Raw genomic sequence first — 144,179 nt, forward strand, 5'->3', positions numbered from 1 at the left:
AGGAGATGATGTTTCAGTGCTTTTAGCCAAGTGTTTTTTTAACACAACATCACACAATGATGCACAACATCATTTCACTACACCTAAATCTAACCTTAAAGGAGAACTCTGGTGTAAAATGTATTTTGTTGTGGAAAAACATGATAAAAAGTTCTTATCTTTGATGAAAAGCACACCTCCGCTCTCCCACAGCGTTCAGAGATCCAGAAATTTTAACAGTTTATACAACAAACACCCTTCAGACTGGGAGATACGGGGCATAATTTACCCTGATAAATCACTTTTTACACCATTATCCAGCTCAAAGTAGCTCCACACCCCTTGAGGCATTAATAACTTAAAAAGTGCACAAGAAGCTTTTTAAAAAACACTGTTTACTGTTTTCCTATAACGCTGGCTTCAGCTCTGAGCGCCACCATCACTTTACTGATAATCACATAGACATATATATATATATATATACATAGAGTCTGCATAGCATAGCAGCCGGTGGCAGGAGGCAGGCTTTATGGAGTCTATGTATATATATGTCATTATCAGTACAGTGATGGCGGCGCTCGGAGCTGAAGTTAGTAGTGTTATAGGATGTAAACAGTGTTTTTTAATAATCTTCTTCTGCTTTTTTTAAGTTATTAATGCCTTGTTTTAAATGTCAGGACTCTCTGGATTCTAGTAGGGAGGTGTGGAGCTACTTTGAGCTGGATAACGGTGTAAAAAGTGATTTATCAGGGTAAATTATGCCCCGTATCTCCCAGTCTGAAGGGTGTTTGTTGGATAAACTGTTAAAAATTTCTGGATCTCTGAACGCTGTGGGAGAACGGAGGTGTGCTATTCATCAAAGATAAGAACTTTTTTTTCATGTTTTACTACAAACAAAAGTACATTTTACACCAGAGTTCTCCTTTAACCTACACCTAAATCTACCTGTTTCATGGTTCTTGGTAATATTCAGTTTGTTTGTTGTATTAATGTTTTAAAATATGCTTCACATTCTCGTCTGGTTCTGACCTCTATATCTGTGTAGACAGTGATTCTCAAATTGCTCCATATAAAAACACTCTGCTTTCCACTGAAGCTCTATGTAAACAAATATTTGTCAAATATAACAGCGTGCCAGAAAAGCACTGCCAAACATAAGTGAGCCTAAAAAACAAAAACAACATAAAAAGAACATCCAGAACAGCAAGTTCTGATGAACAGATGTTATACGCTGACATTTAGCAGCTGTTTTAATGTCATTTTACCGTTTTATACTGCCTGTTTAGCTGAATACCTTCTGCTAAGCAGTACACAATATATATTGTGAATATATATATATATATATATATATATATATATATAGAGAGAGAGAGAGAGAGAGAGAAAGAATCAAAATCCAAAAATCAGTATCTCAAAAAATTTAAATATTATATAACTAAGACCAATTGGAACTTTGGGCAGTGTGCCAAGTCCTGCTGGAAAATGAAATCCACATCTCCATAAAAGTAGTTTTCAGCAGAGGGAAGAATGAAGTGCTGTAAGATTTTTTGGGAAAACAGGAAAACACTGCACTGACTTTAGACTTGTTATAACATAGTGACACTAAAACCTTACAATTTTATGGCTTCCTCACGCTCACACATCTCTAAAAATACTAAATTTAATTAATAAAAAAGCCTTTGCAGCATCTTTACTTTTAAGCATGTATACCTAAACACCATAAGCCAACTTATTACCAATGAAAGTCTATAAAATTCTCAGCGAATAAAAAGAGCTAAAATTAAAGCATTATGTGGTTTAAAGCGTTATAATGGCAGCATTTACGCTTCGTCTTGTTTCATATTGTTCCAGATTTCATATCCTCCACACAGTCTTCTGTTCTGCTGACTGCAGACCTAAAAACACCTTTCTAGGTTCCTCCTCAGGAAGTCTTATACATTTTTAATACCTCGATTTCCTTCATCTCAACACATTCTGTAGTTCAGGCCAAGAGCACGGCTCTCCGGCAGAGTCAGAGAGGGTGTTACCCACTCCAACACACAGGAAACAGAATCGTCACTTTAGCAGGAAGAAAACACAGATAAGGGTTTTTCTTCTGATCTTTAGACGTGTTAATGATTATGATAATCAGGCCTTCTGAGAACAATGTGAAAAAACACTCTATGTGGGTTAATTTGTCCTTAACCCAAAAGAGCCCAGATTATTTCTGAATATTGATGCCAAATTCAAAACAGAATCAGATAAATTTAGTGAGCAGATAATTTATTATGTTTTTTTATTATGGGAACATGACTGTTAATATTTTAAGGTTAAAATCGTGATGTAACCTAAGTGACACAATAAAAATAACTTCCTTATTTAATAAAAGCAAATAATACACAAATAATTCACATAATACATTTTTATGCTTGTTTCAGAACTGGACAAAAGTCCTAAAACATGCCAGATGAAGTCCTGGTTTGAGGTTTTTATCAATAAACTAAAAATAGTTTTATTTTAGGTGCTGCTACCGCAGAAAAAGGGTTTGAGCCTCGCAGCACTTTTTTACTGGAGCAAACTAAAAACAGTCTGCGTCAGAAACCACAAAAAGTAAATTCTTAAAATGTACATACCAATAAACAAAGTTGAAAAAACTGATAAAAAATACTTAACTGAAAAAATGCAAAAAGACAGGAATCTTAGTCAAAAAGAGAAGCTAAAATTATGTATGAAACACTAAACAAAATCAAGAAATTAGTTTAGTAATGCTAGCAAAAAATGGCAATGAACTGAACAGGAAGGAGATGGAGATGATACATATATAGACAGGTAAACAGGTGAAAACAATCAGTAATCAGGAGACTGAGAGTGCAATGGGATCATTATCAGGAGTCTGCTGGTTTTCAGCAGCTTTTTTTGGAGTCCAGATCAGCCTAGAGTACAGAGGGAAATAGGAGACTTTGCATTTTTATCTTTCAAATGTTCTTATTCACTATTATTACCAACCCCTTACTAAAAGCACTAAGACAAGCAGATACACAAATGTGCTTTAATTTCTGTAAATGCAAACAATAATTGACTGAATTGTAGTGGATTGTAGATTGATTGATTTAAAACTGGCAGAATTGAAAATGCATCTGTGGAAGAAAGCTGATAAAGAATGCTGATATAAACCAAAAAATCTTCTATAACATTAAGATTCAGTCTGAACGCACTCTCTGAAAGGCTGGGAAAGCAATTGTGTTCTGCAATTTACTCCAGAAAAATAAAGCATAATAGAATGTAACCCGCGTCCTGAGCAGGCAGGCGTTTTACAGACGTGCTCCCCTCCGGGTTTCTAACTTGGTGGGTGACAATAATCTATTTCCTGGCAGTTGTAGGCAATGCTGAACATTTGAAGGACTTTTGCGCTGATAAAATGTAATGAGAAATGGAAAAGCGATGGAGGGACTCGGCACAGCGTCTGTGTGTGAGAGAGCCGGCCTTATACACTGCCTTCATTTAAAACCTCTCAATGCATTCCAATGAGCTGTATATGATGGACACTTTGACATAATGGTGTTGTTAAATCCTAACTGGATGTGATTTTATTTTATTATTTTAACGGAAACACATAATGATCACATGTTATGTGAGAAAGTTGAAAAAAAGACATTCAGATGAATAGAATAATGGGTTATTTTACTGTAAATCCAGTAAGGGATCCAGCATTTTTGCACTCTATCCAAAAAACAAAATCACCAATGATAAAACCAGAAAACAGACACTGAAATAAATTAATAGTGTTTCTCCAGCCTACAAACAACCACCCCATTTTTGGTCATCATCATCATCATCATCATCATCATCACTACCACTCATTTTGTTCAAATAATTGAGATCTAATTTAATCCCATTTTTTCCTGATAAAGAGAACTAGATGAAAAGATACTCAAGAACTAAATATCATGCCAAAATCCAAAGAAATTAAGGAACAAATGAGAAAGAAAGTAACTGAGATCTAAGTAATTTCCAGTCTGAAAAGGTTACAGTGAGAGCTATTATTTTCTAATGGTGAAAACATGGGAGTGGAACAGTGGTGAACCCTCCCAGGAGTGACCAGCCAAACAAAATTACCATAATCCAAGAGCACAGCATCGACTCATCCAAGAGGTCACAAAGATCCCAAAACAACATCATTCAAAGAACTGCAGATTCCACTTGCCTCAGTTAAGGTCAGTGTTCATTTTGAGTATTTTAAGTAAATCAATGTGTTACCTAATACTTTTCAGCAGTAAAACCTACTTTAGGAAAGCTAATAAATATTAAAAGTCATTACTTTAGAACACATTGTGAATGTCCTACAGTCCTGTTTACAGATAACTGACTTAATGTACTAAAAATGTTAAGTAAACCCTCTAAAGTGTCTCTAAAGTGTCTCTAAATTACATCTACCCAAATAAAGTGACTGCACTATACTTATTTATTTTTAGAACTCAAGGTGAACAATGATTAGCAATATTTAAATATTTTAATAAAGAAAGTTAGAAAGAAAATTAGGCCAATAGATTTTACTCAAAATTTTCCTTTGAGTTGTCAGTGGAAGGGAAACTGATTCTGACTGAAATCTGTTTCCTCAGCCTTCCTCTCAATATCAGTGTATCTCTCGAGTGAAGGCTGATGCAGGTTTTATGCTTTATGCCGGTTCAATGTGTGCCAGCTGGGACAAACCGGGGCTGCACATCATGGTGTGGGGGCAGACCCGCGGTTGGTTAGGTGCGTAAACAGGAATGGAAAGTTTATTGTCTTTAAAAGGGTTTAATTCCTTTGTTACGATATTATGTTAGCATTTTATTAGTACCAAATTAGTGGTCTAAAAATGCCAACAATATCGTTTATCGCAATAATTTCTGAGACAAAATATTGTTTGCAACCACAGAAGTTTCACAGGTCCCATCCCGATGTCTCTGGCTGAGAAATGAGACCCGTGTCTCTGCTTCAGCTGACTGGGCTGCTTCTCCATCACGTCCCTGATGTCCATAAACAGTGCAATGATCAATACAGTGATGTAGCGCTGGAGCACCAGCCTCTCCCATACTTCACTATTAATGCACTGTCAATCCATCGCACGCCTCAGTTATATAAGGTGCCCACTGGAAGCTTCATTCCCAGGAAGCAGAGCACCTTCAGCTCTCTGATTGAGGACCACCTGCCTGCTGTAGCTCTACTTTACTGTTATAGAGAATATAGTAGCGGCTTCAGTGTATCACACACACACACACACTCTCTCTTTCAGACCACACACACTCTTCTGCGGATGCTTTCAACACCGGACCATAAGAGGCTCTTGGTTGCCAAGCAGAGGCATTACTGGAACAGTTATTTAATCCTGTTATGAGAGAAGCTATTCATGGCTCTTTTAAAACCATGGCCGTCTTCCCGTGCTGTTTCTACACTCACTCGGCTCTTAGTCTTCAGTTATTACTAGTTAATAAGTGAGTTACTTCTATATTGATATGGAAATAACCATAACTATTGTGATTTTACATATTTAAAACAGTCATAGAACAAAATAAAACCTTTATGATGTTCAGACGACCATGATCTCCATGATGACTGGAGATTGTCTAGAGTATTTTCTCATATTTTCGATATATATCCCTTATTAGAAACAAAGAATTAGAAATTAAATATATCATGTAACTGAGATCCTTCCTGAGATTTAGGCTAATCTCTTTTCATCTATGGCCTCGTCTAAGGCCTCAAAGGTTTATTAAAGAACACTATTGAGCAAACAGCATCATGAAGACCAAATAACTCACCAGACAGTTCAGGGCACTGCTCAGGGAAGCAGCCGAGAGACCCATGGTCACTCTGGAGGAGGTGCAGAGATCCACAGCTCAGGTGGATCAGGAGAATCTGTCCACAAGACAACTATAAGTCCTGCTCTCCACAAAGCTAGCCTTTATGGAAGAGTAGAAGAAGAAAAGCATTGTTAAAATAACGACATAAGAAGTGATGTTTGCAGTTTGAAGCTACAAGTCATGAAGGAACACAACAAAATCCCCACTGTGAAACATGGTGGAGGCAGCATCATGCTGTGGGGATGAGCTTTTCTTTCTTCAGCAGAGACAGAGTTTGGGAAGTTGCTCAGAGTTGATGGATGTAATAATAAATACAGGATAATCCTGGAAGAAGAAAAGCTGTTGGAGGCTGTAAAGGACTTGAGGTCTTCCGGCAAGACGATGACCCTAAACATACAGCACGACAGAGCTACAGTGGAGCTATAATGATTTAGATCAGAGAATATTCATGTGTTAGAATGATCCAGTTAAAGTCCTAAAGACCTAAATCTCATTGATCTTCTGTGGAGAGACATGAAAACTGCTGTTCACAGACCAACGCTCTCCATCCAACCTGACTGATCTTCAGCTGTTTTATAAAGAAGAATGGAGGAAAAATCTCTTTAGAGTCTCTAGATGATCAAAGCTGGTAGAGACAAACCCTCTGTTTGGTCTGAAGGGCCATGTAGCCGCCAACATTTTCTATAACCTACTCCTCCAGCCTAACAACTTAACTAAAAACTTAAAAAGTTAAATTCATTCACTCAGCTACAGTATATGTTTCATAATATAATATTTTAACATGGATTTACCACATAAAAACAATCTCCCTTATTAGTTAAACTAGAAGCCTAATATGGAACCAATGATGTGCATGTAAACATACTTCTTCTTTCTCTGAATTCCTAGAAGTAATGTAGAGGTTTCATAATTACTGTTCTCTCTATTTATAAGCAACGCAGGATTAATACACTAATACGCATCCACGAATACGCTTTAGACCAATAACCTTTAGGAATCTACTGCTAATTAACCACTTTCTGCATATACTGTATCTCATTAGTTGTTGAAACAGCATAAAAACTTCATCAACATTACAGAAGGTCTGTTCGCAGCTGGGCGGTGTCTCACTCCAGCAGTTCTTAATTTGATCCTTTATGCACTTTATCTCACGCTTCTGTAGCAGAACTATTCCTGCTGATTGATGATGCAGCTTCTGCCTAATCAGAGCCCTCATTAGAAGATGCCACTTATTATTCAGCCTCCACTCCTACACAGCCCTGAACACAAACCCGGGCTTCACTCCTGCTTTTAATGCTGGAGTTTCCTCTGAAGAGCCACCGGCACTTTTCAGTGGATTTTAAGAATTTCCAAGAGAGATAGAGGTGAGATTTACCTTCTAACCTGTCAAATAAAGACAGTTTCTTGACTTTTCATGGTTTTAATAGATGCTACCTTGCTGAAAATCACATTATTGAAACATTATTTGCTGGATTTGCTGTGATCCAGCACTGGAATATCACTAGGGTTTGGCGAAATATCGAGATTTTAAGAAAATTTAACTTTTCACTCCTATTACTGGCACTCATTCCTGTTATTAGCACTCACTCCTGTTACTTTTATGTTTTGAGTAACAGGAATTAAAGTAACAAGACTGAGTTTTTAGCATAGAATTACAAAACCTGTAAAAATGAAATACATTGTATTTAGAGACAAATAAAATAAAGAAATAAGATGTATGAATTAATTTAGGTAACAGGACTGAGTGTTGAGTGTTGAGATTGCGCTCCTCAGTCATAGTTATAATAAGATCAAATATACAGAAAAAAAAACTAATGAGGGAACTTCATTTTGGTCTTCCCATGATCTTCAGAAGAACCAGAACCTGCTGATGATGTCACTTCCTGTTGTAGATGTCACATCTCCTGTTGTAGAATGTTCCAGATGTTTCAGATGATCAGGGTAATGTGTTACAGTAACAGGACTGAGTGAAACCACGACACAGGGACACAACTAAAATATAGAATATGTTGACTTTATGGTGGAGTACATTTTGACACATCTTCAACAGTGTTTATGTGTTAAATTTCCTATATTAAATATGATCCCTTTATATTTAGTTTTTCATTCTCATTTGAGAAAGCCAACATTTACTCTAGTTATTGCTTAATTAAGTATATAATGCTTAAAAGTCACTTAATTAGCAGATTTTATCCTGTTAAGGCTTAATAATAATAATAATAATAGGGCTTGCAGTGTCCTCTGTAATGAAGAATTACTACCGAATTTCATCTAAAAGCAATGTAATTATAAAAAATAATATCTTTAATTTTAAACATCCGTAAAAAGGAAATACACCAGCAGCATTTTGTTGAGAATATCATAGGCATATTTCTGCTAAACAAAAATTGGTTTGTTGTTTTTAATAGCTAATGTTCATTTCTACGCCATTAAGCTCCAGCTTCTGTAATGTTTTTTTTTTTTTTAATATAGCCTCTGGTTATGTCACCTGGAAATAAACATTCTCTTAGCCCTCCCTCCCTCCTGTCTCCCTCCCTCCTGTCTCACTCCCTCCCTCCCGTCTTACTCTGCTTCACATCACTGAACAGCATCACTGAACAGCTCCTCCAGGACAGATTTGGAACTTGTCATTTTTAGTGAAGGTCATTTATACTACAGAGTAGCAGCATTTAATGTTTGGTCTAAAATATACGTATTTATTAATCAAACAGTGCAATAAAAAAAGTGTTCCAGTAGAATAAAACACTGCCACTATGATCAGGAGATCACTGGTTCGAATCCCAGTCATGCAGCTCGCCATCAGCTGCCAGAACCCTGAGAGAGCACAGTTGGTCTTGCTTTCTCTGGGTGGGTACAGTAGATGGCGCTCTTTTGCTCTTCCCCTCATCACTCTAAAAGGGTGATGTGGATCAGCACAAGGCTGCATCTGTGAGCTGATGTATCAGAACCTCATACAGAGTTTGTCAGTACATTTACTGACAATTTAGTTAACTATAAACCATTTGATCTAACTTATGACTAAAACTAAACTTGGATTCTTCACTAAACTCCTATATTGAGGTAAAAACATGGTTAAAAATGGCATGCACATTCACGTAGCTAGCTAAGAGGGAGGCTGAATAATTTTGCACATTGCATGACATTCAGAAAAACATGTATTATTTTTTTTTATTTCACTTTCCAATTATGAGCTACTTTGTGTTTGTCTATTACTTAAATTGTCACTGTATATAGCATGACCCAAGAAGAGGATGTTTTTTAGTGCTATTTCAAGGGGAAGGGGATGTGCGGTTAAAGCTGTGTGCATGTGTGTGTGTGTATGTGTGTGTTTGTGTGTATTTATGTGTGTGTGTGTGTGTGTGTGCAGAATAGTGAGGGCTCTAAATCAAGTAGCTGGACTAGTCTCTTCTGTGAAGAGGGAAATGAAGAGTATTGATCCGGGAGATGCTTCCTACTCTGACAGGCAGCTACACACACACCACACACACACACACACTCACACACACACACGTCTGCATACACAGAGCAGTAGCAGAAACTGCTGATGGAAATCGTGGTGCACCAGCCATAAATGTTTTATTTTATTTTAGGGTAAATATATCTACAAGAAATCTACAACCCAGAGACAGAGCTAACCCTGCTGATGGAAAGGGTACTCATCAGTGTTTTAGAAATCTAAACATGCAGAGAAATAGAGTTTCATTTGCCATTTTGTTTTACCCGAAAGCAAAAATCCATTTTTGCTTTTAGTATTTTTTTCACAGTTCCGCTTTCCGTTTGAGAATTTTCTCACATTTAGTTTTGACCCTGTTTTTACAGGTGTGTGGGGACTAGCCGTTGTCATTGGCTGCTGAAAACAATCCCCGCCCATTATGGTCATTCCATTCGCTCACGTCTAAAAGAAAGCAAAAGCAAAAACAGGGTTTTTTTCAAGGTAAAAAACTAAAAACTAAACTCTATTTAATCTATTTAATATTGAATACTATCCACTTGGTTATGGATTATACTTTTTGACCCTATTTTGATGCCATACCTGTGCTCTCTAGGAACGTGCCGGAGGTCCTGCAGTGTGAATGAGCCGGTAATCAGGCTGAGAGGGGCAACAGGGGGTGCTGATACCGGGGCTGATGGGGCTGATGGGGCTCTGGGGGCAGTTAAACACCACTCGAGCCGAGCGGCGGTGGGCCGAGGGGGGGGGTCTCCACTCTGCATGCTCATTAGTGGTGGATTATGGGTAGGGTTGATTTCATAATTAGAGCTAACCTCGTTCTCCTTTGCTTCCTTCTGAAATGCACAATCGCGCACAATTACTGATATAAGTGCTTCCTCTATTAGAGGGACAGACTTATTCTGATGAATGTTTGCAGATGTTTCACAAAGATATATCTTCATTTTCGTGTCATTAAAGTCATTATTATAACTTACTTAGCCTTCCTTCGACAGTGGGTGAAGCTGTTCTATAGCACGTAGCTTATTCTTTGCATTATAAAGCACTCTATCAATGAACGTATATTTTCTGGTCTATTTTTTTATACATAAGGCGCACCAGATTATAGGACTCATTAGGCAACACTAGTAAGGAACAGGGGTGTCGCCATGTTTTCCTTCTAATATTAATTCTAATACTTATAATACTCACTTTAAAACAGCAAAAGAGCAAGTGTTTAGCATAGTTAGCAGCCAATGCTAATGCTGCTCCAGCAGTGCTAGCTGGGGTTAGCGGCAGACTACAGGTCGATAATACTCTCACTTCTGAACAGCTTAAGAGCTAGCGTTTAGTGCTGTGGTTAGCAGCTAATGCTAATACTGCTCTAGCCTTGGTGCTGGAGAACTAAACTGAATCTCCTGTATAACTATGTACTTCAGTGGAGTGGCTTTACTGCTCCTTAACATCTGATTGGTAAAATTCATACATAAGGAGTTCCATATTTTAAGGAGCTCTGGCGATTTTTGGGGAAAATTAAAGGATTTTACGTGCATTTTACACTGTGAAACATACTGTAAAATTACTTTTTTCCACTGTATTAGTACTCTTGTTTTACTGTAAAATTCATAGTAGTTTGACATAATGCAAACAAATTGCACCCACTTTGCCACTGTAGCTCTGGCTGTATGTTTAGGGTCATCGTCTTGCCAGAAGGCCTCAAGTCTTTTATAGCCTCCAACAGCTTTTCTTTTTTAGAGGATTGTCCTGTATTTATTTATTTCCATCCATCTTGCATCCATAAATTCTAATCAACTTCTAAACTCTGTCTCTGCTGAAGAAAGAATAGATTATCCCCACAGCATGATGCTGCCACCACCATGTTTCAAAGTGTGGATCGAGATGCTGTGTTTAGGGTGATAAGCAGTGTTAATTTTCCACCACACATAGAGCTTTTTCCATAAAGGCCAGATTTGTGGAGTGCAGGACTTAGAAAAGTTGTGGATCTCTGCAGCTCCTCCAGAGTGATCATGGGTCTCGGCTACTTTTCTGATCAGTGCTCTCCTTGCTGGATCTGTCAGTTTGGGTGGACCATGGCCATTTCTTGGTAGGTTTGCTAATTTTACAGTGTAGCAGTGTTAAATCCCGTCCATCCCCAAGTCATATCTGAGAAGTTAAACTCCTCCCAGGAAAACCAAGACGTTTCTAAAAAAAATAGCTGCCATGGACCAAGCTAATTTCCATTCATCTACTAATTAATTACATGAAATGAGCAGGTGTAACAGAAGTTTATGTACATTTCTACATTATTATTACTAGCACTCTTTCAGCATTTAGAGCTACAGTATATCTGAACAGCTCTAAAGTGCAGAATCTCTGCCCACAGATGATTAAGTTGTACTCTGAGAGTTTAGAGCTTCTGGCCGTGGTTGTGTTCTGCTGCTCTGCTGTATTTAGTCGGGTCAGCTCTCCCCCTCAGGTGGCGGATGAGTAGAAGTCTATAAAGTAAAGGTCTGGCTGGAGATACGTCCTGGAGGATGTTCTGTAGGAGTTAAAGTCAATGAAGAGTTGGCTTTACTCTGCTGGTCTGTTAGTGTGGGCAGTGTGTGCACTTCCTCTCAGTGAAAAGCAACGGCTGGATATATTTATCCAAAATATAGCTCCAAAAAATGTTCAAAAAAGAGTTTTTATTACTTTGAGAAATAAGATTTTTTTTTATTGTAAGACAAGAGCTCAAGTTGGCTTTTCAAATGCTTGTTATTCTCTATATTACATCACTAATCCTAATGATCTTAAAGATCATTAGAGCACAGTTGTCCTTGCTCTCTCTCTGATTGGGTACAGTACAGTAGATGGTGCTTTCTCTTTCCCCTATTCATCACTCCTTAGGGTGATGTGGATCAGCACAAGGCCGCGTCTGTGAGCTGATGTATCAGAACCACCAGAGTCGCTGTGGTCTCGCTTTTCTCCGAGCGTTAGCGCTGTGATGCTACGGTTCAGTCCTAATAAGTGGGTTGGGTAGAAATTGGGATAAAATTTTGAAATAAAATGATTAAAAAAGTAAGATATTGGCATGTTTGGCGCGTTTTTCTAAGACAAGGTTAAACAGTAAAACTTGTAGCGTGTGATGCATCCTCAGCACGTGAACCTTAAGGGATGGGAAGGCAGTTGAATTTCATTCCTATTTGCAGTCTGACTCTGCTTTTACCTTTTCTTTTTCTCACTTGAGATTTTCTCCATTGCGACCAATCACCACCATAACCCATATCTCCATATTTTCTCTCGGAGAGACAGAAACAGCATTGCTCTGACCTTGGTTGAGCGCTCAACTGCCTATAATATAAATCACCCTTATCTCCATGCCAATGAACCACCTCCACATGAGTAATGGCCACCACCGCTGAGGTCAACTCCATTCATAACCACACATTGCTCAATCGCTTCCTAATACGCCGAGTGTGTGATCATTTCTGCAAAGAGCGCTCCTCAAATATTTATATATATATATATATATATATATATATATATATATATGGGTCCTGCTGAAGTTCTACAACATTTGATGCTGCTGAGAAGTTCCCACGCGACCGAGCACATCGTCAGCATGATGGATGAAGCTCCTGATGTCCAAAACTGCAGCTCTAACGCTAAAAGACCAGCCTACTGCTGAGATTATGATCAGACTGAAGCAGATTGAACCGTGGAGCCCTTTAGCGTACCTCGTTTTTATTAGGATTAAAACAAAAAGGTCATTGAGATTTGTTTAGAAATTCTCGCCCAGAACTCAGAGATGCTATTTGTATTCACTCTGAATATCCTTAATCAAGTCTGTGTTAATTCAGGCTGCTTCATATTAATATGGGCAGAAGCTGAAAAAAGATGAATCTGATTTAAAAAGATGGTTTCAAATTGTAATTTTCCAGCCGAGTTAATATATGCATGATATTAATAATAAGACAGAATGCATACTAGCAAAAACCAAATCATTAGAGCTGTTTAAACTGAGCATAGTTATTATATATCATAGAATATTGTCTAAAAAATATAGAGTCACAGCTGTAAATGTATATATGCATGTGAGCCCACAGAGCCGTTTTAGGGCATGCAAAAAAAAAGCGCCACCCATTCCAATTTGGATATACAGTTCTGTAAAAAAAAATAATAATAAGAGAGCACTTAAAAATGAGTTTCTTTGATTTAACCAAATTGAAAACCTTTGGAATATAACCAACTGAACTGAACTGCTGCTTGATTTTTTGCACCAGGAATAAAGTTATCCAAAAGCAGTGTGTAAGACTGGTGGAGGAGAACATGACAACATCATGTATATCTTAAAAAACAACTTAAAAGATACAACAGATCTGATTCTGCAGTGTTTGTTCAAGATACAGACTAAACAAATTCTCTATTAAACTCAGAGAAATAAACATTCAGAGCAGTTAAATAAGCTTGCAATAAAAAATCCATTTATCCGCACTCTTTGATGACTGATGATAAAATTTTATTGCAACAAAGCAGCTTTATTATGATGGGATGATTATAATAACTCTATATTTTTAGGAGTTGTCATTGTGATATCTCCACAGCGGCAATGAAACTGGAAAAGTGGCTTTAAAAAAACAGTGCAATCAATGTGACCGATACAGTATGTATGTAAAAATATAAATAGAAAAATGATTTATGGCTTAAAAAAACTAAAAAAAATAGTAAACTGCAGATCTCAAAATTAATTTAATTTAAGTAACTAAAGTAAACATTTTAAGTTTTGTTTAACACATAATAAAAGTTTAATAAGCACAGTTTAATTAGTAAAAGCAATATTATTAATAATATTTTACTGTCAAATTTGACTGAAGTACAGTTTTATTGCAAAAGTATAGGATACTAGGACACATTTACTAAAAGAAGAGTTTATTTTAATAAAAAAGCATATTTAATTTTATTTTTTATTAAGTACATCACCAGTACACAAATAGCACAGCCACTTGAAATATAATTTTTAAAGTATATTTAAATACTGCTTTATTGGGTAAAAATGTAAACATAAAGAGAAAAAGTATACTTTAACTATTCCGCATATAGTTCAGGTACACTGTTATTATATTTAAATACATCTTGTTTGGCTCAGATGGTGTCAGTGTCCTAATGAGGAGTACCACAAAAACTTTCCCTTGTCTGCAGTCAAGCATGGTGGTGGTAGCATCATGGTCTGGGGCTAGATGATTGCTGCCAGCACTGGGAGAGTTTAATTCCAACGTAATTCCAATATAGTGAATTATTTACTCAGTTTTCCAACATAATAATGACCCCAAACACACCTCCAAGGTGAAAACTGCTCTGCTGAGGAAGCTGAAGGAGATAAAGATGATTATATATTTATTCTGCCGACCATTTTAAATACTCACACCTTAAATACACCTAATCCTTTTCCATTTCTGTATTTTAATGTTTCTCTATCTGCTGCCTCTTTTTCCAAAAACTTACAGTTTGTTCAAAAAGCCAGTACTTTTGGGATTGTGGGATGGAAATGTTCATGTTTTTTTTTTGCTAACCCCTGAATATAACTGGCTGGGGGGGGGGTCTGTATGCAGTGAAATGCAGCCGGCTCATGAAAGGGGTCGAGCCCTGCTGAAACGGATTGCATTTCCTGCGAGACGAGGAGCAGCTTTCCCACAGTTCAGAGCGCAGCGTACAGAAGGCCGAGTGAAAGGACTGAGAGTGCAGGGTTTTCCTGGCAGCTTCACTGTCGGTGATCACCGGGGACGCTTTTATTATGCCACAATGCACCTCAAAAAAACAGATATCAGCCTTCACATCCACAGTGACATCTCCCTCAAACCCATCTACCTCCCTCCCCCCTCCCTGCCTCCCAGCCACTCCCCTCCGGCCATCTCTCCATTCAGTTCCACATGTTATAGTGACGCTAAAACTCAGGTACACGACCAAAGAACCATTCTAACTAGATTACAGTTCCTGCAGAAACTGCAAATGTGTGATTGCCGTGCTGGCTTGTATCTCTGGTGGTTGCTATGGTGTTGCTAAGTGGGTGGTTGCTAAGGTTTTGCTATGGTATCTGTGGGGGTTGCTATGGTGTTGCTAGGTGGTTGCTAAGCAGTTGCTAGGTGGTTGCTATGATGTTGCTATGGTATCCGGGGTGGTTGATATGGCATTGCTATGGTATCTGTGGTGGTTGCTATGGTGTTGCTAAGTGGGTGGTTGTTAGGTGGTTGCTCAGCTGTTGCTAGGTGGTTGCTAAGGTGTTGCTATTTTATCTGTGGGGGTTGCTATTGTGTTGCTTAGTGGTTGCTAGGTAGTTCCTAAGCAGTTGCTGGGTGGTTGCTAAGGTGTTGCTATGGTATACGGGGTGGTTGCTATGGCGTTGCTAAGCGGGTGGTTGCTAGGGGGTTGCCCAGGTGTTGCTAGGTGTTTGCTAAGGTGTTGCTATGGTATCTGGGGTGGTTGCTAAGTGGTTGCTAGGTGGTTGCTAAGCAGTTGCTAGGTGTTTGCTAAGGTGTTGCTATGGTATCTGGGGTGGTTGCTATGGTGTCGCTAAGTGGTTGCTAAGCAGTTGCTAGGTGGTTGCTAAGGTGTTGCTATGGTGCTGCTAAGTGGTTGCTAGGTGGTTGCTAAGCAGTTGCTAGGTGGTTGCTAGGGGGTTGCTAAGGTGTTGCTATGGTATCTGTGGTGGTTGCTATAGTGTTGCTAAGTGGTTGCTAGGTGGTTGCTAAGGTGCTGCTACGATATCCGGGGTGGTTGCTATGGTGTTGCTAAGTGAAAACGACTGTATTCATTTCCTGTGACAAGCAAACAGCAGGCCAACATATGGTGAATATGCTTTTCATATATTTTATTAGTGATCTTGTTTATTTAGCCCATTTGAAATACATTATTTTCTTTACGTATTCATGTATATTTATCTGTGTATTGTTTCTTCTACATGAGTTTCAGTAATACTCTATAATCACAACTGTGAGATATTTATGCTGGTAGTTAATATTCAGACAGCAAACATGCAGCACAATGTACGTCTCTCTGATACACACACACACACACACACACACACACAAACACACACTCACACACACACACAGCAATACCCTCCTCCTCTAAGGATTCATTGTCCTTGTGAATCACAATGAATACATGCATAATAAATCAATAGCGTGATGTAAAACTTTGAATCAGACTCTTCTGGATGCTGTTTGATGAAGTTCAGACATTAAAGTAAAACCACACTGAATCATCAACTCAGTAATTCTGCATGCTCTCATCCAAAAAAAAATTATAAAAAAGCAAAATCATTAAATAAATAGTGTTTCAGACAGAATGGGATGTAAACTTGCATCTGCACAGATAGGAAGACGCCCCTGGCGAAGAGAAATGGTTATAAAGAGTCGTAGAGCAGCACTGCATTCTCTATTAATCTACAGAACCGGACTGATACCGGTTATCAAATACCGGTTTCCTGATTCTGAGTTAAAGAAACTGAATGTACTAACAGACTAAATAAAAGTGAGCATATCAATTAACTAGCAACTGCAGTCCAATTCTAAAATGCTGAAATGAAAGCCTGAGACAGTACACAGCAGGATTAGCCAGCAGACTTCGTCCGAAGGAGGGATCTGTACCTACTCTTCAAGTGGGAAGTCAGCAAAAGAAGTTGAATGAAAGTTTTGTGCTTCTATTGCAGTTAAGCTTGAACTATTTATAGGTTTATGTTTGAGTAAAATGAACATTGTTGTTTTATTCTATAAACTACAGACAACATTTCTCCCAAATTACAAATAAAAATATTAACGGGTCACACACCTTTCAAAAAGTTGCACTTTTGTCCCCGTTAGCCAATAGAATATTTTCCCAAAGTCCTGGAGATCATCAAGATGTTTGTTGGCAAAGGCTGTAAAAATGTAAGCAGCAGTGTTGGTTTTTGTCTTGGTCTTTTAGGGTCTATTGCGACCTCCTGGATGAGCTGTCCATGCCCTTTTGGAGTAACTTTGGTAGAAGCATCACTAGTGATAGGGGGAGTCCTGATGTGTGGCCTTGTAAACTGGGGAAAATTGTGATAAAATTATTTCTATTTGTGCTAAATGGGTGCTAAACACAATTTTTTTTGCTATTTTGATGACTTAAAACATACTTAAAATCTATCTATTGTGAAACACTTACATGACCTTTCCGAAGTGTAAAGAACCTAATTTCTGGAATATAAAGAAAGGAGCAGTTCCTTTTTACGTTATGCTCTCATAGCCCTTCCTAATTTATCTGCCCAAAAGCCAATTTTTCACAGTTTTCATTAATTAATGTTCTGAGCTCCACGATGCACACAGTGTACATGATGAAGAACATCTTTATATCAGGAGCTAATGTTCTGTTATCTTTCATTAGAACCTGACAAGAGATCAAGGTCAGCCAGAGTCTCAGGTTCCTAAATTCACTTTTTCACTCATTAATGACTTTAATGACATTTTTGAGAGGTGATTTAATTTCAGGAAGCCTTTAAAAGGGTTCAGGTTTCAATAAAAACAAGGGAAGAAGCAGAGCAATATTTTAATCTGCCTTTTCTCCAGGTTTAGCTTTTTATATCTACTGTATGAGATTATTGAGAGCAGCGTGACACAGTACAGAACACACTGTACAATATTTACTTCCCAAAATATTTATATCTAACAAAGAACTCTAAGCCAGAGAGACAGTGGTGAGGAAGAGTGTTCCCTGGTTCGAATCCCAGTGATGCAGCTTGCCATCAGCTGCTGGAGCCCTGAGAGAGCACAGTTGTCCTTGCTCTCTCTGGGTGGGTACAGTACAGTAGATGGCACTCTTCTTTCCCCTCATCACTCCTAGGGTGATGTGGATCAGCACAAGGCTGCGTCTGTGAGCTGATGTATCAGAACCGAGTCACTGCGCTTTCCTCCGAGCGTTAGCGCTGTGATGCTATTTAGCAACTCAGTTCAAAAAGAGGCAGAGTCTGACTTCACATGTGTTGGAGGAGGCGTGTGCTGGTCTTCTTCACCCTCCTGGTGTTGGGGGGCATCACTAGTGATAGGGGGAGGAGTCATAATGAATAGGTTGGGTAATTGGTCATGTAAATTGGGAAAAAAATAAATATATATATATATATATATATATATATATATATATATATATATATATATATATATATATATATGTACACATAGGATCTCCGGTGGATTTTGCGCTTTACAGATACTCTAAAGGGTGAACTAACACTAGGCAATCCATGCTCGATATGCTAAACTGTGCACAATTTTTTAAGATGGTCCAACAATTCTCTTTTTTTAGTGTAGGTTGTCAAATGTGCCAGAATAACTAATGTTTTGTGGACCAGAATCTTCATCCGAGTAATTTATACACTTCTATATGAAGCCCTGCTCACAATACACAAGTGTATTCTGTATTTCCACAGATCTTCTGTTGTCTTCATCTATTTGATGGAGCTACAAACACGTGTAAATAAAACACTGGGTTACAGGCTGTACTGAGAACAGTCTCTCCGTGGCCTCCACTGTATAAATCTTATTACACAGGCCTCCTACAAGCTATCATCCATAGCACAATCCCCTGAATTGGACCCCCACATGCTGCGGTGTACAATCAGCCAGGAGAAATATAAAAAACTATCTTCAAGGTTGCTGGAAAGTCACTACAAGTATCTTCTGAATCTTCTGCGGACAGAAAGTGAGGAATGGTAGAAAGAGAGAGAGGACATATACAGATAAGATGCATATGATTTAAGTTTTTCTCTTTTTGGAGGACGTGCTAGCGCTGGCTAATGCTGGCTAGCGGGTCCAGAGGGCGGCTAAAAAAGCCCCATAACTGATTTCACTACCCTACCGCTATTTATAGTCTATATATACCATAAAATAAAAAATAAATCTGCTGCAAAAATGAATTTCAAAGCATTAAAATGGACACAGATGTCACCCCACATCTGCTGAGCTGAAGTTTACTGCATTTCACGTATATTTCACGTAGGCATCCTACTACATCTGTTGCAGAGTACTGTGATTTTCACATTTATAAGGTTAAGTAATTTTGTCAAAATTCATCAGTGCGCTTTAAAATACTGTGAATAAATTCTTATGTGTGAATTCTATCAGTCAGGTATTAAGGAGCAGTAAAGCCACTTCACTGAAGTACAGAGTTATACAGGAGATTCAGTTTAGTTCTCCAGCACTGAGACTGGAGCAGCATTAGCATTAGCTGCTAACCACAACCTCATTGTTGTGATTCACTGCTCTAATCACTGACCTCGCAGACTCCCTGACGCCCAATGAGGCGAAAGCTCGGGTCAGTGAAGCTCCTGACTGAAGCATCACTAGTGATGGGGGAGTTCTAATGAATAGGTTGGGTAATTGGTTGTGTAAAATTGGGGAGAAAAGAAAAGAAGGAAAGAAATTGAAATAAAATGAAAAGAAAAAAATATATATATTTACATAGGATCTCCGGGGAATTTTGCGTTTAAGAGAGACGCTAAGGGAATACTCACACTAGTAAATCCGTGCTCGACATGCTGAACCGTGTACAATTTTTTAAGATGCTCCAGCAATTCTCTTTTTTTCAGTGTAAGTTATATAATATAATAATAAGAAATATAATTGGGCCTCCGTTTACTAAACCACTAAAAGGAGAGCTTTCCTGTAGGTTCATTTTGTTCAGGAGTCAGAAAGCAGCAGAGCATAAAACTCTTAGCAGAAGATCCCAGGTTGAGGTTGAGAAACTGTAGAAAACTGGTAAGCTGGCTTTACGATACTAACCAAATGATTCTATAAGGCGAGGATAATGTTGAATATAAATTTAATCCAGCATAGCCTTAAACTCTCTGCCAACTTTCATACTATTTCCACTAAAACTGTCAGAACAGGAGATTCTCTGCACAGATGGGTGAATAAAAGAAGTGGAATATGTCAGAACGCAGATGTGTGTTTAAGTGAATGTGAGTGTAGCTCAGTCTGAACAGGATTTAAAGGTTTTCGTCGGGAGTTTTTGAGGGTCTCTGATTTGATAACTCCGGGGGAGGGGATGATTTACCTAATGGAGACAGAGCTCCCTGTAAGCCGCTAAAGTGGGTTGTAATGCACCTTGGTGAGTGTGGTGCTGTTCCTAATGAGATTACTCTACAGGCTTAGAGAGATAGAACCGAGAGGAACACCAGCATGATTTACATGCCTTACAGGATCAATTAGAGGCACGGCTTTAGCAGCTAATTACTCAACAGAGACATAAACTCTGCTGCTGAAATTCATTTTGAAGCATCGAAAATCAACAGGGAGCTAAATGTCAGAGAGCGAGACGGGCCTGAGACAGAGACAGAGACAGAGACAGGGGGTGGAACAGATACGAGAGGAACTGCGCTGACCTCTCCAAGTGATTAAAAAGGTACGTCTGGATGTGAAACTGAATAAATGGCAGGAACTGAACCTACACGGCTAATTACTGTCGAATGTTAGCCAGTGCCTCTTCTCTGCTCCACCACAGACCTGAAAAATAACTGTAGTTCATCATAGATACATACAGCCTCATCCTCTGTGTCCTCTGCTGTACAGGGGTTGGACAATGAAACGAGACTTGAGATGAAATGAGACGTATAGATTATAGAGATTATATCTGTCCAGTATCATTTATTTGACTTCAGTCCTGAATATACTATGGAAGCCCATTCTGGCCACCAAAAAAAATTAAAAAATCCAGCACATTTTTTTAATTGTTATTAAGTAAACTGCTATCTCATTATTTTGAGAAAGTAAGTCATTACTTTGAGATCCTATCTCAATATTGTGAGATAGTAAGTCATTATTTTGAGATACTAATTCATTATTTTGAGATTGAAAAACATTTTTTTTTCCCAAAAGCAAACACACTCGCTATCTCAAAATAATGACTTAATATCTCAAAATAATGAGATAGTGTCTCAAAATAATGACTTACTATCTCAGAATATTAAGATAGTATCTCAAAATATTGACGTAGTATCTTACAATAATGTCTTGCTATCTTAAAATAATGACTTAGTATCTCAAAATCATGACTTACCATCTCAAAATAATGACTCAAAAAAATGCGCGGCAGTGGACCAATAGCTATTTTATTATTTTATTAAAGGCGAGGAGACGAAACTCAGAGATGTGCGTCCGGACGGGACTAAAATTACTGGAGGAGCACGGAGTTCAGAGAAAAACATGATCGTTCTGGACGGTGAAGAGTAACTGTTTATTACACTTTAGGTGTATTGACAAATATCTTTCAGTTATGATTACTTATCTTAGTATCTATAACTACATAATCATTGTGTGAAACCTTGTATTTTATATGCATTAACCAATACTCACCTTACATTTGATCATTTTTACTCACAGTGTATTTTACACGCATTTATATAGAAGATTAACTAATAATCACAATATATCCTTTACATATATAGTAAAACATTGTTTGATCAGGCATGTGACTAACACAGACTTTATTATGACAAATTAACCCACACGATACATAAGGCGTTTACTAACACATAGGGTCTATTGTATGGCGGTCTAACCACGCGCCACTAACACATTAACATATAACATATGAGATCTATTGTGAGACTCGTGTAGCTCATGCTTGAAGCATTTCGTTTTATCTGCATGTCTCTGACTAACGGCCATCAATCATCAGCTAGTGCACTCTGGATGAACTAAGTTGATACAAAGGAGGCTTCGGGATGAACAGTGCGGCCTTTCTCTCTGTGCGTGCAAAGTCCTTCACCTACCAAAGCGGGAGGAGGACGCGCGCACATAGGGAGGGTGGCACTGTCTAATTACTGGAACAATATCACACTGTCCGGCTGGACACAATCAAGGCCAAACACTAGTGGTCCGGTCAGACACGTGAAACTTGAGCACTAACACGTGAGAATATGCCTACTAACATGAGATGATTTTAGCAACGCCTCATCAGCAGGCTTCACGTCATTTGGGGTATAAACATGGAGTCAGATCAGAGGGGGGTCAGAACTTCTACTGGGACGGCTGTTAACTGTCTTGTATGTATTGGTTCTCCTGAATTCAGTAATAAATGCTTGGTTTGCTTTCAACTTCACTCCACCTGTCTACGACTCTCTATCAAACGAACACGTAGGGGAGTTGTACCCCGGACGAGAGGTGGGGGTTAACCCACCTTTCATTTTTTTCTACAACAACGGGAATAAAATCACAGAGCTTAAGTTTACTATACAGCTACAAGGTACAGTATCAGTAGATAGTGCACCTGATAACCTGATAACCTGGCAGCTGTGGAATCATTCTAAATAAATGGGAACAGGAGCTGCTGGAACAGGAAAGAGTTAAGAGAAAATCAAATCCAGGCCTTTTTACTGCGTCTTTGTTTTTCATTTCATTTTCCTGCTGGCAGGGGACAGTGTAATAACCTGAGAGATGTGGAGGAATTTCTTGCGCTTTAAGTTGGCGCCGCGTTTTGTGGCCCAAAGCCAGTCTTTTATTGCTCTTTCGCTGGTCGTTCCCCTCAGTGCTCAGTCACCGGCTTATCAGGTGCTGCTGTCAGACGGCTTTTTAAAAATGACCCAGAGAAAGAGAGAAATGAGAGGAGTTAGAGGAGGAGAGAGCGAAGGGAAAAGAAAGAGAGAGAGAGAGAGAGAGGGTGATGCTGGTCCTCCTCCATGCCGGTTGTCAGCGGTGTGAAACAGTATTAAGGGAAGGATATTAATTCTCTTCAACCCATTTCCTTTTGATACGTTTCTGCATGGTGCGAACATGAAAAAGGCTTGAATAAATCATTGTCCTTGAGCGGCGTGGATGTAATGTGCACCGCCTACATGCATGATGTAACAGCGGTCAATATACTCTTCTTCTCGCTTACTCTCTTATTCATATTGTCTGTTTGATAAGGACGAGAGACGAATAAGAGAAGACACCGTGCATCATTATTAGATTTATCAGATTATTAGATAGATTAGACCGTATTAGGCGCACCGGATTATAAACCGCATTTTAAGAGACGATATAAGGAGCTTCATATAATTAAGCAGGTCTCACTCATCGGTGCTGGTTTGGGATAGCTAAACTAGTCAAGTAAAGTTAAGGAAAGCTAAGCAAAAGCTAAGTAAACAAAACTGTAATTCTTAAAAAAAAAAAAAAACATTCTCTTTTAAAGTCAAACTAGTGCTGGATGTTAATCTACACAGATTTATCTTCTAAAAAAATCTGTTAATTTTGTTGAGTAAAGCACTTCTGTTTATTTAGAGTGAGCTCAGATTTTCAATTTTCTCCAGCACTAAGGCCGGAGCATTAGCATTAGCATTAGTGCAACACACTACCAGGAACCCTGAGGGAAGAATTTAAGGATTTTAAGTGCATCTTATAGTGCAAAAAATATGGTATTAGATTGTGTTTACTGTGTTGATAAGGTCTGGTAGTGAAATGTTCTCGGGACAGCAGGACTGAATCACATTTTACGATGTGAAACTCGTAATGAGCTCTGAGCTGGGATTTTACGGCACGTTTACACAGCGCTGAGTCGCCATCATTGCAGTGGGGCTTTGGGATGCAAACTCACCACAGGCTGATTTAAATGAGAACGCTTGGCAGTACACTGTGTACTGTGGAGAGATTCACAGTGGGGCTAAAGCACTGCCACTGTGATCAGGAGATCGCTGGTTTGAATCCTGGTCATGCAGCTTGCCATCAGCTGCCGGAGCCCTGAGAGAGCACAGTTGCTCTTGCTCTCTCTGGGTGGGTACAGTAAAGTAGACGGCGCTCTCTCTTTCCACTCATCACTCCCAGGGTGATGTGGATCAGCACAAGGCTGCGTCTGTGAGCTGATGTATCAGAACCGAGTTGCTGCGCTTTCCTCACAGGCATTTCTTTCGTAAAAAAGACGTAAAAAAAAGTTGGAATGAAGTACAGTATGAATTCTGTATGTACTGATGTACTTTTATTTTCCAGCAGGACTTGGCACACTGCCAAAAGTACTGATTGGTCTTATATAATATTCTAATTTTCTGAGACGCTGATTTTTGTTTTTTTTTAATTAGCTGTAAGCCGTAATCATCACCAATAAAAAAAAGAAATAAACGCTTATTAAAATAGATCACTCTGTGTGTTTAATACATCTATATAATATATGAGTTTCACATTTTGAACTGATTTACTGAATTAAAAGTAACTTTTCAATTATTTTAATGATATTAATTTTTTTCTGTGCATTGCAGACAGAAAAAAGCATTCTTACATTTTTGTTCCATTATGTATAATATATATATATTATGAAAATATGACGCCTATTTAATATTAATGACACTTGGACACGACATGGCCCAATCTACGGATCATTAAATTGATCAATACTGCCCTCGTGTGGTACTCTGCTCATGGAACCCAGCCAAAATCCACACTCATTCCGTCAGTTTCTGAGAATACTGTCATTTTAAGTCTTTCAAAAAATGACATTTTATTTGTTTTAAAAAATGCATCACATTTTCCATTTTGTTGTAGTTTCTTCTGTAATATATTAGTAGATACAGCTTTTACAGAGCCATTTCACTCTAAACCATATTTTTTTAATTAATAAAATATTAATAACAGTCCTGTTTAAAATTATTAAAATCTTTCCTAACCTTTAAAAATGCATTTATTGTTATTTCGGCCTCTGCAGCTCGTCTCAGGTTCCTCTGTGCTGTAGGCGAGGATGACGTTTCGATGTTTCTGTGTCCTTTGGTATGCAGATGCTCATAATATGCAAATCATTCAATCAATCAATGATAATGTAATAATACCACCCCCCTGCTGACGTCCAATCATCTGCATCTGCATCATCTGTGTGTCACCGCTATCAGAGGCACACTGCTTGTGCTCTTAGTGCCCAAAGCAGTCCTCCAGGTGGACAGTCATTTCTGGTTAAGAGTATGTTGTGTGTGATTGGCTGACGCTTCTTGCTGGTGTGTGTTGGGTGTAAATCAATGTGTAGAATCTGAATGTAATGCATGAATAGGTGTCTTAAAAGGTTCTTTATAAGTGTATCATCCCCATCATCATCATCATTATTATTATTATTATCATCATAATAATGGTCCAAACTCATGGTCTTTATCTACTAAATCACAGTTTAACACTGATAAATGAATGGTTCAGTTACATTTTCTCATATCCAACACTTGAATTATTATTTTTAAGACCATATAATTCATTTTTTTTCCAGTTATATCACTTCTTCTCTCATTATAATTAGTCTTTGTTTTGATGTCCAATGTCAGACACATTTCTGCAGCAAAATAAAGCAGATAATACACACGCATTTTATCAGCACAGCAGGAAAACAGCAGGGGTTTAAACACGGAGAGCATTGATTGGCTCTGACTGTGAGGAACTATAACTAAAAAACAAACAAACTGAAAATGGCATCCTGAATACGATTCCAAAACATTTAAAAATGCCTTTTTATTGTTATAATAATATACAAAAACAAAAGGTGACAGAATGAGAGAAACATTTACAAATGAATAACTTTTATATCCATATTCAGTCCGTCTGAGTTCGAGTTAAACACAGGTAAAGGTAAAGGTCAGCAGAGCTTTCTGAAGACCAGAGCTGTGACGCTATTACCAGTAACTCCACCAAACTGGAAACGGGGAGTGGGAAGCTCCTGCAGCAACTCCAAACCTGAAAGATAGATAATAGAATAAAATATACTAGTGCATCTAAATATATATATATATATATATATATATATATATCATTGAAAAGTTACTTTATTACAGTAATTCAGTTGAAAATGTGAAACTCATATATTATATAGATGTATTAAACACAGAGTGATCTATTTTAAGCGTTTATTTCTTTTACTGTTGAAGATTATGGTTTACAGCCAATTAAAACCCAAAAATCAGTGTCTCAAAAATTCGAATATTATAAAAGACCAATTGGTACTTTTGGCAGTATTGTGGGCAGTGTGCCAAGTCCTGCTTGAAAATGAAATGCACATCTCCATAAAAGTTGTCAGCAGATGACATGTCTCTCCAAACCATCACTGATTTTCTGAAACACTGATTTTATTATTTATTTATTTTATTGGCTGTAATGCATAATCATAATCATCAACAATAAATAAATAAACGCTTAAAATAGATCACTCTGTGTTTAATACATCTATATAATATATATGAGCTTCACATTTTGAACTGAATTACTGTAATAAAATAACTTTTCAATGCTATTCAAGATTTTTGTAAGTAATGAGAGATTCTGGACTTTTTCTAATCAGGGTATCTACAGGAATGAAGAAATTAAATTTAAGAGGTTTTTAAGACATTTGAATACCAAAAATGCCATTTTAAATACATTTTATACCCTAAATATGGTTTTGTCTTTTCTAAAAAAACACATACTTAATAATTACTAAAACTGTGTTACTGTACCCGGGCTAAAGATCTCCAGCAGCTGCTCTTTGGTCCAGTTACAGGAGGTAATGATAAAGTGACCCTGTGGTTTCAGGACGGTCGTTAGTGAGGAGACGTACTGAAGCTTTGCTGCATTTTGGCCATCAGGATTCAAGCTAATGGCGTCAAACGTGCCCTTATCTATACATACATCAAAATCTTTCAGCTCAGCGCTGGGGTTCAGAAAATCCTGCTCCTGTTAGAAAAAAAAGGGAAAAAATAGAATAATCAGACACTGAATACAAAAAAAAGTATCCCTGGCATTAAAGAAGAGCCGAAATTCACACCCAGACAGAAAAACAATCTCGATTTTACATTTTCTTTGAGATTTCTTCATATTGATTCTCCTAGGGAGATGTGGATCAGCACAAGGCTGCATCTGTGAGCTGATGTATCAGAACCAAGTCGCTGTAATGCTACTCTTACAAGCTATTCTCTTGTACAAATCCCTAAAAAAGCATTTTCTTCACCTTTTTTAAAAGAGTCAAAACAATTACGCATTAAACTTCAACCCTGTCTAGAAATTCTACGATATATAAATAAAAATTCTTACCTGAACTTTAATATTAACCAAGCCCTCTTCATCCAGAATATTTCTTGTGAGCTCTATCGATGCATTTGAATAGTCTATGCCCGTGAGATTATCAAAACCCTCTTTTGCCTAAAAGAAAATAAATAAATAAAAAAAATGATTATTATTATTATTATTATTATTATTATTCCATAAACATAAATACAAAATGATAAACACTTATACACACCAGTTCAACTAGGAATACTCCATTTCCTGTGCCAATGTCCAGAATAGCAGCATTTTTAGGTATGTTCTGTTTCACCATCCATTTAAGAACTCTGTGCATACTTCCCTGCCCAAACCTGAACGCAGAAAAAAGAGAAGCAACAGCTAAAAGAACTTTCCTACTAAAGATTATCCTTGAATTAAAGTAGCTTTGATGTAATATTCAGTTTCTTCATGAGCATTAATTTACAGAAAAGCAAGTAGGGCTGCAACTAATGATTATTTTGGCAGTCGACTAGGCTGACGATTATTATTTCGATTAGTTGATTAGTCAACGATTATTTCTGCCACCTCTAAAAATGATATAAACAACAGAACATGAGGTAATATTGCGGTACTGTTATAAATTAGCGATTAGTCGACAGTGATATTTGTAGTCGACAAATTTAAACAATCGACATTCTCGATTATATCAACTAATTATTGCAACCCTTTATTATTCTCTGACTACAACTTAATTATCTCATTCCCCACGCATTAGGATCTCATTCTCACGCCTTATTAAGTCGTGGCCACTCATTTTTTTTTTTTTTAACATGATGTCACTATAGGGGCTTCACCATATTTTTACGTTGAGATAAAAGAAGTAAAGTGATGGCCGAATGACGAAGCCTGATGAAAAACTGACCCTGGTTCTGAAGGACCCACATTTTTTATTTTACTTCTAACACAAAACCTTTAATAAGGAAATTAAAAAATTACTACACAGCTTGCACTCTTTTTAGGTTGTTTGTGAAGAATTTATGATTTTTTGCATAGAATGGGAGTGTTCACAATTAAATATAATATTGTTAATAATTGTGTGTTTTTGCTTGGGGCCCACAAATACCTTGAAACGGCGCTGTGTGTGTGAGGAAATATATATATATATATATATTTTTTTTTTTTTTACCATATTTCTCCAACATCTCCAATGTCTTTATAAGTCTGGAGCTCCCTCTTGTAGGCATCATCCCAACTAATAGCAAAACAGAATTATCAATCATGATTAGTTAAGACCTGTCTGTAACAGATAACAGTTTACCCTGTAATAGAAACCCTGTTAAATGAATAAATTTTAATAAAATATATTCTTTATTCTCTATAAAAGACATTTAAAGCGATTTAACCCTTTAAACGCAGAGAGTTACCCAGTCAAATAATAACACCGGGCTGAAAACAGTAGAGTTTAGGGTATGTTGATATGAAAATGAGCTTATTAATGATTTATTAAGAACAACATTAACCGGTAATGAGAGTCTGTGTGTGATAATAACTCACTATTCTTTAGTTCCGAGTTTAGAGGCAGTAAAATCACTCTCCTGCTCTGCACGCGGCTCCTGCGCAGCCATGGCAGCTGCTAAACATCAAACATGGCGCTCTACACCGATACCTTTCAAAATAAAAGCCACGACAAGCGCAGTAATAATAATAATAAGAAGAAGAAGTTGTGGCCACGACTTAATTATGTAATTCACATGCTTTAATTATCTCGTTCACACGCATTTAAATCTCATTCCTACAATTAATTATCTCATTCCCACACATTAGAACCATTTTAAGCAACAAAAAAAATTGTCATCAGTTTTTTAACTTTTTAATGAAATTTGATTATGTCTCAAGTTGGTCTTACATTTCACGTTCTACGTTCTGTGGTTCATAGCCTTAATTAGTCATGGCCACGCACTAGAATCCTGTTCGCATGCCTTAATAAGTCATGGCCACACATTAGGATCTCATTCCACTCCACAAGTTGTGGCCATGCCTTAATAAGTTGTGGCCATGCATTATGATTTCGCTCCCTTAATACCTTAATTGCCTCGTTCCCACACATTAAGTTCTCATTTCCAAGCCTTAATGACCACGATTTAGTTAATGTGTTCCCATGCCTTAATATGTCATGGCCACAACTTAATTATCAACTAATTAATTATATAAAAAAATAAGGATCTCATTCCCACGCTCTTAATAAGTCGTGGCCACACATTAGGATCTCGTTACCACACGTTAATAAGTTGTGGCCACTCCTTAGAATCTGGTTCCCACGCCTTAATAAGTTGTGGCCATGTCTCAAAAAACGTGCCTACTCATTATTTTTTTTCTTCGTACACAGTTCAGTTTTATGTTCTGTGTTTTAAGTTCACGTACAGTGTCCTGTTCTTATTATCAGCTAATAAATAGACCAGGAGCTTCTGAAGCTAAAAACAGCAATAATTATGAGTTGTTATTATTATTAATAGTAAAATACAGGGTTATTATTTTTTATTAATAAAATAATACAGAGATTTAATTAATGTTCAGTAATCAGTAGTGTGGGCTGAACTGATCTGAACTAACCAGGACAGGAGGAGGAGCGCAGTGCATTGTGGGAGCGGCGGGTATGTTTCCATCATGGCGGCCTCGATTTCGGGCTACACCTTCAGTTCTGTGTGTTATCACAGCGCCAACAGCAACTCCGACCACGTAAGTACACGGCGGGTCCGCCCGGGCTCTCGGGCGCGGGTTCGGGGGGTGAAGTGTCAGAGAGACGGGTCGGTTCGGGTCTCCGGGCGGGGTCTGTGCGCGGTGTCCTCCTGCTCCGGGCTAGCGGCGGGCTAACTCCAGCAGCACTCCGGAGAGAGGGCGATGACAGCGGGCTAACCGGCCGCTCGGCTAGCGCTGAGTCCGGCCCTGAGTCCGCCTGAGCGGCCGGTTACACCTCACCCCGCGGTCCCTCAGCGCGGAGCTTCATTTATACAGGAGCTGAGTGTTTGTTTAAACAGGTCTGAGTGTTGTCTTGTTCAGAAAACGCCCTAAATTAAAGAAACGCTAGCCTTTTTTAGTTAGTTAACGTTAGCTAGTTTTAGCTGGTGTTCTGTCCAATTGTGCTACCTTGCCAAATCGTGCTACCCTAGTGTAGCTATAAATATTTATATTTAACTCTATACATTTAAACAAAATATTTATAGTTTTTATTGTACGGTCATGAAAAATCTGGAAAAGTCATGGAATTAAAAAATAGAAATTTCCAGGCCTGGATAAATAAAAATTTGGAAAAATAAAAAAACACCTAGAAAGTTTTGAAAAAAAAGTCATGAAAATTAGGTCTACAGACCTTTTGTATTTTTGTTAATTCAGTAATTTATCCATACACAATGCAGCTCTCAGGACCTGATTGTGTGTGAACATTTTATCTGATTTATTTGAGACCTTCAATATTATATAAATTTTGATTATAATTTTAGTTGATTTTTGGTTTTATTATCCATGTCTGCCCTGATGTTTTATAAATCGTATGGTCATGAAAATTGAAAACCTTGGAAATTTACTGCTTAAAACGTGTATGGACCCTGAAAGAAAACAGAAAATAGTAGTATATGTTTCCAGTATATTTTGGTAGCATAAATCACTGTATCATGGTTGGTGAAGTTATGGCAGTGAGAGGTCATTTTTGTAAATAATAATTATTGTATTTATTAGTATTAGTGTTAATTTCCATTTACACTTTTGTGCGGTGACGCACGAAAGCACAAAAAAACAAGAAACATGTTTATTATATATAAAAACACGAAACACGAAAAATAATTAAAAAGTGTAGGTCAACGGCGCATGCGCACAGCCGCTAAGTAGCACGTATCGATGGGGTAGCACATCTCGACACAACACCGGCTAACTTGTTTGTGCACTAACTAGTTTCATAGCTGTTAGCTAGCGTTATAGAGTGTTATCATCTCATGGCTAAGACTCTGAAACGCCAAGAGTGCTTAAATTGCTTTTTAAAGGTAGAAAAAAGGATTTAAAACACTTAAATGAAGCTTTTTTTTAAGTGGCTTTTATATTTTAAGCCCTGTCATAGTCGACATATAGACAGACAGACAGATAGCACTGACTGATACAGACAGATACACAAGGAAGTAGATTAAACTCACTTTGACTCACTGGAGTCTAGATCAGGTTATGTTGTGAAATCTGGTCTAGCTAATTATATATACACCTCTGAAAAAAAAAATAAGAGACCAGTTTCTCTGATTTTGCAATTTATAGGTTTATGTTTGAGTAAAATGAACATTGTTGTTTTATTCTATAAACTACAGACAACATTTCTCCCAAATTCCAAATAAAAATATTCTCATTTAGAGCATTTATTTACAGAAAATGAGAAATGGCTGAAATAACAAAAAAAGATGCAGAGCTTTCAGACCTCAAATAATGCAAAGAAAACAAGTTCATATTCATAAAGTTTTAAGAGTTCAGAAATAATCAATATTTGGTGGAATAACCCTGGTTGGTTTTTAATCACAGTTTTTTTTATGCATCTTGGCAGCATGTTCTCCTCCACCAGTCTTACACACTGCTTTTGGATAACTTTATGCTGCTTTACTCCTGGTGTAAAAATTCAAGCAGTTCAGTTTGGTGGTTTGATGGTTTGTGATCATCCATCTTCCTCTTGATTATATTCCAGAGGTTTTTAATTTGGTAAAAAAAAAATTCCAGAGCTGTTGTAAAATTAAACATATGATACACTTGATTTATAGCCATAACAGATATTGTTGTTAAGATTTATTGGCTCTGTGTGATTTAAAGGTCCTGTATTTAGACTTATGCAGATGCTAATCTAAGAAGGACCCAGCCAGCTAAATAAAAGCTGTAAGGATCACCCAAGAAGAAGAAAGATCAATATTTAAGACAGAAGAATCTGCTGAATTGAGCTGGGCTTTGCCAGGTAGGCAAACAAGAGAGGCACACCTGTTAGGACAAAAATGCAGCTCTACCAGATCACCTGTGATGAAACTGGCCTTGTTTGAAACTTGCTCTATCATTAGTGTGACAGGTGCTGAGTAGCTCATTGATGTCACTCACTATAAATAATACTTAAACTCCCTGAATAGCACTTTTAAACACATTGACATTTGATATTTTGCTGTATTTTTAAAGAGGTACTTTTGCCATTTTCAGCCTTTATTTATTTGTTAAGATTTTAAGGATTCATTTATTGATGGAGCTTAAAGTGAATATTTTATTCCATTCTTTTGCAACTTCAATATTAGCACACCTGAAGAAATATGAGAATTTAAAGTAAACCTTAATGACATCTATTTGCAGAGCAAATTTACCTCTTTTACCTTTTGCACCTTCTAGAAAAAATTGTCAAAATGTGATCTGAACTAAGCACTCAATACCACTAAAAGCTAGCTTACCTACCTCTTAAAGGATGATGTTAAATGAAACAGTGATGCATGTTTTCTGGTGCAACAGATTTTTTTGTTTGTTTTTTCTTAAATTGTTTTATAGATTTTGCTTAAAATTGTCGATTAATCAGTTGTATTTATGCCATTTAAAAATCTTTTCCCCATTTGTATCGCAAATACAAATATTTTGAATATGTTGATTGATATTATACCCTGAAATATTGTGTCATATCACCAACCCTAATTATCACATTAGGGTACTACTTTTTTTATTTTTTATTTTTACTGATTTGATCAAAAGAAAAATTCACACTGTTCTCATTTCCCATTATATATCTACTAGAGACAGATTATATCTGTACAGTATAATTTATTTTACTTTAATCCTGGATATATGGAGATATTTTGAGGAGTGCATTATTATTATTAGTATCATGACATTCCGGGATCATTGACTTCTGTTACAAATCTGATAAAATTCTTGTATTTTTTAATATCTCAGTTAGTGGTGTGCCATATCATATATTATATGCAATAATACAATTTAATAATCATTTTTTGCAGTTGTGTATTCTTTAAATATTTTAGTAAATTCAGTGTTTTGTTATATAGTCAAGAATATCATTATCACAAAAATACCATGAAATGGTATATTTTTATTTTAGGGCCATATCGCCCACCCTTACCCATTTCCAGGCTGTTTATTTTTTATTATTTTATTAATAGTGATTATTCTGTGTTTTTATGTGTTTTTTCAGGAGGGATTCCTGTTGGGAGAAGTGAGACAAGAAGAAACATTAAGCATAAGTGATTCTCAGATTAGCAGTTCAGAGTTCCTCCACATCGTAGGTAAGTGTCTTGTTTTGCTGTTGATGAAAACATGGCGACACCTCTGTTCCTTACTAGTGTTGCATGGTGCTAGGTGGTTTTTCACGATTAATTTGGTTAATTTGAAAGTGTTTATCTGTTTTACCCTGGGTATTTTCTAAATATTGCACTCAGTCAGAGGAGTGAAGATCTCCAGTGATTATTTGTGGATAATAATAATAATAAAAATAATAAACAATAATAATTCCTCCTTCAAAGTTTCTTCTGTGACTTGTTTAGTGCGTTATTTCTTTTTAAGTTTTAGTTATAAACAACATATTGAATCATTGGTTCACTCAATGAGTTGACTCAACACAAAGCGCTTGAACATCAAATGCATATCTTTTTTTTTTTTTTATTATTTATTTATTTATTTATATATTTATTCTCAGTGGAAAAAATTTGAAGATACATTTTTGTAGGCCATAATCGCCCAGCACTAGTGTCGCATAATGAGCCCTATAATCCAGTGCGCCTTAAGTATGGAAATAGACCAGACAATAGATGTTTATTGATAGTGAGCCATATATATATATATATATGCAAAAAATATGGTAAGTAGATAAATCAGTTTTGGTTTTGTTTTATATAGAACAAAGTAGAATAGAATACAGCATCCATGTTTTCTACAAACAATGTTTTTACTGATAAGAAAGGTGCGATGCATCCAAAGCATACCTTTCTCAAATCCTCCAATTTTAAAAAATTCAGATACTTAAAAGCAAGAGGGTGACCAACCTAACACTGTTAAAAATAAAATAATAATAATAGTAATAATAATAATAATAATAATAATAATAATAATAATAATAATAATAAATAAATAGTAAAATCTAAAGGAGGGATGCCCTTATTTATCTTCTGAAGTGAATAGAATTAAAAATCCATGTCTATAAAATATAGATTAAAATCTAAATGGTTTTACATAGTTTCATCATAAAATGAAATGTCTTTTTGATCATTTTTATGTTCTGTTTGTTTTTCAGAGGTCCATAACCATGAGCCGTGTGCACAGCTGTTTAGGTAAGAGTGTTGGACACTACTGAAGTTAGGAAAGACGTTGCAGCGCATTTATTTTACATTGTTTAAGGAAGTGTAGAGTTTTTATTATATTATATATTATCTCTTAGATCAACTTTCCCTCCTCCTGAGTCCCCATGTTGTGACACAGTTGCATCATCCTTTACCTTTCTATTGTAATGATGTTAATTTCATCATAGTTTGACAGTTCTTTTATTGATTGCACTCGGTTGCTGTAATACTTTCCTTTCTTTAGACTAGAACTCTACTATGAATATTAAAATGGAGATTGAATATTCAACTTTGTAAAGGTTTAAGTTTTAAAGGCACAGCAGAAACACTGCATGTGATTTGTCTTAACTTGGATCCTGAAGGCCAGAGTGATTATAAAGTTCTTTGTTTTTGAGGTTTTTGGTGTAAACAGATATCCTTTTGTATGTTTCAGCTTTTATGACTACGCAGGTAAAGTCAATGAAGAAAATCTCAACAGAATCCTCAAAGACAGAAGAAAAGTAAGCTGTGCTGCTTCCAGTGTTCAGACTGTCAAACTGTCATATTGTTATGTGTGCCTTAAAAAAATATATATATGTTTTTGTAATCATGGAGCAGTGTTAAAAACATGCAAACTGAAGTGAGCAAGCCAGAGACAGGTAATTTGATCAGAGTTGGATTTCCCAAACTTATCTTTAGCATTAAATTCTTCTTAAATGGTTGAGATTTTGTATAGCACATTTATACCTCCTTTATGTAAGAAAATTACTACATCCTTTTAGAGTGATGTCACTGTGGCTGTCCATTAGGGGTGGGCGATATAATAATCGTAAAATAATATCACAATATTTCATGGTATTAAAGTAAAATAAATGATTCTAGACAGATATAATCTGTCTCTAGTAGATTTAAAGCTCTGGAAAAAATGAAGACTATAAACTACAGAAAACATTTCTCCCAAATTCCAAATAAAAATATTCTCATTTAGAGCATTTATTTACAGAAAATGAGAAATGACTGAAATAACAAAAAAGATGCAGAGCTTTCAGACCTCAAATAAGGCAAAGAAAACAAGTTCATATTCATAAAGTTTTAAGAGTTCAGAAATAATCAATATTTGGTGGAATAATAATCCTGGGTTTTAATCAATTATGCATCTTGGCATCATGTTCTCCTCCACCAGTCTTACACACTGCTTTTGGATAACTTTATGCTGCTTTACTCCTGGTGCAAAAATTAATTCAAGCAGTTCAGTTTGGTGGTTTGATGGTTTGTGATCATCCATCTTCCTCTTGATTATATTCCAGAGGTTTTCAATTTGGTAAAATCAAAGGAACAGCTGTATTATATATTTCAGGGTATAATATTCTTCACGATTTTCATAATTTTTGGCAATATTATTGCGTACGATACGTTATGACACGCCCCTTTTCTCCATCATCTGTCCTTTACATTGGCATGGATTTACAGCAGTACTGTACACCCACTAAAGGGCAGTTCAGAGTTATGAACTCTATGTAATTGGCTGTAATAAAGGCTGTAATAAAGGCTGTAATAAAGGCTGTAATAAATGTAATTTCCACTCCTGACTCGTCTGTAATCATTTCTCTGTATTTCTGTGTAGAATGTTATCGGCTGGTACCGGTTCCGCAGGAACACACAGCAGCAGATGTCGTTCAGGGAGCAGGTGATACACAAACAGCTCACCAACATATTAGGCATCCCAGATCTCGTCTTCCTCCTCTTCAGCTTCATCTCTACAGCCAATAGCTCAACACATGCACTGGAGTACGTCCTCTTCAGGCCCAACAGAAGGTGAGGCTATTTTCACCTCCTCATTATTTAATATTACATAAGATATTATAAAATACTAGGGCTGGATTCTAATGCTCACATCTGTATCTTTATTTTAACTTTAGTTTTTAACTTTAAACTACAGTATTAACTTAGTGTGATGCTAACATGCTCTGAGGCTGAAAACACAGTAGTTACATAATAATAGGAATCACACAAAACAGATATGATTGCACAAACCCAATGAAGAAATATGGTATTTTTCACACTATAAGGAGCATTTAAAATCCTTTAATTTTCCCAAAAATTGCATTAATTTTGAAGAGTTCTATTTAACCAATCAACCAATTTATTTTTGTTATCAGGAGTTTCAGTTTAGCTCTCCAACAGTATTATCAGCCTGTAGCCTGCTGCTAACCCCAGCTAGCACTGCTGGAGCAGCATTAGCATTACCCGCTAAACGTGCTAAAAGGATATCAGACTGTAGCCTGCACATTTACTGCTTGCTTATATCGCCCTGGCTTAACAGAACATTCAGGGTTTCTCGGTGTAGCGCTGTCGGGTGGCATTAGCTGCTAACTGTGGCTAGCGCTAGCGGTTAGCCGCTTATGCTTATGCTGCTGCACCCAGCCTTAGTGGAAATCTGGAAATCTAAGCTTACTGTAAATAAACAGAAGTGCTTTACTCACCCAAATAAACATATGTTTAATATATATATATATATATATATATATATATATATATATATATATATATATTTTTTTTTTTTTTTTTTTTTTTTTTTTTTTTTTTTTTTTTTTTTTTTTAGCAGGTATAACCAGAGGATATCTTTGAGCATCCCAAACCTGGGAAACACCAGTCAGCAGGAATATAAAGTCTCCTCTGTCCCCAATACCTCCAAGAACTATGCCAGTGTTATTAAAGAACATGGGTAAATATGTATTTTTATTTATTTTAAGATAAACAAACATTTATTATAAGATTCCCAGTATTATATATGTTTTTAAACTCAGTTTAGGCTCAGTTTCGAAAAGAAAGTCCCTGCATCTTAAAGAATTTTGAGTTTGTGGATTGTAGATATCTCAATACAGTATAGACTTTCAAAAACACATGAGAATGCTTCATTTAGTGTTGTGCAGTGTTGTACGCCCACTGTTTTAACTACATTAAGAGTAACCTTTTCTTTTATTTAAACACATTTAAATATATCGCTCTGCTTACAGTATAAAATATATTGTGATATATATTGAATCATAAACCCTGTATTGTTTTATAATCATTTTTTATTTTATTTTATATTCTTGCACACCAGCTAAAAGCTTGTGAAATATTATAAAGCTTTCCCTTGTATTAGTGCAGTTGTTGATGATTTTTTTAATCTGTTGTGTTTTGTTAATGTATAGGGCAGAGTTTTTTGATAAGGATGGAGTGATTAAAGATATTCGAGCCATTTTCCAGGTGTACAGCGCTCTTCAGGATAAGGTGCAGGTGAGTCACATGCACACATGCTGTCAGTCAGAGATTTGAAAAGCATGCACTGAATGCTGAAATACACCTATAAGATATTCTTGATAAGATAGATATCTAAGAAAATGCTGTACCTGACATGAAAGATGTTCACATTTGCATATAAAAGCCCCTTTTTTATTCCAGTGTTGATCCGTTTCTCACACTCGTCTAACAGTGATCCAGCGTCAGTGGTCTTTGATCGATGTCTCTTCAAATTTATCTCGGTGCTACATCTAGGCCTGTCATGATAAGATTTTTTGGTGGATATATTATCTCAGGAATTAAAGTCTGTTAAATGACATTGACATAATAATAACAGAATAGCATAAAAAAAGCAATTAAACACTTTTTTTAAAGACAATAAAATTCAATTTTAATTAATTTTTTATTATAATAAATTTGGGAAGTATATCATTATTTTTTCACCTACTTTAGTCCACACTGTGTGTATGGAGTCACAGTTATTGAAGCGTAACTGGCTAAAATATTGTTCATTGTTATATAAGTGCATTTTATTTATATATATATATATATATATATATATATGTGTGTGTGTGCATTTATTGTACGATAAATCGGTATCGCAATTATTGTGACAGGCCTAGCTACATTATAACATGTTGATCTGTTATGGATGGACGTGATTGGTTGTGAGAGATCTCTGAAACGCTGCTTCTGCTGTTTGTCTCCTGGGTCTGCAGGCGGTCTGCGCTGAGGTGGATCAAAGTGAGCGAGTTAAAGAGAAAATCCAGGAGGAAGTAAAAAAGCTGAAAGAGGAGATCAGTCTCAGGAAACGCATCACTGCTGCAGAGGAGAGGAGTACGTATTCATTTATTTTTTCTTTATCTTTCACTTCTTTTTATGGTTTATTTAGTTATTTTTTTATGGGTCTCATATAGAACTGCTACTAAATCAGCTAAAATATTTGATAGAAATTTGATAGATATTTATTTTTTTCATTTTGGACACTTAAATACAGTAATACAGTTAAAAACATGATTAAACTCAGATCTATCCATCCTGTCTTTTTGATTCATGATTTGATATACAGTGGTGTAAAAAAGTAATTGATCCCACACCCATATAGATTTCTTTAGTTTTTGCTTTTTTTAATAACTCGCATTTTGAATATGTGGTTATTTAAGGATATTTAATATAAAATGATAACCTTAGTGCTTATAAAAAGCTGTTTTTAAATTATAATTTCATTTATGAAGGCGAAAAAACTGGCCCTGTGTATTTGTAAGCGTATATATAGATGGAAATTTATCTTGAATTTTCGTATTGATTGATTCTACTGATTTAACTGATTTATTTTCCACCTTTTTACTTTATAATATATATATATATATAAATATATTGTTTGTTTTTCTAGGACACCAGGAGTCGCTGAACACAGAGAATCACTCTCTGCAGGACGACTCAGCTCTGTCGGATTCTTCTTCTCCCCCCTCTCTGACCCGCGTGCTTCTCCAGAGTCCTCCGCTGGAGGTCAGCCTGGACTGGCCCCCGAACTCAACAGCCCTGCCCCTTTACCCCGCGGCCCCGGCCCCGCCCCCGGCCCCGCCCAGCGCCATCCTGCTGCCCCGGCCGCAAGCAGTCGGGTCCCCCGGGCACCCCTCCCCCGGCCTGGGCCTGGGAAACGGGGACGGCTCCAGCTCGGATTCCCTCAACCGGCAGGCCATCGGGCAGGAGGACCAGCTGGAGGAGGAGGAGGAGGAGGAGGATGAAGACGAGGACAGTAGCGAATATGAGAACCTGGTTAGCGAGAGGCTTCAGTCCCCCTCGCTGACGGACACTGCTGTTTCTTTAGGACGTCCGGCCGCTCTCTGGCCCGACGGGGACACCCACAGCTCCGGCGGCTCGTCCTGATCCGACCCAACGCCCAAAAAATCGCTATCGGACAGAATTAGGCATTATTATTATTATTATTATTATTACTGTTCGCTGAGAACAGAGACGACGAGAGGAAGGAGACGACCAGGGACGCTCTGGAAAACATGCAGGAAGACGTAGTAAAAGAGGAAGAAGAAGAAGAAGAGGAAAAGTCTGCAGAGACTCACCTGGTCCTCCTCCCTCTTCGTTTCTCTCCTCTCTCACCTCCTTTTCTGTCCGAGAACAGAGGCTCCACCCCGCTTACTGATTATTATTATTATTATTATTGACATTGCTACGAATCTAGATCATCCAATTACTACACCATTTACCTCTTGCACTATTTCTGCCTTGTTTTGATCTGCATTCAAGTAGAAAAAGTAAAAAGCAAAGGGAACGATGTCTTCTGCGGCCTTCAAACTCTCATCTCTGTGAGCTTAATCCATGACTGTTCTTCTCCCTGTTTTACTTCACAAATCTTACAGACCAAAAACACACAAAAAAAGAGAGAGAGAGAGAGGAACTGTCTGATCTGAGGATAAAAGTGCTTTAACTGCACTCTCACACTCGCACTCTCCCGAGTCGTGAAAAATGAACAGTTTCTTTTTTTGTTTTGTTTTATTTGCTTTTCAGTATCAGTCGTTTTCTGTTCAGTCAAACAAATAGAGGGACTTTTATTATGAAAACCAAGAACATCAACATCATCATCATCAAAAAAAAAAAAACCAGTTATAGTTCTACATTGTTCTGGTCATTTCTATGTATGTGTTCATCTCCTTTGATTAGGATGCTTATATTATTTTTCCAATACAAATCAAATTAACGGTGTCACTCAGCTTGAATAAGAACATGAGGTTTACTCTTCAAACGTGCAGATTGAGATTGACATTGAGATGAGTAAATTACTGTCTTTAAAATCCCCTGATCTCAAGTTTCTGTTATAAATGTAGAGGAAAAACACCAAGGCTTTACAAATCTTTCAGTCTTAAAGGAGAACTCTGGTGTAAAATGTACTTTTATTGTAGTAAAACTTGATAAAAGTTCTTATCTTTAATGAATAACACACCTCCGTAGAGCTCTGACATTTAAAACGAGGCATTAATAACTTAAAAAGTGCAGAAGAAGATTATTAAACACTACTGTTTACATACCATAACGCTACTAGCTTCAGCTCCGAGTGCAGCCATTACTGTACTGATAATGACATAGACATATATATATATGCATAGACTCCACATAGTGTAGCAGCCTGAATAACGGTGTAAAAAGTGATTTATCAGGGTAAATTATGCCCTCTATCTCCCAGTCTGAAGGGTGTTTGTTGGACGAACTGTTGAAATTTCTGGATCTCTGAACGCTGTGGGAGAACGGAGGTGTGCTATTCATCAAATATAAGAACTTTTTATCATGTTTTACTACAACAAAAGTACATTTTACACCAGAGTTCTGCTTTAAGCCCTATCTGGATGGGATTAGTTACTTAGGGGGTTCTCTTTGGGGTATTTTTCAATTTTCTCTTTAATGGGGGTTTTTAATCCTCTGTGATTTTATTCCTGTCCAGAACGACCATGTACATTATGTATTTTTTTTCAGACGTCCTTTGAGGAAAGAAAATACAGGCTGAAGTCTCCTCGTCTGTAATAAAATAATAAAATAGCTATTTGTCCACTGCCATGCACCGTAATAACTGTACATTTTGGGCGCGCAGCGGTTTCCACGGAGATCCACGTTAAAAAACACAACAGCGAGTGGAAATGGAGGAGCTACTGAACCCCAAGATGTCACGTGACCGAGAAAGCCTAAACAAAACTCACTGGTCCTCCTGTTTTTACAGTTCAGATGCAGGAGTTTCATCACTAAAGAGTAGAAGAAGTGTGAAATATTGTTCTCAGAAACTAATCCCGTCCAGGTTTAGAGCTTGTTACCACTTTCCTGATTCCATCTCTACGTCCCTGCCCTCATTGCTTTCGCACAAATAGACACAAAAGCTCTTTTTTGTCAAAGCAATGCTGCGGTGGTGGATTTGTCCTGCTGGTCATTCAGTTACTAAGTGATTCTTTAAAAGTGGGATTGAAAGGTTGGTAATCTGCTGTCTGAACTTTAAAGTCCAACTTGACCCAGATTTACTTCTCTTACTTACAGAACATAAGGCTTTTTCTTTCATTTATTAAGGTGAAACTGGGGCAATTGCTTTTTTTATCATTAATCTTATTTCTCCAAAAGTTATACTTGAAGGTTTGTTTTGTTTTGCTCTACTTTTTGACTTGGGAATATATGTCTTAAAGGGAGACGCCACAACAAAAAGAAAAAAAAACCTACCATATTTTTCGCACTATAAGGCGCACCAGATTATAAGGCACATTATGTGACACTAGTAAGGAACAGGGGAGTCGCCATGTTTTCCTTCTAATTCAGCAGTAAAGATAAGCTAAGTTAACAAAACTGTAATTCTTAAAAAAAATTATTTTAAAGTCAAGTGAGAGCTAGATGTTAATCTACACAGATTTCTCTCCTGAGAACTGTTCATTTGGGTGAGTAAGGCTCTTCTGTTTATTTACAGTAAGCTTAGATTTCCAGATTTACACTAAGGCTGGGTGCAGCAGCATTAGCATTAGCATTAATGCCGCCCAACAGCGCTACACTGAGGAACCCGGAGTGTTCTGGTAAACCAGGGTGATATTAGTTAGCGGTTTGTCCCACATAGCTTGTTTTAACACAGTAAACACGCAGACTACGGCGATTAGCAGCTAATGCTAATACTGCTAAACTGAACTAAACTGAAACTCCTGTATATCTCTGTACTTCAGTGGAGTAGCTTTACTGCTCCTTAATACCAGACTGATAGAATTCATACCGCTAGCAGTTAGCCGCTAATGCTCCTGCCTTAGTGTAAATATGAAAAGCTAAGCTTACTGTAAATAAGTAACGTGGGCTGATCAAATAGAAGTTAAAATAGAACATTTCGTCCTAGGGGGAATAATTGTCACACAAAAAAACGTGTGCAGAGTATCATGAAAAGAGCACCATTCCATCTGTTAAGCATGGGGGTGGATGGATTCAAATATCAGCAAATTCACACTGGATGGTTTTTCAGTATATATACCATGCATATAGAATACACACAAGTGGAAATTAAATATGCGAATAGACCTTTTAAACAGCAAGTTCCATTTGCAAGAAAGAACGGCATCAATCTAAACAGCATCACTTATCAACCTTTACTTTAGGACCTTTTCTATATTTTATTGTATTAAATATTTGGTAATATTATTATTATCAGAGCAGTTGTGTTTTATAACTGGAAAATTTGGAAAAAAAAGGTATTTTTGCTTAAAATTATTGTCATTATTAACTATAAAACTATTACTTTGAAAGTCAGATGATCTTTTACCAGCTTGTTTTTCAGGAGCTGCAGTTAAAATTCTCTCCAGATGATGGCAGACTTTACTGAGTTTTCCACTTTCAGTTTTAGGATGAACTTTTAGTTTCAGGGTTAGTTTTATAGGTTTTTTAGACAACAAAGCATCCGTTGTTTAACATAAACTTGGTTTAGATCTCAGATCTAATTAGCAAGAAATATAAAATATACATGAACCACATTAAAGAGGGAATAAATAACTATTTATTTATTTTATTTTCAGTTACATTAACCCCCTGAGAAGAGTGAAAAATACAGGTCTGGAATTAGTGGAGGTTCAGTATGTTTGATAGGAGATTTCAGAGAGATTAGATGTGTATATTAACCCTTTCAGACCCTGCATCCATTACAATGGAGATCATGTATTTTCTTTATTTTTCACTGTACTGGAAAAACAGTAGTACTAGAGCGATTGAGGCAAAGTAACAGCTAATTTTTACTAAATTAATGTGATTTAGAACATTTTTAATCATGTTTTTTTATTGTTAAGAATGGTTTATGAAATAAAAAGGTAAAACAGCCTTTCAATGCAATGGAAATAAAAACTATTAGGTATTAAATATTTTAGTTAATTGGATTTATTGGCTTATAAAGATTTTTTAGTATAATTTGTCATTCTTAAATTTTCCTCATCACTGGAGATAATTCAGGTCTGAAAGAAGTCGATATGTGTTTAGAGTAAGTCAAAGGAAACTAAATAAATGCTAATGCTGCTGCACCCAGCCTTAGTGTAAATCTGGAAATCTAAGCTTACTATAAATAAACGGAAGCATCTTACTCACCCAAATAAACAGTTTTCAGGAGAGAAATCTGTGTAGATTAATATCCAGTGTTTATTAGTAAATTTTGTCATCTGCTGGTGTTGATCCACTGTGATTTATTATCAAGTCTAAAGTCAGTGCAGTTTTGTTTTCCTACAAAATCTTACAGCACTTCATATCTTACAGCTTCCCTCTGCTACTGACATGGTGCTGATATGCAGATGCAGATTTCATTTTCCAGCAGGACTTGGCACACTGCCCACACTGAGTACCAAAAGCACCAATTGGCTTTATATAATATTCTGCTGTTTTGGAGAAACAAAATGCATGTGGATAAAATCTTATCAGGATAAAAATGTGTAAAAAAAAAAAAAAAGAAATCTAAAAGGAAAAATGAGAAATCAACTAATACATATATTATAGTCAGTTTAGATATTTTACTTTAATGCTAATTAAATACAGCTATTAAAATCAGCTTTTATCATGCATATACAACAATAAAAAAAACAATAAAAACAATAAAAAAAAGAGACCAAATTCATTTGTCAAAATCATTTATTTACTATAATACATAGCAGATGATGTTAAATTTTTTTCAGTTTGTACATCAGTTTTTTTATGAGGCAGGTCTATGAACAAATGTTGCTCTTTCTAAAACTACACGAATGGGATCCTAGCAGCTGTGCGCTTCCCCCAAAACCTATTTTGAGCCCTTTCCTCTTGTTATAGTTGATCTGACTGAGATATAAATCTGGTTTTACAAAGGTTTTGAGAAGAAAACCCCTAACGTTTCTCTGACCATCCTTTTCACAAACACGCTTCCCCTTCTACACGTCCCTGTGTCGGGCTAAAGTTTCACACAAAGACTGTAAGCTTCCTAAAGCAGCATCTGTTACAGCGGAACGAAATTCAGTACCGTATACAAAAGAAAAAACAGATAAAACAAACAGAAAAAAACAACAGAAAAAAAAACGAAAAAAAAAAAAAACAGTAGGGAATTAAAAGTATAGTCAATTAATCTAACCCCGAATTTTAGTACAGCATACCACAAAGAATTCTGATTACAAGTTTTACAAGATTATACAGAGCTCCAGTACCCCTCGATTCATCAGCAACGTCTGCTGACTTTTATATAGTCTATTCATTTATATATATATTTATATCTATCTATATATTTATTTATATATTTGTCCTCTATTCAGGGAAGCGAAATTAAAAATACGATATTTTAAAAATTACGTATGGAGTGATAAAAAACAAAAAAAACAAATGAGCTAATACACAGTTTAACCCCAATTTAATGTTCCCTCAAGTTTTTTTTGTTTTTGTTAAAAATCTTGCATAAAAAAACACACTCAAGCTTGTACGTATTTAAACGTATTTTATGTATTTTTCTCTTTTTTAAACCTTTACTTAACCTTTCTACTTTCTGCTCAGTTATTACCAGTGGCAAAAGACATGCAAATTTAGTTTTTTAGAAAGAAAGAAATGGAGAATTTGTACTATTTTTGACGTCTGCTGTTGGTGTGCAAGTTAACGTATTTTTCGCAATATAAGGCGCACCAAAAATCCTATAGTTTTCCAAAAAATTCTATCAGTCAGGTATTAAGGAGCAGTAAAGACACTCCACTGTAGTACAGAGTTATACAGGAGTTTCAGTTTAGTTCTCCAGCACCCAGACTGGAGCAGCATTAGCATTAGCCGCTAACCACGCTAAGCGCTAGCTCTTTTGTTCAGAGGTGAGTATATCGAACTGTAGTCTGTGTTTATTGTGTTAAAACAAGCTACGTAGGACAAACCGATAGCTAATATCGTCCTGGTTTACTGTAACACTCAGGTTTCCTCAGTCGGGCGGCGCTAATGGTTAGCTGCTAATGCTAATGCTGTTGCACCGAGCCTTAGTGGAAATCTGGAAATCTAAGCTTACTGTAAATAAACAGAAGCACTTTACTCACCCAAATAAACAATTTTCAAGAGAGAAATCTTTCTAGATTAACATCGAGAACTTATTTAACTTTTAAAAATTACAGTTTTGTTTACTAAACTTAACTTAGCTTAGCTTTACATCGCATAAAATTCGCCTTATAATACAGTGCACTTTATAGTGCGAAAAATACAGTATTTTTCAAGAGGCAGAGCAGAAATAAAACATAAAAACATTAAAAAAAACAACATAACAAAGGGTGACTGAAACAGAGTTAAAGACTGCAGCCAGGCCACAGTCTAAAGCCTGGCTGTCTGAGATGTGCCAGAGAGAGTTCCAGTGGGTTGTTTCCCTTCTGTGGCTTTCTGAGTGCGAGAGAGAGAAAGAGAGAGAGAAAGAGAGAAAGAAAGAGGGCGTGGCTGTGGGCTTCAGTCCTGCTGCTGGTGTCCTGTCCCAGGATGTTTCTTATGTGCGCGAGAGTTTTTTAACCTGTGCCGTCGTCCCAAATAATCACATGACCTCGGGACACCACCGCTTTCGCGTTTCTGTTCTCTTTTAGAAATTACTTTTTTTTTTCTTAAAAAAATAACAATAAAACAAAGAAAAAAACAAACAGTCCATCGCAAAATAATTAAGAAGAGGGGAAAAAAGGTGGAGTTCAAAAAGAAATGGCACAAGATTAAGCCGTTAAAATAGTTAAAATAGTTAAAATCGATCGTGCATCGTGTAGCGTAGTGTGTTTGCGTCTCAGCGACTGATTGACAGTTCAATTCAATTCAATTGTCTTTACAAATGGAAAAGGAAAAAACGGCTGTATAAATATATCTTCCGCATATATTTGCAGTCAAATCTGCATCGCCATCCATCATGCTCACCATCCCGTTAACAAACGCAGAACTGAATTGTCGCTTCATCTTTTTTATTTTATTTTCTTCTTCTTTTACTTTTAGAATTATTTTTAGTTGCCGTTTTCAAAATCTGGATTTTTTTTAATAGATTTTTTAAAACAAGTCTCTAAAGAACTGCATATCTGCGCCGACAGTCGCATCAGTTCGACCGCCAGGTACAAAACGAGATTCGACCCCCCCCCCACCCCCCCCCCCCCCCCTCAACCCAAATTTTTGTTTTTAATTTTTTTATTATAATTTTTTGTATATATATTTTTTAAACAGTCTCCCACTCAAGTGCAAGTGCGGCAAGTGCGCGACGCCGCAGAGCTCAGTCAGCAGAGATGGAGATGGTGGTCACTGGTCGTGTGTATGTATATACAGTACAGGCCAAAAGTTTGGACACAGCTTCTCTTTTTCAGTGCGTTTTCTTTATTTTCATGACTGATATTTCCATTGTAGATTCTCACTGAAGCATCAAAACTATGAATGAACACATGTGGAGTTTTATGTACTTAATAAAAAATGAGCTGAACCTCCACAGTCACCGGACCTGAACCCAATCCAGATCCAGGTTTGGGGTGAGCTGGAGCACAGAGTGAAGAAGACAAAGGAGCAACAAGTGCTAATAAACACCTCTGGGAACTCCTTCCTTCCTTCAAGACTGTTGGAAAACTTTTTTTATTTCAGGTGGCCACCTCTTAAAGAATCAGAGCAAAGGGGGCTATTTTAAAGAAACAGAAGAATATAAAACATGTTTTTTTTTTGTAATTTCACCTTTTTTTGTTAAGTACATAAAACTCCACATGTGTTCATTCATAGTTTTGATGCTTCAGTGAGAATCTACAATGTAAATAATCATGAAAATAATAAAGAAAACGCATTGAAAATTTTAGGCCTGTACTGTACTGTACTGTTCGTGTGTGTGTGTGTGTGTGTGTGTTGTGTGTATGTGTGTGTGTGTTATATGAGGGGCTCAGAGGGCAGCGGGTGCTGGATCTGCTGCGGCTGCAGGGGGGGCGGGAGCTGCAGGGCCAGCAGGGACTCCACCATGCCGTGGCCGTGCGGGGGGGGCGTGCCCTCGGCGCTGGACGGCTCGGTGACGTCCCCCCCGTAGAAGAAGTACTGGCTCTGCTGGATGAAGCTCTCGATGACGGACTGGTTGAGTTTGGTGGTGGACAGCGTGTCCTTGTTCTCGAAGTCGGGCCGCATGAGCGTGGGCCAGAAGCAGATGGAGAGATTGTCGGCCGTCATCAGCGTGGTTTTGCTCTGTTTGCTCACCCTGAAAAAAGAGAGAGAGAGAGAACGGAGGGAGGAGAGGGAGGGGAGGTAAAGGAGGGGTAAAAGGGACACATTTAGACTTATGTAATCCAGTCAGTCAGAGCTCTGTGCTCTTTTTTATATAACAGAGTCACAATATTCTGCGAGTTCATGCAGAAGAATAAATAAATAAAAATGCTTATGGTGATGCCTGCAGAATATTATTATATTATATATATATATATATATATATATATATATATATATATATATATATATATTCAATTATTAAATGATGTAAGATATTATTCAATTAAATTCTCATTAACAAAATTTAACAATTAAAATGTACTTCATTTAACCATAAATAAATAAACAAACAATACCAATATGTATGTACAATAGCTGAACACTGAATGCACTTCTTCCACTTCCTATTTAAAAAAACTAACAAAAACAACAACCCCTTTATCTGTGATTGCTAGAAGATGGGCTGGGCATCATTTTAAAATTTTCAATACCGATACAAAACTTTGAATTCACCATCAATACCCTAAAAATACTTTTTTTTTTTTTTACATTTAATTCATACATAATTTTTTGTTATGTTATTAATTGTTTTTTACTTTTCTGTATATTTTGGTCAGTGCTTTTTTTGGTACCAAATTGGTTTTCGAATGTCCAACATTAACATATTTTAAGCTTTAAAAATTCATTTACCGTATTTATTGCACCATAAGTTGCACTTAAAATTCTTTAATTTTTCCCAAAAATAATCAGTGCACCTTATGTGTGAAAATACGGTAATTGTCTGAGCGCAATCTTACATTTTGCATTGAGTGTCTCACTACTGCGGCACCTGTATGTGGCAAATTAAGAAGCTTCTTCAAAGCTGTGTAGTCCAGAACTTGGTTTAAACCAGTACACCACAATCAAAAGCCTATTGCTCTCCAAATGTTAAGCATGGTGGAGGTAGCATCACACTCGAAGGCTGCACAAAGTGAACATACCCACTTTTTACACTTTTCTCTCATTGCATTAGAAAAAAGCAGGTTTGCACTACTTTATTGGACTTTTTTTAAAGCAACCTTGGTTAAAATAAATATTTTTACAGAAGCCAAGCTGAATTTGCAGTATGACATTTTTTTTTGTTTAGCCAACCTCATTTCATTTCTTTTTTAATTGCACTTGTTTAATACACAGTATATATTTAATGAAATTGTGTACTACTTATAAATTTATATAAATTACAGGCCTCAAGTTCATGCACAAGAGAACTACAATTGTTAAGATGTTTGAGAACTCGTGTTTAAGAACTCAAAAACCTAGAATACCAATGGAATAGGAGATTATAGCATGCATTATACAACTTCATAATTCCACATCTATCATTCTTCCTGCTACAAAACAATCACTTCTCAGGTAAAGGCTCCAAATTTAGACCAGGAATGCACTGATTTATAAACAACATACCAAAACAGAGATGCTATCTATCCTATCAGCCCTGTTTAAAGACAAACAGGTGTATCTGTTTAGATTTCCTCATATCTTTCCCCTTCACTTCATATCAGGAAACACAGACATCCTCACAAGACCTTATCAGCTGAACCGTGGAATTATACTGACTGCACTGCAGAAATATGAAAACATAAATTTCACATTCAGTGCATCATTCAGCAAACTGAGACTAAAGAAGAATAAAGGGAGATGATGAAATGATGGACTTTCATCCTATTGAACAAACAGCGATTTATCAAAGCTTCCAGCAGTTCTAGCATTAGAAAAAATAAAAAATAAATAAAACAGAAAAAGATGAAAGTCATTGCTCTGACAGAGAAACAAAACCTTGCCCCAAAGTACCTGCGAGTGATAAAAGGAAAGTGCAATGAAAAAAGGGCTGTTATTTAAGCTGACGTTCACTAGGCACATGTCTGTGATATTTCCACGCATCTCAAAACGTATTTAAAAGCCGCTAAGCAGCAGTGCAGCGTTGGTACACTTCAAACTTCTTTAAAAAGAGAGTCTACAGTGATTATGTCTTCATCCTCTTATCGTTATTCATCTCAACACACTCTCACCTAGCCAACACACTGCATTCTTCACTCTAAAAGCTGCAGTCGTGAGATAAAAGCACTAAAACCTTCCTGCTCAGAACATGTTAAACACTTCAGATGATTAGAGTTACATTTCTGAGTCAGGAAAACTATAAAGGAAGACTATAAAACTGGAGTCTGTGCAGTTAAACGGCTCGATCTGACAGATGCTGAAATTAAAAAAGGTGTTGCACAATGTTACCTTTACCTCGTTCTTACCTTTCGTGATAACAATACTCTTGGCGATATGACAATAAAAATATTTCAAGAATATACTACTGCCAAAAAATGAAAACGAAATTTCATTATTGCATATATGATACGATATGGAACACCCCTAACTGAGATATTTTAAAAATTGTCATAACATACATGACTGATAATGCAGTCTTAATAACACTTAATAACCTTAACCTTAATTATATCTATAGCACAGGATCTTGAGGTTTTTTTAATACCATTGTGAGCAAGAACCTCATATAATCTCAAGGAAGGAGGAGGAGGAAGAGGTGGTTACCTGTTGAGGTGAGTAATCACATATTTGAAAACTTCATAGTTGACGGGAGGAAATTTCCTCACAATTTCCTTTAGCACCTGCAGTCTTTCGATGTGGTCCACAATTTCTGCAAAAATAGAAGCAAAGTGCACAGAAAAATTAGCAGGATTTAAGATTAGCACACTGATACACCAGCTTGAGGTAGGTTAACTAAGTTAAGTAAAGTGTAAAGTTAACAAAACTGTAATTCTTTAAAAATCATTTTCTTTTAAAGTCAAACGAGCACAGATTCTCTCTCATGGCTGTTTATTTGTGTGAGTAAAGCGCTTCCATTTATTTACAGTAAGCTTATATTTCCAGATTTTCCCTAAGGCTGGGTGCAGCAGCATTAGCATTAGCATTAGCGGCAAACCGGTATTTAGCGCTAGTAAATGCCGGCCTTCGTGTTAACACTGTAAATGCGCAGGCTACAATCAGATATACTCACCTCTGAATGGCAAAAGAGCTAGCGATTAGCACAGTTAGCGGGCAATGCTAGTGCTGCTCAAGCCTTGATGCTTTACTGCTCCTTAATACCTGACTAGTAGAATTTATACACAAGGATTCATACACCGGATTATATGGCGCAGTGTCAATTTTTGGGAAAATAAAAGAATTAAATAATTTTAGGTGCACCTTAATGGCGGAAAAGTAAAGGTTTGATCTCTTAGGCATGCAGATAACATATTAATTTTAACTCACGGCTATAAACAGTCAATGTTTAAACGTTTATTAGCTGTGAATTAGCCTGACGCCCACAATGTCACGGCTGATCAACTGCATTTTTGCTGAACTGCTTTTTCACAGCATTCGTGAGGTGCACAGCAGACCGTGTCCAAAAATACACGCCTGGTGGAGCTGTGTTCTGCTGTTCACTAGTATTTCCAAGGACACGCGCTCGTGCAGGAGCGAGCCGGCCTGCCGCTAAATCCCCTGGCCTCCTGCAAATGGTGGCGACGGGGCTGGTGTGAAACTAGTCGCAACACATCCGCGAGGCTGCCGCTGACGTCAGCGGGTAAAAATGTTTGCTCAGAGCTCGTTGCACAACGGCAGCCTGAGCGAAGAGAAGAGAGGCCTGGAAATCTGGAAGCGGCTCAAACAATAATCTGTGAGTAGAAGGAAGTGGAGGCGGAGGAGAGGAAGAGAAAAAACACATGTGTGTGTGTATACACTGTGAACGACGTGGCTGAGAGCAATCGGAGCGGCGAGCCGGGAGGCAGAAAGACATCAGCCGACTGCTGAGCGGCTGAGGAGCGATCGGGAACGTATCACACCAGGATCCGGATTAGATTCAGCCCTCTCAGCTCCGGAACCTACAGATATATATTTAAATTACCATCTCCAGCCTCCTTGGGGCTGGGATTAGAGACCAAGTGGAGATGGGATTAATTTCCAGTTGTGAGAGTGAGAGACTGATGCTTTATAAATGTGTTATTTTTTTACAGGAATATGTAAAATGAAGAAGCTCTAGCTGCGAGGCACATTCGGGGCTGAGAACACAAGAACTAGAACTTGTTTTTACCAGTTATTTTATCATCTGCAAAGGAAACGCAACCTCAAACTAATTCAAAATATACTCTAATTTAAGCACTAGAGCACTGGAATACATAATAATGCTCCAATGTCTTTTGACGTAAATAAAATGCCTTTTTATTGCAGACACTGTAAACAAGAGGGAAGATTCAACAGACTGAACCGGAAGATTTAACATCACACGAACATTAACATTCCTTTAAAATTGTTCACAGAGGGTTAAAAGTACACAATTTAGTGTTTTTTTATTGAAGCCATTAGAGGCATTAATTCCCTTATTTCTCCAGTTAACACAAATTCATTCAGTTTAGTGTGCATTAAAAATTACCCTTTAAGCTCTAGTATTAATATACTTAAAAGGATAATTTTCTCCGAACTGTGGATCGACTGCATAGTTCCATTTGCTCTTTTTCTCTGAGTGAATAATTGCTGTTTGCTGTTGTTTTTCTATTTATTTTCTTATGATAAAAGCACTCAAACAGTGAGGAACAGCAGCAGGAGCTCCTCAGATAAAGATGCTGTTCTCATTTCTCTCTCTAAACGAGTGTTTGACTTCACAAAGATGAGTCTCCAGTGTGTTTGTTTGTTATGCTAACTGGCTAGGGTTATCTGCTTACTATTTTTAAAAATATATATACATAGAGAGAGAGATTAAATGTAAAAGAAACTATAGCTTGTAAATCACTTTAAAATTGTTTTTATGCAAGAACTACAAATTGTAATCGCTCTTATTTGAAGAAAATTGAGATTTTTTCTTTTTTTAAATATCGCCCAGCCCTATAATTAACAAAATAATTGATTTTCGGAGCTAAAAAGTGTCTAAACAAGACAAAAAGTACTTACTAGCTGCTTCCACGAGCTCTGGATGGAGATTGTAGGGGATGAGGGGGTCCGGGAGATCAGCGAAGAAAGCCTTTAGTGCTCCCGCCACAGCATTTACAGCAACATCCATCACTACGAAATCAACACTGTGGTCTAATTGGGGGAAAAAGGAAAAAAACAGGATTAAAGTTAAAGAAAGGTTAAAGAAAGATACACTGACAGACACCAAAACACCACCTTAATCTGTAGGGGATTTTTTGTGAGCTCAGTGTTGGGCCACTGTTATCAGTGCTGATAAAAACAGTGTTAATTGCTAAGAGTCACAGCAAAAGTAAAGAAAATTAAGAAAACAGACCAACATTTTTGAATATGGTGAACAATATTATATCCTGAAATATGGTGCCATATCACCCACCCCTAATTATCACGTCAGGGTTCTACTTTTTTACTGTTTTTATCAAAAGAAAAATTCACACTGTTCTCATTTCCCATTATATACCTACTAGATACAGATTATATCTGTCCAGTATCATTTATTTTACTTTAATCCTGGATATATGGAGATATTTGGATTATTATTATTGGATATATGGAGATTATTATTATTAGTATCATGACTTTATTATTCTGGATCACTGAATCTGATAAAAGTCTTGTTTAAACTTTTAATTTCTCATTTAGGGGTGTGCCATATATCATATGCAGTAATACAATTTAATTTTCATTTTTACTACAGGAAACTCTAAAACTCAGCTCACTGGTGTCACTTAGTCATTTTAAACTTTTAATATCTAACCACCTTTAGACAGCCTGCACCTCTTTTAGTTAATCTTATTTATTCCAAACGTTTATTTCTAATTTTGGTTCTTCTTTTAGTTCTTTATTTCCTTTTCATTTCTTTCTATTTTTAATTTTTAAATAGTTTTATACTACTGCTTCTTAACCTTATTTTGATTATTATTTTTATTGTACTATGTAAAAGTTAGTTTTAGCTTAATTTTAACAGTTTTTATTTCTTATCTTCTTTTTATCTTAATTTCCTATCAATTAAACCAAGTTTTATTATTTTATTATTTTTATTCTTTATTTTTAGTTTTATCTATTTTTATATTTCACTCACTGTTCTTTTAAAATGATTAAATGTAATTTTGTAGATAAATTTTCTTTGTCATGTCAATCCCTGTTTTTGTAAATGCTCAGCTACATTGTAAATGTGGGTTGACCTCAATGTACTTCTGAGTCAAAATAAAGATTGATTAATTGACTAACTGACTGAATGATTGATTGATTTAGTTGCAGAAGTGTATTCTTGAAATATGTTTTTCTTGAAATATGTTTTGTCATATCGCGAAGAGTATCGTTATCGCGAAAATACCTTGAAATATCGTGATATTGTTTTAGGGCCATATTGACCATTCCTAATACAGACAATGAAAAGGCAGAGAGAGAGGGGAGCACATTCTAAAAAAAAATAAACGTAAAACAGAAATAAAAGAGTGAAAAGAGTAAGGAGAAAAAAGAAGAGAAAGAAAAGAGAGAAAAGGAAAGAGATAGGGGGCTTAAGGTGAACTGACAGCTGTCAGTGTGGATCTCAGTAAGGGATGGACGCAGGATAAGAGGGGAAAAAATGCACTTAATTCACAAAACAGAGCAGAGAGAGAGAGGCAGGCTAATGGCTGCAGGCCAGCGGGCAGATTGATGCCCATAGTGGCTCTTTTGGGTAAACTCTGGCTCACTGAGTGAATAATCTGGTCACTCTGCTGAAGATTTTCAGAGTCGTGTGCACGGCTCACCGGTCCGCTGTGACTGGAATCGGATGTGAAAGATGGACGAAAACAAAGAGCAAAAGCTGCGCAATTCAGCTGCAGAAATAAGCAGAGAGTAAATCTAATCCTCTCCATGCAGATAATTAGAATAAAATCCAGTACTCTGTTACTCATCACTAGGGGTGGGATTTCTAGGAACCTTACGATTCGATTTAATTTTCCCAAAAATCGTTAGTGTGCTTAAATTTTAGCAGTCAGGTATTAAGAAGCAGTAAAGACACTCCACTGAAGTACAGAGTTATACAGGAGTTTCAGTTTAGTTCTCCAACAAAGAGACTGGAACAGTATTAGCATTAGCCGCTAACCACACTAAGCGCTAGCTCTTTCACCATTCAGAGTCATGTTAAAACAAGCTACATGAGACGAACCGCTAGGTAATATTGGCTAGGCTAATATCGGTTCCTCAGTGTAGTGCTGTCGGGTGGCATTTACTAGCACCAGTGGTTAGCCACCAATGCTAATGCTGCTGCACCCAGCCTTAGAGGAGATCTGGAAATCTAAGCTTACTGTAAATAAACGAAAGCGCTTAGCTTTACTAACCCAAATAAACACTTATCTGTGTAGATTAACATCCAGTGTTCGTTTTGACTTAGAATTTTTTAAAAGAAAAAAAAATATATATATATATTTTAATTACAGTTTTGTTTACTTAGCTTAGTTTTACTTAACTTACTTAAGTTATCCACCCCAACCCACCACCCAGCAACAAGACCTGCTAAATTAGATGGAAAACATGGCGACACCCCTTTTCCTTACTAGTGTTGCTTAATGCAAAAAAAAAAAAAAAAAAAACGATAATACAAAAATCAGGGATTAATGTTGTTAGAGTAATATACACATACGATGGCAGGTATGAATCAGTTTTTGCCATTTCTGAATGGATTCAGGATCACCTATGAGCAAATTGAATGCATCTAATTAGCGACCATTTGCTCCACCCCTATTTCCTGACATAACAACTGATATCTGGCGTAACTTAATGAAATAATAATGAATAATAAAACTGTTGTGTAAATTTTTAACATTCCCAGAATGCAGATCAGAGAGTTATTCTGTCCATTATTAATGCATTTTTATTCAGAGTACTTTCATCTCAAATAAAGTCTGTAATGCTGCTCTTTACCAGCCGACCATTACATAAGTACAAAGCTCTGCTTATCTCTGGTGAATACATTAGCCTGTAAAGCAAAGCGAGGGAGGAAATGGGAGGTCTTCTGCCCAGAAATTAATACAGGATGGAAAAGTATGAAATTTAAATGGCCAATTAAAGTGGGAACTGATTTAAAGTGGGAACTGAATTATTAAACAGTTTACTAACACAGTGTTTCTCAGGAAAAATGCACTCAATTTTGATTACCTTGGTCAAACTGTTTCTGAATGTTGTCTTGATCGGTCTTGTTCCCGCTCACACGGTACAGCCCCTCAGTGGTGAGACCTAGAAAACAAGAGCACCGAGCAATTAGGTAAATTCCTTAAAGACCAGATAAAAATAATAAAAATAGAACAATGCAGATAGAAGCTAAAGCACTTAAAGCACCAGAGGGAATAAAGATAATATACCAACATATATCACATACTTGATCAATCAACCTTTATTTTAACTTGGAAGTACATTGAGGGCAACCCTCATTTTCAACGCAGCTGAGCATAAACCAAATCAGATTTAATTCACGTAACCACGGCTCACACACTTGTGTATTCCCTGACTCATACACTACCTAGCGTTTCCTGTCCTCTTTATATCTAATCTATCCTCATGTTTACAGAGATAACCCTTAGACTTTGAAGACGAACTCGGTTTGACTCGACTCGAGACTCGAGGCTCTGTGGTGCTCTGGGGTTTTGCTTCAGACAGTTTCAGAGCTGCTTAGTCACTCGTCTCAGGCCAGCAGAAGCTGCTAAGCGCTTGAAGTCAAAACCACTGCGCATTCCTCAGATGTTCCCACATGTCAGAGCTGCTCCCGCCCGCTGTACCGACAGCAGTGGGAGTCCAGGGCGAGGCACAGTGCAGCGAACAGAAACACAGGCTTATTTACACAGAGGACAGGTGCAGCGAGGCAGAGGGAGTGCACACTACTTTTACTGTCGACGAGTCAAACGAGGTAATTCACCACCCGGCCGAGAGGAAACCCATCTGAAAGGAAGTGTTTGCTCACCATGAAGCCTATTGATTGATAGCAGCTCGCCGAGGAAAATCATTGCACAAGTTAAAGGCTTGAGAAACTGAGGATCACATCATTGCATCAATATTTGAAAAAAGTGGCCAGAGATACATGACCAAAATTACCACAAGTCAAATATGTCTCACTGCAGCCTCTAGAAAGGCAGGTTTGGACATCCAACTACTTTACATGTGCTTTCATTTATTCAAGACACTGTATTGCAATTAAATACACGTAAAATACAGAGAGGCCTGCATACACTACGCATAAGCCCTATCTGGACGGGATTAGTTTCTCAGGGGGTTCTGGGGAATTTTCTCTGTTATTTTATTCCTGTCCAGAACGATCATGTACGTGTTTTTATTTCTCAGACGTCCTCTGAGAAGAAAATTACAGGCTGAATTATCTACTGTTTTTCTCTGAACTTGAACTTCTCGTGCTCCGCCAGTAATTTTAGTCCTGTCCGGACGCACATCTCTGAGTTTCGTCTCCTCGCCTTTAATAAAATAGATATTTGTCCACTGCCGCGCACCGTAATTACTGTACACTTCGGGCAGGCTTAATTGTGATTAATCGACTAATCGAACAAATAATTAGCAGATTAATCGACTACTAAACTAGTCATTATTTGCAGCCCTACCAAACACCAGAATCATCTCAGCCAGTCCATCTCAGCGCCATAAGGAAGCCGCATTACTCTGAGCCAGTTTCACATATCAGAGTGAGAAACTCATTTTAAACACTTGTACCCACAATTCTGTTCTTTCGTTTATTACCCAGAGTTACTAAGCGAAGGTGAGGATGGATGAATACTGACTGGTTTTATCAAGAGCTTTACTTTCTGGCTCAGCTCTCTTCACCTCTTCATTACTCTGAGCCAGGTGCTGAACTCCCACGCTCCCTCAACCATCTGAGAACTTATGTACAGGGCTGTTCCTCTGTTACACTGCCTCAACAGAATCAGAGGTGATAATACTCTGCTCCAGTAGGAATTACACAGACTTATATCGGCTAGTTATGCCAGGTTTACACAACAAAATTTTAGCCCAGTTTATTGTTGATCGACGAAAAAGAAAAAACTTGTTGCAGACGCCAGGCAGATATCTGGCATGCTCAGTATCTGACTCAGTCATCGACTAGGAGTCAAGACTAGTAACTACCTACAGAGATAACACCGAAAGAACCACAGGTCCAACACGCATCTTCTGCATGACCAAAAGCTGTTTATAAAGAGTCTAAACACTTTCTATTTTCCTGTTATATCAGAAAATTACTCTAGAGGGAGCCCACAAGTGAGTCCTTTATGAATAGGGGAGGGAAATGGAGCTTGAAGCTAAAACTTTAAATAAATAAATAAAACTTCTTGTTTTGAGTATTTCTTTAGTTTTGCAAAGTAGAATCATGGATTTTACCAAAAAAGAAAAGAAAGCGTGCCTGTATGTTCACGTTTTTAGTCAGTAAAGACGCTAGCATTACTGCAACTGTAAGCTTACTGGTTTGTGAACTTTATAACTGGAGTTAAAGTCTGAGCACCTTTAACTGATTTATAAAAATTAATAAATAAAATTGTTATAGTATATATATAGTATAACTTAAACTTAACTGATTCAGACCAGAGAAAGAAACTACAGGTGTAAAATAGATTTTGATTCAGTATTAGACAACATTAATAATATAAAAAGAGCTAAAAATGCAATCTTCCACATTTTTTTGCAACCTAATTTTATGTTTGTTCCTTCTGAATTTTCCTTTTTTTACTATGTATGTAGTTGACTAGTAAAAAACATTATTTTTATTTTTACTCTTCAGTACTCCACCATAGACTGTTCCAGGTATACATGTGGAGAAGTGTAATTCCTCAATAGCTTGCCCACTCTTACTGGTCCACTTTCATAAAAATGGGGATAAACTACCCTGGTTTGGTGAATCAGAGACACTGTTTGAGTGAAAAAAGGAAATAAACCTTTTACTGATTAAGGGTGACTGTGAATGTGTTGCTGAATTAAGCGTTTAAGGTGAATGGAAATCTGAATAAGACAGTTTTTTGGTGTTTTTTGGTATTTTATTTAAAAACAAAAAATAAAAATATATATATATTTTTTTTCTGACTTTGATTCTCAATTGAATATCAAAAAAAAAGAATGATAAACTGATTCAGATGGTACTTACTGTAGCAGGATGTGAGCACTTAGAAATCACTACTAATTTTAGCAGTTCTGCACATTCACACGACTGTTAACAGCTGGCCAACCACTGACCTGCGCGTGACTCGTGTGGTTTGAGTGGTGGTTTGTGGTTTGGTTGCCACCCTGGTGAGGGTTTGGATCCATGCCCTGACTGCGATGTCATAGACTGGTCATGTTTATTTGTGTGTTTTAGCCTCAGTACAGTAGCGGCTGTGCTCGGCCTGTTACTGATGATACTGAAGTATCAGTATCAGCTTGTACTGCAGTTTTAGACTAGAGCTGCATGGTATTAAAAATACTCACATCTACTCAAACTGCAGTAGAACTTGAGGTTTTATGACAACTCAACTTTTTTCTTTTTCTAAATACATCAAACGAGTCATGAGCATGATGAGGTCAGAGTCCGACACTCCTACTCAGCATGGTCACCATGGTCGTAGATCTTTTTCTGGGCTGCATTTGTCCTTAAAACACCACCATCGGTCAGCAGCCACACTGAAACCCAAACGTACTTCAAGCACAGGAACCCTGGCTCAGCCTGCCGCACTTTTTATATCACAGAACGACGTGACTTTATTTAGTCAAATGCTGAGAGGAAGGTTGAGGTCAGGGATGCCATGAAAACAGAGCGGTCAGGAAACGCTGGTGAAGGAAGTGATCTTAATTTGGATGTGGCTCAGCAGGATGTTCTACTGTCCCCTCAGAGCTCTCGCCTCTATCGGCCTCATCTGCAGCTCCTCCTCATCAACAGATTACAATCAGACGCTCTGCCCCCGCGTACAATACAGCGCTGTCAGCGCGCAGGAAGCATCCGACATTACCCAAATCTATGCACAGGGACAGCGAGCCAGATCGCATCAAAGCCCCAACACACACACACACACAGTTTTAAATGGCCTCTCCACACCCCCTCCCTAGATACGGTTGCCAGCTTAAAACAGCATTTGCACTATTTCCCCCCGCTGTGATGATTTAACTTAAATCCTGTTTGGACTCGGTTCTGCTCAGGAGAGTAATGGATGCTTCTGTTCACTCAGTTTGCTGCATATTGTGGGTAGATTCAAAACATCAGAAAAAACAAAGCTTGTTTTGGTGTTAAAGCACACTTTTTCGGTCCATGGGAACTCGGGTGAAGCATATTTTTACCTGACTTTTTTAATCTTTAAAGGAGTAACCTGTTAAATGAATACTCTGAATGTCATCGACTGCAAATTGTGGGCTTAACGTACTTGTTAAAAGGGCTGCATGATATTGGAAAAAAAAGTTAGTGATATTTTGTTGTTTTGCGATATTTATACATTTCAATATTACAGAATTTTGGGCTCTAAAGCGCTGGCACTATGATCAGCAGATTGCTGGTTCCAATCCTGGTCATTTAGCTTGCCATCAGCTGCTGGAGCCCCGAGAGAGCACAATAGTCTCTCTCTGGGTGGGTAGATGAGTGAGTAGATGGCGCTCTTTTCTCTCACCTCTCTTAGGGTGATGTGGATCAGCACAAGTGTGCATCTGTGAGCTGATGTATCAGAACCAATATCAAGCAGCTCTTAAGGGTTGGTCATTTGGTCTGGAACTGCCTACCCAGAATGCAGAAATGAAGTGCAAGGAAGGTATATAATCAAAGTAGCCTGCTGCTAACCCTGGCTAGCACTGCTGGAGAAGTAGCATAGTAGTAGTAGCATTAGCCGCTAACTGTGCTAAGCGCTAGCTCTTTTGCAGTTCACAGGTGAGTATTATCGGACTGTAGTCTGCGTGTTTTTCGTGTTAAAACAAGCTACGTAGGAACAAACCTCTAGCTAATATCACCCTGGCTTACTGGAACACTCAGGGTTCCTCAGTGTAGCGCTGTCAGGTGGGATTTACTAGCGCTAACTGCAGTTAGCCACTTATGCTAGTGCTGCTGCACCCAGCCTTAGTGGAAATCTGGAAATCTAAGCCTACTTTAAATAAATTGAAGTAAACAGTTTTCAGCAGTGAGACCTGCTGAATTAGAAGAAATATATGGCAACACCCCTGTTCCTTAGTAGTGTCGCATAATGCGCCTTACAATCCGGTACACATATAGTGCGAAAATATTACTATATATATATATATATATATAGTAAAAGGAAAAAACTGAGGGAATACTGCAGATTCTTTGCCACCCTACTGCATTAATAACTACCATATGAGTTCCAACAGAAAAAAAACACACACAAAAAGAAACACAGCATGGGGTCCCCTAATGACTCACATTACAAAAGACAGAGCCATGACTAATCTTTCCTTCAGTATGTTATTACCTGATTCATAATATTAACTCATACCGCAGCTTCTATTTCCAATGTTACACTGACACCCGCTCTATAATTACCGTTGTGAGATTAGGGTTAAATCAGCTGAGGCTGAAGCTTAATCTAAAACTCCATTTACAGCACAAAACAGCGCACCACACCCTCGCTCTCGCTCTGCAGGCCTGCTCCATCATTATTGTACAGCAAATGAAAAGGTTGATATCAGGTTACTCCATGAACGTTAGCTTCCCGGAGGTGCGGGGGGCTGAACTACAGAGAAGTCTGGAAAAGGTCATCTGATTAAACACAGTAACGCTGCATGCAGACGCCTCTAATCTTACAGAGAGAAGCTGATGCATTTTATTATAAATGGTTATTTTACAGACAAATTCCAGATATTTTCATTACATAATTTTTTTGTTAATCTCAGCTGTGAACTGCATGCACCATGACAGCAACGGTTTGTAGTGCATAAACTGCACTATGACTACAGGCATGCACTAAATTATGCTTTAATTACAAACACAACTCAAGACTGAATTATTCTACTGCTTCTGCATTTATTTAAACATGTTTAGATGGGTGTGTGGCAAGGTCTTGCAGATTTTTCTGTCTCTGTCCAAAAACGTATACCCACTTCTGTTTACGTTGTGTGTTTTATATGTTTTAGAATGTCTGTAATGTTGCACTTACGGTAACTAAACCCCTTGATTTTGGCTGACTCAACTCAAATGTGAAAAATGCTAAAAAAAATGGGAAGATTTTTTGTTTAGGATTGGCATTGGGTGATGTATGGGTTTAGGGGCGAAGCAGAGGGTAAAGCTGAGCAGTGAGCAGTGTTTGGACATCACCAGGGGGGTATTACTGATTGACTGATTTGCATATCGTGAGGGTCCACATACCCAAGTACACAGAGTAAACATGTTCCTCGCCTATAGCACCGTTAAACCTGAGAGGGCGCTGCAGTGGTGGAAATTACCACAATAAAAGTGTTTTTTAAAGATTAGGAAATGTTTATACAAATTTTAAGCAGGACTGGTATGTTTCTATACTTTAAAAATATATATATATGGTTAAGGGTTCAGTGCCTCTTTAAGCTTCCAACTGATTTTACCCATTGAAGTCCTAGTTCAGGTTTTGTACAGCCCCAAAAGTGCTGGATAGCCAATTAGCATTTGTTTGACATACAGCTAGACCTGGGCAATATGGTAATATTATATCATGATATTTAAAGACATTTTTCACAATATATGCAACATTTATCTCAATGATTTGAGGCATCAGCTTTGGCAAATTCTTCTTCTTCGGATTATAGGGCGCACAGACGATTTTTGGGAAAACTATAGGATTTTAAGTGCGCATTATAGAGGTTACACTCAAAAACAAGGGTTAGGGACACAAAAGAGTAATAAATAATCAACAACTGTGCATCTCTAACAAAATGCAAGCTACAGAAAAAACAGAGCTATGCATGTTTACTGTGTATTGCTGCATTTCTGGTCTTAGTCCAGCTCAATGCCGGTACAAATGTCGCATCAAGAGTGTAACCTTTTAACTAAGCCTGCCTCCTGCTGCTGTTGCCAGGGGTCCTCAGAGCAGGGCGTGCCCGCATAAAATAAGAACAGTGGCCTGTATTAACCACTCCAGCATATGGTAGTATCAGGGCAGGGCTCGGGGCCAGAGCCTGTATGGCAGAGCTTCTATCTGACCTGCTCCAAAAACGCCACTTTCATCTGAAAAAAACGCTACTAAAGCTAATTATGTTTTATTGCTCACAAGAAAAGGAGGTTACAGGCACACCTTCACTCAATAACAGGCAGTGAATAAGATCTACAGATGAAACAGGGTAGTGTGTGTAAGTGTGTGTCAGTTTTCTAAATGGAACACAAAGCATACACAGAGAGAGAGAGAGAGATAAATCAGATGTAAATGAACACCGGCTCACTCATTAAAAGGCCTACTAGAGCTGATGTAGATCAAAAACGAGCTCATGGGTGAATAACAGCCTTTTACAACCAAGCAAACATAAGAAGGTGTTACTCGCTTCCTCCATATCAGCTGCTACTTATCCATCTTCAGCAGAAATCATTCATTATTCTGAATAGGGAATAAACTAAAGCATGTACACTAAAATACTAAAATAATAAGTTTTTGAAAGGCCACAAGAGTCAAATTGAAGGCTTTTTAAGACCTTAATATATATATATATATATATATATAGTTTAACCCGAGACCCAAAAATTATCTCTATTAACCTTAGTTCTCTACCCGGTAACTTTAGCTACCTCGCTGCTAAAAATAATATGTTAGGTTGCTCGCCACTTATGTTAGCTAGCTCTCTGTTAAACTTAGTTCTTTCCCCGGTAACATAACCTAGCTAACTCACCGCTAATGTTAGTATGTTAGCTAGCTCACCACTAACGTTAGCTAGCTCTAGCTTAATTCTCTCCACAGATTAAACACATCCTCTGAAAACGAAATAGAGCAAACTTACAGTAAATTTAAGATAATTTAAGACCTTAAATAACTGGATTTTTTCTTTTTTTTATTTTAAAACTTTTTAAGGACCCGCTGGAACCCTGGAAAAAGCTTATATGTTTGGCTTCAATAAAAAATGACTGACATATCCTCTGCCCTTTACTTACGCCCACTGGTTCTTCGGACCATACTAAAATACCAGACTGCAGCTGCACAGACAGTGCTAGATAAGTTAATTAAAGTCTGATTTACTAAATACTAAAAACTCTATGGATAAGTTTCATTAAAAAAAATACAATTACCCTCCTGAGGCACAAAAAACGCACAACACAATAAAAGTCCTACTTGATTCAGTCACTACTGTGGTGATCCACACAGCACTGCCTCCTCTGAAGTAGTTTTACACGTGTCCTCAATAAACACCCATTAAAGTCGACAGGTTAATGAGGTAATAAAGATTAATGACCAACATTTAGCTCTGCATGTGTGTGCGCCAAAATGGACATGCTGCATCAAAAAATAACATTAAAAGTTCCAGAATCAGGACTGAAAACTCAAACTTAAAAAGAGCAAGCAGAAGAAAAAATATACAAATATATACAGTACACAATATCAGTGTGGTTTCACATTTAACAATTACATTTAACTTTTACAGGTGCTCTGAAATGGAAATGTGCATTATTCTCACAGACTATTCACTTTAAACGTTATAAAAAGGTCTTTTCATTACAAAAAAAGGTCTTACTCATATCTGGGCTGCAACATTAGATAACTCCAAAACCCCAAGATTGTTAAATAATGCTATTGACACGTTATATTTACACTTTTAAAATGTTTTAATACCTTAAACACACTATCAAATCAGACTAGAAGCTCAGAACAGAAGAAGAAATTAAAGCACTGTTCCACACACTAAAGCCCAACCTGGGGAACCCTGCATGTGTTTATCAGTTGCCAGGCTAAGCCACCTAAGCCAAAATGAGATTATTTTACTGCCAAAAGTCAAGAATATTTTTTTTATATCCATGTAGAACTCTCATATTTAAATTTTTGACTTCTGTGGTGATGGACTGAACTTATTCTCATGTTTAACAGCAGCTCTGGTTAAGGTGGAGTCAGATTTCATTTTCCAGCAGGACTTGGCACACTGCAAACACTGCTGCAAAAAGTACCAATTGGTCTTATATAATATTCTAATTTTCTGAGACACTGACTTTTGGGTTTTTCATTTGATTGGCTGTAAGCCATAATCATCAACAATAAAAGAAATAAACACTTAATCACAGCAGTTAAATACAGCACTTTTATTATGAAGAAATAGATTTCATTTTCCAGCAGGACTAGGCACACTGCCCCCAGTGAAGTTTCAACGCAGAAGTATAGATTGGCCTCAACTATAGGTCGCTAAAATAGGTCCCTAAGAATTGACATATACTAAAACAAGCTGCTGAAAGTTAAAAAAATAAAAATGTGAAAGTAACAGAGCACTTGCATCTCACACAATGAACACCCACATGCATTATTTGGTGCAGTTCAGCCGTTGTAGTGTGAAACCAACCGAGCCAAATGAAAAAGATAAGCTGCTGTCAGACTTCAGCAAACCCAGCCTCAGAGAATGGGCTAAAGATTTACCTCAGTGCTCTAAAAACCCAGAACATTAAGAGCTTAGATCAACCACAGGCTGATAAAATGAAGGAAAACCATGAAGGTTTATCACGTTACTTGAAGGTAAAGCTAAATGTTGGGAGTCTGCACAGGAGAAAATCAGCAGGAGTGGACGAGAGCAGTTCACATGCACATTCCACAGGAAATTAAGTTTAAAATAAACTAAGTTGTATTACACATTCATCACAGGGTTTCAATATACTTAAACAGATTTGGTAGAATAAAGATGAATTGTCACTGGTTGGACGCGGCGCGAGAGGACAAGTTTCTCTTTACTTTCACGCCGAGTTTAAAGAGCTCACACAGGCTATTCTGAGAGCTTCAGGGGGACAAATGTAAGTGGAGTCATCATTTCCCACACTAACTGTGTGTTCACAATAGACTGTGAAGAGTCGCTCGTGTCGCCTGCGTTTGTCGCTTATGGGCGTGTCAATGTTTAACACAACGTGTGTATCATGTTCCAGCTTCCGACAAGAAAAAAAAAGTACATTAACCCTTTCAGACCTGGAGTATATTAAAAATGTTTTCTATCCATAATGCATACCGTATGTGTGTGTGTGTGTGTACATATGTATGTGTATATATTTATTTTGTTCAATGCATTGGCCAGCGTTCAGCTGTTTAACACGCATGTGTTAAATGCGAGAATACAACAAGAAAGAAGAAAACTTATTTTGTCCATTGCAACAGACGCAGGGTCTAAAAAGAGTTAAAATTCTATTGCTTCAACAGCTATTAAATATGTATTTGATAAACAAATTAGGATGGAAACTATTTTTAAAAAGGTAAAAATAAATAGATTTTAAAGAGACATGGCAAATGTTTTTTTTATATATATAACATTTACAATCCAGTCATTTTTAGTCTTTATAGTGGGTCTACAATGAATCTGACACACAATTAACAATAATAAAATGTGTGTAAGATTCTGAGAACTCCATTGTGTAGGGCTAAATTACTGAACTAACTCTGAGCTGACGTATTTCTAGTTCAAAATATATTTTCTTCAACAGTAAATGGAAAGACAAAGATTTGTAGACCAAATTTTCTAGACTTTTTCAAAACTTTCTGGGTATTTCTTATGTTTGCAAAACTTATCCAGGCCTGGAAATTGCTATTTTTAAATTCCTTTACTTCCATGACCGTATGAACCCTGTTAAAAATGCTTGGTTATTCTCTCAGATCATTCTAAGCTGGGGACATCCCAAATTTTTTGCACGGCAGAACTGCATTCTGGGGAAAAGATGCACGTCAAGACAAGACGAGACTTGCTAACAGCTAACGGATGTAACGTAATGTTCCCTGCAGTGGAGCAAGTTTTGTAACAGTGCTTTTATGTGCCTTGATAGTAGCGAGCAACTCCAGGAAACGTGTCTGACTGCGATTTAATACTCGGGACTCAACAACAGGTTTAGTTATGACGAGATGACAGTTGTAAGACTGGTCTGAGTGCCTTTAAATAAACACTCCATCCGAGCGAGAGGGAAGTGAGCGAGTTGGGATTTATTAAAAGGAGGATGTGTATGTGTGTGTGTTAGAAAGTGAGAGAGAGACAGATAGATAGACAGACAGACCGAGAGAGAAAGAGAAGACCATAAGAAATCTCAACTGAGCAACTCAAGAGGATTTAGCAGAAGTGAGGAGGAGCCTTATCTGCCGCCCGCAGCTAAACTGCGTTAGTGTGCACCATTCATTAACATAAAGACTATCTGCTCTACACATGCAAACACAGGCACGCCGTGCCGACACAGGTGAATTTTGATGCATTGAAAACTTCCGACGCTCTTCAAAAAGCTTAAATTGGAGCTAGTTGGTGTTAGGGCTGCAAATTACGACTATTTTAGTAGTCGACTAATCTGCCAATAATTTTTTGGATTAGTCACAATTATATATATTTATATTTTGCCATGTCCTCTATTTGCACTTTCTAGTGGTGAGGCTCCTCATTCAATGCATATTTTACTGCACATTCACTATTAAACATTTAGGGCCTAAGACCGTTTGTGCAGTACATTTTGGATAACTTTATGCTGCTTTACTCCTGGTGCAAAAATCAATTCAAGCAGTTCAGTTTGGTGGTTTGATGGTTTGTGATCATCCATCTTCCTTTTGATTATATTCCAGAGGTATTCAAAGAACAAATCAAATCAAACTCATCATTGTTTCTAATTGTTTTTTTTTCTGAGCTGTATACTATTATATAGTCGACTATATAGTCTACTAATTTTTACAGTTCTTGTTGGAGTTGGGAAACCTTCGAAAAAAAAGCCAGAAGTGCAACAGTTCAGTCTGCATTATCATCAGGAGCAGAGCGGATGCTCTTTTAGCAGCATGGCCCTGGGTTTGGGCTCGGGCTGGCGGAGCGTGGGTAACGCGCCGGCCCAGCTGGACCCCGCTGACCTGTGGTCAGCTCGTCCACGGGCTAAACAGTGGGCCCAGGACATCTGTCCTTCAGCAGACAGTGATGGCATCATTCGCTCCAGCTCATCTCTAATTCATATTGAGCAGATGGGTTATGGTTACAAAAATAAATAAAGAGATTTTACAGGGCATTTTTCTATAAACCGAAGCAGTAGCATAATTTGCATAAAGTTGGAACGTGCCGTTTGGGAATGGGAACAGAAGTTAACTGGCTAATAACTGGCTTCAATCCAAGAATTCAAGTCAATAGACTGGGATACTAATGTCACAATAAAACGTCAACTAAGCTCTATGTCCAGTGTGCACTAAGCAAGATTTATTATGTAAAGAGATAGAAAAAAAGGATTGAAAATAAAAAAAAAGGAACTGAGAGTGCTGAGAGTTTTTACTGCACTCTTCTTGGAATTAAGCACTTCATTGAGCAATTCCAGAACTTCAGAGATCAATCTGTATTGCTAAAATTAGGCCTTAAAAATACAGAAAATATGTGGAACTCTTGTACTGATCTGACGACAGACACATTGCTTACACTGGTAATTGAATATAGTGCCTGTAATTGTATATTTATTGTATATGCAGATATATGATATTCGCATTAAAAACAGGAAGGTTTCTGTTGTCAGGCAGATTGGTTTCACTTGTCACAACAATTACAGCAACTGTTAAGTGGAAATTCAAATTTGCTTCTGTTTATTCACAGTAAGCTTAGATTTCCAGATTTCCACTAAGGCTGGGTGCAGCAGCATTAGCATTAGCAGCTATCCGCTAGCACAAGCCATAGTTAATGCTAGTAAATGCTGTCCGACAGCGATACACTGAGGAATTCTGAGTGTTCTGGTAAGCAGAAGAGCTAGAGCTTAGTGTGGTTAGCAGCTAATGCTAACACTAGGGCTGCAACTAAAGATTATTTTGGTAATCGACTGTAATCTGATGATCATTTTTTCGATTAGTCGATTAGTCAACAATTATCTGTGCCATGTCCTCCATCTCTAAAAAAACAACAGAAAAATAGCTAAACACGAGATTTAAAAGGCATTTAAATGTCCACATGTTGTTTAAACATGAAGAGTACTGATATTTAGTGAATAAATATGTAATATACACTTTTTTTTTTTCGCCTTTTAGTGCGAAAAATGCAGTATTTAGCATTGGCTTGCACAAAAATGTTCCAATCGTGTCTGTGAGAGTAAAATCTCAGACTGCGACAGAAAAGAACAAATAAAAGACCCTCAGTTTTCTCATCTCCTGTCAGATTAGACCAACTCAGGCTATCAGAAACTGTCCACGCTCATGAGACGACATCAAGGACTCAGCAGAGGTTCTGGACTGAAGCAGCTCAGTGTCTCGGGACGATGCTGGTGATGCTGACTGATGCTGATTGGGACGTGTGAGGGTGAGACAGATGTGACGGGACAGGGAGCAGAGCGGGACCTTAATAACACCTGCAATACAGCGACAGGCTCCTCTAACACCAGAGACAGGTGTTAAAGGAGGACAGCTGGGATAAAACTGGAACTGGCTGATCCAAAAAACTAAAGAACAGCAGCTACTGCTACTGCAAAAGTTTCACTATTTAAAAAAGAACCCTTTATTTGGCTAATATGAGATTGGGCCATGGTTGGTGTGGCACAGTGGATAACACCACTACATGCTAGTGACTGAGGTTCAATTCCCATTCTGGCTGACTGTGCTGCGCTACACCAATAAGAGTCCTTGGGCAAGACTCCTAACGCTAACGTATTTTTCGCACTATAAGACGCACTTAAAATCCTTTATTTTTCCAAAAATCATCAGAGCTCCTTATAATCCGGTGCTCCTTATGTATGAATTCTATCAGTCAGGTATTAAGGAGCAGTAAAGACACTCCACTGAAGTACAGAGTTATACAGGAGTTTCAGTTTAGTTTTCCAGCTCCGAGACTGGAGCAGCATTAGCATTAGCTGCTAAACACAGCGCTAAGCATTTTGCCTTTTTGCCATTCAGAGGTGAGTATTATCGGCCTGTATCTGCTAGCAGTAAGTTGCTAATGCTAATGCTCCAGCCTTAGTGTAGGAGAAATTTGGGAATACAAGCTTACTTTTTTAATTTTTTAAGAACTACAGTTTCATTTGTTAAGCTTTATTTTACTTTACTTTACTACCCCCCTCCCCATGACATGACTCAGTGGTGAGATCTTCTGAATTAGAATGAAAACATGGCCACACCCCTGTTCCTTACTAGTGTTGCATAATGCGCCTTACAATTCAGTATGCCTTGTGTTTGAAAATAGGCCAAAAACAGACTTGGTAGTTTCATCAACAACTAACCAACCGACCAAGCACTAAATATAGGAGGATTCACCGTAACCTAACCCTACCTATAGTATATTTGTCCTCACTGTTTATAAGGTATGTAAGAAAATATTGATAAATCGACGTGTATGTGCATGCACCCATCAAGATCACGGTTTTGTTAGACAGAGTATCTCCATGTCTGTTTTCCTACAAGGAATGTTAGATTATTAACTAACACTACTTAATGGTTAGCACTATAATTCATCTTTAACAATATTTCACAAACAATTAGCATAGCATATGTTGCGCTGCCCTAGTTGGCTCATATGTGGCGTCTTAAGTTGTGAAGCTCGTGACGTAAAGTCCTCTCCTTCCATTTCGCTCAGATCTACAGCCAAGTGCACGGCCTGATGTGCGGCGACAGCCTGTCAAAGGCAATTTATTCCGACAACCCGTTCCCTTCAGCACAAAAGACAGCAGAATGCCAATGGGAATAACAGAACTTTGTGTTGTTGGACATTTAAGGCTAAGCATTCACCAGAGACCTTGGTGTGTCAAGGGAAAAATAAACCCAAAAAAATACTTGAAGTCATGGAACCTTTATTGCCTTCCAGCAAGGTGGCCGTCGTCTTAAGAGGGCAGAGCGAAGAGAGGTCAGGAGGGAAGGTCAGACTAAAACGTACAATACATAAGATAATAAGGACAAGAGCAACTTCGATATCTATCCTTTAAAAACGCTGATCAAACAATAAGAACACACAATACTGTTATTTAGCAGAAAACCGATATATGATTATATATATATATATATATATATATATATAAAATTAGAGAAAGCACTGTAAGGCTGTGTACTGGCAAATGATATACCGCATCACAATATAGCAGTATACTGAATATATATTTATATATATATGTGGGTATATATTTTTTATATAATCTGTTAATTTTACCAAAAATCATCAGTGCACCTTATAATACGGTGCTCTTTTTGTATGAATTTTACCAGTCAGGTATTAAGGAGCAGTAAAGCCACCCCACTGAAGTACAACAATATACAGGAGCACCTAGACTGGATCAGTATTAGCATTAGCTGCTAACTACGCTAAGTGCTAGCTCTTACGCCATTCAGAGGCATTTACGTCACATTATCGCTGCTAGCAATGAATGCAGCGAATGATGATGCTGCTGCACCCAGCCTTATTGGAAATCTGGAAATCTAAGCCTACTTTAAATTAACAAAATAATCAGAAGCGCTTTACTCACCCAAATAAACAGTTTTAAGGAGAGAAATCTGTGTAGTTTAACATCTAGAGAGTTTTGTTTACTTAAGCACTTCCCCCAGTGGAATTAGAAGGAAAACATGCCGACACCACAGTTTCCTACTAGTGCCGCATAATGCGCCTTACAATCCAGTGGGCCTTATTGTGCAAAAAAATGGACATGCTGTAACTTAACATCATTATTTACCAATAAACGATCCAGCATGTTATCCATTACCATCTAAATATAGCCCTAAACGCACCGCGTTCTGGAGATTAACCTTATTAGCACTTCCTTTAAGGAGTCACCTAATCCCTGCGGTTAAGCAGAATCCTGCACAGAACTTTCCATCCTGAAACCTTAGCGGTAAGAAGCTGTGAACACAGAATGCACTTTTCACAACAACAAAGCCCCACTGAAAAGCACATCGCTGGAACAAATGCCTCCAGAGCGCTCCCTGCACTGGCTTTTCACCTCCGCGACTCGCTGCTTTAGATGATCTGAACAACAAAAATATGCATTGTAAAAGACGCATAAGCTACAGTGCCCGAGGACAGCTCTGCTGAAAATAAGATTAACAACAGCTGGGAAAAAGCAGAGAGTGTAAATCTGTAAGAGCGTTTGCGTGCACTCATATAAGACGTCCAATTAAAGAAGCTCTCAGAACTCATTCATCCAGTCATGGATCTCATGGACTTGAAAAATAGAAAACAATAAAGCCAATTTAAACCTCAACAGAACTCAACAGTTCTCAATATTTACAGAGCATTTTGATTTCAATGTTAATAAAAATGAACTTTTCTATTTTAATAATGCAGAGATGGCCACTAAGTGAACATACTTTCCTATAAGAACATTGGTCTCAATTAACAGATCTAAGAGCACACGCAGAGAAGAAAAAAAAAAATCACATTAAATCCATTTTTACTGTTCACATTCATGTCAAATGTCCATGAACTGGATACACATCTGATCTAGGTTCACATATGAAAGTGACTTACATCTTCTAAAATCAGATCAGTGTCACATTAAATCAAAATAAAATCAGATTTAGAGACCATTAAGGATTATCGTATCATCAGACATTAAGGAAACATGCTAAATTTAAAGCGATATAAAGATGAGTTTTCAGTCAAGTTTCTCCAGCAGTAAGGCTGGAGCAGCATTAGCATTAGTTGCTAAATGCAGTGCTAGCTCTTTTGCCACTCAAAGGTGAGTATATTAGACTGTAGCCCGTGCGTTTACCATGTTAAAACAAGCTACATGGGAGAAACTCAGGGTTCCTCAGTGTAGCGCTATCAGGCAGCATTTAGTAGCTCTAAGTGCTGCTAACCACGGCTAGTGCTGCTGCTAATCACGCTGTTGAAAATATTGAATACTAATCATTTTACAGTGCACGTGCAACCTTTGTGAGCTTCTCGTCTGTTGTTCCTTTTAAAAATGTCTTTTTTTGTTATTATATACCTGATGAGGTCACAAAAAGTCAATATTTAAAAGAGCATATAAATGAAATGCTGGTTTCTACAACCCAACACAATCATTTGCTAAAAGGCCACTCTGCTTTTTTCTGAACGAACATGCTGATTAGAAAAGTTCTCATCAGATTATTCCTGCTTCAGAATGTCAACAGCGTAGACTAATCACTGAAACACTATCGCATACAAGAGCAAAGCTATTTTAAGTCGGACATCTTGCTGCTAGGGAACAACGCCAGCAATGCTATGTGTTAAGTGAGTCATGAAATTCGATACACAAACAACCATAAAATCATCGTTACAGTTCCTAAGCTCCCAATGTCTCAAGCTTTATATCAGTGGTGTTTATTTCCAGTCCTGCATGATTTCAGATATTCTCGGTCCTCAGTGCACCTGATAAATCTGATAATAAGGGTTCAGGGATCTCAGGACCAGAGTTAAATGAAAAGGGTACTATTCTAGATCACAAAATGGAAGACGCAAACATACGAGCCAAAGCATACAGCATGTCCAGGCTGGTAGAGAACAAGCTGTGTTTGACTAATAGTCTCCTCTGGGTTTTAAAATGTAGCAGAGAATGGGTGTATGGCTATGTGTGTGTGTTGTTGTGTGTGTGTTGTTGTGTGTGCACGTTTGATGACCTCTTTCATCTACTGGACTCTTTCAGGCAAGATGCAGTGAAAGGGCTTTTTAAATAAAGACCCACAATCCTCTGATACAGCCACGGGCATATTGAGCCATCACTGCAACTGCAGAAGTCAGCAGTAAACTTAACAAGACCTAAATACATCTACAATGTTCCTCAATGCCCTCTCCACTGCAGCTTTTTTAACAGTGTGACCCTGGATTGGATGCACAATCAATACAGTCACTTTTTACTACTGAAGGTGAAAGTTACTGGATGCCAAACTGGAAATTATGCACATATTAATCATATCGCAATGATTATGATGATATATACAGTAAATCAAACACTGTTATTTCTTACAGTACCAAGACATTCTTTGGTACATTTTGTCGCAGGTTCAAACTCCCGCTCAAGCAGCTTTGCCATCAAGCTGCCGGCGCTCAGAGGGAGCACAATTGGCCCTGCTCCCTCCGGGTGGATAGATGGTGCTTTCTCCCCACATCACTCCTAGGGTGATGTCTGCAGCACAGGGCGTCTGTGAGCTGATGTACCGGAACAGAGTCGCTGCGCTTTCCTCCGAGCATGCTGTGATGCTACTTGCCAATGCTGCATCAGCAGCAGCTCACTGGCTTCACTGACAGGCTTCACATGTATCGGAGGAAGCATGTGTCTTTGCCATGGAGGAGTGGGGGAAGTCCTAATGAGTGGGTTGGGTAATTGGCTGTGTAAATTAGGGAGAAAATGTGAAAAAAATTGAAATAAAATTATAAAAAAAAAAAAAATGTTTTATAATCCGTGCGCCTTATAGTGAGAACGATACAGTAGTGCACAACAGTAAAAACGCAAAATAAGATAACAGCAGCTTTTAGTGCACAAACCCAGGCAGCCTAATCCAAACTATTCATTTAATCACTGAAGTCATGCTGTATGAAAACTATGCAGGAGTGCTTTAAAGAATTCTGCATCATGAGCAGAAACAAACAGCTCCCCAAACCAAGTGACTCACACCATCAATCAATGTCAGTGTGCATTAACCTACAACACATGGGGCGTGAGAGTGGCAGCAAAGGGCTGCTGTCCCTTCCTCACAAAATCTCACACACACACACACACACACACACACTTCCCAAATATGCTGACTCGGGGCTATTTCACGGCCGACGCACTACCTGCGTTTAACGCCCTGCCAAGTAAATCCCACTAACAGTAATCTAATCATCTCCCTCAAAACCACATCATTAGACGGCACATTTGCTTTGACCTCTGAGCCGTGCGTTTCTGAACAGTGGCGTTCTCCGGCTCCAGCATTCAGATTACATCGCTCAGAGTTGGGTCTCCAGCGCTGGTTGGCTGTGATGTATTGATGAGTATGGTGGTCAGAGTTTCCATTGAACAGCCAGGCAGTTACAGAATAGGCCAATGAAGGACACACTACTGTTATTTAACAAACTGCAGCTGTCAAAAGTCCATTAAAAAGCTACACGGGCCTGGAAAAATCTGGAACCAGCCAACTCAAAATCAGCAACTAGGTTTTATTTGATAAAAAGAAAAAAAATATGATAAATGATTTTATTTAGAACTGTTAAAGCAATTTCCTGATCTACAAACACAGTGGATGTAATAAATGAAGTGGGAATAGTGCCAAATGTGGCATTGATCCATCTAAATATATTTACAGGGGTTTTTATTGTTTTACATAGAATTAAACTTTAAGAAACTTATTTTTAAGTGTGTATAGACTGGTGCATATTGATTTAAATTCAGAAGAAACCCATTACAGCAGGATGCAACTGCATAAACTGCTAAAGATTTCAGTCCTCCATCCTCATTTATCACACAACTAAAAAAGGTCAGGCCACTTAGCGAGGGCAGTGGAGTAATTATGACTAATGCAGTGTTTCACAAACTGAGTGCTAGATACATTAAGCCTTCTGCACAATCTTCAGCTGCAAAAGTGTATGTTTCATATCAGTCATGCTGAGTTAAGAGTGCTGCTGAGTTATTGATCACAGGCTTGTGGGTTTGATACCCGGGTTCACTGATCTGCCACTGTTGGACCACTAAGCTAGGCCCTCACTTAGAGGTCTAACCCTTTATAAACCCCTTTCTGCTCCAGGGGTGAACGCTGTCCAAGGCGTAATTACAATACTGATAATAATATAGGTGATCAAAAAATTTACCGCATTTTTCACACTATAGTGCACTCTTAAAAACCTTTAATTTTCTCAAAAATCATCAGTGCACATTATAGGAAGTACAGAGTTATACAGGAGTTTCAGTTTAATTCTCCAGCACCGAGACTGAAGCAGTATTAGCATTAGCCGCTAACTATGCTAAGCGCCAACTGTTTTGCAATTCAGAGTTGAGTATTATCAGACTATAGCCTTCTGCCAACCGCAGCTAACACTGCTGGAGCAGCATTAGCATCAGAGGTAAGTATTATCAGACTGTAGTCTGCGAGTTTACCATGTTAAAACACGCTACGTGGGATGAACCCTCACAGTTCTTCAGTATAGCGCTGTCGGGCGGCATTTACTAGCGTTAACCCCGGCTTGCCTTTATGGGAGATCTGCAAATCTAAGCTTACTATAAATAAAAAAATGCCCTTTTCTCTCCCAAATAAACAGTTTTCAGGAGAGAAATCTGTGTAGACTAACATACAGCGCTCATTGACTTTAAAAGAACATGTTTTTTTTTTTAGAATTATAGTTTTGTTTACTTAGCTTATCTTTACTCAATTAGAAGTAAACATGGCGATACCCCTGTTCCTTAGTGGTATTATGCACCTTATAATCCAGTGCCCCTTATAGTGCAAAACATATGGTACACTAAAAAAGATATAAGGCACTTCAAATGTTTTCAGATGGACAAATCTAAACAGACACTGCCAATCACGATCAATTACACCCCATACACTGTGTATTTTTTTTTTTTGACACTGGATTGACTTGCCATGAGCACACTGACCAATGTTCAACCTCATTTAAAAGATAACATCTCACCACTTATACAGGTGTGACCATGACCTGATGTAGCCACAACATGTGCTAGAGTTATACTCCTGTATTTGTATATTTAAACATTTGCATAAATCTGTCAAAATTTGGATATTTATGAAAATGAGGAACCCTACACAGGCCACAAACTCACAACAACTGGATAATCCTGAATACTATAATAAACTATAATACACTTCATGAAAAAGAAAACCTCAATCAACTTCTCAAAAACACTGTATAATATAACCATGTTTGAGAATTAGCTTCCCCTTGTTGACAGAAATATCACTTTAGGCAGAAATGTCATTCGGAGAATGTCTGTACAGAACATTTCTACCAAAAACACTCAACAACAGCAGCGATGACAATGCTTTGAAGCAGATCCAACGCTGTCACTACAAGAGCATTGTATCACAGACAGACAGACAGACAGACAGACAAACTGAATATCTGCCAATCCCATCATGTCATCCTCATCCACAGAAATCGACAGACTAACGAATGGTTCAATACCCAGCATGTTCTATTTAACTGCTCTGACAAAAACGCATCCCAGAAAAAAATAACAAGGAAACCAAGACTATAAAAAGCTTAAATCTTCACTAATGAATCAACATCGTGAATGATGAAATAATACAGTTCAGCCAGGGACATTTCTACAAACCAGATCAACATAAAGTAATGTACTGGAGATGGTACCAAAAAGCTCTTTTTACTTTATATGAAATAAAAAAGGTTTGTGACCTTTTCCTTTAACTGCAAACACGTCTCATTTTTCACATCTCACTACTAAAATACCATTAAAGCATAACCATGAAACTCACCTGTGCGTTCGATGTAGTCCACACATTTCTCAATAAACAGAGGAATAGGTCTCTCAGGAGTGACCAGGTTCTGCAGAGTAACACCAAAGTAGTTACTTTCCCAGTTTCTTCGAGTTGGTGGATACAATGGCTTTGTAGGCTTTGCTTTGATCTGTAGACAAACAAAATGGACCATGTTTATTATAAAACTTACACAAAAAAAAAAAAAAAAAAAACTAGGCAAAAAATAAACACCAGCTACATTCAGTGTGGCTGAAAAGTGTAGTTGACCTGTTATAATTTTTTTGTGGACGATATATTATCTAATAAAATTGTGATAGCCAATATTATTGTTATTTTAAGACCATAAAAATGCCAAAGATATGGTGATAATATAAGATAAGATATAAGATATAAATATAAGATAAGTAGTACATTTTAGGGCCACAACTGATTATTAATTTGGAAGTCAATTAATCTGACAATTATTTTTTTAATTAGTTAATTGCTCAATATCAATATTTCTGCCCAAATAACAAACAAGATGCAGAGCTTTCAGACCTCAAATGATGCAAAGAAAACAAGTTCATATTCATAAAGTTTTAAGAGTTCAGAAATCCATAGTTGGTGGAATAACCCTGGTTTTTAAATACAGTTTTTTCCATGCATCTTGGCATCATGTTCTCTTCCACCAGTCTTACACACTGCTTTTGGATAACTTTATGTTATGCACTCCTGGTGCAAAAATTCAAGCAATTCAGCTTGGTTTGATGGTTGTGGGCATGTGAGTTTTAATATTTCAAGCACAAACCGCAGTGTCAACACAATAATGCTAACTCACCTTCTTGGGTTCCTTGTTTTTGGTCGCTTTCTTTTTCTTCATCTTCTTGTCATCCTGTTCTGGGTCTGAGGTGATAGCTGGATTATCTATCCCCCCTTTCCAAGGATCCACAGGTGACAGTAAAGGGTCTTCCTCACTTCCCCGGTTTCCTCTTCCTTTTTTCTTCTTCTGCACCGCTGGCCCCGATTCGTCGTCGCTGACGTCCGAGTGCACTCGTCTATGGTAGGCTTTTGTCTTGCTGAAAAGGATCTTCGAGCGGTGTTTGTATTTGGACGGCCGTCTGCCACCCTGAGACTTCGACATGCGGTCAAACCCGTTCTCCTCATCGCCATGAAGGCCGTGAAGTCCACCGAAAGAGTTGCGCATCTTCACAATTCTGCTGTGGGTGTCGTCCGGGACGGCGTAGATGTCATCGTTGAAGCCTTTAGATTTGAGCAGAGTGTCCGCTGGCTCGGCGTAGTTATCAGACGCTTCGAGATCCTCACCGTGGACCATCATTGGTCCTCGTGTTCTCCTTGTGCTCCGCATTCCCGCCTCAATCGTCTTCAAGAGGTTGGGGTCTAGCTTCTTAACGTTAGGCTTGGGTAGCACAGGTTTAGGTCTCACTGGGGGAGGCACTTTGTGGTTGCGTTCATGATCGCCCACAGGTGTACTGTGGACAGGGTACTCGTTGCCTTCCAAGTCTGTGATTCTGTACTTTCGTTCACTAGGGGTGGGCAGCAGTTGCACATCATCCCCTATAGGGCTGTAAGGTGGTGGTCCCTCTGCGTCGTCCTCGGAGTCAGCGTAATACGTGTAGGCTGGTGAATGACTGTGAGGTGATTGAGGGAAGACATCTTCAGAGGTACCGGTTCCATCACGAGCGCTGTCGAACATAAAGGAGCTCTCTATACCGTTCTTCTTCTCAAGAACCTCATTGAAGAACGGCGTGAAGACCTCGGTCTGCCTGTGATACTGAGACAAAGAGTAGAGCGCTGTAAATTTTGCTGTGATTTCCGTGGCAATGTGCTCCCCCTCCGTCATCAGCTCCTTGATTGCTTCATTCTCGAAGAAATCCGCCTGGCTGTCTGTGATGGCCACCATTTGGACTGGAATGACATCCTGTACCTCTGCCAAGAATGCCCTCAGCATAGCCATGGAAGACTTTCGTTTTGCAGAGTAGACAAGTATGTATCCGTGGACTAGTTCATCCTTTCTGATACCAATCGACGAGTGGTACGAGAGTACAGTGACTTGTATGCGCCTTCGACTGTCGCCGATGATTTTGTCAAGGATGAGGGTGTTGCTCTGCCCGGGCTGGCCAGCGCTACAAGATTGTGAGTCCAGAAAAGGAGAGAGAATAAGATCCACACTGAACGGATCCCCGCACATGGCACACATAACTATCCTCAAGTCTGTTTCAGAGAGATCTTTGATGGAGGGCATTGGGTTCATCACATCAAAATTGTGCTTTAGGCCTTCTAAGACTGCTCTGAGTGCCTGCTTTATTTGAGATTCATTAAACTTTCGAGGAAAGGTCCCAGAGGCGATGTCTACGAACGTGCACTGTAACTTATTGGCAAGCTGTTGGCCCTGATGCCTTAAAATAGGCATATTTTTGCAAACACTGTCTCGCTGACTGGCTAAGATAAGAATAAATGGCAATGGCTGGAAAAACCTGTCTCTTCTACTCTGGGCGATTTCAGCTCGGATCCGGCTTACGCGGTCGCCGATGTAATTGAGCGACTCTATTGAGCTAAAGACACAGAAGAATCCGTGAGGCTTGAAGGTCGATACCCACGAATGGTTCAAGAGCATGGCAGAATTAACATCAACGGGCAAAAGATCTAACTCATAGATCTTCCCATCAAGTGTGTACTCATCGTCGGTGGACTGCGCTCTAATTTCATTAGCCAGCTCTTGAGCGAGTCCTTCCCGACCAACGAGACACAGGTTAACTTTATCAATGTTGGCACTGTTGTAGTACAGATTGGGACGACCATGGTCCAGCTGAACCAGCCTGTTTGCGAGGACCTGCTCAACTTTTAGGTCCACGCAGCTCGCCCCACTCAGACAAGTCTCCTTGGTGGGATGGTAGACAAACCCAATGTGTTTCAGTAAGAGAGACTCTCTATCTGGAGCCAGTTTCTGAAGAGCTCTGTATCTGGGTTCCTCATTTAGTACGGCGTGAATTTCACTCATTTTGTCGAAGCTCGGGGTGGCATTCAAATCCAGGTCGTAGAACAGCTCTGCATGCTCAAAAAGCATTTCCTGAAACTCCTCTTTGGCCCTTTCAACTATTTCCTGCTGATGGCGGCCGTAAACATCTCTCCGATCAGCTTCGGTGATATATTTGTAGGCCTCATCCTCCATGACGAAACACATGACCTCCTCCCAGGGTTGACCGGGACTTATGAAATGCACTCGGTCCAGTGTCTTCTTGAATTTCTCTTTCATTTCGACTCGCCTCTTCTCGGATATCAAATGCTGGACGTGGTTTTGATAAATCCTATCGCCTTCTGCAGTTTTGAGGATGTCAAATGGCACTCTTCTGTCATCTGTTTTGTTGATGTGATCCGTCTCATGCCAAGGGGTTTGCTCCAACACAACGAAATAGTACTGAAACTCAGGTCGGTTCTTTATGAGGTTCTGAGCCTCTACCCAGCTCAGGTTCTCAATCTCCTCCAAGTTGTTAAGCAACTTGCTCAGAATTTTTGGCAGACTTGACAGATAGTCATCTCTCCTTTTCTTGATATGCTCTTGCCTCAGCTGTTCAATGTGCTTTGAGAAGATGCCCCTAGCCTTTCTGGTGCCTTCTAAGTTGATGTACTCCTCATATTCTGTGTGGTTTTTCAACGTATTGCTCACAACTTTCCAGCTTGTGTGATAATCCCGGACAGTATGCACAATCAGCTTTTCAAACTTGTCTGAGACCGAGGCTACTAATTGTCTCTGGGTTTTGTATGATTCCAAATAAGGGATAATTTTGGGTTTGCCACGTGTTTTGTCCATTTGCTGGGTCAGAGCATTAAAACAGAGCTCCACATTGACAGAGGACCGAGCTGACGTCTCGACCACCAAGAGATTCTTTTTGCTCGCGGCGAACGTCTGGACGTCCCTTAAATATTGCTCAACACACTCGTCACATTTCGTCGCAGCAATGATGATGGGTTTTTTCGACTTGGCAATTTGAGAGTAAAGGCTACTGACAAATTTCATCTGGTCATCAAATTTTCTATTGCACCCTTTGCTTATGTCTATGCACAAGACAAAGCCATCAATATTCAGCTTCCCATCGGGCATCTGTTTCTGATCAAAATCCTGCTCCAAGCCGAGCTGATCTGTGCAAATATACATCAGTTTCTCAGCGGACTGCAGCTTTGTAGTTGCAGCCCGCTTAGTGTACGGTTGCAAGTTTGTGCTTCGATGAGGCAAAAAGGTCTGGTCATCGATAAATTCAGTCTGTTCGATGACTTGAATTCTACACTCAAGGCCATCGTCCCCTCTGTGTAGCACTTCCCCCCAATAGAGGAAGTGATCATTATTAACCACGCGGCCTCCAAAGTCAATTGTGCTCAACACAGAAGTGTGCTCCGAGTAGTAGCTGTCCGCACTGGGCCGCACATATCTGTTGCATAGGCAAGACTTGCCCACGCCACAGTTGCCCTTTTCTTTCTCAGTGCCTGAGAGCCCAACAATACTGATAGCGTATGTCGGGGGACGGGGCTCCTTATTCTTGGCCATTATACTGCCCCTCTCATTGCCTTGTCACTCTCAGCAAAGTCTGCCTGCAAGGCAAGGATGAAATCCCATTTGCTATTGGCGATGCATTTCCATGTCCCACTCTGGACTTGTCGATATTCCGCTCTCCTGGATCATCAGGTACAGGGCAGCCTCACTGGCCCTCAGGTATCACCTTCCTGCAATACATAAAAAATAAAAATCAGTAAAGATAAAACATTTCAAAGACACTAACAAGGTGCCACAATCAACAGAGCTGTGCGGTATACCAGTATACCATCCGGTATATCGTAGGGGAAATTAGAACCAGTTCGCTAGCTAGCGATATCCAGTTAGCATTGCAAGCTAACACACTGGTGTTGATGGTAGCTCAGCTTTATGGAACCTAGAGACGAGCCCAGAAACAGTTCTGAGTACAGAATAATTTATTCAGCAAACTATAGCCCTGTTTAAATATATAAATACATTATCTTGAAAGATAATATTTATGCAAACTTGTTACAGTTGTTGGAAAATCTCTTTTTAAGGTCTATTGTTTGCATTCTTTACCTGTTTTTCTGCTAATGAAGTCTAATTACACAATATATGAGAAAAATTGTGGGGAAAAAGTAAAATTTAAAGCCTTAGTGTTTGATATTATATATAATCCCAACAGTACAGTAATCTGCAGATAAACAGTGATATACATTTTTGGTCATACCGCCCAGCACTACTGAAAACAAGAAAAAAATTGTATGTCAATGGTGATTTTGCTTGGTAATTAAAAATGATCTATCTAAATTAAAGCCAATACTGCACTTCTTAGTATTGTGTTCAGTGAGTGATTTTCAATTTTGGCCTGAGGGTAGGTATGACATTAATATTTTCTAAATTAAAAAACTTATTTGAGAATACTGTTCACGCCTCTGTTTAAACCGAAAGAGTGTTCATGAACCAGAACTGAGGCGATATTCTTCAGAAAATGCTGCATCATATACCAGCTGCATGAGAAAGGAACAGATCCAACACATTCCTGCAACAAATCTAGCCAGAAATAGCACACACTCACACACACTGTGTGATGTCACATCATTAGCTGTGTGTTTCTTCCTGTGGGATTGTAGAGCGTATGAGTAGTCTGCACTATAGGGTCTACTTTTAGATGCTCATCGTAGAGAAAAATGCTTCGAATTAAAATATCTATTTTAAAGCTTAGGTTTTCAGAAAAAAAATATAATTTTAATATTGAACACTAAGAAGTGTTCAGTATCTGGAAATAGAACGTATTAAGCCATTTATAAAACAAGTCCTTCCTTTAGTTTTCTGCAAAATAAAGAAGACTTAGGGCCCTTATAGGGCACTTATTTTAGTGATCTATAGGCCAGCAATCAATTATGCACCAATTAGCTTGATTTACCATGTTTTAAGGCATCATAAGGACACAAAAAGTCAAGTACTAATTCTCATTAATCTAATTAATCATGGGGACTTTGGCAGATTGATATCTTAATGACGCAGAGCTTCTGCGCTTCTCAGTTGAGGAAACTGAGCTGCACATTCACTCAATGTTATTTTATGTTGTATTCTGTTTATTGATAATGTAAAAGTTGGGTTTGTGCACTGCCTCATGTGTGTGGCGCACTAATGTTGTTGCCAAGATAGCAATGGGCGTCTGACTGTTGATTGTAGTCAGGGTTCTAAACAAAGATATGGCGCAAAACATTGGGGTATAATATTGTTCAAAAAAATTTTAAACGTTTGCGTTTTTAAAAATCATTGTGTACACTATGATATGGCACACCCCTAGTTCAAGATATAAGCAATTACAGGTGACAGATTTATTTACTGGATAGAGGCAGAATAGGATCAGATAGAATTGTAGATTTAAAAAAAAGTAATTCATGCAAAAGTTTACTGAAAAAATTACATAATGTGAAAAATGTGAGACAATGGCATCATCAGTGCAGTGTCTTCTGAACACAATTGAAGCAAAGAAAGCATGATTATTATTCAGTAAAGAGGCACCAGAGTGGGCAGAAAAGGTGACCACATTCAGCTAAAGAAAAGGCAATACTCTGCTGTATTGGCTGATGTACATATGCTTTGAATCAGTTAGCTTGTATCCCTAGGTTTAAAAAACGATGCCTGGATTTTAGACAAAACATGCTGTTCTGAGGGTTTTTAGACTCAGTCCTGAATAAAGCCAAGCCACGGTTTAGTGTTTCAGGGTGTGTTGGGCTGCAGAGGCAACATTAAATGGTGCAGCACAGTGACCTCCAGTGAAGAGCACTGGATTAATGGGAGCAATATCACAGGAGAGGCAGAGAAACACACCTATTTGATAACAGTCATAAAACCACTACAGGAGACTCTGTGAGATGTTTCCTCGATGACTACACTATTATAGTTATTGTCATAAAAACCAGGAGGACCTGTAAGTTAGCTTAGTTAATCATTTAGGATGGAGCGTGTTGCAATACTCAATAGTCAAAACTGAAACCTCTGCTAATTAGCTAGCATTAGCTAACTAAATACAACTCTCTACTTAGCTGTATTGATCCATTTTTGTAGTGCTTGTAAATCTTTGGGTCTATGGCTACATTTTCTATGTAACTTTATGTATGGCTGAGTGTTTCTATAACATAATTTAGCCAATAAATTAATTCACAATTCAGAATTTAAGGTATTTCTTGATCATTATATATCTATATTTTATTTTTTCCTTTCTTACTTTTTGAAATAAAACCTTTTTTGTATCACTTGCCCTCTAATGCGCATCAATGTGGTATTAGGAGTCTTGCCCAAGGAACTGAACCTCAATCTCCCACATTATGTGGTAGCTCACAATCAGGCGGTGGTATTATTCTCTGCGCTACACCAACCACCCACAAGATGTTGGTTATGAAATGTGTTTACAAGTAATATAATTAGTTCTACAGATCTATAAAGTCATTCTAACGAGTCATATTAGAATGACAAGCTATCTAACTAGCTACCAATTGAGTTTTATTACACTATCAGACCTCAAATAAGGCAAAGAAAACAAGTTCATATTCATAAAGTTTTAAGAGTTTATAAATCAATATTTGGTGGAATAACCCTGGTTTTTAATCACAGCTTTTTTCATGCATCTTGGCATCATGTAACGTTACTCCTCCACCAGTCTTACACACTGCTTTTGGATAACTTTATGCTGCTTTACTCCTGGTGCAAAAATTCAAGCAGTTCAGTTTGGTGGTTTGATGGTTTGTGATCATCCATCTTCCTCTTGATTATATTCCAGAGGTTTTTAATTTGGTAAAAAAAAATTTAAGTGGTCTCTCATTTTTTTTCCAGAGCTGTACTTTGTGAAACACCACACCTCCGACCAGATAGATGGGCTTTAACTCACTCGTTTAGGACACTTATATTTCGTTAAGGACGGAGATGGATATTTAAAAAATAAATATTATATTTTAAAATTTGTTTTTAGCTTGGTAGCTAGCTAATTAGTTGTTTGTTAAAGCTGGATACTGGAATATGGAGCTAACTAACTTACATCCTAGATACAGGCCTTTAGCCTGGACAACGCTTCCTCTGTGTGTGTGTGTGTGTGTGTGTGTGTGTGTGTGTGTGTGTGTGTGTGTGTGTGTGTGTTAGCTCCCTAGCTAACCCAACGCTAGCCGTCCAGCTAACCTAACATAGCTAACCTAGCGCTAGCCGCCTGGCTAAGTGTCCCTGCGCTGAGTATATTAGCTAGGCTAGTTAGCTTGCAGGCTAATAAAGAGAATCTGAGGTAAAATCAGCCAGAAACACAGAAATCCCGCGGTTTCGGTACTCCTCCGAACTCGAACGGCCCAAATCAGAGAGAAACACAGTGGGAAAAGTCACGACACTCCTCCAAACGCATTCCCCTACCTAACATGGTCGCTCCCAGCTCCCACAGGCTCCACACAGAGGAGGAGGCATTCCCGATATTCCCGCTCTCTCCCCTCAGAGCCGCCCGGGAAAAGATCTCCGGATACTCCGAGTGTTCAGGCGAAGAGAACAATCCGCGATAGTGCCGTTAAAAACTGTGTTTTAACCGATTTTTACAGGATCTGGTGAAGCTGTGTGTGTAATCCGAGCCCGACTCCCTCCCCTCTCATTCCAGTCGGTAATGGCGACGGATAGATCCGGCTCTCTCTCTCTCTCTCCCTCCCTCACCCACTCTCTCCCTCTCTCTCTCTCCCTCACTCTCCCACTCTCTCCCTCTCTCTCTCTCCCTCACTCTCCCACTCTCTCCCTCTTACTCATCCACACACACTCTCTCCCTCTCTCCCTTTCCCTTTCCCTAATTCTCTCTCTCTTTTTTTCCCACAATAACTCTCTCTGTTTCTCTTTTCCCTAAATCGCTCTCTCTTTTTCCCACTCTCTCTCTTTCTCTTTTCCCTAATTCTCTTTCTTTTTTCCTAATTCTCTCTCTTTTTTCCACCATACTCTCTCTCTTTTTCTATCTCTTTCTCTTTTCCCTAATTCTCTTTTTTCCCTATACTCTCTCTCTCTCTCTCTCTCTCTCACAGTAAGTTTTTAATCTGTGTATCATTTGTTCATTTGATTTTTTTAATAGAAAAAAAAACGTTTTTGAATATAATACCAAAAACAAATAGCGCTTGTATTTGTCTTATTCAGATTTCCGTTCCACCTTAAATGTAACATACAAACAGTCATCCCTTATTTCCTATATTCACAACTGGTATTTACTGTGTGTTTTTTTGGTCACAAAAACTAAGATAAAATGTAGGGGGAAGTCCCGCTAAGTAACGTTTCCCGATAGCGGGAACACTATATTATCTATTTGTAACACTAGAGCATTAATAATCAGCAGGTTAGAAATGTAGATAACTGATGGCAATCACAGCAGCCCTTTAACAGATCATGAGTGGAAAATTCTCCTTTTCCTCCCTCCATGCTCTCTTTCATAAACTGCAGCCCAAGCAGTTAGAACTACATTATTTCCCTCAAAATACTACGATCTCGTATCTCAACTTGTATTTAGGCTAAATGTTGCCCTACAGCATAATGCAGCCTCATTTCAATTGCATACTATTCCCAATAAATGTATCCTTTGGCTTAAATATTGTAATCACTTACATATGTATATATTAGCATTGTATTCACATTTATAAAGTTTTATTTTACGCCTTCATGTCGTGTCATATTTTACAGCATATTCTCATCCAGTAAAAAGTAAAATTTGATATCTAAGTAACTATGTACATAGTCTAATTTATGTACAGTATATTACTAACTCTGCTGTAAACTAAATGCACTGTAATCAGACTGCTCATTTCTTTTTCACTGATATCAGTATGAAGGAACACACCGTATTGTTCCATTGTTCACTGAAGAGTTTTTTTTTTTAAGCACAGTGCTATTTGTTTAGTGAGAAACTGTCTGTTTGTGAAATAGTACATTTGCAGACTATACTAACCTATTTGTTTCTTTTATTGTTTTGTAAAACATATTTTACTATATTTGTCCTTGGAAGTCCTATTGTCCCACAGGCCTGTTTGAGTGTGGGCTCAGCTGTCTCTCCGCAATTCAAATGCAATACAAAACACCCCAAGAAGAGCAGGCCGCCCCGTCCTGTTTACACTGTCCTTTTCTGTTCATAACTTTCAATCTGACCCTGAGACTCCAGCCTGAGGTCTGTGGTTTTGTTTTTAAGCTGTTTTATTTTCAGGTTTGTCAGTCATCAGGCATTACCGTGCAATAATTATAACTCATAAGTCGTCACAATATAAAAAAAATATTAATACATGTGTGGAGCAGTCTGTCATTCCTCTATGACGATCTATTGGGAGTTCCTGGTCAAGGTTCTTGTGTTGAAGCTTGGCCCTTGGCCATCGGTCAATATGAACAGGAAAAAGCAGCTGGAATTTGAGCCGGGAGTTTTTTTATACACTGGGGTGATTCTAGCTCATTGTACTATGGCTGACCTCTACATCGTCAATAGTAGAATCTATTGATTGTGGTGGTTTTAGTTGTGAAACTAAAACAATTGAACAAATAAGCATTTCAAAAATTACATTAGTATGCACTTTAGTATGCATTTTATTATGTTGTGTGTGTGTGTGTGTGCCTTTATTCACAGTCTTCAATTTTGGCTTATAGGTCCCTATACGCACAACAAGAAGTCAAGTATTGAATTAACTCTCAAAGAGTTGATTTCAACTCTTGTCAAAGGTTTATATTGCCATATAGTTCCATTTCTAACTCAAATTTGTATTTGTTTAAATCCCTAAATTGTTAAGCTAACACTAAAAAAGAGTTAAAAAAACGAATGATAAAAATATTAGTCAATTGCTATGACTATTTATTGTCAAATTATTATACAGCGAAGGGTAACTTGTGGTTTTGGTTCCTAATACAGGATAAAAACATAACCTGCTTACATCCTGCCAGAGTATTTTTCCATTTCCAAAGTGCACTGCCAGCACTTTACAATAATTTACAATTTACAATACAATAGTTGGTAACTTGCTCTTATAGCCTACAACACGTTGGCTAGGCAAATAACCATTATATAAAATATCATGGAATACCCAATGGAAGGTAGCCCTGGTGGGCAAGACTACACACTGATGGTAAATTAGGATTTGGGGATTATGAGTTTGTGGAAATGGTCAGTATTTATTGTTATGGTTTATTTGGGTTAACACTGAAATATTCAAATCAATATGTCAAATAACTCACGTACTGAACTGTATTTAAATCTGAACGAGTTAAAATGACACTTTGAGAGTAAAAATCAACTTTTAGCTGTTTAACTATCCAGTTTTTGCTGTGTAGTCTCTGTATCACATAAAACACTATGGCGACTCCAGCTCTATTAAAGTGTTTATTGGTCCCTGTAGACTACTTCTGCATATTCGCCCACAGATGGTCATGTTATTTAGTGTGTGGCTGGTTATGACAGTAGAAGTTCCCTATTTCTTCAAATAATTATCATATTATAGTCAGTGGACCGTAACTTAATTCTGGCTAGTATTGTTCATGCTCACCATTTAGTAGTAGATGTGTTTATTAGGCTATAGGCCCTGTGCTGTTTAAAAGAAAACTATGACACTTTAATTCAGTGTTTGTATGATGTGTCTTATCTTTGATTTGTTTCTCTAAATAAAGAAATATAGCTACTTTTCCCATGTATTTTTAAAGCCACTGATCTTAAAGGGTTTTGTGTGTGTGTGGTTGTGTAATACCAAATATCAAATATCAAATTCATGTGATAAAGTTGTGTATTATAATGTATATGTATGTGCATGATAATAGTGTACTTGAAATACATGGTGTGTACATATGCTTAATAAAAATATATACTTAGTGTTTTTTATGAAATTGTGCTTTTTATGATAAAACTATACTTTTACTAAATGTGTCTTTAGAAGCCGATATTTCTGTAATAGAACTGTACGTCAGTGAAATTTGCTACTAAAATATTAATTTTGTGTGGACAACTTAAAACTGTTTTGTGTTAAAATTATATTTAAGTTATTTGAATTAGTTAGTTTAGTGTACATAAAAGAACTGAAAAACAACTGATCTTTGCAGCAATGAAATTGCTAAGTGTTTGTTTTTACCAGTTTATATACATGGTATGTCATTCCTTATAATGCATGTGTTGCTAAATATATATGTTAACCATTTGCACTAAAAATCACTTGGAGAAAAAATTATATTTAAATTAAAAATTCAGTTGAAATTAGAAGTAGCCTTATTTGTGGGAGGCTAAGAATGATCAAATGCTAGATTCACAGCAGAATAGGATATTTGTCTGTACTGGTCGTGCTCATTCTTATTTTATTGTTAATCTGTATTATTAACATTGCCCTTAATGATGTTTTTTATTGACACACTATTAGTATATTCCTGTTAGTAGTTTGGAATGTACTTATTTACTGATTTATTCATTCATTTTTCTTCATTTACCAGGGATTAACATATATATCTATCACATATCACATATGATACCTACCACTATCATTGCTTTATACGCAAAAATGTGTCCTCAATTCTGGATTATCAGTACTGAGCGCCAAAATAACATGGTGTACCTTCACAGCACTGCGTGCCACCACAGCATCACTACAATGAGCTCCTCAACAGCCCTCAGGTCAACACTGTACCCAACAGTCATCCACACACAGCCTTTCACAGCCTTTAAGTGCGGATTTAGCAGACAACAAGCTGTGCTCAAATAGTTTACTTCACTGCGCAAACTACATACTGATCTAGGACTGATTACTGAATTTATTCTCAAAACCATCACTGATTGGTGGAAACTTCACACTAGACCTGGAGCAGTTTGGACTGTGTGTCTCTCCACTCTTCCTCCAGACTCTGATCCCTTAATTTCCTTTAAATGAAATGTAAAATTTACTGATGATCAGTGATGGTTTGGAGAGTCATGTCTGTCATCTGCTGGTGTTGATCCACTGTGTTTTATTATCAAGTCTAAAGTCAGTGCAGTTTTGTTTTCCCACAAAATCTTACAGCACTTCATATCTTACAGCTTCCCTCTGCTGAAAACAACTTTTATGGAGATGCGGATTTCATTTTCCAGCAGGACTTGGCACACTGCCCACACTACCAAAAATTGGTCTTCTATAATATTCTACTTTTCTAAGACACTATTTTTTGGGTTTTCATTGGCTGTAAACACTTAAAATAGATCACTATATGTGTAATACATCATTGTAATATGTGAGTTTCACATTTTAAACTGAAATACTGAAATAAAGTACCTTTTAACTGTTAAGATTAGGTCATGGTTGATCTAATTTTAGTGACATTTAAATGTTACTCTGTAAATTCAAAGGTCTTTTAAGTGTTTTCAGGCTTTTCTCACGTTTTTTTATTAGACCTGGTATATGTTGGTTGTGTTTATGTGGTGATGAGTGCATCTGGGTTGTACATTTCCAAGGCCCTGACTATAAATCAAGCCAGAGTGACCTCTGACCCATGTACCGTTTTATGTTGGTCTAGAGGTCAAGTGTTTGACTTTTCTCAAAGGCCTCTGATGCTGCAGAGTAAACTGGACCACACCGTGAGCTTGTATTTATGAGTTATGTTACGCCAAGTTTCATCAGACGCTGGGCGTCTGTGACTTCTTTCCAAGAATTCTTCCAGCATCTTTTACAGGTTTTTAACCTAATCTCTATCTAATCTCTCACTCAACAAGTCATGGGATTTTTTAAAGGATTGCTTTTGTGTACTGTTTCTGAATGCATGATAGTGATGGTCACCCATTGCATCCAATCTTTATGGACCATAGGAGCCGATTCAGTGGCAGGTTCTTGTCACAGAGCTGCTCTATAGACAGACTCAGGAGATCCTTTGTCCCCAGAGTCATCAGACTCTTCAACTCCTCCCAGTGGACCCGGAACATTAGAGAGAACAGATGAGGAAAGAGTCTCATTTGTTTTTCACTGCTACTGTCTGCTAAATTTCCTTTGGGATCAATAAAGTATCCATCCATCCATCCATCTGATAGGGGTGCCAGATAGATGGTAAATGTCCCAACCCCAGTGGACAGTGCATTGGCAGAAATGATTGTGACCGGTGACATCAGGCTAGAATTGTCCATGCGACCTGACAAGCGACTCAAAATGTATTCAGCTGTATATCCCCCATCACTGTATATGCCACAGCACCAGGAGGGTGAAGACTAGCACATGCCTCCTCCGACACATGTGAAGTCAGACTCCGCCTCTTTTTTTTTAAACTGCTGCTGATGCTGTAGCATTGCTGAGTAGCATCACAGCGCTAACGCCCGGAGGAAAGCGCCTACAGCGACACGGTTCTGATACATCAGCTCACAGACGCAGCCTTGTGCTGATCCACATCACCCTAGGAGTGATGAGGGGAAAGAGAGAGCGCCATCTACTGTACTGTACCCACCCAGAGAGAGCAAGATCAAGTGTGCTGTCTCAGGGCTCCGGCAGCTGATGGCAAGCTGCATGACCGGGATTTGAACCAGCGATCTCCTGGTCATAATGGCAGCGCCTTAGACCGCTGGATCACCCAGAGCTGCCAATTAAATAAAATAATTAATAGGTTTTTTTTCCATTGCATTTGAGGCCTGTTTGTAAAATTTTATATAATTTCATATTGACCCTTTCTATTTCATTAACCATTCTTAAACAGTTAAAAAAAGTGTTCTAATTCATATTAAATTAATAAAAAAATAGCAGTTACTTTGCCTTAATGGCTTTAGTACAAACCAACTGTTTTTCCAGTGTGCAGTAAATGGGGCCAAGCTACTGTTTCATTGGTTTATAAACTTGTTCATTGGCTGGTTCATTGTGATGTCCATTGTAATGAAGAGTCTGAAAGGGTTAAATATAAAGATATTTAGAATGAATAGGAATAATGCTGTGTGGAAATGCAGTGAAAGCATTTTGCATGATAACTGACTGTACTTTACAGTGCCAGCAGTTAGAGATTGGTGTATAAAACTCTGTATTTGCCTGTATTGGGTAATTCTGGGCTGTCAGAGTGTTTATTATAGGATACAGTGGTTATAAATAAACACTGTGCTGCACAGCGTGTAGGTTATCAAACATCCACACTCCTCATTTGACCCTTTATCACCACCCGTAGGACAGAATGCAAATTCTGTTGTTCCTTTGCCATAAAGGCCTCTGAAATGCCCTGTTATCAGCAGAGCAGCAACACGTTTCCTATTCGTCTGTGTACAAGTTCTTGTTGTAGCAGAGAAAAATACTCTTTTTCCACGATTAACAGCTATTACATGTGGCTTGTTGACACACTTCCTCCTGGGAACAAAGCCAAAATAAACCTATCCATTATCTCGTTAAATACACGCCACACTATTCGAATGCAAATCAGTGTAACGTAAATGTTTGATTTCACTTCTCAAACAATCATTATTCCCTCATTAAGAATGAATGGGACTGCACTGTGTAGTAAAATATGTATGAACATGTATGACATTAAATGGAATTGAATATTTAAGCAGTAAATGTATTTTTTTCTTGTATAAACACTATGCATATGTCAGTGCTGACGCTGTCCGTCTGCCTGCTATGGACTCTGAACTTAAGAACAAAGACTCTAATTCCCAGCATGCTTTCTCACAGGACTTTCCTAACCCTGCTAATCAAGTGATGCTATGGCGTTCCTACTGTCTGTCCTTTGTATAAATACCACCCCTGCTTCTTTGGTTTTACTATGATTGAATGAAAAGCTACTGAGCTCTGAGTTTCCTCTTCTGAAGTCTCCATTGCTCCACCAGCCGCTCGAGTTCAGTAAAACTGAGCCGGATCCTCTTTTAGAGGCTGTACGTGTGACTTACGTAAGTACGTATAGGCGCGTGACGTGGCCAGAAGAAGAACTCGAAACGCGAAAAGCGACCCGACACCCCAGATTTTAGCATGTGAATATATGAATATATTAGGCTTAGCAGTAATGGTCGTTCCAGCACCCTGGTACCATTAAACATAATATATTATCCATATTTTTCTCCACTTAGAAATGCTTCTTCTTTCAGTTTGGAAACTAAATAATAATACAGACTGTCACTATAACTGATTAGAATATAACAGAGTTGGTACAACCAAACCAACTTCAGCAACTTGGTGCTAACATCAAAAGCTCAGCAGCAGGCTTCACATTTCAGCTCTTTCCTCTGAGCCAGTTCCTCCTTCAAAAAACTCTCCCCCTTACTCCTCTCCATCACCATGAATTATTCACCTCCCCCCCCCCAAAATCTCCAGGACCTGCTTCCCTCAGATCCGCCGAATCACGGCCAGCTGCCCTGGAGGGTCCAGCTGAGCACCCACGATGCTCCAGCTCCGGCTTTATAAACTCATTACGCTGGACAAGTCAGATTATTGTAAATGGCTAACAAAAACGCTTTTTTTAAATGAAAGCCTTCAGAGATGTAGAGAGATGTTTAAATGTAGATGTTATTGAGGCGTCTACTAAAATAAATTCCCCTTAAATCCTGAGGACCACTCACTCAGCTAGCAATCAAGCACTGACGCCTCAGCGCTGAAGCTTTAGCTGAGCTAGCACAAAGCTGCAATCAGAGCAGAGAATGGTTAGAGCTGGGGGGTGAACTGCCCCCCCTAACCTACTAAACCCCCTCCCACCCACCCTCAGCCCCTCGAAAGCATGCAGGCAGTCCCTGATCAGGCACTGCAATTGGAACCAGCTGCGGCTATTTACCCTGGGCAGCACCGCAGCTGCATCGCCATGGCTACAGGTCCACGCTCCGGCCCACGGGGCGGGGCCAGGTACCAGAGGTCACCGGGAACGAGGCCGTGGATGGGGACTGGGAAACTGGGAAATCGTTCACATAGACAGCAGAGCGAAATAAAATAAAATGAAATGAAGTTAAATTAAACAAAACTAAAAAAAAGGAGGCTTTAGAATGTCTATGTGGTTGCTATGGTATTCCAGGTACTTTTTTAGCACCTACTTTTTGTCACGTTTCAAAATGTTGAAAATTATACAGTATTTAAATGATTTGACAGAAACAGTGCCTTCATTTTATAAATTAAATAGGATTTCTTTTACAGTTTGTAATTTACAGTGTAAAAAAAATGCAATTTAAAGTAGTTACGGGCCATTAAACCAGATGGGTGCCATTTGTTTGCTGTAACTCTTTCAAATTAAACTTACTTTTTTATATTTTTTTCATTTTGAATCTAAAAACACACTTTTAACTACTATTTAAAACATGCACTGGTCAAACTCAGGCAGCTTTACTTAATTTTTACAAGCTTTCTAATCTGAATATGGTAACAAAACTCATGTGATATATTTTTTTATAAAATAGGACCGCTAAATCCTTTGATTTTTTTCTCTCAACAAAAATCATTATTTTAAAGAAATGGTTATAGACTGCATGTTCAAATCATTGATATTTATGACATGTTAATGGCACTCATTACTGTCACCTTTTACGTTTTGAGTAACAGGAATTAAAGTAACAGGAATGAGTTTTTAGCATAGAATTAGCAAAAATATGAAAAAACAGCTAAAAGGCGGCTACTGGAAATAGGGCTGTGGATGGGGACTGGGCAACTGGGAAATCATTCACATAACCAGCAGAATGTAATAAAATGAAATTAAAAAAGAAATCAAATTAAACAAAACTGAAAAAGGAGGCTTTAGAATGTCAACATTTATTTACAGTGATGCTTCATTTCTCAGTATTTTTACTGAACCAGTATAAACCAGCAAGTTCTGCTAAATCATTTTCTGAGTTTGTGGAAAAAGGCTGCGGACTCCAAGCCGTTTTAAAAGTGAAATTCCTGCTGAAATTTACAGCCCTGTAGATTTCTCATGACGTATCCATTTTTCCCTAATTTAGGAATGCAGGAAGTGGCTTTTTTAACTGCAGAGCCCGTCTGGCAGGAGCAGAGCAGCCGACACGAAACAAAAGCAACAAAACCAACAAAAGCCGAGATGAAATTAAGTTAGGAAGATAAGAATCGGGCCGTTTGCAGACCATACAGCCCACCACCTCTGGAAATGAGCCGTCCACATCAAACATTTATGAGAATTTATTTTAAGCATGCTAACTGCTCAAGCTAACACTTTCAAAAACCAGGCCTTTAAACAGGAGGACGTCACCCAGCCTCAATCAATAATACATGATTATCTATTTTATAATACATGCAAATGTGGTTTCTGTGAAGATATGAGGACGTTCTGCGAACTGGATTTTACTCAGATTCAGAAAAAAATATAATTTCTTAGTTTGTAAAATGAATAATGAATAGAATACAGCCAGCAGAACTGTGATTGGTCTATAATATAAGTATATTGCTTTTTCTGACCATCCTGACTGACCTTAAGTGTGGTAAAGTAATGTCTGTTGTTGTTTAATGTTAAATGGTTCTGCAAAAACTGAAATTTTAACAGTGAATCAACACAAAGTCCTCAAACTCTGCCTTTTAAATCAGGTTGGTAGTGGTGGGTAATATTCTTTATACTCAGCTTTACTACAGTGATGTAAGTTTACTATTAACACTCTGTTAATCATAGGATTTTTTACTTTTAGCTATAATAAATATAATATAAAAAATATGAAATTATTTATTTTTAATCAAGGAATACGGTTTCTGTTTTATCCTTTTTCTATCTGTACATTTAAATTTGTTTTACATGCCCACAAATCATATACATGATGTGGTAATGTGACGAAGACTCAGATTTCAAAGTGTTGCTAAGGTATCGTTAGGTGGATGCTGTGGCGTTCTATGTGGTTGTTATGGTGTTGTGAAGCAGTAAGACTACTATAAATTGCTATGGTTCTTTATGGTAGCTTGACGATGATGATGTGCTGTCATATCCCAGGTGGTTGCTAATGTGGTGCTCAGCAGTTGTTATGGTATTCTTTTGGGGTTGTTAGGGTAGTTGCTATCATATTCCAGGTGGTTACTAAGGGGCTTTTAAGTGATTGCTGTGGTATTCTATATTGTTGCTGAGTAGTTGCTATGGTATTTCATATTGTCATACATATTGTCAAGTGCATAGAATAGTAAATGTGGGGAAAAAAACATGAAATATCATGATATTATTTTAGGACCATATCGCCCACCCCTAGTTTGAGAGTCAGATAAATGCCGTAAATGTAATGTAATGCAATGAAATGTAAATGTAACGTAACATCATGTCATCACTTATTATGTTACACAGTAAACAATATATGCAATACTATTTGCATGCTGCTATATTTTTAGGTCCAAATCGTCTCATATCATTTTATCATCAACAAACAGTGAATATTTGATATTATCTCCTCCACATCCTCTCGGCTCATCCTCACTCATCCCTGATTCCATCTTATCAGTCCTCAGTCATTTTCTATGAACCTCAGGTGACAAAAAAACGCCCCTCTCAGCCGTCCTGTGCTGCACAGCTCCCTGATTTAATTATTGATTTTTTCTCATAGCCTGAGGAAGAAGAAGAGCGCTCTCAGTGAGTATTCTGTGCTGTATTTACTGCACCGGGGTAAAGGCTACAGTTATTCATCCGCCTATAAAAACTCAGACCTGTCACTGAAATATTCCTTACAACTCCTCAACCCGATAAACTGCAAAACTACTGACAAACTCGTCCTTTTATGAGCACTGTTAACTCACCAGGTAAACATTCTGCCTTCTGACCCTCACATTCGAGTGTAGTTTATTATTATTATCCCTTACTGACATAATGCACTGTTTATTTCATAGTAATACTATAGACACAATACTTTACAATTTGACCTGACTTAAGTTCTAGTAATAAGAATAATATAAGAATTTTTCTGTAATGTGCTCTTAATTTAACATCACATTTAAATATATATATATCTATATATATATATATATATATATATATATATATATATATATATATATACAGTACTGTGCAAAAGTTTTAGGCACCAAATCAAATTACACCAATTCATTGATCTCAGCAATATGAGTGTTTTTTCCTCAGATGAGGAGAGACTGCTGTTTGTATTTATGTATTTATTGTGATGTTAGTGTTTTACTGAACTAATAAACACTTACTGCACATATCAGAAGCTTTTCCTTTACTGAAATTCCCTCAGGCGCCTAAAACTGTATATATACACACATAAAGTAAAAAACTCGAAATAACATGAGTATAACATAATGGGAAAAGGTGTTTTTTTCTGCCACATTTGCTGCGATGCTACAATGCTTCACTTCAGTGAGCAGATTTGCATTTTTATAATGCAGTGGGCGGAGCTAATCTGCTGTTTGATAGGCTAATAAATGTCTATTCAAATTAATAACAGGTCTTAATCTGTGTGAAGTGTAAGAATACGCCCTAAAAAAAAAAAAAGAAGAAAACACACCATGTCTATTGCAACGGATGCAGGGTCTGAAAGGGTTAATCTGAAAAATGTTAGTATGATAAAAAAGCAAAAACACATTTGTAACCCCTGTCTATGGAGAGATTAAAAATGTCTGTGCATTGCTCACAATATTTCCGGGCAGGCTCTGGACACAAACCTGATCAGTGGATATTATAACAGAAATAAAGACAGATTTATATAGAAAAAATTGGGGGTTTTGTTCTAAAACGGTTGACCTGTAGTCTCCATCACTGTTAGGAAATGTGAGAATGGAAGTTAAAATTCAGTTTTAATGCTGATCTTCCAGCAACAGAATGAAGACAGTAAGATGATAACAGACACAGCTCTGCTGACCTTATGAATCACAGGTTACTGTGTCTGAAACTGGAGGAAGTACAGCTGCTGTGGTCGAGTCCAGGGAGAGAAAACTATGCAGATTTTCTGAGTCAGTTTCTCTGATTTTGCTATTTATAGGTTTATGTTTGAGTAAAATGAACATTGTTGTTTTATTCTATAAACTACAGACAACATTTCTCCCAAATTACAAATAAAAATATTCTCATTTAGAGCATTTATTTACAGAAAATGAGAAATGACTGAAATAACAAAAAAAAGATGCAAAAACAAGTTCATATTCATAAAGTGTTAAGAGTTCAGAAATCAATATTTGGTGGAATAACCCTGGTTGGTTCTCCTCCACCAGTCTTACACACTGCTTTTGGATAACTTTATGCTGCTTTACTCCTGGTGTAAAAATTCAAGCAGTTCAGTTTGGTGGTTTGATGGTTTGTGATCATCCATCTTCCTCTTGATTATATTCCAGAGGTTTTCAATTTGGTAAAAATATTTTTTTAGAGTTGTACACATGAAATATACTTTAAACTGTATTTCCATAAAATGAATATGCTTTAAATTAAATGTTGCTATCAGCTATTTTTTCACAAACAGTGCTGCCTCGTGGACATGAGGTGTAACAGCACCCACACTCTGCACTGTATTTTACATATTAATTTATCTTAACTTATAAATAAGTTACATTAACATAAAACTGTGAGTTATAGCTCACACATTTCCCATTGGCTCCTGAAAACATTTATTTAAAACATATTTAAATATTGTAGTAAGGTAATAAGAGCACATAAACAGGAAATCCAGTTGCAAGTTGTTTCAGCAAACTGGATTTCCCCTTTAGAATACTATTAATTCACATATACAGTACCGGTCAAAAGTTTGGACACACCTTCTCATTTAATGTTTTTATCAGATTATGAAGGAACACATAATGAATCATGTAGTAACTTTAAAACAGTGTTAAACAAACCAAAATACTCTGTGAAGTATTTGGATACTCTTATCTGGGGAGCTGATTGTTAACTTGTGGTTTCTGAGGCTGGTAACTCTGATGAACTCATCCTGTAAAACAGAGGAAACTCTTTCTCTTCTTTTCTATTCCTGGGGTGGTCCTGATGAGTGCCAGTTTCAGCATCATTTACTTTTTGAAGTATTTTTTCTTTATTAAATTGAGTAGTTGTGTCTTCTCATAATCTGGATTCGAACATTACTCAAATATCCACTATTCACTGTATACCTGTAACTCTACCTCTTCACTACTTTACTTTAACTGATGCTCTCAAACTTTACATTAAGAGACAAGAAATTCAAGTAATTAACTCTTGATGAGTTCAGCACAGCTGTTAACTGAAAGCCTGAATTCCAGGTGACTCTACCTCATTAAGCTGACTGAGAAAATCCAGCAGAGATGTTCAAAACTAATAATTTAGAAAAGTGGTGATTGCAGCTAAATTGGCTCCCAGTCGCTTTAGTAGTTGCTATGGAGTTGCTAAGTGGTCGCTAAGTGGTTTCTAAGGTGTTGCTAAGGTCTTGCTATGGTATCTGTGGTGGCTGCTAAGGTGTTGCTATGGTGTCTGTGGTGGTTGCTATGGTGTTGATAAGTGGTTGCTAAGGTGTTGCTATGGTGTCTGTGGTGGTTGCTAAGGTGTTGCTAATAAAAAAAACATTGAATTTAAGGTGTTTCCAAACTTTTGACTGGTACTTTACTTATCAAGCACTTTATAAGGAAGACCTGTAGACCTATTGATTCATCAGCTGAATGAGTGGCAGCAGCGCAGTGCAACAAAATCCATGCAGATAAGCATCAGCCAGAAGCTTCAGCTGATGATCATATGTGGTGTGTTTTCATGATTGTTGGTGTCAGAAGAGCTGGTTTTAAATGTTTCAAGAAGTGATGAACCTGTGGGATTTTTAACACAACATATGTTGATTACATTTATTTTGTTTATTATTTTTTTATTCATTTCTATAGCTCAGTTTATTTCTATTAATACTTACCAGCTGTGAGCTGTTATATAAAATGTTCCCCTCTTTTTTAAACAATATATGTTTTTTTATAATAAACAATTTCTTTTACAATACTAAAATTAACAGCTTCTGGACTGGATCTAAAGAGCTTAAAGGTCCAAAAGAAAGGGTGTTTTGAAAAAATTAAGTTTGATAGTGTACGAAGATTGGTGGCAGACAGTGGTTTAGTCTGTGTTGTGTTTGAAACCACAGTCCCAAAGGAGTAAATCCAATTTGTGTCGGTTTTAAGGGGAAAGATCAGGCCATACTCACTATTACTACTGTCTTGTCTTACTTATAAAGTGCTTTTCAAATGGATATGACTTTTACAGAAATTCAAAAACGTAGAAATGATTGACCAAAATAAGACATTCAACTGTTGCTGTAATGGAACAACAACTAATGTGCGTACAATAAAAAAAAATCTATGTAATTTCTGAATCATATACTGGATTTTTTAAACCTAGCCAGTTGATGACACAGGGAAATAACAGTGTTGTGGTGTTATACTGGATAAACCAGTGTTTTTCTTTCTTTTCCTATGCAAATACAATCATAGAGTTTTGTTAGTTAACCATGACTTTCAGAGTTAATCAGTATCGAGCCCGTTCATCTGGACTCCTCTGCGAGCCGACGCACCACTGCTGAGGCTACTCTTCTGTACGCTTCAGCCTGAACACAACAGAACATAAACAGAACATTTTCAGAAATTTAACATTTAACAAATTTTCTGCCATTACGTATAGCTCTAGGAAAAAAAAATAAGAGAGCACTTCAGTTTCTGAATCAGTTTCTCTGATTTTGCTATTTATAGGTTTATGTTTGAGTAAAATGAACATTGTTGTTTTATTCTATAAACTACAGACAACATTTCTCCCAAATTACAAATAAAAATATTCTCATTTAGAGCGTTTATTTACAGAAAATGAGAAATGACTGAAATAACAAAAAAGATGCAGAACTTTCAGACCTCAAATAATGCAAAGAAAACAAGTTCATATTCATAAAGTTTTAAGAGTTCAGAAATAATCAATATCTGGTGGAATAATCCTGGTTGGTTTTTAATCACAGTTTTTTTTCATGCATCTTGGTATCATGTTCTCCTCCACCAGTCTTACACACTGCTTTTGGATAACTTTATGCTGCTTTACTCCTGGTGCAAAAATTCAAGCAGTTCAGTTTGGTGGTTTGATGGTTTGTGATCATCCATCTTCCTCTTGATTATATTCCAGAGAGGCTTTCGATTAGGTAAAATCAAAGAAACTCATAAATTTTAAGTGCTCTCTTATTATTTTTTTCTTCAGAGCTTTATATAAAGATATACTCCAAAAATTGAGAAATGCAGGAGACTGACCTCAGGACTGTCAGGAGAAGACACCACTACAGGTTGACCCTTATCTGATTTCTCTCTGATGTTTAGATGAAGTGGAATATCCCCTGTAGAGAAAACAAGGCAAATTTGTAACCATGGATTTTTTTGAGTTAATGATGCTGCACATGATGAAACTCTTCCTCATTGTCTGCAGTAACTAGTAAAAGAAAATATTCCGAAAAACAAAAAGAGTCGATCAGGAAAAGCACCGTGTCTACATCAACCCGTCAATTAGTATTCATGGCCGCGCCCACCTCAGCTTGGGACCGCCCACAGGCAGAGCTGAACCGGGCAGCAACGCCGTCTCGTCAGATAGGAGATAACTAACAGCACTAGGAACAGCATGCAGTTCATTCCTGTGTTATTTGTGCGAATAACACATCAGTGTTTATATACTTTACCCAGTAATTCAGAGCTAAGAAACAAATGGTTAGAATTAGTCTAGGGAGGAAAAACACCACCAGCCAAGTACAATTGAGATAGTTAGGTGTAGAGATGTTTAGAACAGTTCTGTTTTTACACTAGTTAAAAGTAAAAATCCACCCCAGGGGACCTGGACTACCCACCTCTATGTGTAAGAAACTATACTGCACTGCACTGCTGGAACGGTTAGTCTCTAATGCTAATGATCCAGCCTTAGTGCTGGAGAAATCCTGGAATCTAAGCTTACTGTAAATAACCGGAAGCGCTTTAATCACCCAAATAAACAGTTTTTAGGAGATAAATCTGCGTAGATTAACATCCAGCTCTCATTTGACTTTAAAATATAAATATATTCTTTATAGTTTTGTTTACTTAGCTTAGCCACCACCCAGCAGCAAGACCTGCTGAATTATAGTGTAAAAATAGACCAGAAGATAGGTGTTCACTGAAAGTGTGTCTTATAATTTTATAGTTTTTAGGTCTTTTAGGTCTTATAGCTTAATCTTCCAGTCTTTCTTTAATATATAATTTTATTAAAGAACCTACTGCAGTAAGGTTTCTGTGAGAAAGTCTTACCAAGAACTTCTACTCCAAGTGTCCGTGCTAACTCTCTTGCTCCATCTGACCCAAAAATGTGTGTTTGGTGATTACACTGGGGACACTGGAAAACACTCATATTCTGAACCAGACCCAGAACCTGGAACAAAACAAAAAGATGTTTTTAGCTGAATTTTAACACTTTTAGAACTGATACAGCTTCATTTTGCTAGATGTTTCTCTTTTAACCAGACCTGAGGCCATGTCTGTCTTCTCACATTTATTATGGAATGGAATTTGATATATACACATATATATATATGTTACACGATCAAAGATCAGCATGAATCAGCAAATTCAATATAGAGAGGTTAAAACTACAAGCCGTTCTTTTGTTAACGTTTGACAGAAACTTTCTGGTCAGAAACATCTGGAATTCAGCACTGCCTGACATAGAAAGAGAGTTTTTTCCTCTGCACAAATGCTTTAATGCTTTACAGATGTTTTTAAAGTGCCTCACCGGTACATTAACTTTGCGAAACATCTCAGCACCTCTGCGTGCATCGAGCAGAGCAATGTCCTGTGGAGTGGATACAATCACAGCTCCTGCAATGAAGACATACGAGATCAGTATGAGGGGAAAAAACTGCTATTTATCTTTTTTTATTCTTTTAAAAGTATTTGTAATTTTTTTTATCCCATTTTCTCCTGATTTACAAGGCCATTTACCCAACCCACTCATTAGGACTTCCCCTATCACTAGTGATGCTCCAACACCAGGAGGGTTAAGAAGACTAGCACACGCCTCCTCCGATACATGTGAAGTCAGACTCCGCCTCTTTTTTGAACTGCTACTGATGCTGTAGCATTGCCGAGTAGCATCACAGCGCTAACGCTCGGAGGAAAGCGCAGCGACTCGGTTCTGATACATCAGCTCACAGACGCAGCCTTGTGCTGATCCACATCACCCTAGGAGTGATGAGGGGAAAGAGAGAGCGCCATCTACTGTACTGTACCCACCCAGAGAGAGCAAGACCAATTGCACTCTCTCAGGGCTCTGGCTGCTGATTGCAAGCTGCATGACCGGGATTTAAAACAGCAATAACACGATAGGTTATATTTTTTAAAATCATAAAAACTATCAAGATATTATACTGGGGTAAAATAACGACTCTAGTTTTCAGGTATACTACACTACACTATTATTTTTTTATCTCTCTCCCAAGAATAAATACTGACTTCATCATTAATAATTATGATTAATCACAGAATATTGTTGTAATTAACACAATTTACTTTTTAAGCAAATAATATCACTATTAACTCCATTTTGCAAATATTACATTATTAAATACCCGTTATTAAAAGCCATTATTAGAAGAAAAAAAGTGTATTTTGATGTGATTAATCAAATTATATATATTTTTTTTGTTAATTAATATAACTAGTATATATCAAAATATATAATAACTGCCGAGGTTTCACCACCTAAAAATGGTTCAGTTACTCCCTTTACATAGACATAAATACAATAAATAACAACACTTTGCAAATGAAAATACATTTATGACATTAATCTACTAAATCAGAGAATGTTCTATGTAAAAATGGGAACTTACCTTTCATTTTAATAAGTAAAAAGCCCTGTTTGACTTTTAATTTACCTGCTATTGGGATGTTCTGTGTAATGGAGAGTTGGACGTCTCCTGTTCCAGGAGGCATGTCAACTATTAAATAATCCAAAAGCCCCCAGTCCACCTAAATACATAAAATAAACAACATAAAATTAAAAAAAAGATGTGTTGTCACAACTACACCACCCTTGTATGCTTGTATTTACATTGTATAATCTGATAAATAAATAAATGTAGGAGATTTGAGCACAAAAAGAGAAGTTATTTATATTTCCTACCTGTCTAAGAAGCTTCTCGATGGCAGACATCACCATCAGACCCCTCCACACAATGGGTGCAGTATCTTCAACCAGAAATCCCATCGACATACTGAAGAATTAAACATTTATATAACTTATTAAAGTTATATATATAAATAACTAAAAACTTAAGATTCAAACGATTAACATATAACATATAACTTACCAAGGTATTCCAAAGTTTGTTAAAGGTCTCATTAAATTATCTAAAAAAATAAAAAATAAAGAAACACATTTTTAAATGCAGATATACATAAATTATATATGCATAAACATTCCTTACATGTTTTTATTACGTTTAAGTTCTCTTTGTATTTTCTCAATTTTAAAGCCATTTGAATGATCGTTGTGTTTGAAATTTGCTATTTAAGTAAAGTTAAGCTGATGTGGTGCACTTTTAGGTTTTAAGACATTTTATGTGGTAATAAATGGGGGGGGGGGGGGGGGTTTCTAACTTTTCCTCAACAGAAAACTGCATCATCTCTATTTATTAACAAATTATTTTAATATGCTTCCTTTCTTTTAATTTATTATCAAAGGCATATGATTTTTGTGACATTACAATGCAGAAAAATCTATATTACTACTTTTTGTGCTTCAAAAAACACACACAAAATTGCTTCATGCCACCTACTGTCTGTTAGCTCTGGATTTCCTCTAAGGTTCATCAGCTTTGGAACTGAAGGGCCGTAAACATCTGCATCCAAAATACCCACTTGTTTACTCTGTGAAAGCATAAAAACAGAAGAAATGAAGCTCATAAAAATCAATTGCAATAGTCTCTTAATAAGGATAGACAACTGAAGGTGGTTCTTCATTACCTGATCATTTGCTGTAAGTCCAAGAGCAAGATTGACTGTAAAGAAAAAAAAAAGAGAGTAGACATGTATGTCAAAATGAGTGAACTTTCTTAGCCATACTATACCATCAAAGCAGGTTTACAGTAATTTAAAGTACAGTAATTTAAGGTATAATCTGAAACAAACCATCAATCCAAAACACTATTCAAGAAAACCCAAAAATCAGTGTCTCAGAAAATTAGAATATTATATAAGACCAATTGGTGCTTTTGGCAGTGTGGGCAGTGTGCCAAGTCCTGCTGGAAAATGAAATCTGCATCTCCATAAAAGTTGTTTTCAGCAGAGGGAAGCTGTAAGATATGAAGTGCTGTAAGATTTTGTGGGAAAACAAAACTGCACTGACTTTAGACTTGATAATAAAACACAGTGGATCAACACCAGCAGATGACCGACATGTCTCTCCAAACCATCACTGATCATCAGCAAATTTTACATTTCATTTAAAGTAAATCAAGGGAGCAGAGTCTGGAGGAAGAGTGGAGAGACACACAGTCCAAACTGCTCGAGATCTAGTGTGAAGTTTCCACCAATCAGTGATGGTTTGGAGAGTCATGTCTGATATCTGCTGGTGTTGATCCACTGTGTAATATGCTGAAAACTTTTATGTAGATGTGGATTTCATTTTCCAGCAGGACTTGGCACACTGCCCACATTGCCAAAAGTACCATTTGGTCTTATATAATAATCAAATTTTCTGAGACACTTATTTTTGGGTTTTCATTGAAAATAAATAAATTCTTAAAATAGATCACTCTATACATCTATATAAAAAAGTAACTTTTCAATGATATTCTATTTTTTTGAGATGCACTAGTAGATGAGAGAAAGAGGGAGAGGGAGAGAGAGAGAGAAACGTACCTGCTGTTGTAGATTTCCCGACACCTCCTTTTCCTGAAGCAACAACAATCACCTCTTTAACTCCTGCTATGGGTTTCTGTTTGGGTAAGCCTCGTGCCATGTGTGCCCGCTGCCTTTCCTGCAGTGTTCTCTCACCAGCACCTGAAGACTAACCAGTAAAAACAGTACTTAGAAATACAGACTAAGATTTTACAAAGACTGGGGATCTTTCAGAGTCACTACTTGCAAGACTCCAACTGAGATTATTTCCCATCATGCTTCTGGTGGAGTTTAACAGGAGAAAAGCTGTTTAACGATGGAGCAGAAAGAGAAGCACTTTTTGGCCACAGCTGCCTTTATATATATTTTCTGTGATTTATCAGAGAATCACAGCTTTTGTCCACATTTAACAGTTTATTTTTCTGCCACACTGTTAGTATGTTTTAATAGAATTCATCTTGTGTTTAGCTCTGACTACAAGCTTATTCCCCCCCTATTTTTTTGCTACAACCTTGTAAAGCAAAGAATCACAGTTTCTTTACTGCTATACATTTGCCTTTATTTTATATATAAAATTAATGCAATAAAAATCATTCTTGCAAAATATTTTTTTATTAACACTGCACAATAAGACAAAGTAATACAAAATAAATATGTGCCCATATTCTGTTGTGTCTTGTCTTTTTCGTTTTGTCTGTTTTTTTCTGAACAAATCACTGTGCACACAAAAACAGCTGTGGCCAAAAGGTGCCCCTGTTTCTGCTCCATTGTTAAACAGCTTCTCTTTCTGTTAAATTCCACCAGAAGCATGATGGAAAATTATCTCAGAAAGACTCTAGTTGTTGTCTTGCAAATGACAAATGTGACCCTGCAAGTCTTTGTAAAATCTTAGTCTGTGAATAAAAAGTCTGTGACTTGTCTTTAGATGTGAGGTGTCAGGGTGTGAGACTTTAGTATGTTAAAAGTCGTCTAGTGTATGCCTAGAATTAGTTATTCTAGGGGTAACTTAAGACTTTAAATCTGAAATATTTGTGTCATTACCTGGATAAATGCAGTAATTGTTTATTTTTAAATATGAACAACATAAAGCTCAACCACATGCTTAACATGTAGCTCAGTTAAAATAATAAACACTGGACTCAAACACCTTACTCTTGTCTTTTACACAGTGGAGCTTATTTATAGTTTTGGGTTGTTTAAGGAGAACAGCGGGAACTCACCTTAAACCGAACATCATGTTTACAGACCCCTGTCAGAGGTCCTGTGTGTCTCCCAGCCCACAGGACAGAGGCAGGTTTAGCTGAGAAGAGCTTACACACCTGTATTAACGTCCTGCAGCTGCAGTGAAACATTTCACAGCTGAAATAAACCTGATATATATTTATTACTATTATATATATAACTAATTATAGGATCCTCAGCTCAGAAACAGCAGCAACAGCAGCAACAGCTACACACAGCCCAGCTAACGCTGACATTTCTCTCCTAAACAGCCTGTTTCTGACTCATTCTGAGAGAAATAATCACACCTCCCCTCATTCTGTAAATCAACTGTACTCTATAAAACTGGTTTAAAGTGATTTAGCTTCTGGCTTATTCAAATAAAGCCTGGAAATAATAAAACTGCAGATATAAACACTGGACTCCCCTGCACGACGCGGGCCACTGTTGATGACGTAGGATAGAAAACACGGAACCGGATCGAGTGAGTGAGGCGGAGGAGGATCTGCTGGGTAAAGTCCGAGGTTTTACACAGGGGTTTATATACAGGAGGTTTAATATAAAGCAGTTTTCAGCAGGTTTAGTGTATAAATATAGTGTATTTAGTAGCTGTATCATGTCGGCGGGGAGCGACAGCGCGGTAAAAGCTCGGGTGGTGCTTCAGCAGTGTCTGCGCGCCACCCTGCAGGTTAAACCCCCGCAGGAGGAGTCTGAAGCTCAGTGGGTTCAGGTAACTTTTTTATTAGTCATTTTTAAACCTTACAATGAATCTACGGAGCCCCTGAAGGGACATGGAGTATTTTTTATGTTAAGAAAACATATTTTTCACGTTTTCACACACTGAGCAAAGCTCAGTGGGTTTCGGTGCTCTGTCGAATTGTCCTACCCATCGATACATGCCTCCCAAAGGTACTGCGCATGCGCTGACCTACACAATTTAGCTATTTCTCGTGTTTTTTTCTTTATAATTAATCTGTTTTAGGGGGTTTATGTGAATTAAACAACCTGGACGCACTGCCATTGCAAAATAAAGTGTAAATGGAAACTAATTATTACAATTATTATTATAAATAAATACAAAAGCAGTTTGTAATGAGCTATATTTGCCATACCTTTGCCATGATACAATGCTTTATACAATCGAAATATTATAACTTACATCTATTGGAATTTCACTGGGTACATGCCCTAAAATAGTGCTTCTTTTGTATATTTACACTTAAATATACATTAGGGCAGCACGGTTTGACAAGGTAGGACAATTCGACAGATATTCTTTAAACGTGAAGTAGGCTCAGTGGTTTAAGCTGTATTTATTGTTAGATTTTTTTTATCTTAAAATGAGCTACAGTGGGTTGTATGGAGCCCCTAAAGGGACATGGTGATTTTTTTTTTTTAATAAAAAAGTGGTTAGTTTTATTTTTCTCTGTTTCAGATTCTGTCACCCTTATAAGTAAAATTGTGAAAAAAGTATAATAATCAGAAAATTAGTATACTTGAGTAAACTTTCATTACTTCTGACACTAAATGTAATGGTACTGCCCACATGTTACTCTTTTCTCACAGATTGACAGAGGAATGGTGATCTACATCTGCTTCTTTAAAGGTGCAACTGAAGACATCATCCCCAAAATGGGTACAACCTCTATTAATAAAAGTTCACAGCATATATGGCATATTCCCCTGAATCTGAGTCATTTCTGTCCCCAGGAAATTACATGTATAAATGTGTACAAAAAATACCTTTAAAATACATTTTATTATTAAGCATAGTGTCTTGTACATTGACCTTATTGCAAAAATACGATATGTAATTAAAACATTAATAAAAACTATCTTTAAAAAAATCTCATCTACGCTTTAAAAAATATATATTTTTAATAATAAATCCATAATATTCAAGTTAAAATACACATTTCACTTGGTCCTGTTACCATAACACATTACCCCTTCTGAAACATCTGGAACATTCCACAACAGGAAGTCACATCTTCAACAGGAAGTGACATCAGCTGGTTCTTCTGAAGATCATGGGAAGACCAAAATTAAGTTCCCTCATTCGTTTTTTTTCTGTATATTTGATCTTATTGTAACGATGACTGAGGAGATCAATCTCAACACTCAACACTCAGTCCTGTTACCTAAATTAATTCTTACATCTTATTGGTTTATTTTTAAACTACACATTTTTGGAAAATCACTAGAGTGTGCTCAGTGTTCTCTTGCTATTAGCATAGCCGCCATTTAGCTATTTTTCATGTTTTTTCTAATTCTATGCTAAGAACTCATTCCTATTACTTTCAGTTCTGTTACTCAAACATAAAAAGTAACAGTGAGTGATTTTTATTTTCGTCATAAATATTTATTATTTAAAAACATGCAGTGAACCATTTATTTAAAATAAAGACTTTCTTGAGAGAAAATCAAAGGAATTAGTGCACTTGCTTTTAAACATGCTTTTTAAATGGCACATGAGTTTTGTAACCATATTCAGATTAGAAATCTTGTAAAAAATAAGTAAAGCTGTCCGGGATTCACCAGTAAATGTTTTGAATAGTTAAATATAGAGCTACAACAAGCAAATGGTACCCATTCAGTGGAATGGCCCTTATATAAAACAGTATAAAAGAAGCTAATTGTTTTTTTTTTGTCTCATTTTCTCAAAGTGAACTCCCTGCTGAACATAAAGCTTTGTGAAACGGATGCTGGGAAATATACTTCAGTCCTAGATTTACCCGGAAATGTTCTCATTGTACCCCAAGCGACATTAGGAGGAAAATCGAAGGGTAAATGCATGCAGTACCACGGGAACATCGGCAAAGAGGACGGACAGAAGCTTTACTCCAGCTTTGTCTCTCAGTGCGAGCAGGAACTGAGTTTAGCTGTTAAATGCAGTGAAGCTGGAACAGAAGTCAAACATGGAACATATGGTAACAGACAGGTTCTGAAGCTGGACACAAACGGACCCTATACTCATCTAATGGAGTTTTAATGCTGAGTGTTTCTGTGTGATTGATGTATGAATAAGGAGTGAATGGGACATTTATCCTGTATACGCTAAAATACATTTGTTAATTCAATTCAGTTCTTGGTGGATTGGTGGATATGGATTGGTGATACTGTACAGTAAGATTGCACTTTTCTGTTGCACAAATCATCTACACTCCAAAATACATTAATAAATGAGCAAATAGTTTGGAAAATAAATGCACATGATCTTTGCTTTGGAATATCTGTTTGTTTTTTTTAAAAGAGAAAATTCAGACATAGGTTAGGATATATATATATATATATATATATATATATATATATATATATATATATATATATATATATATATATATATATATATATATATATATATATAATATATTAAAATATATATTCACCACTTTCAACCAAACTATTGAAATTAATCGGCTTAAAGGGTTCTGTAAAAATCCTGCAAAAATATGGAAGTCTGTACCAAATCTACTTTTCGAAAAGGTTGGGGGTTTAAATAATGTAAATAAACTACCTATACAATTATCAGCCTTCCACAGACAAGTACTTATAAACTGGTTGCTGATCTACAAACACAATTTCTCGCCTCATGAGCTATTACTCTGGAACAATAAATATATTATTATACTGTATGTTTTTAGACTTGAAGAGCAGGTTGGTTAAGGAAATCCCCTCAAAGTCCAATTCATATATATTTTGTATAATTTAATGAACCTTCATTTGACCACAGAAAATGTTATAATACATTTAATTAAAATGATATAGGTTAAATGTATAAACAACTAAATTTGCTAAAATATTAACTATATAAACCATTATTCCAAACTTTTGTTTATTCGAATCTAAATAATTATATTTACTTACTGACAAATGTTTGAGAAATTAAAATTATTATTTATTTTATTTTATTTTTATTGTGTCTATTTTAAGCTGCTTGATTGTATTGTATACAAAATTAATAGTAGTGTTGGTCAACTTTTATTTTGGCACGCGGCAAACAGGAAGTGGCGTACAGGGATCCGTATAATTCCGTCGTCGCTTTTCTTCGCAGCACATTTTAAGGAAATATTTAGATAATTTTCTGTTTAATAATTTAATCAGGCAAGTATACAAATCTGATCATTAGACGCGTTGGGTTAGTAAGTGTTGGATTAGCGCGTTGGAGCCGCGCTGAGGGCGTGAACAGGCCGGGCTGGTGGAGGTTTTGTGTGTCCGGCTGATGTAGCGCTAAATTCGGCTCCCCTCGGAAAAGTGCTCCGCTGGTGTCCGCTGAACACCTCCGCGGAGTTTCAGCTGCAGCGATTCACACTCTATAACCCCAAACCGCTGCTTTATAATCACTGCATTATACTGCATTCATACCGCATTCATCACTGTTCTTACCGGAGGATTTAACCAGGTACAGTATTAGAACAAAGCGGGGGTTACATATGTGTAGCCGTGTTGTTAGCTTAGCTATTCCTAGCTCTAAATAAATAGCTACTGTGTTCAATTAAGTTAACCTACAGAAATTGTAAATATCTAGCTAACTACCTAATTAATTAACTAGCACTAACCAGGTAACTAGCTAAACAGGTAAATAGCCAACTAAATTAGGTAAATATCTAGGCAAACTACTTATTAACTAAGTAACTAAACACACTAGATAACTAATCAAGTAACTAACCAACTAATTAGGTAATAAACTAGATAACTAACTAAGTAACGAATTAACTACCTAACTAAATAGCTAACTAACTAGATACCTAGCTAACTTACTAGGTAAGTAAATAACTACCTAACTAAATACCTAACTAGGTAACAATCTAGCTAACGAACTAACTAGGTACTTATAGGTAAATCATTAACTCGGTAACTAACTAAATAGGTAACTAACAATGTAACTAACTAGGTAACTCGACACTAACTAGGTAACTAGGCACTAATTAGGTTACTAATATACTATAACCAAATAGGTAACTAACAAGCTAACTAACTGGGCAACCAAGTAGGTAACTAACTAGGTAACTAATTAACTAAGTAGGTAAATAACTAGCTAGCCTACTAACTAGCTAGCAAGCTAACTAACTAGCTAACTAGGCAACTAGGTAACTCGACACTAACTAGGTAACTAGGCACTAATTAGGTTACTAATAAACTATAACTAAATAGGTAACTGACAAGCTAACTAACTGGGTAACTAAATAGCTAACCAAGTAGGTAACTAACTAGATACGTAATTAACTAAGTAGGTAAATAACTAGCTAGCCTACTAACTATCAAACTAACTAGCTACCTAACTAGGTGACTATACAACTAATTAACTAGCTGACCAACTAGCTTACTAAATTGCTAACTCACTAACTGGGTAACTATCAAGCTAAACAACTAACTAATTAGCTGACGAGATAGTTAACCAAGTACTCAATTAACTGGTTAATGTTATAATAAGGTATATTCTGGGATAGGCAGTTGTGTGAACATTAGATTAATATAGTCTGTATTTACATTCTGTCAGAAGTTGTTGTGGTGTTGGTGTGTGTGTACTGTATTGTCTGCTTCCAAAAGAGCTTCCAAACCTAGTTAATAGATATGTTATATCACTGTTTTTACATATTGTAAGTGTTTTACAAATTGCAATGGCTCGTGAGCATTGTGCAATAAAAAATACATGATATGGTTTGGAGAGTCATGTCTGTCATCTGCTGGTGTTGATCCACTGTGTTTTATTATCAAGTCTAAAGTCAGTGCAGTTTTGTTTTCCTACAAAATCTTACAGCACTTCATGCTTCCCTCTGCTCACAACTTTTATAGAGAGGTAGATTTCATTTTCCAGCAGGACCTTTTGATATGCACTAGTATTTATACTGTTCAGGGCAACCTGATACAGAAATGCACATTTTACATCTCTGTAATTATATTTCTTTTATAGGAAAGATGAGCTTCAACAGGTTTGATGAGGTAGAGAAGTTTCTTCGATTTGGGACCTTCAACCATGAGAATAAAATCTATAAAGGAGCTGTAAGGCGGAGCAGTAAGAAGTTTCGTTGGGCTGGTAAGTGATTCTGTTTTTACGAATGTAAATTGATTAATACATTTTAATTTGTCATAGATAGGAAAATTTATACTTTTTCTTCACTTCACTCATTCCATCGTTTTTTGATTAATTTTAAAATGCCTAGTTGTGGTCTCTACTATGAATGAATGACGTGGGCTGATTTTTGTGAAAAAATGCGCTCCAGTGATCCGGTATAACTCTGCTTTAGTCTGGTGGAGTAGTGGGGCAGGGAGAAACGATAGGATTTAGGCTCTTGCTTATTGATATTCATACATGCAAACATATCACCTCTGATTGGCCAACATTACTGCGGGGCAGAGAGATGAACAACAGTTACAAACGTTTTAACAATAAAGACATTTTTACTCTAATAACAGTCTTTGCAATGTTTGCATATGTAACTTTACAACATGGGTAATAATGCCCTGCTAAGTGCAGTTCAGCCACTGACCTAGTCTTAGAGTCTCTGTAAAACACCAAATTCACCGGAGATCCTATTTAAACCTATAGTTACTTACACACAGAGGTGGGTAGCCAATAAATAGTATTGATTAATCGATAATGTAATTATCGTGACAGGTCTAGGTTTGGTACATGTAGGTAAATCTTTTTCTTAATGGTGTTTTCTACTGTTGCAGGTGATGCTTTATGGTACATAGATGGCAAACGCCAACGAAAGGTGCTCCGCAACGAGGAGGAGGTGAAAGCAGTGCTGATAGAACAACATAACAACTGTAATCATGCCGGACGCAAGAGGTGCTTGAAAGCCGTTACTGATCTCTATTACTGGCGCTCCATCTCCAGAGACGTCACTGATTGGATCGACAACTGTGAGGGTTGTTCCCATCCCACCAATCCTGCCATGCGCGTGCAGTGCATTGTTCCCGGGTGTGAGAGCTCAGGGATGGCTGATAACGAGGAAGAGGTCACTTTTCATCGGTATGAATTTCACCAGGTCTACTAGTATTTGCATTTTTCAGAATGTTTTTAATTTTTTATTTCTGAAAGCTTGTGTGTATGTGTTCATAATGAGTCGTTTCTCTTGATTGGTCGCCAGGTTTCCGTTTGGTGAGCCGGAGAGACTGAAATGTTGGATCAGCTTCGCTCACAGGGATCGCTGGTCTATCCACAACAGATCGGCTATGTGCTCCAAACACTTCACAGAGGACAGCTTCGAACAGGACGGAGACGTACTTTGCCTTAAACCGGATGCTGTGCCCACAATCGAACCATCGGCGTATCAACAGGTCACTTTTATCTATTGATTTCATTTTTATGCATCAATCAATCAACCTTTATTTTGACTTGGAAGTACATTGAGGGCATCCCTCATTTTCAGTGTAGCTGAGCATTTAAAATAACAGGGATTGACAAGACAAAGAAAAAACAAGAAAACTACTTTTAATCATTTTAAAATAAAAGTAAATAAAAGATCAAAATAATAAATATAATAAAACTTGGTTTAATTGATAAGAAATTAAGATTAAAAGAAGATACGATTAATACCACCAAACAAACAGTTAAAATTAAGCTAAAACTAACTTTTACATTATACATTAAAAAATACAAGTAAATAAATTAACTAAAAATAAAAAACAATAATAAAAAATAATAATAATAGTTATAAAACTATATAAAAAAAAATTAAAGAAGGAAAGAAATAAAAAGGAAATCAAGAATTAATGAGTGCCAGTATCTGGAATGAGTGCCAGTAACAAGAGTGATTTATTTTGTAAAATACGTTTATTTTTTTTTGTCACACATATTTTTGGAACATAATTCAGGTCTGACGGTTATCACACCATAAAAGTGCCCATGGTTTTAGACTGGGTGCCCAATAAACAGGTTTCTATTGCTATGATTTTCAACTGTTTTGAGTTTTACTCATGTAGCATAGTAATTTATTAACTTGTTTTAAAGGAGCTCAGTGACTTAAAACTCAGAGAATGTTTGTTATTAGCATGACGAGTGAACCTGATTTTTATTTAAACAGGTCAGTAATGAATGCTGGGTTGGCGTCTCCATGGAATCTATGAAGAATGAACCCTTGGAGGAGTACGATCTGGAGCATTCAGAGCACCCGTACTCCAAAGGTAAAACTGTGCAGACCAGCACAGATGGAGGCAGTATGAACAGTTTCCTGTTTCTCTCCACCTCTGAGCCTGTTTTCAGAAAGTACGATGCGCTGGAGAAGTACCTGCGTACAGGTGTGTACCGCAGTATGCCTTACTGCAGGAAAGGTGCTATCAAAAGATGTGCCAAGCGCTTCTGTCTCCAAGGTAAGCTGAAGATCAGTTTTTCAGATCTTTAAGATCTCATTCCATTTTTGCATCAATTATAAGGTGCATTATGCAACACTAGTAAGGAACAGGGGTGTCACCATGTTTTCCTTCTAATTCAGCAAGTCTTTTATCACGGTAAATGCACAGACTACAGTCTGATATACTCATCTTTGAATGGTGCAAGAGCTAGCGCTTAGCACAGATAGCGGCTAATGCTAATACTGCTCCAGCCTTGGTGATATAGAACTAAACAGAAACTACGTATCTTTCAAAATAATAGATTCCATTGTGCTTGTGAACTAAATACATAAATATTTAACCATCTAAGAGTAAAGTAACATTCTTCATGGTTGTCTTTTATTACTATAGATGGAGTTTTGCATTACCGGCATGGCTCCAAGCTTCGCAGAGTTCTTCGCAGCCGGGAGGAAGTGATTTGCGTGCTCAGGGAGCACCATGACAAAAGGGGCCACTTTGGTTTGAAAAGATGTTTGGGCTCCATCTCTGTGCTGTATTACTGGGGCACTATTAACAGGGACGTTGAGGAGTGGATTGGAAATTGCCAGTTCTGTATGGAGATGGACGAAGCGACACAGAAGTTCCGCTGTTCAGTTTACAGCTGCAATAATTACAACGGGCCTTTGGAGAGGACACTGGGCCTGACCTTTCACCGGTGAGCATGAAGTTGTGCCGTTAAAAGTGAATAGAATAATGTGTGGTCCCCTATTTTCGTCCAGTTTCACAGTATTGCACTGTCAATCGCTTTAAAGAAATTCAAAACACGTCGCCTCCCACCTTAGATGAACACTTAAGCTGTATTATTACAAAATATCCTTTCAGAAAATATTATTTAAGTATCGCTGTTGTAAATTTGTGCGTAAAACAACGATGCATAAAAAACTATTTCCGTAGCGCGACTGCTATTTTTCTCGATTTTTTTTTATGTTGAACACTACTTAGGGAGCCTAATTCCAAGTGAACAAGGGTGTCGCCATGTTTTCCTGATGTAATCGGAGTATGGATTCACACACATGTCAAATGCTATGTCGTTATACACCACCAGGATCTGCTGGATCCCAAGTAAAAAAGCCCAGCGATTCAAAAATACTTATTTTTAAACATATTATCATCCACCAATATCCTGTTATTATTAAATAAAGCTTAAGTGTATATATTTTCCAGTTAATATAGAGTATTTTAAGCTGAATGTAAGGTGGCCGAAAATAGGGGACCCTTGTACTGGCGCCAAAGTACACAAAACTTCATTTCCACAATTTTTACTGAAGTGGCCGAAAATAGAGGCCACTGCGTTATTTTGTTTTAGGGGAATTGCCTGTAGTTAAAAGTGGTTTTGTAAAGTTGGGCCACATCGACTGTGTTTCATGTGAATAGGAGGACAAAACGCCACATCCTCTAGGTCTTTTAAGAGTCTTTTGTCATTGGAAAATGTGTTCAGATGTTCTTCATCTTGTAGTTTACTAACACTGAAGACCATGTTGTTTTCACAGATTTCCTTTTCATGAGCCGGAGCGATTAAATCAGTGGATCAGAAACCTGCACAGAGTGAACTGGCAGCCGCGGCCCCGGTCTGTGGTCTGTTCCACTCACTTTACTGAGGACTGCTTTGACCATTCGGGAGGATCTGTTCAGCTCAAACCTCACGCAGTCCCCACCCTGCTCCTCTGCACCTCACAGGTATTCTGTGCTCAGTATCTGTGGCCCCTCTCAATACAGTGATTCTACAATACTCAAAATATACAACCCAAATTATAACATACTCCTAAATAAACAAATATCAGGAATGATAAATTTACTAGTGTCAGTTTCACAGAATATGACCGCTAGTATTCTTTACTGCAGTTTTACCTTTTTTATTTGATTAGTAGTAAGTCAAATTAGGGACAAGACGTATGTTTCAATAAAAATATTGATATCTGATGCAGTGTATTAATAATGTATCAAGAACTGAAACTGTTCAATGTATCGCGATCTCGATATATTGTCTCACCTCTATTTAGCAAAGTTTATTTTGTATGTGAACAAACATGCAGGGGGAACACAATGGACATTTTCATGCTCATCAAAAAGGATTGAAGATGTGTTTATTTATGGTACAATAAATTGATAACTGAGCACCTATTTCCTCACAGGGAAACGAAGAAGATTCTTCTTATAGTTTTAATGAGAGGAGTGGTACGTTTGAGGATGACTCCACTACCCAGCATGCTTTTTTCTCCAAGTATGATGCAATTGAGAAGTATTTGAATGGAAAAGGTTATCCACCGGGACTCACTTCTGTGGAGAAAAACACATTCCGCAGACTCTGCACCAGATTTGCTATTCATGGTAAGTTATTTTACTGGATTTTGAGCTGAACGGCAGCAGTAGGCCTATTTTACATTCAAGAAAATGGCAGTTATATTTACTATTGAGACTATAGTTGGGTAATTTGTTGAGCAAGACAAAAAATACTGTATTTTTCGCACAACAATCACACGGTATTATAAGACGGACTGTCAATTAACATCTTTTTTCTGGTCTGTTTTTATACGTAAGATGCATTAAGCGACACTAGTAAGGAACAGGGGTGTCGCCATGTTTTCCTTCTAATTTAGCAGGTTTTGATGCTGGGTGGTGAAGTGATTTTTAAATGATTCGTGAAATTTATCTCTGGGTGAAGTACTCCTATTATTAATCAGATTTGAGATGTTTTATTACCCTGGTTTGGAAAGACACGCTAATCCGATGCTCTCTTGTCTCATGCAGACGGTTTCCTGTTCTACACCTCGGGGAGACGCGTCCAGGAGCACGGGAGGCGCAGAGTAGTGAGGAGCAAAGAGGAGGTCCAGTCCACGCTCACTGTCTACCACGATGACATGAACCACCTCTCGTACGAGAAGTGCCTGAAGCTCATCTCCAGACATTTCTTCTGGGGCTCGCTGAAGGCGGACGTGGCGATGTGGATTCAGCGCTGCCACCAGTGTTCATACCCTGACAAGCCTTATACCATGGATCAGTGTCCTAGTCCTGAAACCCCTGAGGTCTCTGAACTTTTGGAGCCCATGGAGGAGCAGTACAGGTATGCTTTACAAAATCGCTAAATCGATTTTTCCACCGTTATCCAGCTCAAAGTAGCTCCACACCTCCTTGCTAGAATCCAGAGAGCCCTGACATTTAAAACGAGGCATTAATAACTTAAATAGTGCAGAAGAAGCTTATTAAAAAACACTGATTACATCCCATAACACTAGCTTCAGATCTGGATGCCACCATCACTGTACTGATAATGACAGACATGTATATACATAGACTACACATAGCGTAGCAGCCGGCGCCAGGAGGCAGACTATGCGGAATCTATGTATAAATATATATATATATATATATGTCTGCTGACAACTTTTATGGAGATGCGGATTTCATTTTCCAGCAGGACTTGGCACACAGCCCACACTGGCCAAGACGCTGATTTTTGGATTTTCATTGGCTGTAAGCCATAATCATCAACAATAAAAGAACAAAAAAAACACTTTAATAGATCACTCTGTGTGTAATACATCTAAATAATATATGAGTTTCACATTTTAAACTAAATTACTGAACTAAAATGACTTTTTAATCATCTCTTACTTTGTTTCTCTATAGTCTTGGACTGCCTGCTCAGGTGAACGGGACCGTGGCCGCTGAGAATGAAGACGTTCCTCTCTCTGTCTCAGAGGTGGCTGTGGAGGACAGTTCAAGTAGCGCCAGGACCAAGAGTCTCCTTCACTTTCAGCCTGAGAGTAAAACTCCAGATACACCAGTTATTATTAAAGAGGACCCGGCAGTAAGGTAAACAAATTCCTCAGTACGTCTAAAGCTGATACATCAGTGTGTGATGTGATTATTCAGTACATAACGCTCGGAGGAAAGCGCAGCGACTCGGTTCTGATACATCAGCTCACAGACGCAGCCTTGTGCTGATCCACATCAACCTAGGAGTGATGAGGGGAAAGAGCACCATCTATTGTACCTACCCAGAGAGAGCAAGGTCAAATGTGCTCTCTCAGGGCTCCAGCAGCTGATGGCAAGCTGCATGACCGGGATATGAACCAGCGAGCTCCCATAGTGGCAGCGCCTTAGTCTGCTGGACTACTTTTTCTATTCGTTAAATATAATAATAATCGTCATTAAATTTACTAAAGAATCCTTGAAGAATAATTAGTTGTATGACTTTTTAGTGTAAGAAATTAAGGCTTAATTCAAAAACTGATGGCTTTGATATTTTTATTTACCTCACCAGCTCCAGCTGTTCCCGTCAGACACCTGAAGAATCGGCACAGAAGCAGAAAAGCTGCAGCTTGAGCGCGAGGACGGTCATTCAGCAGTGCAGCCATGCCTTACTGCAGGTTAAGCCTCAAATCGCTGATGCTGACTCGGAATGGGTGGAGGTATTTTTTTACAATGCTTCATATTTACTCTACTAGATGTAGATTAACATCCAGAGCTTGTTTGACTGTTCTTTACTACTGTGTGAGCATAATGTGCCTCATAATTCAGTGTGCCAGAAAATAGATGCGATAGTACTGTGTGTAACATGCCTCAGGCTTGAAAGATGCAGAAATATTGTTCTGTTATTTCTTGTTTACAGATTCATGAGGGAATGGTGATCTATGTGTGCTTTTATAAAGGCGCTACCAAGAATATCGTTCCCAAAATGGGTAGGTTATCCTGTTTCACATCAAATTTGCAGTGGCCATTTTTGTGGCCATTATTGCATATAAAGTTGCATCTATTGATGCTAAATGATTATGCCTGATGCATTACTTTAGTGTGATAACATTGTTTTTGTTGTTACCTCCACAGTAAACACCTTGCTTAATGCGAAGATCTTCCCAGTCAGCGGTGGCAGGAATATATCTGTCCTGGAGCTTCCAGGGAACGTGCTGATAGTTCCCCAGGACACCATGACCGGGGTGATGAAAGGCACCCGAGTGCAGCACCACAGCGCCGTGGAGCGTTGGAAGGGCGTCCACCTTTACAAGCGTTTCGTTTATCTGTGTGAGCAGGAGATGGCTGCGTCTGTGAAGTGCACCGAAGCTGGAGTTACCGTTAAACACGGAGTATACGGAAACATGCAGACTATGTACCTTAACAGCAACGGTCCTCTCACTCATGTGATTGAATTTTAAAACCTGAATTCTCAGAAATGTGTTTATGATTATCTTTGTGCAAGCTTCAGATATTCCGCTTCAGTGTTTTGAGTTCATGTTCTATTAAGTGAGCTAAGGTATGTAGTTATGGGCCATGCGAATGTACATAAATAAAATACATTCATTCTTTTCCTCTTGTGAGTTTTATTGGACCAAAGTGTATGAAGAGGATTTAGCCTCCAAGATAGCTCTGGATACTATTTAATTTCCATATCTTGTTGGCTCTATTAGACGTGTTGCTATATTGCAACTAAAAAAAAAACAGCATAACCCTCCTGTTACCTTCAAATTCATGAACACTTTTATCCTTGGTGTTAATTTGACCCCAGCTATTTTAAACTCCAGAAAATTATTATATAATATTTAAAATTGTTACCCAACTATGTCACATGCTATATTTGTTTGTTGACTACGTACAGTGTCCTCCAATAACACTATTTCTGCTGTAAACTGAAAACACTTGGCTTTGGCATTAAAAAATGAAAATGAGACCAAATCAAAATCAATATTTCAGTTTTTGTTTCCAGATATTTTACGTCTGTATCGGATACACAGTTTAGAAGATTCAACAGCTTCTGTCTGAACCCACCACTTTTTCTTGTGAGTAAAAGTATTGGATCATGTGACTCTCAGTTGTGTTGTGTCCTCATACATTAATTATTTAAGTAATAAACAGCACTGAATGTCTGAATGCTCAATTTCATATTTGGGTTTTATCTATGCAGACTGTGCATTTATAGTTAGAGGAGCTATGAGTGTCTATAGGTGAAAAACAAGCAGCTGTGAATCTGAGAGAAGAAATGTCCTGAAGAAGAAAGTCGTCACTGGTGTACTAAGCCACTCACTACTTACTCTAGGCACTCTCTCGCTTGCTCTTTCTCTCGCTTTCGCTTGTGCCGTCTCTGTCTCTTTCCTCTGTGTGTTTATATTTATGTACATATAAATATTAAATTAATTCATGGTTACACTTATTCATATGCCATACCATATGTCTGTCTTTATTAAAGAGCATAATACAAAATATTTCAGCATGAAAGCACATATTTATAATGTGTGACAGCGTCCTGAATCGTTAATACATCTCTGCTCTTTTCTAACAATCCAAACCGTGTGTAAATCAAGTATAAATTGTTGTGCTTTTTATAGTTGTATTAAACACCTTCCTTAGTGTAAATAAACGCACTGGGGGCGCGCGGCGTGGGAGACCCATCCAATATGGCGGCCGTCGGTATCATGGAGCTGTTTTCCGGGTAGGTGGCAGTGAAGAGCCAGCAGGTCCAGAACTCAGAACTCCAGCACACGAAGAGCAACTGAGAGAAACACGGGTCTGCGGAGTAAACACTGCCAGCTGCACAGTTAGAAATCTAATCTACCTACTTACCTATCTATTTATTTAACTAGCATAGCTTTATAGTAACCATTTATTTAGTTTTTTTTTTAAATCGAATTCTCTAAACGACATGAGAGTAAAGCGCTTAGCTTAGTCAGACTGTAACTTAACGGTTAGCTGATTTAACTAGTTAGTAAGCTAAAAGCCCCACTGATTGTAAATTAGGTTATAATATAACCCTTTCCTTAACGAGACTCCGTGTAACTTAACTATGTTAATTAAGAAAGCTAATTAACTATTTAGCTAAGCTACATAAAATTTCCACAGCTGTGTGAACCTCTCTTCAATGAGACTACTGTTTACCTAAGATTAGCTAGTTAACATAGGAAGCTTACTAGCTGGGGACTCCACAGATATAACCTAAATTAACATTTTGTGTGAGCCTTATTCTTTAGTTAGACTGTATAACTTGGGTTAACTAGAAGCTCCACAGATATTATATACTCCATAGTTTATATAGTTTATAAATTACCCCCTGTGTGAATCTCTCTCTTCAAAGGGACTGTTTAACTAAGTTTAGCTAACAAAGCTAGCTTACTAGCTGGAAGCTTCACAGATATAACCTAGCTATTTAGCTAGGCTAACTACAATTTTTGCAACCCTGTGAACCTCTTTTCAGTGAGACACTATTTATCTTAGCTAAACTTGTTAACTAACTTGCTGGAAGTTACACAACTATAATATAATCTAAGATACAAGTTAACCCTATGTCTGAAATGATCTTCTAAGTGCGACTCTGTATAACTTAACTAGCTAACTAGCTGGAAGCTCCACTGATATAATCTAAATTAACCCTCCCTGTGAACCTTTCTCAGTGAGATTCTGTGTAAGCTAGTTAACTGGAAGCTCCACATAAATAAGTTAACCTGCTGTGTAAAGCTCTCTCCTTAATGAGACTGCAGATATAACCATAGTTATGACCTAAATTATCTTTCTATGTGAGCCTTTTTCTTCTGTTAGTTTGCATAACTTAGGTTAACTAGAAGCTCCACAGTTTTTGTAAGTTATAAGTTAACCCCATGTGTGAGCTTCTCTGTCCTCAATAAGACACTGTTTATTTTTGCTGACCTAGTGAACTAGCTGGAAGCTCCAGAGATAGCTAACTTAACTGTCTGTGTTAGTTTTTATCCTCAGTGAGACTCTCTGTGACTTTGGTTAGCTAGGTTAGGTAGAAGCTCCACAGATACAAGTTAATCCTATGTGTGAACCTTTCTCCTCAGTGAATCTCTGTGTAATTTAGGAAGCTCCAAAGATTAGAAGCTAACCCTCTGTGGGCGAATTGGTCAATGGTTTTACCCTTTTAGCTAGTTTTTAATTTTTTTTGTTACCTGCTGAGTGAACACTGGGGAGAAACACCATTCTAGTTTAATATCTGTCTAATGGAAGACAGAGACAGATTTTCTGAGGACACACGGAGACGAAGCTGCTCTAACCCACCTGTACGGAACCGGAGAGCATGTAGGGAAACGGAGAAGGACAGAGGGAAGACAAAACCTGGGTTACCTGAAACCAGAAAAACAGGACTGTCACACACTCATGGCTTTAATGGGATGTGTGTTAAACAGCCCTGTAAAACCTCTGAGACCCCCAGTCAGTGCTCTGACCATATGAATCAACCCTTACCTTTCTGGCTTCTGCTGTGTGTGGCTGTCTTCTCCCTCTCCACCCGCTTTTACAACATCACAGAGCCTCCACACGTATGGTGAGACCTTTTTATTTACACATGTGCATATACAGTACATCTATACACCTGCATGTTGGTGCAACATACAGTGGAATGAAAAAACTTGGGCACTCCTGATCATTTTCATAATTTTTCTTTATAAATCATTGGTTGTTGGGGTCAGCAATTTCAGTTTAATATATCATGTATCAGAAGAACACAGTGATATTTGAGAAGTTAAAAGATGTTCCTCCTTTTGCAGAAATAACAGCCTCTAAACACTTCCCATAGCTTCCAATGAGAGTCTGGCATCATCTCCAGTTCAGTCAGGTTTAATGGTATCTGATCATGATCAGCCCACTTTAAATCACATCACAGATTAATAATATTCAGGTCTAGGGACTGAGATGATCATTCCAGAACGTTGTACTTGTTCCTCTGCATAAATATCTTAGTGCTTTAGTAGATTGTGAGCAGTGTTTAGTGTTATATCCAGCCCCAGCGCTTTAACTTTAACTTTAACTTTCTCACTGATTCTTCAGCATTGTTCTGAAGAATCTGCTGACATTGACTGAAATCCCTGTGATCCTCAACTTTAACAAGATTCCCAGTACCTGCACTGGTCCCACAGCCCCACAGCATGATGAACCACCACCATATTTTAGTGGGTGCCCACACTTTTTCATACCACTGTATGGATTCTTATCAGATTCAGTGATTGGACCACCTGAAACCCACCAGGCCGACTAGGTGCACTAAGTGTATAAAATTATATATATATTTTGCAGTTGGGATGAGACCCACTTTGGGAAAATGGGGAGCTATTATATCAACCGCACCTTCTTCTTTGACGTCCATCCACCTCTTGGAAAGGTGAGGAGTTCATCAGTCAGTCTAAAACATTTTCTGTAGTTTCAACACCAAAATTTGAATTTCGCATGTAACATAGTTTCATCATTATACAATGCAGTTCATTTCACATATAATTTGTGTAATGTTTATAGGGGTTGTGATACTGTTTTAAAATAATAATATAATAAATCGGAGGACTTTTGTGATAAGAATATTGTTAGCGATAGGATGAAACACTTATAATAATAATAATATTAATAAACATCTACACAGATCTTCACCACATCCACTGATATCCTTATAGTTTTTGTTTTTTGTTTTTTGGCTCAGATGCTCATTGGCCTTGCTGGATATCTGACGGGCTACGATGGGACCTTTCCTTTTGTCAAACCTGGAGATAAATATGAGGATCATAACTACTGGGGGATGAGAGGGGTAAACAACAATATTTCTTATACTTTACAGTAGGGTTGCTCGATATGGCTCTAAAATAATATCACGTTTTTTCATGGTGTTTTTGCGATAACAATACTCTTGGCAATATGACAAATCACGGAATTAAAAAATAAATAAAAAACTTTATGCTTCCCTTTGCTGACAACTTTTTATGGAGATGCAGATTTCATTTTCCAGCAGGACTTGGCACACTGCCCACACTGCCAAAAGTACCAATTGGTCTTATATAATATTACAATTTTCTGAAAGACAGATATTTGGATTTTCATTGGCTGTAAGCCATAATCATAATCAACAATATATAAACACTTAAAATAGATCACTCTGTGTGTAATACATCTATAAAATATATGAGAATGACTAAATTAAAGTAACTTTTCAATGATATTCTTATTTTTTAAGATGCACTAGTATATGTACATCATATTGCCACAAAGTGAGAAATTAATTGGTTATAAATGAACATAGAATATTAGAAGAAAACTCCCATATATACTGTATTGTTTCTGCTGCTGCTGTTACAGTATTGCTGACGCTGTAAATAAATGTACAGTTCTGTGCAGCCCTCGGCTCCTGTTTGCCTCCCTTTGCTTTCTTGGTGGTCTTGGAGCTCTCCCGATCTACTGCGGCTGCTCTTATCGCAGCTTCCCTGCTCATTTTTGGTCAGTGTAATGAGTCAAATTATTCTTATTTAATTTTGATTAAATATATTGTATTTAAACCCTCATTTGTAAAACCAGAAAACCTTTATATTAGACAATATACTGTTAAAACTGTCTTATGTAAAGAGATTTCTCTTTCGTTCTTGTCAGACACTGGGTGCATCACCCTCTCGCAGTATATCTTACTGGATCCCATCCTCATGTTTTTCATTATGGGAGCCGTGCTGAGCATGGTCAAATTCAACCAACAGAGACTCAGGTAGGACAGTGAACCACATCAACGTCTGTTGTAAACTAGGCTTGTCTGTATGTGTATATGGTTGCATTTTAACCTGAAATTAAAGACTACTTATACCGTACTTTTTGCACTATATGGTGCACTGGATTGTAAGGCACATTATGCAACACTAGTAAGAAACAGGGGTCTCACCGTGTTTTCCTTCTACTTTAGCAGGTTGCTGGGTGGTGGGTTAACTAAGTTCAATAAGGCTAAACTAAATAAACAAAACTGTGATTCTTTTAAAAAGAAATTTCTCAGATTCCCAGATTATTCTTTCTTAGCTTTCCACTAAGGCTGGGTGCAGCAGCATTAGCATTAGTGGCTAACTGCTAGAGCTAGCTGCGTTTAGCACTAGTAAATGCCGCCCAACAGTGCTACACTGAAGAACCCTGAGTGTTCCAGTGTTCGCCTCTGAATGGCGAAAGAGCTAGCACTTAGCACGGTTAGCGGCTAATAATGCTTCAGTAGGGTGGCTTTACTGCTCCTTAATACCTGACTGGTAGAATTTATACATAAGGAGCACCGGATTATAAGACTTGCGAGCGATATTTTTGGAAAATTTAGGATTTTAAGTGCGTCTTAATATGGTATATATATGCTAAAAATATGGTATATATATTATGTCTTCTTTTTGTAATTGTAATAATCGTTTACTAGGCCTTTCAGCTTGTCCTGGTGGCTGTGGTTGATCCTGACCGGGGTGAATCTCTCTGGTTCGCTGGGAGTGAAGTTCGTGGGGCTGTTTGTCATCATTTTAGTTGGTATCAGTACAGCATGGGACCTCTGGAAACTACTCGGGGATTTAAACCTGTCTCTGGTATGGAAATGAGCAAAATAAAAATGATTTGTGTGGTAAAATAAGCATTGTGGTGCATGAAGATGTTAACAATACCTGATTTATGATGCAATGTAATGTGTTTTTTAAGGGTTTTATAATGAGCACCACCAAAACAGTAGTGCTAATTTGTTTAAAAAAATGAGTGAAACCCATTTTTATTTTTGTATTTAATAATTTCTTTGGCACCATATATCACTACATTCAGTTAAACAAGGTTAGTTATGATCCTAACATGATTTAAATTCATGATTTCCACAAAAGGGTGAAATTCTGGCGCCTCCAACTATGATTCTAACTTTTTGTCTTATTTTAAAAACATACGTTTGATCAATATTCAAGTACCGGTACTGACAATACCATGATGCCCTTAATCTGATAGAGTTTATTCTGATAATGATCAGAATGTCAAATGAATGATATTGACCTTATTGCACATTCAGATTACACTGAATTTGCTTAATTTTATACATGTGGTTTCTTTCTTTTTCAGGTGGATTTTGCTAAGCACTTGTTTGCCCGGATTTTTGGGTTAATTATTCTACCCTTGTTCCTGTACACCACAATATTTGCAGTCCATTTTGCTGTCTTAAACAGGAGGTAAAAACTAAATTAAAGCCTCTGTGCTGTACGTTCAGAAATACATTTGAATAAGAATTTTTCTGCAGAGGTGAGATGACTAGCTCTAAGTAACTGTAAGTTGTTTTTCTGTGCCCAGTGGTCCGGGGGATGGATTCTTTAGCTCTGCTTTCCAGTCTCGTCTAATTGGAAACAACCTGCATAATGCCACCATGCCAGAATGTGAGTACAGTTTTAAATTGTTCAGAGCAAAGTTAAAGATAATTTAGTTTTGCTGGTATTTAAGAGTTTGGCAGAACTGGCAGAAAGTTGGAATTTTTTTTGCAGTGCGGCTGTAGTGTGATGTGTACATTCTTTATGATTTATTTTCGATGGATGAAGTGAGATTTTACATTGCACAGTAGCTAGGTGTGTAGTGATGCATGTAACTGTGCTAAAATCATAATATATTTTTTTATTTCTTGCCCATAAGCAGACCTGGCATATGGCTCTACGATTACAGTGAAGAACCTGCGGATAGCTGGAGGCTATCTCCATTCCCACTGGCATCTTTACCCAGAGGGAGTCGGAGCCCACCAGCAGCAGGTCCGTACTTCTGCCCCTTATAGCTTATAGAGATCTCTAAAATGGCTGAAATAACAGATATTTCAATATGCAGAGCTTACAGAACAAGTTTCAAAACAAGTTCATATTCATAAAGTTTTAAATTAAAAATGAAAGAAAAAAAAGACTTCTTTGATTGATCAAACCTCTGGAATATAATCAAGAGGAAGATGGATGATCACAAACCATCAAACCACCAAACTGAACTGCTTGAATTTTAAAGTTATCCAAAAGCAGTGTGTAAGACTGGTGGAGGAGAACATGATGCCAAGATGCATGAAATTAAAACTGTGATTAAAAACCAACCAGGATTATTCCACCAAATATTGATTATTTCTGAACTCTTAAAACTTTATGAATATGAACTTGTTTTCTTTGCATTATTTGAGGTCTGAAAGCTCTGCATCTTTTTTTGTTATTTCAGTCATTTCTCATTTTCTGTAAATAAATGCTCTAAATGAGAATATTTTTATTTGGAATTTGGGAGAAATGTTGTCTGTAGTTTATAGAATAAAACAACAATGTTCATTTTACTTAAATATAAACCTATACATATATTTATGATAAGCTAATCTTAGTTCTGTTTTGTGTAATTATAATAGGTCACTGCCTATCTGCACAAAGACTACAACAACCAGTGGTTGGTCAAAAAACCTGATAGTGAAGGTGAGAGGGAATTTCTTTGTTTGTGTTTTTATGGCTGCTTTACTTTACAGTAAATCATATTTGGGAAAGTTTGGCAGGAAAATGTTATGATTTTGTGTGTGTTGTTTGTTTTTTTTTTAGATCATGCAGAGACTCCAGAGCTGGTCCGACATGGAGACATCATTCGACTAGAGCACAGAGAGTGAGTTTTCTCATTTCTTCCTCAGATCTGTACATTAAACGTATCAAACTTATAGCCTGGCCTGTAAATGATTTATCTTTAAGTGTTTTGTAAAGTATGGAATGATTATTATGCCATATCCATCCCTGTGTCTTGTGATTACGTATTTTATTGTAGTTTCTGATGCTTTTCTCCATCAGAACCACCCGAAACCTGCACAGTCACCTGCATGAGGCCCCACTGACAAAAAAGCATCTTCAGGTCACAGGCTATGGCATTGTAAGTGTTACTTTGTGTGAGTTTTTGGCTGTTTAGCTTTATATTATTTGTAAAACTATATCTAACATGAAATTTAAAGTGATTAGTATCAGACATACTAATCTATGGCTACTGTGCCACACAAGACAAAGTACTGGGGACAGAAGCACAATAGCAGGGGGTAAATGAGTTCACTCAGACAGTTTATACTCAACTTAGTCTAAATTTTACGTTTTTACACACTAAATATCAGAATTTCCCACATTGAATCATCTTTTAGATATTTAGAGGCCATTTAAGTCCTACGTTTAGCTTCAGTTTCTTTCCTTTTAAAGCAATGGAATGCTTAGCAAAAACAAACGCTGACTAGTCGAAAAAGTAATCATCAGATTAGTCCACTACCAAAGTTATTTGGTGATTTGTAGAAATAAATGTGAGGGTGGGCTTTGTCCGAATTGACAAAATGCCAATGTCAATTGCACACCCTCCTAGAAACCAGTTATTGCAATTATAGAGAGATATAACCGACATATCTGATGATGCCAGGATGTAGCTGTAAGTTATTTAGTGCATAACTAATACATTAACCATGGTTCAGACATTGGTCTGGACATTTTCTTCATTATTAGTCACTTGGCATGTTTAATCTCTTTCAGAACGGTACAGGGGACCTCAATGACCTGTGGCAGGTGGAGGTGTGTGGGGGGAAGAAAGGTGATCCGGTGAAGGTCCTGCGCAGTAAAGTCCGCTTCCTGCATCGCTCCACTGGCTGTGTGCTGTTTTCCTCAGGAAAAACCCTCCCAAAGTGGTGAGTGCATTAAAAATGGTGCTGAGGAGGAAAAGATCAGATTTACAACATTTAGTTAGAATTACTACAGCTTAAAGAAGAATTACTGTATTTTCTGCACTAAAAGGTGCACCGGATTATAAGGCACATTATACAACACTAGTAAGAAACAGGGATGTCGCCATGTTTTCCTTTTAATTCAGCAGATCTGACCACTAAACAGTTGTTTTAAACTACAGTTGCTACATAATGGTGCAAATTTAAGGTCTGTCCAGTAGGAACATCTCTTTACAGATTTGACATTTGGATTTACTTATCTGCTAAACTGAAAAATTCTTTTGTGAAGCATCTGTCTGGGATTAGGAATAGCAGTTATGTTCAGATATTTTAGGAAAACACTAAAGAGTTTGTGACAGAAAGGTCACAAACATTGAAAAAATAAAAATGTTTTATCTTTGTAATGTTTTAAAGGGGCTGGGAGCAGGTGGAGGTCACTTGTAGTCCATATTTAAAGGAAACTCCCAATTCCCAGTGGAACATTGAGGATCACATCAACCCCAATTGTAAGTTCTTGCAACTTAACCAACATATCCAATTTCTTTTTGATTCTTTATTATACTTTTCTTTCTCTTTATCTAGTGCCCAACATCAGTCTGCATGTGCTCAAACCTTCCTTCCTGGAGATTCTGCTGGAGTCTCATATTGTCATGATCAGGGTAAGATGAGCCCAGAAAATTATCGGTCACATTTGATGAAGTTTTAATAAAGTGTTTTGTGTGCTGAGGCAGTTTTATTGTTTTTCTAACAGGGTAACAGTGGCTTAAAACCTAAGGACAATGAGGTGAACTCTAAACCTTGGCACTGGCCCATCAACTATCAGGTAGGTTCACCTCAGAGGAATATAACAACTGACTTTTATTGTGGAAATAATCTAAAATTTATTCTTTGTTACTGTGTGTTTAGGGTTTAAGGTTTTCTGGAGTGAATGAGACGGAGTACCGAGTGTATCTGCTGGGGAACCCTGTGAGTCTAGTTCTGTCCATGTCCTTATTTTTTCAGTTTTTAATGACCAAGATACTTGTAAGTTAGAAATGTTTTAAAATAAAGAGATTTTTTACACTAATAACAGTCTTTGCAATGTCATATGTTACTTTACAACATGTGTAATAATGCCCTGCTAAGTGCAGTTCAGCCACTGACCTAGTCTTAGAGTCTCTGTAAAACACCAAATCCACCGGAGATCCTATTTAAACCTATAGATACTTACACACAGAGGTGGGTAGTTTAGGTCCAGAAAGTAAAAATCCACCCGGGGTATATTTTTACTTTTAACTAGTGGAAACAGAACTATTCTAAATATACACCTACTTATCTCAATTGTACTTGGCTGGTGGTGTCTTTCCTCCATAGACTAATTCTAACCATTTGTTTCTTAGCTCTGAATTACTGGGTAAAGTATATAAACACTGATGTGTTATTCGCACAAATAACACAGGAATGAACTACATGCTGTTCCTAGTGCTGTTAGCTCCTCCTATCTGACGAGACGGCGTTGCTGCCTGGCTTGAGCTCTGCCTGTGGGCGGTCCCGAGCCGAGGTGGGCGGGGCCATGAATACTAATTCACAGGTTGATGTAGACACGGTGCTTTTCCTGATCGACTCATTTTTCGGAATATTTTCTTTTACTAGCTGCTGCAGACAATGAGGAAGAGGTTGAGGAAGAGTTTCATCATGTGCAGCATTATAAACAACTCAGAGAGACCTGCTGTATTTCATAAAGAACAAGAACAAGAGGATTTTAGTGGAGTGAAACCTTTAACACATTTAATAAGGCTGATATTTAAATGCAAGTGAATCGGCAGAAATCTGCATGATGACCTGAACCTGACCTGACTCTCTCTCTCTACTACAGGTGATCTGGTGGCTGAACCTGTTCAGTCTGGGGCTGTTTGTTGTCATGGTGTCTGTGTGCTCTTTGGCCTTACAGAGAGGAGCTAAATTAGAGGGAGAGAGAAAAGGTAGGCGGTTAACTCTTCATAGTGGTTCAGTGTTAATCAACATATTAGATCCTCTCATCATTAATAGTAGTTCATTCCTCATATTTATGTGTGCTTTAAACATTCTTTTTTTAATTGGAAATGTTCTACACATTCTTAAATCTTTTTCACAATTATTCCAAATATTATTTAACAGGTATACATCTATTTTTAAATGAGTTCTTACTTTTTGTTTTTTAAACACACCTATTCCTCCAAAGCCATATTTGCTCTCGTTTTATTCATTCTGAATCCAGCTAGGAAGTAAATGGTTTTGTGCTCTGTGCATAAAATGTAATCATTTTTATCTTTAAAAGTGCAGAAAAATAAATATTTAAATTGACTTTTGTTTTAAATAGTTAACTGTTTTAAAAAATGTATTTAGTGTTGTGATATGTGAATTTGCTTAGTTTAAGGTTTTTACTGTGTTTGTTTGTTTGGTGTTTTTGCAGCACATTGCCGGGTTATTTTAGAAGGTGGTGGGATGCTGTTCCTGGCCTGGCTGCTTCACTACCTGCCCTTCTACAGCATGGGCCGTATTCTCTACTACCACCACTACTTCCCTGCTGTGCTCTTCAGCAGTATGCTTACAGGTACAGAAAACTGAGGACATACTCCTCCAAACAGAATAGTAGTGGTTTATGTGATAATATTCTTCTGTGTTGTTCTGCATTTTAAAACCCTGTACCATTCATAAATGTTTTAATACCAAACACAAACTTGTGAACAAAATTTGTGATTTTTTTTCTTCTTCTATTTAAAGGAATAACACTGGACACATTTCTACAGAATGTTGACCTTCTATGTAGACCACCGTATTCAAAGTATATTCTAAGAGGGGGTCAGACGGTTCTCCTGGTCGGCATCCTCTACAGGTGAGAGCGACAGCAGGCTTTATGATCGTCACAGTTCTTACAAAATATCTGTGAAGGCAAAATAAATCCTTTAACTTGTGTTAAACTTAAAAAATCTTTAAGTTACATTAATAAAAGATTGTTATATATTTTATAATTCTGGGCCATTTAATTGAAAAGTTAATATGCTGTATTTTTTGTTAGAATTCATACATAAGCAGCTCTGATGATTTTTGGGAAAATTAAAGGATTTTAAGTGCAAAAAATACGAAAAAGTTTTATAATGGCTGTTACTCGTATATTATTTAGTCTATTTTTTTCTGTTCTTTTTTTTTCCATTAATCTTTGTTTTTTTTTCCCTCTATTTGCAGCTTCTATCTGTTCCACCCTCTCTCCTATGGCATGAGGGGGCCGTTAGCTCATGATCCCTCCTCCTCCATGGCCGGACTCCGGTGGCTGGACTCCTGGGAATTTTAAAAGAAATAAAAATATCAGGGGATCGTTTTGTTTAGTTTGTTTGTTTGTTGTGAAGTTATTAGTTTATTCACTATTGAGCTGCTAAAACTTAGTGTGTTACATTTCACCCTTTAAGTATTCAACTCCAGTTTTACTCAAAACTATGTGTTTTGTGCTTGTTTTATTGTGTTAAATCTTTTTTCGTTTTTTTTTTTTTGTTCAGTACACTGCATATTGGCCTGGTTAATATAACTAGTGGTCCACATCATTTCATTTATTACATTACATTAGATAAAGGTAAATTAGAATGTGATCAGTGTTCTGAAACACTACATAATCATTATTTACATATTTTGCGGTACTTTTATTATTATTTTTTTGTTTTGACTTAAGTAAACAATCAAAATAAAAAGTGCCTTTTAAATGAAGTGTTTAAATAGTGAATTAAATGGAGTAAGACGGAGTATTAGAGTGTTAAAATTCACTATCATTTTCTGACTGAAATTATAAATCTTGTAAGTGTTAAAGTGTTAGTTATGGATTCTAGAAAGCAAGAAGCAAATAGCAGTATTGTTTTAGTTGGATTGATGTGATCTTTGGATTGATGTGAAATGGGAGGTTTTACTGTGTAAAAAAAATTAAAGTGTTTTTAAGAATGTTCTGTCATGTTCTATTTCTCGCTGGTACTGATTATATTGTGGAAACACATCAGACTTTTAGGAAGGTATATTGTAGTTAGCAAGTCACAAAAATCATGGTTGTATGGCTGTGTGAACATGCCAAATCCAATTTTTCCAAATCACAAAGCAAAAGCAAACCGCCTGTCCTTTTTTCATTTCCTGGACCTGAGCATGAACTTCAGAGCAGCTGTTTACTCTCCACTCCAGCAAAAGATGCTCCACATATGAGCTGCAAACTCTACATCTATAACCCTTTATAAAGCTACGAGTCTCTTGTCTCTCTAATATGAGGGTTTTTGTTGTTGGTGAAGAAGAAGGCGTTTATACAGGTATCAATGTGCAGCATGTGAGACGATTCAGGAACAGATTCTGTGTTCACATTATACACAGATACCGATCACTTATGGAGCCAAATCAGGGACAAAAAACTAAATCCAAAAATAAAATCTGCAACTAAAATTTAAGATCTTAAATATCAAAATACACAAGTAAGTGAAAATTTAAATAACAAAAATTGTTTAAAACAATTTCCAAATCGAATCAAAATTATATATGAGCTGAAAAAAAATTTATACACTTATTTTTGTTTATCTAAATGATTAAAATATGTGTTTAAATGTGAGACTACATTTCCCGGAAGTCTGTAGGTCACAAGAGGCGGAACGACCCACGTCAGTCGCTTCACATCTCACTAACGATTGGCTACAGGAGGTCACGTGTGTGGTTGTGAAGATGGCGTCTCCGAATGGAGGTAAAATTTAATTCCTGTGCGGGGATGAGTTTGCGGGGTTATTGCGGGGCTGTAATGCGGGGTGGTGTGTGTGTGAGATGGTCGGGGTGTGTGAGGTGCTGGTCGGTACTCGGTGAGCGGAGCTCCGCGGCGCGGAGGTCCTGCTAACGGACTGTTTACCTACAGACCGACCGAGCGCTCCTTCACCTTTACACCGGGACAGCGACCCTCAGCCCGGCTGTGTGTTAGCGAGCGTTACCCTGCTCTAACGGAGCCCTAAACACCGGGTTCACCTGTAAATTATTCTTCTAAATAAGCGACTAAATACTGTTGTTCCACGTTACTGTGTTTAAAAACACGAAGTGAAACAGGCGCAGGATACATATTTTTCTTTTGTTATGTTTATAATGTGTACTAGGGCTGCAACTAATGATTATTTTGGTAGTCGACTAATCTGATTATTATTTTTTCGATTAGTCGATTAGTCAACGATTATGTCTTCCATCTCTAAAAACTATAGAAACAGCTGACCATGATGTTTAAAAGGTATTTAAATGTCTGGATCTTGTTAAAACGTGAAGAGTATTAATATTTAGTCAGTAAATATGTAGTCTGTTGAGTTTAGGCACTTTTGGAGACAGACTTTGGAGAGACAAAGTAAAACATATTAATTATATAAATTAATATTAATTGTTAATTTATTAATATAAATTATTTGTTTCTGGATTCTAGTCCAGATGATCAGAAATCATTCCACGCTTGAGTCTGATTCTTGCTATCTAGATCAATGTAGATTATATTTACAGTCATTTATAGCTTACTGGATCAAAGAAATTATATAAAAGCGTCAACATGTCTAAACCATATACTTTAATATCAGACAAATATAACCTGAGTTAATATAAAAAGCTCTTTTAAACGAGCATTTTATAGGAAAAAAACTATCCAAACTAATCAGGCCCTGTGTGAAAAAGTATTTCACCCTAAATGTAATAACTTGGTTAAATCACTCTTGCCGGTGCTTTTTATTAATGTTTACTCAGGTTATGTTTTTCGGATATTAAAGTTTGTATGATAATTGGAAAAATATCAGACAGTGATTTGAAGTGAGAAAATGATCTCACTATGATATTTACAATAACACAAAATAAGTTGCCAGAACCAACAAAATGAAATATATGGATGAATGTAGAAAACCAACATGTTTTTTTTTTTTTTTTACAGGTTTTGATTCATTTCACAGCATTTAGTAATAATTTGAGTTACTGAATATATGGTGCACCTCTTGTTTCACAGTTAAATTTTCTCCACCTTTTTTTTTTATAGGTGAGGACTTTGAGTCCTCTTTGCTGAGCTATGAAAAGCTTGACCGAGCATCACCTGACCTTTGGCCAGAGCAGTGTAAGTTGCTGAATTATGACAAATGTTTTGTCATTTTTTTTTATTTATATATTTTTTAAAGATATGCTGAGATTGAATATGTTTCTGGTCTGTAGAAAGTATTGTCATATTTACTTCTTTAATGTTTGTTTGAAAACAGTGCCAGGGGTTTCAGAATTTGCAGCCACCTTTAAAAACGTGAGTATTGTCGCTCTACATTACTTGTTAGTATTTTTCCACACTATTAGGTGCGCTTAAAATGCTTTAATTTTTCTCAAAATCATCAGAGCTCCTTATAATCCGGGGTTCCTTATGTATGAATTCTATCAGTCAGGTATTAAGGAGCAGTAAAGACACTCCACTGAAGTACAGAGTTATACAGGAGATTCAGTTTAGTTCTCCAGCACTGAGACTGGAATAGCATTAGCATTAGCCGCTAACTGCAGCACTAGGCACTAGCTCTTTCACCACTTAGAGGTGAGTATTAACAAACTGTAGCCTGCTGCTAACCCTGGCTAGCACTAGCTGCTAATGCTAATGCTGCTGCACTCAGCCTTAGTGGAAATCTACCCAAATAAACAGTTTTTAAGAGAGGAATCTGTGTAAAAAGGGGTGAGACCTTTTAATTTAGAAGGAAAGCATGGTGACACCCCTGTTCCTTACTAGTGTTGCATAAAATGCGCCTTAAAATTCAGTGCGCCATATAGTTGTCTGATGTCTTTTTGTTTCTTCAGCCAATCACAAACTCTCCACCCAAGTGGATGGCAGAACTGGAATCAGAAGACATTGAAATGCTGAAAGGTACATTTTGATTTAATAGCATCAATGCATAATATTAGGTTTATTCATATTTTGCTTTGACTAAAAACTGCACCTTATTTTTGTCTCTTTATAATTGTGTTAATAACTGTGTTTTACTGCAAACTTTTTTTGTTCTGTCTCAGAACTGGGGAGTCTGACCACAGCTAACCTGATGGAAAAAGTTAAAGGACTACAGAACTTGGCGTATCAGCTGGGCCTGGAGGAGTGTAAGTAGATTAGTATCTAATTTAAACTAAAAACCAGAACACAATCATCACTCTCACTTTGCAGAACCTTAAATATTATACTTATTAATGCCAGTGCTGATTTTCGCCTCTAGATGGCGCAACTGATTAAAAAAACATAAATAATTGTTGGAACTGAATTGGAATTAAAACTGTGAAGTTTTAAAACATCTAAAATGTAGTTTTTCATATTTAAAGTCCAAAAAATCCTTGAACTGGACGGGAGCTATTTAATTATATCAAGGGCTTAATGAATATCCATCTATTTTTACACTATAAGGTGCATTATTCCACACTAGTAAGGGACAGGGGTGTTTTGCTTCTAATTCAGCATAAAAAATTCTTCATTCAGTTATAAATCTAAAGTTAAGTAGACAAAAAACTGTGATTCTTACAAAAAAAAATATTTTGTTTTTTTAAGTAAACAAAAAACAAAAAAAATGGAAAGTGAAATGTCTTCCACACTTCATTAATCTAGTGTTTGATTTCTGAGTTTGTTGGTGGGCTCTTTGTGTGTATAGATTTATGTTAGTATATTATTATGTTAGTAACTCGACTACAGTGCCCAGTCATCTTCTGTGAATGGTGGCAGTGGTGTTTTGCACAGAATTTAATGTCAGAATTCTCTCATTCCTCCACAGTGAGGAGAAGCTTCTGTTTCCTTGTAAAACCGTACTGACCAACTGGCCCTTAACTCTGAAATCCAGTCTGACAGCTTTGCTGTATTCAGTATTAATCCAGGCTGGAGGCATTAGAGAAACTATTAAGTGCTCTGGTTTTTCAGAAGATGAAGACGGGCACTTAATATTATACTAAATGTACAAAGCTTATACAGCATTATAGCACGGACTCATAATGACCACTGTGGGGAACTGGGTAGGATTCAGAAGTAATATACCCAGTACTGTTTTTTTCTTACTCAACTGTAGGGGTGGGGAAGTATACTGTATTTTTGAGACTATAAGGCGCATTTAAAATCCTTTAATTTTCCCCCAAATCAATAGTGCGCCTTATGTATGAATTCTATCAGTCAGATATTAAGGAGAAGTAAATCCACTTCACTGAAGTACAATGTTAAAAGTTTTCAGTGAAGTTTCTCCAGCACTAAGGCTGGAAGCAGCAGCATTAGCATCTACATCTAAGATTACTGTAAATAAACAATAGCGCTTTGCTCACCAAAATAAACAGTTTTCAGGAGAGAAATCTGTGTAGATTAACATCTAGCACTCTTTTTTTTTTCTTTTAAGAATTACAGTTTTGTTTACTAAGGCGATTCCCCATGACAACACCCCTGTTTCTTTACTATTTTCGCTTAACGCCCCTTATATTCCAGTGCGCCTTATGTAAGAAAATAGACGTTCAATGACAGTCCGCCTTATAATCCAAAAAATAGGATAATAAATCGTTGCACAAAATCTTGTTATTTAATGTATTTTATAATTTATAAAGGTGAATGATATGGCCCCAAAAGTCTATCACAATAATTCAGGGCATCAATGTTCTTGCCGGCAAAACACTGATGAATTTTATATTCATTTCAAGTATATTCTACTGCAAGGAAATACATTTTTATTTTATTTAATTTGAATATGACATATATAGTTTCAGAAGTTCTAATCTGTGAATGTAGTATAACAAATGTAGTATAACAAAATATACCACAGAATTGAATTGTGACATTTTTATTGTATGCGTATGAACTGCATACATAAACCATTCTAAAAACAAACCCTTTTATTATTGTTTTTAAAGTGATATCTATACTATCATTATGCTGATGTGATACTTAGGGGGGGTGGGTGGGTGATATGTTACACTATTTCAGGATATAATATCGTTCATCATATTCTGAAAAGTTGGCTATAATATTGAGATATACCATACAATAATGCACACCCCTAGATGCTATTTAAATGTTCTGTTTCTGTCTTCACTTAAATAAATAAAACATTATAATAAATGAATTTATATCAGTATGTTCTTAAAATGCAAATTACTTTAGTTTTAGTTTCCTTTGTAGCGCATTGTAGTTAGTCAAGGTAACAATGTAGCTACATCAAAGCAAAGAGGTGCATGTTAGTAAGTCATAAAGTCACAAAGAAAATCTGATTTGAGAATAAAATCAGATTCTTGTCTGACAATCTGTAATTACTTCACTTTTGAACATGTGATGCAGCAAAACTGTAGAAAGAAGGTAAACCCTGTTGCCTGAGTGTTTATCTTTTGTTGTGGAAGTGCAGAATAATAATTTGTTTTCCTGTGATGTCCAGTGTGGGCGTCCTTTAACATGGCAGCTTTTAATTTCCCTCCTTTTCCTGTCTGGCAGGGGAAGCCTTGTAAATCTCAGCTACTTTTTCATCATGTTTCTTTCACTCTTCCGCGCGTTTAAAATGAGCTGGCGGAGGGTGGTGTTGGGGGATGACGAGTGGGTGTGTGGGGTGGGGGGGGGGTGTAGCTACAATTTACTGTGCCTCAGGCTCAGCGCCCGTTAAAGTCCTGAGCCGGTTAATAGGGATAACGTAATCAAGCAGTGAAAACTCACCCCTGACGGGTTTGGCTGGAGGACACACACACACACACACACACACACACACACACACCTGAGTACCTGAGACTTTTCTGTTTCACTTGCTGACTGATGCCAGATGATCAGGACTGTTCTTCATATCGTCGCTGTCCAATGAAAAACACTTATCTCCGTTTTTGTCGATTTTTAGTTTACTACATAATTTGAACAGACAAACTGTCTCTTACACTGTGCCAAAATTTCTTGATGAACGAACCAATAGAAACGTTTTAAATGACCTGAAATAAACTCTTTTTACATTGACTTCCATTGAAAGTTTACAAGGTTTTTTCTCTCTCCTGTAAAGTTGCTGTTTTAGACAGCAACGATATATGAAAGTAAATTATATTTAAAAGGAACAGCTAAAATATTAAAGTGATGCAATTATTTTTTGATCAATCATGTTTGACTGGAACTAAGAAAAGCATAACAGGTTACAGTGGTATAAAAAAGTTTGTGCATCCCTAATAATCAAAGGAGAACTCTGTTGTAAAATGGACTTTTATTGTAGTAAAACATGATAAAGTTCTTAACTGATGAATAGCACACCTCCGTTCTCCCACAGCGTTCAGAGATCCAGACATTCTAACAGTTTGTCCAACAAACACCCTTCAGACTAGGAGATACGGGGCATAATTTACCCTGATAAATCACTTTTTACACCGTTATCCAGCTCAAAGTAGCTCCACACCTCCTTACTAGAATCCAGAGAGCCCTGACATTTAAAACCAGGCATTAATAACTTAAAAAGAGCAGAAGAAGATTATTAAAAAACACTGTTTACATCCTATAATGCTACTAGCTTCAGCTCCGAGCACCGCCATCACTGTACTGATAATAACATAGACATATATATACATAGACTCACTTTTCCTTTATAAATCATTGGTTGTTTGGATCAACAATTTCAGTTAATTATATCATATATCAGATGAACACACTGATATTTGAGAAGTGAAATGAAGTTTATAGGATTCACAGAAAGTGTGCAATCATTCTTTAAACTAAATTAGGCAGGTGCATAAATTTGGTCACCCTTGTCCTGTTGTGTTTTATTGATTTAAATAACTTTAGCACTAATTATTGGAACACAAAATTAGTTTGGTAAGCTCAAAACAAACTCTTAAACGACTTGTAACATTGTGTTTTTGTCCCTAGTAATATATGTGATGCTGCTAATTGATTATTAGTCAACAACAAACTTTTGAAATAGACAATTTTTTATAATCGACATTATCGATTATACCGACTAATCGTTGCATCCCTAACCTAAGCTTTCACTGCGAGTATGTTGGCCTGTTTATTTGTGAGCTTGGTAGCGAGGCGTGTGCCAGACCTGTCTCCCCAGGGGCGTACTCCCCATCCCCCCCCTTTCCCATCAGGCCGAGTGACGCCCAGCACCCGCGCTCTCCGAGGACCTGACGCGTGCACGGTCCTCCGTCCCCCCCGTCCCCCCACCAGTACCCCCAGCAGTCCCCATCTGCTCCAGGCCGTGATGAATGCTGCTGTCGGGGGCCGGTGCGCGTGGTCATCAGCACCCTCTCCTCCCACAGGGCCAGTCACTACACTGATAAGTGCTGTTATTGAAGGTAATTGAATGGAGAGTGCTCCTCGGGGACGGGCAGGCCTCAGGCAAAGCTGATGATACTACTAATGCCTGCTGTTGCTGGAAACGGGGGGGTGATGTAACACATTTGTTTCCTCTTGACAAATGCTTGAGTTGTGAGGAGGGGGGTCGTTTACACTCGTCGGGTCTTCTTATTAATATTTTTTATATATTTCTTTTGCGAATATTCCATTAGAGATATTGAGAATCGGAGGCTAAAACAGATTTGTTATGGATTTTCGTGTTTTACAGAGCAAAATGGGTTCAGAACCATTGCCTTTTTATCACCATTAATGAATCGTTTAGAGATTAAATTGTCTTCCCAGCTTGTCCAAGTAAATTATAAAGTTCTTGGATGGACGTAATGGATGGAGCACTTAGCACATCGATTATTTCAAGTCAGGAGTATAGTCTTCACATCAGTGTATGGTTAATTCTTAAAAAAAAATTAGAGGTAAGAGAAAGAAGAGAAAAGAAGATCCTTGGGACTCAGAGTGGGCCAGCAGACTAAGCAAGCGGTGCCACTATGATTGGGAAATTGTTGAATCCCCGTTTGAATCTCCGTTCGAATCCCAGTGATGCAGCTTGCCATCAGCTGCCGGAGCCCTGAGAGAGCACAATTGGCTCTCTTGCTCTCTCTGGGTGGTTAGGGTACAGTAGATGGTGTTCTTTTTTCCCCTCATCACTCCTAGGATGATGTGGATCAGCACAAGGCTGCGTCTGTGAGCTGATGTATCAGAACCAAGTCAGTAACAGTTTTAAAAAAGAGGCGGAGTCTGATTTCACATGTGTCGGAGGAGGCATGTGCTAGTCTTCTTAACCCTCCTGATGTTGGGGGGCATCTCTAGTGATATGGGGAGTCCTAATGAGTGGATTGGGGAAATTCGGAAGAAAATGCGATAATAATTATAAAAAAAAAATATATATATATATATATATTTATTAAAACATTGAGACACAAGAACACAGATCCAGATTTCAGTAGAGTAGAGCCAGGTCTGACTCTGAAAGCACCTTGGTGGAGCTGCTCTCCTACCTGGAGGGAGACTGAAGGTCACACCTGTCCAACACTAATGGCCCCAGCGTTCACTGCCCCCTCCCCCAGATCAATCTCAGCTCTATTAAGCTCACTGTGGCGCTGAATATGATTGCGTGGACGCTACCCCATCGTAGTAATGGGCTTCCATCAATCCATCAGAGACACGCGACCGCAGGGGCCAGCGGTTATGAAGTGCTGTCAGATGACAGGCTGTGCTGGAGAAAGCTCTCCTCCACCCGACTCCCCTCTATCTGTCCTCCTTCCTCACCTTCTCTTACCTCTGCACACACTCCGGCCTGTTGGAGCCACTGTGAATTAAATGAGAAATTGAGGCATAATTTTAACTTTTATTGTCCTGAGCACATGTCTGAGTAGAACAGGTAAAAGAAGCATAAACATTACATGTAAAATAGGCGTTAAGAATCAATATGATTCTGTCAGACCTTAAGTCATGACAGTGCTTAACAGTTAAAGAAAGCAAGAACATTACATAACTGAACTGCTTGATTTGTTGCACCAGGAGTAAAGCAGCATAAAATTATTCAAAAGCAGTGTGTAAAACTGGTGGAGGAGAACATGATGCCAAGATGCATGAAATCTGTGATTAAAAAACAGTTATTCCACCAAATATTGATTTCTGAACTCTTAAAACTTGAATATGAATATGAACTTGTTTTCTTTGCAGCATTCTTTGAGGACTGAAAGCTCTGTATCTGTTTTTTGTTATTTCAGCCATTTCTCACAGCCATTTATTTCTCAAATAAATGCTCTAAATGACAATATTTGTACTAGGAATTTGGGAGAAATCTCTCCAAAACAGCAACTTTACAGGATAGAGAAAAAACCTTGTAAACTTTTAATGGAAGTCAATATAAAAAGAGTTTATTTCAGGTCATTTTGGAGACTTTTTATTGGTCCGTTCATCAAGAAATTTTGGCACAGTGTAAGGGACAGATTGTCTGTTCAAATGGTGTAGTAAACTAAAAATCGACAAAATGGAGATAAGTGTTTTTCATTGGACAGCGACGATATGCAGTTTCTACCGCTTATCAGTTGCCTTTTCAGACATCTTCAGAGGATCTTCACCTGTCAAGGACCAGCTTATTTGAGTTGCTGATTTCCTTCCTTTTACTCTGACGCTCAGACCTGTTGTTAGCGTTAGCCAAAAGCTAAGAGCCGACTGACTGCTTTTTTTTTCTAGTTCTGCTGCAAAATGTACATTTTTATCCAGAGCAGCTGCATTGATTCAGACAAAACCGGTTATCCTCCAGATTTCACTTCACTCAAAACAAAAGTGTTAACAGCAGCACTGAACCTCTTTTTACGGCCCACTCGATTATAGGGTCAAATTAGCATTTTTCAGATATCTCCAAGCCAAATGTTTGTCAGTGTTGGCTCGGTTAGCGTAAGGCTGGAATATAAACACGCAGACACACACACACACACTGCGCAGCTGATCTTGGCTGCAGCTGATCTGGCTCAGCAGGAGGTTTTGAGGGAACGCATCCAGCTCACTCTCTCTCACTCTTACACTCTCTCCCTCCACCGTCCTCCCCGCCACCTCCATCAACAGATCGGAAATGACACCTCATTTCCATAAATACATTAGGAATTCATTGGATTTTCTTTCCCAGCTAATCACAGTGTCTGTGTGAAACCTTTTAAGGTTTTTAATGAATGAATTTTGACTGATTGCCTATTAATAAGGACACCTCTTGAACAGGGATAGGCTGTGGCAGGGGTGGGGATGCGTGTGTGTGTGTAAGTGTGTGTGTGTGTG

General features: G+C 37.6%; 8 protein-coding genes across 16 annotated transcripts in view; 5 read left to right on the top strand and 3 right to left on the bottom strand.

Annotated features, from left to right (window-relative positions):
* Window positions 1-25,643: 25,643 nt before the first annotated feature.
* eef1akmt2 (EEF1A lysine methyltransferase 2) lies at window positions 25,644-28,859 on the bottom strand. Of its 2 annotated transcripts, XM_007255088.4 has the most exons (6): window positions 28,731-28,859; window positions 28,363-28,428; window positions 27,433-27,547; window positions 27,225-27,332; window positions 26,651-26,867; window positions 25,644-25,895 (listed from the first exon to the last, which is right to left on the bottom strand). In XM_007255088.4, the coding sequence occupies exons 1-6, from the start codon at window positions 28,799-28,801 to the stop codon at window positions 25,798-25,800; spliced, it is 675 nt and encodes a 224-aa protein (XP_007255150.2). In that variant the 5' UTR covers window positions 28,802-28,859; the 3' UTR covers window positions 25,644-25,797. The 2 variants fall into 2 exon arrangements, with proteins under 2 accessions (XP_007255150.2, XP_049319411.1); XM_049463454.1 differs by lacking the exon at window positions 28,363-28,428 and having other exon boundaries at window positions 28,731-28,820.
* A 942-nt stretch (window positions 28,860-29,801) lies between these two features.
* Window positions 29,802-41,774, top strand: abraxas2 (abraxas 2, BRISC complex subunit). 2 transcript variants are annotated; one of them, XM_049463449.1, is made up of 9 exons: window positions 29,802-29,912; window positions 33,376-33,466; window positions 34,471-34,507; window positions 34,950-35,016; window positions 36,120-36,310; window positions 37,098-37,220; window positions 37,693-37,777; window positions 38,500-38,617; window positions 39,174-41,774. In XM_049463449.1, exons 1-9 carry the CDS (start codon window positions 29,841-29,843, stop codon window positions 39,668-39,670), a joined length of 1,281 nt encoding a protein of 426 aa, XP_049319406.1. In that variant the 5' UTR covers window positions 29,802-29,840; the 3' UTR covers window positions 39,671-41,774. The 2 variants fall into 2 exon arrangements, with proteins under 2 accessions (XP_049319406.1, XP_049319407.1); XM_049463450.1 differs by having other exon boundaries at window positions 37,101-37,220.
* A 2,615-nt stretch (window positions 41,775-44,389) lies between these two features.
* On the bottom strand, window positions 44,390-86,054 carry arhgap5 (Rho GTPase activating protein 5). Its single transcript, XM_007255087.4, has 7 exons — window positions 85,793-86,054; window positions 78,197-82,095; window positions 77,377-77,527; window positions 56,090-56,167; window positions 52,928-53,059; window positions 50,534-50,639; window positions 44,390-47,945 (listed from the first exon to the last, which is right to left on the bottom strand). The coding sequence occupies exons 2-7, from the start codon at window positions 81,917-81,919 to the stop codon at window positions 47,627-47,629; spliced, it is 4,509 nt and encodes a 1,502-aa protein (XP_007255149.3). The 5' UTR covers window positions 81,920-82,095; window positions 85,793-86,054; the 3' UTR covers window positions 44,390-47,626.
* Window positions 86,055-100,074: 14,020 nt separating this feature from the next.
* nubpl (nucleotide binding protein-like) lies at window positions 100,075-107,777 on the bottom strand. Of its 2 annotated transcripts, none has more exons than XM_022672550.2 (11): window positions 107,301-107,777; window positions 106,102-106,249; window positions 105,205-105,239; window positions 105,018-105,108; window positions 104,550-104,589; window positions 104,363-104,453; window positions 104,115-104,208; window positions 102,971-103,056; window positions 102,490-102,610; window positions 101,473-101,555; window positions 100,075-100,790 (listed from the first exon to the last, which is right to left on the bottom strand). In XM_022672550.2, exons 1-11 carry the CDS (start codon window positions 107,430-107,432, stop codon window positions 100,728-100,730), a joined length of 984 nt encoding a protein of 327 aa, XP_022528271.1. In that variant the 5' UTR covers window positions 107,433-107,777; the 3' UTR covers window positions 100,075-100,727. The 2 variants fall into 2 exon arrangements, with proteins under 2 accessions (XP_022528271.1, XP_022528272.1); XM_022672551.2 differs by having other exon boundaries at window positions 106,102-106,242; window positions 107,301-107,387.
* On the top strand, window positions 107,766-110,522 carry dtd2 (D-aminoacyl-tRNA deacylase 2). Its single transcript, XM_015607303.3, has 3 exons — window positions 107,766-108,031; window positions 108,868-108,937; window positions 109,968-110,522. Exons 1-3 carry the CDS (start codon window positions 107,918-107,920, stop codon window positions 110,291-110,293), a joined length of 510 nt encoding a protein of 169 aa, XP_015462789.1. The 5' UTR covers window positions 107,766-107,917; the 3' UTR covers window positions 110,294-110,522.
* Window positions 110,523-111,295: 773 nt separating this feature from the next.
* LOC103035568 (uncharacterized) lies at window positions 111,296-120,947 on the top strand. Its single transcript, XM_007255084.4, has 13 exons — window positions 111,296-111,703; window positions 113,216-113,338; window positions 113,980-114,280; window positions 114,399-114,588; window positions 115,335-115,620; window positions 115,993-116,296; window positions 117,132-117,318; window positions 117,774-117,969; window positions 118,390-118,702; window positions 119,269-119,454; window positions 119,906-120,053; window positions 120,254-120,323; window positions 120,469-120,947. Exons 2-13 carry the CDS (start codon window positions 113,221-113,223, stop codon window positions 120,792-120,794), a joined length of 2,625 nt encoding a protein of 874 aa, XP_007255146.3. The 5' UTR covers window positions 111,296-111,703; window positions 113,216-113,220; the 3' UTR covers window positions 120,795-120,947.
* A 1,151-nt stretch (window positions 120,948-122,098) lies between these two features.
* pomt2 (protein-O-mannosyltransferase 2) lies at window positions 122,099-134,008 on the top strand. Of its 6 annotated transcripts, none has more exons than XM_049463434.1 (22): window positions 122,099-123,907; window positions 124,657-124,741; window positions 125,051-125,155; window positions 125,730-125,838; window positions 125,989-126,097; window positions 126,776-126,935; window positions 127,447-127,553; window positions 127,672-127,754; window positions 128,008-128,117; window positions 128,738-128,801; window positions 128,922-128,982; window positions 129,162-129,240; window positions 129,876-130,027; window positions 130,478-130,569; window positions 130,646-130,722; window positions 130,815-130,886; window positions 130,970-131,029; window positions 131,696-131,812; window positions 131,919-132,024; window positions 132,495-132,635; window positions 132,806-132,917; window positions 133,268-134,008. In XM_049463434.1, the coding sequence occupies exons 1-22, from the start codon at window positions 123,585-123,587 to the stop codon at window positions 133,371-133,373; spliced, it is 2,430 nt and encodes an 809-aa protein (XP_049319391.1). In that variant the 5' UTR covers window positions 122,099-123,584; the 3' UTR covers window positions 133,374-134,008. The 6 variants fall into 6 exon arrangements, 5 of the variants coding, with proteins under 5 accessions (XP_049319391.1, XP_049319392.1, XP_022528270.2 ...); XM_049463435.1 differs by having other exon boundaries at window positions 131,705-131,812; XM_022672549.2 differs by lacking the exon at window positions 131,696-131,812.
* Window positions 134,009-134,689: 681 nt separating this feature from the next.
* The window catches only part of lin52 (lin-52 DREAM MuvB core complex component), a 15,774-nt gene continuing 6,284 nt past the window's right edge, over window positions 134,690-144,179 (top strand). The window contains exons 1-5 of the mRNA XM_007255082.4: window positions 134,690-134,783; window positions 136,089-136,163; window positions 136,303-136,340; window positions 136,877-136,943; window positions 137,087-137,170. Coding sequence (XP_007255144.1) covers window positions 134,765-134,783; window positions 136,089-136,163; window positions 136,303-136,340; window positions 136,877-136,943; window positions 137,087-137,170 — 283 coding nt within the window. The 5' untranslated portion in view covers window positions 134,690-134,764. The remainder of the gene's footprint in view (window positions 134,784-136,088; window positions 136,164-136,302; window positions 136,341-136,876; window positions 136,944-137,086; window positions 137,171-144,179) is intronic.

This window comes from Astyanax mexicanus, chromosome 14 (genome assembly GCF_023375975.1).
Source record: "Astyanax mexicanus isolate ESR-SI-001 chromosome 14, AstMex3_surface, whole genome shotgun sequence".
Classification (NCBI taxonomy): Eukaryota; Metazoa; Chordata; class Actinopteri; order Characiformes; family Acestrorhamphidae; genus Astyanax; species Astyanax mexicanus.

Bases quoted from the DNA above. Each gene is read 5' to 3' on its own strand.
- eef1akmt2 (XM_007255088.4), bottom strand. From the start codon at position 28,801: ATGGCTGCGCAGGAGCCGCGTGCAGAGCAGGAGAGTGATTTTACTGCC. The intron at 26,868-27,224 runs GTAAGAATTTTT...TTTTTCTAACAG, and splicing joins TGGTTAATATTAAAGTTCAG to GAGCAGGATTTTCTGAACCC. The intron at 25,896-26,650 runs GTACAGTAACAC...TCTATCTTTCAG, and splicing joins GCTGGAGATCTTTAGCCCGG to GTTTGGAGTTGCTGCAGGAG.
- abraxas2 (XM_049463449.1), top strand. From the start codon at position 29,841: ATGGCGGCCTCGATTTCGGGCTACACCTTCAGTTCTGTGTGTTATCAC. The intron at 29,913-33,375 runs GTAAGTACACGG...GTGTTTTTTCAG, and splicing joins CCAACAGCAACTCCGACCAC to GAGGGATTCCTGTTGGGAGA. The intron at 38,618-39,173 runs GTACGTATTCAT...TTGTTTTTCTAG, and splicing joins CACTGCTGCAGAGGAGAGGA to GACACCAGGAGTCGCTGAAC.
- arhgap5 (XM_007255087.4), bottom strand. From the start codon at position 81,919: ATGGCCAAGAATAAGGAGCCCCGTCCCCCGACATACGCTATCAGTATT. The intron at 77,528-78,196 runs GTGAGTTAGCAT...GTTTGTCTACAG, and splicing joins AAAACAAGGAACCCAAGAAG to ATCAAAGCAAAGCCTACAAA. The intron at 47,946-50,533 runs GTAACCACCTCT...CTCTTTTTTCAG, and splicing joins GTGATTACTCACCTCAACAG to GGTGAGCAAACAGAGCAAAA.
- nubpl (XM_022672550.2), bottom strand. From the start codon at position 107,432: ATGTTTCACTGCAGCTGCAGGACGTTAATACAGGTGTGTAAGCTCTTC. The intron at 103,057-104,114 runs GTAAATTAAAAG...TCTTCATTGCAG, and splicing joins ACAGAACATCCCAATAGCAG to GAGCTGTGATTGTATCCACT. The intron at 101,556-102,489 runs GTAAGACTTTCT...TTTTCTCTACAG, and splicing joins ACTTGGAGTAGAAGTTCTTG to GGGATATTCCACTTCATCTA.
- dtd2 (XM_015607303.3), top strand. From the start codon at position 107,918: ATGTCGGCGGGGAGCGACAGCGCGGTAAAAGCTCGGGTGGTGCTTCAG. The intron at 108,032-108,867 runs GTAACTTTTTTA...CTTTTCTCACAG, and splicing joins CTGAAGCTCAGTGGGTTCAG to ATTGACAGAGGAATGGTGAT. The intron at 108,938-109,967 runs GTACAACCTCTA...ATTTTCTCAAAG, and splicing joins AGACATCATCCCCAAAATGG to TGAACTCCCTGCTGAACATA.
- LOC103035568 (XM_007255084.4), top strand. From the start codon at position 113,221: ATGAGCTTCAACAGGTTTGATGAGGTAGAGAAGTTTCTTCGATTTGGG. The intron at 113,339-113,979 runs GTAAGTGATTCT...CTACTGTTGCAG, and splicing joins TAAGAAGTTTCGTTGGGCTG to GTGATGCTTTATGGTACATA. The intron at 119,455-119,905 runs GTAAACAAATTC...TTACCTCACCAG, and splicing joins AAAGAGGACCCGGCAGTAAG to CTCCAGCTGTTCCCGTCAGA.
- pomt2 (XM_049463434.1), top strand. From the start codon at position 123,585: ATGGAAGACAGAGACAGATTTTCTGAGGACACACGGAGACGAAGCTGC. The intron at 125,156-125,729 runs GTAAACAACAAT...ATAAATGTACAG, and splicing joins ACTACTGGGGGATGAGAGGG to TTCTGTGCAGCCCTCGGCTC. The intron at 127,755-128,007 runs GTGAGTACAGTT...GCCCATAAGCAG, and splicing joins TAATGCCACCATGCCAGAAT to ACCTGGCATATGGCTCTACG.